At 33.5% G+C, this 120,686-nt stretch overlaps 16 protein-coding genes and 1 long non-coding RNA gene across 25 annotated transcripts in view; 7 read left to right on the top strand and 10 right to left on the bottom strand.

Moving 5' to 3' along the window:
* Positions 1 to 2,577: 2,577 nt before the first annotated feature.
* Positions 2,578 to 4,351, bottom strand: LOC133706039 (auxin-induced protein 22D-like). Its single transcript, XM_062131551.1, has 5 exons — positions 3,978 to 4,351; positions 3,754 to 3,843; positions 3,418 to 3,623; positions 3,196 to 3,295; positions 2,578 to 3,097 (listed from the first exon to the last, which is right to left on the bottom strand). The coding sequence occupies exons 1-5, from the start codon at positions 4,184 to 4,186 to the stop codon at positions 3,022 to 3,024; spliced, it is 681 nt and encodes a 226-aa protein (XP_061987535.1). The 5' UTR covers positions 4,187 to 4,351; the 3' UTR covers positions 2,578 to 3,021.
* Positions 4,352 to 18,792: 14,441 nt separating this feature from the next.
* LOC133705697 (auxin-responsive protein IAA14) lies at positions 18,793 to 21,201 on the top strand. Of its 2 annotated transcripts, none has more exons than XM_062131046.1 (5): positions 18,793 to 19,270; positions 19,643 to 19,872; positions 20,011 to 20,146; positions 20,624 to 20,685; positions 20,858 to 21,201. In XM_062131046.1, exons 1-5 carry the CDS (start codon positions 18,990 to 18,992, stop codon positions 20,893 to 20,895), a joined length of 747 nt encoding a protein of 248 aa, XP_061987030.1. In that variant the 5' UTR covers positions 18,793 to 18,989; the 3' UTR covers positions 20,896 to 21,201. The 2 variants fall into 2 exon arrangements, with proteins under 2 accessions (XP_061987030.1, XP_061987029.1); XM_062131045.1 differs by having other exon boundaries at positions 20,852 to 21,201.
* A 2,758-nt stretch (positions 21,202 to 23,959) lies between these two features.
* LOC133705515 (protein transport protein SEC23 G-like) lies at positions 23,960 to 27,488 on the top strand. The gene is made up of 2 exons (XM_062130769.1): positions 23,960 to 24,949; positions 25,566 to 27,488. Exons 1-2 carry the CDS (start codon positions 24,215 to 24,217, stop codon positions 27,225 to 27,227), a joined length of 2,397 nt encoding a protein of 798 aa, XP_061986753.1. The 5' UTR covers positions 23,960 to 24,214; the 3' UTR covers positions 27,228 to 27,488.
* A 4,147-nt stretch (positions 27,489 to 31,635) lies between these two features.
* Positions 31,636 to 36,100, top strand: LOC133705567 (magnesium transporter MRS2-2-like). 2 transcript variants are annotated; one of them, XM_062130847.1, is made up of 11 exons: positions 31,640 to 32,256; positions 32,346 to 32,375; positions 32,614 to 32,767; positions 32,918 to 33,039; positions 34,012 to 34,086; positions 34,654 to 34,881; positions 34,986 to 35,030; positions 35,141 to 35,185; positions 35,273 to 35,302; positions 35,446 to 35,565; positions 35,662 to 36,100. In XM_062130847.1, the coding sequence occupies exons 1-11, from the start codon at positions 32,008 to 32,010 to the stop codon at positions 35,746 to 35,748; spliced, it is 1,185 nt and encodes a 394-aa protein (XP_061986831.1). In that variant the 5' UTR covers positions 31,640 to 32,007; the 3' UTR covers positions 35,749 to 36,100. The 2 variants fall into 2 exon arrangements, with proteins under 2 accessions (XP_061986832.1, XP_061986831.1); XM_062130848.1 differs by lacking the exon at positions 34,012 to 34,086 and having other exon boundaries at positions 31,636 to 32,256.
* A 5,190-nt stretch (positions 36,101 to 41,290) lies between these two features.
* LOC133705132 (E3 ubiquitin protein ligase DRIP2-like) lies at positions 41,291 to 47,358 on the top strand. The gene is made up of 7 exons (XM_062130244.1): positions 41,291 to 41,846; positions 42,570 to 42,669; positions 43,361 to 43,751; positions 44,037 to 44,314; positions 44,418 to 44,468; positions 46,172 to 46,244; positions 46,682 to 47,358. Exons 1-7 carry the CDS (start codon positions 41,729 to 41,731, stop codon positions 46,895 to 46,897), a joined length of 1,227 nt encoding a protein of 408 aa, XP_061986228.1. The 5' UTR covers positions 41,291 to 41,728; the 3' UTR covers positions 46,898 to 47,358.
* Positions 47,359 to 49,551: 2,193 nt separating this feature from the next.
* On the bottom strand, positions 49,552 to 51,612 carry LOC133704253 (2-methylene-furan-3-one reductase-like). The gene is made up of 4 exons (XM_062129031.1): positions 51,240 to 51,612; positions 50,565 to 50,888; positions 50,298 to 50,457; positions 49,552 to 50,030 (listed from the first exon to the last, which is right to left on the bottom strand). Exons 1-4 carry the CDS (start codon positions 51,456 to 51,458, stop codon positions 49,765 to 49,767), a joined length of 969 nt encoding a protein of 322 aa, XP_061985015.1. The 5' UTR covers positions 51,459 to 51,612; the 3' UTR covers positions 49,552 to 49,764.
* A 4,941-nt stretch (positions 51,613 to 56,553) lies between these two features.
* LOC133704681 (DNA-directed RNA polymerase V subunit 7-like) lies at positions 56,554 to 59,448 on the bottom strand. Its single transcript, XM_062129594.1, has 2 exons — positions 59,274 to 59,448; positions 56,554 to 57,348 (listed from the first exon to the last, which is right to left on the bottom strand). Exon 2 carries the CDS (start codon positions 57,322 to 57,324, stop codon positions 56,794 to 56,796), a length of 531 nt encoding a protein of 176 aa, XP_061985578.1. The 5' UTR covers positions 57,325 to 57,348; positions 59,274 to 59,448; the 3' UTR covers positions 56,554 to 56,793.
* A 4,544-nt stretch (positions 59,449 to 63,992) lies between these two features.
* Positions 63,993 to 66,760, top strand: LOC133704404 (transcription factor bHLH92-like). Its single transcript, XM_062129213.1, has 5 exons — positions 63,993 to 64,160; positions 64,817 to 64,868; positions 65,195 to 65,602; positions 65,745 to 66,035; positions 66,478 to 66,760. The coding sequence occupies exons 1-5, from the start codon at positions 64,045 to 64,047 to the stop codon at positions 66,523 to 66,525; spliced, it is 915 nt and encodes a 304-aa protein (XP_061985197.1). The 5' UTR covers positions 63,993 to 64,044; the 3' UTR covers positions 66,526 to 66,760.
* A 720-nt stretch (positions 66,761 to 67,480) lies between these two features.
* LOC133705225 (small ribosomal subunit protein uS19x-like) lies at positions 67,481 to 68,240 on the bottom strand. The gene is made up of 2 exons (XM_062130354.1): positions 68,217 to 68,240; positions 67,481 to 67,969 (listed from the first exon to the last, which is right to left on the bottom strand). The coding sequence occupies exons 1-2, from the start codon at positions 68,238 to 68,240 to the stop codon at positions 67,691 to 67,693; spliced, it is 303 nt and encodes a 100-aa protein (XP_061986338.1). The 3' UTR covers positions 67,481 to 67,690.
* Positions 68,241 to 69,038: 798 nt separating this feature from the next.
* LOC133705998 (histone H1-like) lies at positions 69,039 to 69,667 on the top strand. Its single transcript, XM_062131493.1, has one exon. The coding sequence runs from the start codon at positions 69,128 to 69,130 to the stop codon at positions 69,515 to 69,517; it is 390 nt and encodes a 129-aa protein (XP_061987477.1). The 5' UTR covers positions 69,039 to 69,127; the 3' UTR covers positions 69,518 to 69,667.
* A 75-nt stretch (positions 69,668 to 69,742) lies between these two features.
* On the bottom strand, positions 69,743 to 74,622 carry LOC133705997 (calmodulin calcium-dependent NAD kinase-like). The gene is made up of 9 exons (XM_062131492.1): positions 74,463 to 74,622; positions 74,171 to 74,365; positions 73,822 to 74,045; positions 73,642 to 73,703; positions 71,967 to 72,179; positions 71,248 to 71,377; positions 70,779 to 71,119; positions 70,478 to 70,622; positions 69,743 to 70,056 (listed from the first exon to the last, which is right to left on the bottom strand). Exons 1-9 carry the CDS (start codon positions 74,470 to 74,472, stop codon positions 69,823 to 69,825), a joined length of 1,554 nt encoding a protein of 517 aa, XP_061987476.1. The 5' UTR covers positions 74,473 to 74,622; the 3' UTR covers positions 69,743 to 69,822.
* Positions 74,623 to 78,353: 3,731 nt separating this feature from the next.
* LOC133705223 (histone H1-like) lies at positions 78,354 to 79,134 on the top strand (the record flags this gene model as incomplete). Its single annotated transcript, XM_062130352.1, has 2 exons — positions 78,354 to 78,478; positions 78,562 to 79,134. Coding segments are annotated over 2 exons (552 nt in total), but the record flags the coding sequence as incomplete, so codon positions are not given.
* Positions 79,135 to 79,227: 93 nt separating this feature from the next.
* Positions 79,228 to 83,036, bottom strand: LOC133704563 (calmodulin calcium-dependent NAD kinase-like). The gene is made up of 9 exons (XM_062129423.1): positions 82,868 to 83,036; positions 82,574 to 82,771; positions 82,221 to 82,447; positions 82,044 to 82,102; positions 81,634 to 81,846; positions 80,495 to 80,609; positions 80,043 to 80,365; positions 79,782 to 79,926; positions 79,228 to 79,548 (listed from the first exon to the last, which is right to left on the bottom strand). The coding sequence occupies exons 1-9, from the start codon at positions 82,875 to 82,877 to the stop codon at positions 79,315 to 79,317; spliced, it is 1,524 nt and encodes a 507-aa protein (XP_061985407.1). The 5' UTR covers positions 82,878 to 83,036; the 3' UTR covers positions 79,228 to 79,314.
* Positions 83,037 to 88,583: 5,547 nt separating this feature from the next.
* LOC133705431 (uncharacterized) lies at positions 88,584 to 96,685 on the bottom strand. Of its 6 annotated transcripts, none has more exons than XM_062130626.1 (8): positions 96,348 to 96,676; positions 95,359 to 96,012; positions 94,716 to 95,240; positions 94,431 to 94,595; positions 91,747 to 94,030; positions 90,015 to 90,130; positions 89,766 to 89,878; positions 88,584 to 88,978 (listed from the first exon to the last, which is right to left on the bottom strand). In XM_062130626.1, the coding sequence occupies exons 3-8, from the start codon at positions 95,152 to 95,154 to the stop codon at positions 88,871 to 88,873; spliced, it is 3,225 nt and encodes a 1,074-aa protein (XP_061986610.1). In that variant the 5' UTR covers positions 95,155 to 95,240; positions 95,359 to 96,012; positions 96,348 to 96,676; the 3' UTR covers positions 88,584 to 88,870. The 6 variants fall into 6 exon arrangements, with proteins under 6 accessions (XP_061986610.1, XP_061986612.1, XP_061986614.1 ...); XM_062130628.1 differs by having other exon boundaries at positions 95,359 to 95,689; XM_062130630.1 differs by lacking the exon at positions 95,359 to 96,012 and having other exon boundaries at positions 88,584 to 89,064; positions 96,348 to 96,684.
* Positions 96,686 to 101,104: 4,419 nt separating this feature from the next.
* Positions 101,105 to 105,716, bottom strand: LOC133705510 (uncharacterized). Of its 2 annotated transcripts, XR_009844280.1 has the most exons (7): positions 105,121 to 105,716; positions 103,447 to 103,609; positions 102,824 to 103,000; positions 102,630 to 102,713; positions 102,138 to 102,219; positions 101,464 to 102,030; positions 101,105 to 101,379 (listed from the first exon to the last, which is right to left on the bottom strand). XR_009844280.1 is itself a non-coding variant. In XM_062130763.1 (6 exons), the coding sequence occupies exons 1-6, from the start codon at positions 105,501 to 105,503 to the stop codon at positions 101,597 to 101,599; spliced, it is 1,323 nt and encodes a 440-aa protein (XP_061986747.1). In that variant the 5' UTR covers positions 105,504 to 105,716; the 3' UTR covers positions 101,105 to 101,596. The 2 variants fall into 2 exon arrangements, 1 of the variants encoding a protein (XP_061986747.1); XM_062130763.1 differs by having other exon boundaries at positions 101,105 to 102,030.
* Positions 105,717 to 111,142: 5,426 nt separating this feature from the next.
* LOC133704187 (uncharacterized) lies at positions 111,143 to 111,929 on the bottom strand. Its single transcript, XR_009844011.1, has 2 exons — positions 111,528 to 111,929; positions 111,143 to 111,401 (listed from the first exon to the last, which is right to left on the bottom strand). It is a non-coding gene; the product is annotated as an uncharacterized LOC133704187 (long non-coding RNA).
* A 7,069-nt stretch (positions 111,930 to 118,998) lies between these two features.
* The window catches only part of LOC133704304 (protein WVD2-like 3), a 3,698-nt gene continuing 2,010 nt past the window's right edge, over positions 118,999 to 120,686 (bottom strand). The window contains exons 3-7 of the mRNA XM_062129099.1: positions 120,388 to 120,470; positions 120,173 to 120,266; positions 119,962 to 120,033; positions 119,700 to 119,810; positions 118,999 to 119,495 (exon numbers count right to left, since the gene is read on the bottom strand). Of these exons, the coding sequence (XP_061985083.1) occupies positions 119,259 to 119,495; positions 119,700 to 119,810; positions 119,962 to 120,033; positions 120,173 to 120,266; positions 120,388 to 120,470 (597 nt within the window). The 3' untranslated portion in view covers positions 118,999 to 119,258. The remainder of the gene's footprint in view (positions 119,496 to 119,699; positions 119,811 to 119,961; positions 120,034 to 120,172; positions 120,267 to 120,387; positions 120,471 to 120,686) is intronic.

The raw sequence follows: 120,686 nt of genomic DNA, 5'->3' as shown, positions 1-120,686 counted from the left end.
TACTTTGTTTTGAGATCAAGCCTAGTTATGTGGTAGCGGTTCAGGATTTATGTTCCATAGCACTTTTAAATTCTCTCTTTTGTGCCACTAGCTTTGTTGCCAAAGGCTTTTTTAGTGAAAGATGATGCTTGGCTATCAATTCCTCAGAGTGACCTGAAGTAGGCAGTAGGGTTGCAGCTGGTGAAAATAACATCATCATCAGAGTACTTAATGAGAAATGTAGCTTATTGGCAATCAACAATATTGTTATGCTGAGAATTGTTTGAGCAACGCAAGCTATAGAACACGTCAATCAGATCTTCATTTTCTTTTTGGAACATAGGAGCTGTCTCTTGTTCAAGTACTCAGTGTCCAAGATGAGGAATGTTTTTTCTAGCATGTGAATCTTGATTGTCAATTGGAGCAAGCTGGACCATAATATCAAGTTATCTTCCATGATCTTTGATTACAACATCAGACTGTTTTTCTGGTTTGCTGAGAATTGTATGAAATAAGCATCACTAGAATTGTGTCAGGTCTTGTTTTTTGGATACGTTAGGAGCTATTATATATCTAGTCCGCACTAGACGAGGAGAGCTAAGATGATGATGTTGATATTTAGTGATGGATGGTGTAGATATGGGAGAAGTTGCCTTTGCAATAGTTTTGGCAACAAGTTGCCTTGTAAATCTTATATTATAAAGCAAGTTCAACGAACCTGTACATTTTAAATCCTTTGGAATGCTGTATTTTTTAATGGAAAGTGAAATAGTTGAAAAAATAAAGAAATAAAAACATAAATGTATTGCATGGAAGACATAAATATATGATGAATTTATTGATTTCTTAATCTTATGAACCAGAAAATTGAAAAGACGCGGCTGCTTTATGGCATGTGGTTCCCAACTTGCCACCTTTTGCCTAAAGCATATTAGACAAAACAATCTTAACTAGGTTCCAAAAATTCTCTCCCTGCTCGATAAGATTTTCTTAACCAAAATATATTAGTGATAAAACACAACCAACCATTTTATAACCTGTATAGTGATTTCGGGGTTTTAGGTAGTCATATCCTATAAAGTAATTATCAGAAATGCACAGTAAATCAGTAATAATTACACAAAAACTTGTCTTCTGAACACATATTGGATGCCTTCTGAAAACCTGTGTGTGTAGACAGAATGATGTCCCTACAAGACCAACATTTGCACGTCTGTAAGATTTGCGCCGATTCTCTGGATTAATTAGTTCACATTGATTTTAGAAGATAGCTATCTTGAATAGGAATCTAATTATGTAGTAACTGCTTAATTTACCAGACAAGCTACAGTTTCCTGCTACTTCTGACTTCTGACTATTTACCTGTAAAACACACACGGAGTATTTAATCATGTGTCATGTGCATTTTTATGTTCTTCACTATTCCCGACATGACTTACTTTCGTTGTCAACTAGCTATGCTGAAGAACATTGACAAGGGTTAAAGATGAGCATCTTTATTAGCTGAAAGTTGATACCTCTGAAGCACTTTATGCTTTTCTTTTACTTTCTTGTTGTGGGAACACCTTGTTCCTCTTAGTTTTCACACACATCCAGAAATCCTATTCCTCTTAAGGACTCTGGTGAAGCTCTGATTGCCATGTAGTCTTTGCTGATGAGTATTTATGACCACACAACATGACTGTGAAGTTTCCTAATATTTTCCTTGCGTTCTATTCCCCATGTCTTCTCTATATCGAGCAGACCTTCTCTTTTGATGTTAGCTGGATTACATCGAATGCTTTTTGGACTTCACCATTGGCAGTTAAGTTTACGATTGTGTTAATATGGATTGTTAATAAACTGAGAAGATAGCTTGTTTCTCCTGGTACTGCAGCTATTTGAAATTTACCTTCGATCGATCTCCATCTTGATGCTTATGCAAATGAAAATGACTGTTTCTTTCCTTTTCTCTTGGAATATCTAAACAGTTGAGGCATTTCTTTTACTTTTCATGTTTTCCTTTATTCTCTTTCCCTGCTTTGAAAATCAACCACAGCCTTGAACAAACTTGATCTGGTCCTTCACATCACTGGTCAAAAAGATTAAAAGAGAGTAGGGGGGAAAAAACATGGAGTAGGACCTGCCATCTTAAGGTTGAGATTCTTTTGTTTCTTCTTCCTTAATCTGTGCATTATTTGGTTGAATAATTATGGTAGGCATACCCTTTAAAGTATAAAAAGATCATGCTAGACATTTACTGAACATCCAAATCTGACTGAAAGGTGACATATTTCTCGTGGGTATCGAACCAGTTGATCCCAGAGCAGGTGGACACAAGCTGCATCAAAAAGTCACTAGAGAACACAGAACCGGATCAATATGAAAAAATATAGCCAGAATCAATTACAGGATTTGTTAGAACTTGGCAAACACACTTTTATATTTAGCTTATAGTGGTGTCTTGAGAACACTACATGGCAAAACATGACGGCCCTGTCTTTCCATCTTTCTTTCTGTTTTTATTTACATAATTGCTTGCACTTGGAGCAATATTATCTTCCTGTTAGAACACAGAACCGGATCAATATGAAAATATAGCCAGAATCAATTACAGGATTTGTTAGAACTTGGCAAACACACTTTTATATTTAGCTTATAGTGGTGTATTGAGAACACTACATGGCAAAACATGGACGACCCTGTCTTTCCATATGTTTCTTTCTGTTTTTATTTACATAATTGCTTGCACTTGGAGCAATATTATCTTCCTGTATGCAGTTTTGGTTTTGATGAGATTACAAGGACCAACAAAACGACACCATAGGTGTCCAAACCACCAAATATCTCGCTGCCACACTCTAGGATAGAAACTGTAACTTCACTCTGGTTTTTCCTGTTTCCTGTCTAAAACTTCCAGTCCAATTGTGGAAAACTCTGTAAGAGAGAGACGCGGATTCAGATTTGAGTTTTCTTCTAGGAGAACCCAAGCTGAAAGACTTTCTCAAGGGATGAATCTTCTCTTCGCCCTGCTCCTATGGGTTAACATGGCTTGTGGGGTTTTCATGCACCACAACCCAAGCCTATTGCTTCCGATCCTTTCATGATTCTCAGTTTCTTGCAGGAAGACAGGAACATACTGCAAATGAAAATGAACTGTTAGAATTTATTACATAATATATAGAAATAGATCCAAATGAACTTAGAGAGAGGGGCAGGCAGATTGGCAGAACTTACTCCCAAGGAACATCTCCAACTAGCATCCAGTCACCGTCTTTGTCCTCATAAGTAGGTGCATATTCTGACCCTTTGTAGCCTTCCCTCTCAGAGTACTCACCTGGCATAGTTACAAATATCATCATCAGAACCACAATAATACTAATCAAACATAGATAAACAACACGCAGTATATAAAAAGAACAACATAAAGCACATGCATATTCATCAAAATAGTCTTACCTATGGTGAGCTTGAACATGCTCTCCAAAGCCTTTAGGAGTTCAGGGTATCCCTTGTAAACCTTAAGGTCAATCTTTCTAAGGTAAGGTGCTCCGTCCATGCTTACTTTAATATACATCCCAGCTGCAGCCTCGTCCTCAGCCTTCTTTGGCTGTAAGCTATTTTTCCTGTAGGATCGGATTGGTGGCCAACCCACTATTTGTACCCTGCATGTCGCATGCATATCAAATGAATAAGTACTGCAATACATCATAAGAAATTAAAGGGTGAATCGATCTACTAAAAACGAAAGACCCTGAGCCAAAAAAGAACAAGGAAAAAGAAAATTTAACATACATCCCAGCTGCAGCCTCGTCCTCAGCCTTCTTTGGCTGGAAGCTATTTTTCCTGTAGGATCGGATTGGTGGCCAGCCCACTATTTGTACCCTGAAATGTCGCATGCATATCAAATGAATAAGTACTGCAATACATCATAAGAAATTAAAGGGTGAATAGATCTACTAAAAACGAAAGACCCTGAGCCAAAAAAGAACCAAGGAAAAAGAAAATTTCTGACTTACTTCGGAGCAGAGGCAGTTTCTTGGTCATCATGTTGAGCATCAGATTTACCATTTGCTCCACCCTCCTCTCTGGTCTCTGGAAATGGTCGTTTGTTGTTTCTAGCACCAGAAACTCCTTTCTCATTGGGACAACCCGTCCCTGGCAAACCCAGTCTAAGCTCAGTTTCCTTGAGGTTTAGATCATTCTCATATGCAACACCACCTTCCATGTTTTCCAACAATCTTTGTTCACGCGCAGGATCTGTAAAGAGTGTTGAAGATTGTTCTTGTTGTTTCCTTTTGATATGTAGATTCTTGAGAGAAATAAATAATAGCTAGTAGTCTCTCTGCGAGGGGATGTGTGAATGGAAACAAGTGTATTTTATATATAAAAAGAAGAGGTTGAGAAAAATCCCTGCTATTCTCTTCAAATGCATGAATTATGGACGAAGGCAAGCTAAGCCTGTCGGTAGCAATAGCAGCACCTTTGAGGCCCCTTGTCCTTGCATCGAGGGACAATAGTGGGACAAGCACAGCCGCCCATATGGAAGACTTTCGAGAGCTTTAATCGGGGACGGTCAAGATGAGTTTTGGGGGATTGTGGGAGGGAAATCAGGAACGTTGGTTCCTTAAGAGGAAAGGATGAGGAAACATCTCCATGTGGGCGGTGGGGTCCGCATGGCTAGATCGGTATGGGCATAGCCAGGCCATGTGGGACTCGAATTTGGCCATTGAGTTTTGAATTCGGTTGGATGGGTTGTGGGCTACATGACATGTGGTATATCATGTGGACATGGTCAGCCATCCCCTTATTAATGCATAATATTATTTTTTATATATATAATAATTGATTTGATTATTCCATGTCATTAAGTAGCAGAGCATAAGAACCTTAACTAAATGAATCCAATCTTCTTGACAATCAATTTAATTATCTCAAGGTCTAAAGCTGCTCGTTCATTTAATACATAAACCTTTCACATTATCCTAATGATGTTTAGTGTGCCCGAAATTGTAAGATCATACCATACATCGATGTAATTATTAGTTAATCTTTTCAGAACAAACAGCATAATCATCATTGATTTCTTGGGATGTTTTACTCTTCAAATGCAGTTAAACTTTATTTGCTTGTCCTTGACGTTCTCTTTGATGTTTCCAATTATGGGGTGTGCTTTCAAGGAGAATGGTTAACTTCTTCTAATGATGGATTTCCGAGAGGATAAAGACTGATGGTGATTTTAGGCTATTTTAGGGGTATTGGTGCAGAAAATTATTTTTTTCCCAATAAAATAACAAAAAAATTTGATGAAATAACAATCTATTACATTAACACAATCACCACCTTGTAAGAAGTGGAGATTGAAAGGGCGCAGCATAATGGCACCTTGTCCATTTGGGCTCAGAGGGGTGAGCCCCACTCGGTCCAATGGTCTGACTCTGTGCATAGGATGCTCATTTCTAAGCTGTGCAACTCTGCAAATCATCAACATCAGGGTCCAGTCCTGCTGTTGCACCCCCCGTGCGCCTTGAAAAGGTGTCCAATAATTATCATCTTGATTTTTGTACACGCTCAACAAATAATGTTTGATGAAACATCATGGAAACCTCCTGCATCCATTTGAAACATTTTACTGTCTCCTTACCCGTCATTGTCGTCTTCATGTTATTTCACTGTTCCTCGAAATTTGAAAAGCAATTTTTGATGTTCGGGTTGCTCTTTTTCATTTTGAAGGGCTGTTGATCAGTAAACACGAGCCTGTGCATCGCAGCAGGTGTGTGTCGGCAAAGAAAACTCTAATGTGCTGCAACACCTCTGTAAATTTTGCTTTTGTTTTAACAGAGTATCGATAATAAATGCGTAAATTGAAGGAAATTAAAACTCAACATGTTCGAAAAGGAAGCTGTGATGCTGTATGAAAAATGTAACCCTCAAATTTAATTTAATTTTTTTAAAATATTAAAAATTCAATTTTTTCATTTTTTATTTTTATAAAAATCAAGTAAAAATGGACCTTTTAACTTTTCAAATGTTGATATAACATATTTTTTACTAGTTTTTTCTTTAATTTTATATAAGGTAAGAAATTAACAAAAATAATAGAACCTTTAATATTTCTATAACTTGGTTTCGAACTTTTGTAATCGCTGGAACTAATTATAAAAAGTCGGTCAAAGTTAACATTTGATGGATGTTTGAAAATGATGGAGGGAGTCTGTGCTTTGCTAATTTAAAGGGGAAAAAAGGGATTCGACATGGCAGAAGAAAATAGAGACTCTGTTTTCAATAGCCATAAATAAGCACCTTTATTTGTTCATCGACATGAAAAGAAGTTTTCACCAGCAATCAATCCGAAAATCCACCCGTAGAATTCTAAAAGTAATGAAAGCAAAATCTCCATGGCTATTTCTTGCGGTGAAATGATCACTTCCAGCACCCAAGTTGTTGATTTAATTCCCTGCCATTATATATATGCTGTGAAGGCCAGGAGCTTAGAGAAGTTCTAGGTTGAGGTGATACCATGTGAAACAAAAATTGTTCACCATCTTGATTTGCCATGTGAGTTCTTGTGTGCTTGGATGATTTATGAATTTACTAGAACAACCAATGCATTCACCTTTACATATAAATCTTGTATTGGATTTGAAATAAGAGTGCGTTTGTCTAAGCTTCTGTTTTTATATTTATTGTGGGGTAGAATTCTCCACGGCACAAAATACAAGAGCAAACATATGAAACTGTGTTTTTTATTTTTAGTGATGTATCCTATTACTAAGAATAAAAACACAAGTTTAAATTTAGAAATTTCAAGTTCAAATTACATTTTTATCTACACATTTTTCTAATTCAGAGCACATTCATGAATAAAAACTGTACTAGCAAAATTCAAAGCACATCCAAGTTTCCCAGCTATTATATGCACTCATATTTTGAAAGAAAAAAGAAGAAGATAGGGCACAGAAGGTTCCTTCGACATACTTAAGTTATAGTTGATGGACAGGTACTGCAATATGGTTGGAAATCTTGGATTAACTAGATAAGCCCGGCTAACCATTAAAGTTTCAATTATTTTCTCGAAGTAGGTATTTTAATTAAGTGCTTACCTAATCATGTAACCTCAGAACTGAGCGAAAGTATTCTTCTCTGATGTAACATCTAACCTTTTCAAACCTTGATAGTAAAAGTGTTTGAGCGGGTATACTGTATTTGGGCATGCTGAAGTCGGATTACATCGATGTCTCGAGTTAATTTTGGATAGCAACATCGATGACATCCGTACAAAGTTCGCTAAATTCTGTGGTGCAACACCGATGACCACAAATATATGAAAGCTGTTTGTTAGCTTGCACTAGCTAGTGGTACCCGATTGACCCTGTGCTGGCATTTGGACAATGAAGAAGAAGAGTAACTGGCTAGATAGCGATGCCTAACGAATGAATTCGAATTGAATCTATTTCGAAGTCTCTGATCCACAAAAATATTTTCCATGTTGGATACGTGGATGATAAGACTGATCAACGGAATGGAAAAGAGTCCAGTTGGCATGACATGGCAGGTCGGCAAACTTTGACCGAGTAGTTGTGACATAGAAAGTTCGACAATGGTGGTGCACACGGATTCTGATTCATGTTTGGTTGTAAGAAAATAGCGAGTGGTAGTGACAGGTCTTGAGATTTAATGTAGGAGCATTGGAATTGTTTGGTCTGAATTTGTTTTTTCCTTTCGAATCTATCCTTTACCCTTCAGCTTTATTACAAGTCACAGTCTTGGTCCCCGGCGGAGTTGCTTGGGACATAAAAATAATAATAATAATAAACGATGCCATGAAAAAATAATTGTCCTGAACTGAGTTTTGCTATATGGGCAATCGAGGACCGGACAAGATGATTTTATTCGTACTGCTGTTATAAATCTGTTGCGTTCGCGAACCTATGGAAACAGGTTCCTCCTTCTATAATGTGTTTATAATGTGAGTAAAAAACTATGGCTTGCTATAATATTGCTGAAAAATCATTGGAAGAACCTGATAGATTTATGCGAATCAAATTAATCGCATTACAGAAACTCATTGCAGCAATTACTGGTTGTAACAAATCTCTTTATATCAACTAAGAACTACATAAAAACTATATTTCTCAATCATTTAAAACAGAGTGCATGCTTCGGATCTGAACATACATTAGAATTAGACCTGGTGAACCTTCCTTGTACCTAAATGAAGAAATTAAATAAGTAAACTTAGTCTGTACACGGACAACCAGCTGCAAGTGTTTTAGATCTTTCTCCTATCAACGACATGTTTGGGAACAAACAGCTGGTGTATTGTCCATATCCTCAACAATATTCCATCTTTGTCGATCAAGCAAGCAAAACGTTTCCTCGTCTACGCAGAGGTGTCCCTTTTAGTTATCACAGATTCGTACTAGGAATAAGGCACAGCAACTCTTCTACTTAAATACTCTCCAGAATATTGATTCCAATACGTGCATGTAATGGTCACAATAAGACAGACACGGAGGCCAGGGTACAGAGCGGCATGGGCTGGATTGCTTGATTTCAGGCTCTCTTAACAAGTCGGTGAGGTGCGGTGCTATTTTAAGTGAAGCTTAATCGGTCCTGCTTATCCTCATAAAACGAAACAGATTAGTAACTGAGCATAAATATGTATGGACACCAGCAAGCATCATAGGCTGTGCATGTTCTAAGTAAATGTCCAAGAATAACCAGCTGACCAAGCGAAAGCTTGAGGAGCTGGGAAGAATTTCTTTGCTTCGAGAATATTGATTTACTTAACGTAGGCGAAACGACAAATACAACTTAGCTAAAGTATAGTACTGGTCCCAAACAGGCCACCAGATAATAGAAATTAAAACAATCCAACTCACGAGGAACCCCACTCACAATAGGAGGAGAACTTGACAAAAAATGTGGCCATCACATTCAATCGGAGGGCTCCTTTCTCTGCATTAAATCCGTGGGCTTTCTCTTGTTAATTTCCAACTCTTATATATTCACCTCTACCCTCAAGGACCACATTTGCACTCATAAAGGGTCCGACTTTTTCTTTGCACATATTTTTTAATCTTTTGGATGTCCATCTCCATATTTCATCATAATTAATGTTGGACCAAAACTTTTTGATTAATCAATGGCTTGCTCAATATCCCACCCACCTCGCACTCTACATATGTATGTGAAGCAGAACTGCACAAGGCACCTTGATGATCATGGTGGTGGTGGTTAAATCAATAAATCTCACTTTGAGCAATTAGATTTTCCTTGTAGAGTACACTGCTAGAAATATTAGAGATAAGATTTCTTTGCTGTTTACTTGCATGTTTACTTTAAAAGTAGAGATAATAATCGGTAACAGTAGATAGAGTTAGCTAGGTTCATGCTGAGTGTTTAAAATTAGTTTTATCAATTTACAAACTTGTTTTAATCCATATAAAAAATTAGTCTTCATGTTATCAATTTACAATCTATGTAGATTTAATTTTTTTCATGGGCATTATGGAAAAATAGAAAGAAGTTGAAGAAATAAGAAGACAGTATTTAAGGAAATAGTAAAATGTTTGATACTTATTATGGAAAGAAAGAGGAAATTTAAGAGATTATGAAAGAGAAAGGTGAACAAACCAAGAAATCAATTAAGTTATAACAACGACAATTAACATTCTTGGAGTGATCCTGTGTCACTCATAATCACATTTATATACTTTTCTTTTGATAAATGTACACCCCCCTCAGCTATAGCTAGTTGATAAATGATCTTTTTGATGATCTTTGCAGTTCCCTTGGATTTTAAGCGAGAATCATTGGCGTTGAGTGAATCTGAAGGATTTTAGGTGGACCTTTGCGGTCGGAAGTGGGAAGTTAGAATCCAGAGTCCCCAACGTGACGTTAAAGCGCGTTTCCGACAAGAAGACTTCAGACACCGAGTAACGTTGATACTTATTTTGCTACAAGCAGATCCACCTGTGCTCGTGTCTGGTGGATCAGAGCATCAGGAGGAGGAGGAGGAGGAGGAGGAGGAGGAGGAGTGGTAGGCTTGCCTGGTTGTCATGTCTGATCAATTGACAGAAGGTTAATTATCTAGCTATCAATTTGCCTATCTGTATTTTCTTGAAGATGGACTAGAAATGCTTGAAGTAGGTAAAGCCACGTCTGTCCATTGAAGACCATTCATGGGATGGCTTCGTTTCCTGGAGAAAGTGGGACCCAAACGAAGCTGCTAATTAACAACGTACACTACTTCATTTGTCTTGTCTACGTTTGATAATGCAACTACGCAACCTTTTCATTCGCAACAATCAAACATATACATGCCTGAAATGTTTAGGAACCTGTTTCAGGCCTAGAGAATAGTTTTTTATGCTTCATTTTTATTTATTTTTTTCTATATTTTCAGAATTCAATTATATATTTTATTGCGGTAATTTGTCAGAAACAAAGATTTTTATACTTTTTTACAAGGATTGATCGAACACGTTTATGTTTCAATTTATTTCAAGAGATTTTAGTTTTCGAGTTTAAGATAATTAATCAACTCAAAGCTCATATTTATATTTCCCAATTGATTTTACTAATTAATACATGCAAGGGAAAGATAGGACACTTGAAGAATCCTATCATAATTGTACATTTTTTACTATATTTGGAGTAAAAAGAGTTTCGTTAATTGAATAAAAATTCCAACAATTATCAAAGCTTGAAGGAAAATAAAAGCAGAAGAAGAAGAAAGTGTAGCTCCACAAACTAAACTAAATGCTATTTTGATTAATATGCAGGAATTAAACATGATGGCAACTTTTTTCCCCTCGAGAAACCGGCTATGTAATCAAGTTTTAAGTGGTATTTGACATTGCAGTATTATTATTATACTTTTAAGAATTTTAAAAAATATTTTTTAATTTTTAATTATTTTATTATATATTTTTTATCGTTTTAATATATTAAAAATAAATATTTTAAAAAAATTATTTTAATATATTTTAAAATAAAAAATATTTTAAAATACAACATCTATCATATAATAAAAATTCTCAAACAAGAAAACAAAGAAAAAAAATATAAATATCCTTCATTTTGACGGGCAGGTTCCAAATGGGTTCGAATTATTCAAGTGGGCTTAAATGCGACCTCGGGGCTCATAGTTTTGAGACTTTATCATGGAGAAGGAGTGGAAATATATTAATATATTATACAGAGATAAAGAGATAAACTGATGATTTATCAGATATGAATAATTCATTTTGGAGTCATCATTTGATCAAATGTAACATTAATATTTGACAAACATGGCATGAACTCTCTGGACAGTGATAACTCTAGAAAACAATGTCCAAACAATGAAAGCGAAAGCAAATCAAAATCATTACTGAGCAATGAATGGAATCAGCTACTTGTTTGAGTATTGTTAGGTAGAGGAGTGTCAGCCGAATAGTCTGTTATTATTACATTTAATTGATTTCTTTTTTCACGAAAAAGAGGAAGAAAAAAAATCATTCATGGATTCAATACGGAATGGAATATATATTAATCTACTAGTAAACTTTTACGGTTGAGATTCTATCAGAGTTGTGATTAATGTTCGAGTAATGATAAAAAAAACTCATTCATGGATTCAATGAATGGAACATCAACCTGTAGTATCTTAAATAGTTAATTCAACAAGTTGAGAGGAGATTTTGGAACATGAGAGACAACTTTGGGGCAGGTGAACTTCTTAATTTCAAGTTAATTTCAGCTCCTATATAAAGAATTTCTCACTGTTTGTTTAAACGTTGATGATTTAATAATATACATGAGCACTGCTCCTGTAATGCTGATGCAATTTAAGATCACGGAATATGAAATGACAGGTATGGGACTTATGAAATACTCCCTTGGTATTCAAGTCCAACAATCCAAGGGCAAGATTTTTATTTCTCGAGAAAAGTATCTAGAGGATTTGCTGAAGTGATTTCCAATGAGTAACTGCAAACCAATTTCTACTCCATTAGCAACAAACGAGAAATTGCAGCAGAATGATGGTGCACCTAAAGAAGATGTATAGCAGCCTGGTTGGTTCTCTAATCTACTTGACAAACACTAGGTCTGACATCGTCTTTTTAATTAGCCTGATCTCAAGATTCATGCAAGAACCACGAAAATTACATTATCAGCAGCTGAAATAATTTGCGTTATCTTCAAGTGCGAGAAAACTTGGCATTAGATATGTCAAAGAGAATGGTAGCGAGCTAATTGGTTTTCCAGATAGCGACTCTTGATGATCGCAAAAGCACTTCAGGGAATGTGTTTTGCATGGGAACTAAAATGGTTATCAAAGAAGCAGAAGACTATTGCACTTTCATCAGCTGGAGGAGAATATATCTCTGCAGCAGATGCGGCATGTGAAGTGTTTGGCTAAGAAGAATTCTGTCAGATTTGCTGCAAAAAAAATGACACCCCTACAACCATTTTTTGTGACAATATGTCCACCATAGCCATGACAAAGAATTACGTGTTTCATAGCAGGACCAAAGACATTGAGCTAAAGTAAAGAGCATATTTGAACAATCAATCAATGGACGATACCCTGCCAGAGTAAGTAAAAGGAAGTAAAGAGCATATTTGATTGGTGGAGTATGTGTTAGCTGTCATCCTTGTGAACTAAGCAAGTTCTAGCCATGAACTTATGGCAGAAAACCTTAGCTGTATACCGACTTGTACAAGTCGGTTCATGAAGCCTATATCTATAGGCAAGTGTAGAGCAGTAGAGGTCCTTATGCTCGAGTAAAAAAACACTTTATTAGTATTCACAACTACCCCCTAGCCTCTGTTTAGTTTTCTGTATTATGATAGAACCAGTACAGCATATATCTTGATATCAGAAAGGGGATCGACATGTTAAATCTTGATGCAAGTAAGAAGTAAAAACAACAAAAAAAGACCTTAAGTAAATGATTCTCGGAGGCATTCTAACCTGTACGTAGTTGTCCTAAAATACATTAAATTTAAGAAACAATATAAGAAATATAGTCTCCAAAACGGTAGTTTAATTAACTAGTAGAATTTGAGGTTTCTATTTAAAGATTTTATGTTTAAATCTCAAATAGAAAGGAATATTTTTTTTCTAAATGTATCGTACCAACATGGTTCGAAAGCACTCCGTCGTCAAATAAGAAAAAAAGGAAAAAAAAATTGATCCTATATTTAGGTGAAGCAGGAACCAAGAAAGTGATTCGCCTAAAAGAGATCGGTGATCCTCTTGTCCGCCACAAGTGGGTTCGGTATCCTAGTGATTGCAGGCAAGCATATCGTCACTGGTGACTTCAAGCAACGCCTCCAAGAAAAACTAAAACTCTTGCTGATTTGAATATATTCCAAGCATAATTAATTCATTAATTTTACCAGATTATATATATAGAAAAGTATTAGTTATCGATCATTAGCATAACACCGCGTTAGTTAGGGCGGAGAAATAAAGGATAATCAAGGGAATGGTCGGGCAGGTTGGTCAGGCTAATTTTTAATTGAACATTCCAAGCAAAGAGTACCCTGGTAAGCCCCCACCATGGTATTCAATGTCTCAGCTTCTGCCAACATTTGGAATAATATTATCGCCGGGAAAGATTCTACTATATTGCATTTGTAGGACCAATGCATATTAAAACGATGGAAAACACTGTATTAGTGTTCATAATTCGTTTGATCAAGTAATTATATATATATATATATATATATATATATATATATTTTAATTTTTTTTGAGAGAGAGAGAGAAGGGGGGGGGGCCCTTAATTATGGCAGAGGGTGTGCGTTTACATTTGCATGTGATATATACTATTATATTGTTCGACATCCTGCAATGAGTTATCAATAAATTTTTAAAAAATATAAATAATATTTTAAGTATTTTAAGTTTGATCTTCTACAAACACTTTATATTTACAATATAATTCGTAGCAATAATTTTTCCTTGTATTTTTAAAATATAGAATAATATGTGAATATGTAATTACTGGCAAAAGATTCTTATCGAGGTATGGGGCGCTTGACCATCGATCCAGACGATCGGGATTTGGGTTTTTTAATAAAGAATTGTATGGTGCACGGTAATATTTCTCAAGTTCGGACATGTAATATATGAAAGACAATCTTAAATCTTTTTAATTTCTTACATGTTCAGTCTACTTCGAAGACCTTTCTTCGTTAACATGTGTGTAACTATCAAGCAAATGCCGCCAGGTGAGTGGACAGGGGCCCTGGCTTTGACCAATATTGGACACAGGAGCTCTCTTGGCGCAGGTGATGGCTTAATGATGAGGCAGTAACTTGTTTTTTATTCCATGTTAAATTAATGAATTATTGTTGTTATTATTTTGATGTTGCGTGCAGTAATGTATCGATGCACAGCTGCCATTTAGGCCCGCGAGAAGAAGACTGATTTAACAACCTCATTTCGCATGTACAGGAATTGGCAAGGTACAGCGCTGAAATATTAATTCTACGCAAAAAAACATTAGTGTCCCATGTGGCTATATCTGGAAAATTGTGGCCAGGAAACGACCACCGGGTCGCTTCGTTATATTTTGACTCCGGTGGGTCGAGGGTTGTATCAGGATTCAGGACCACCTCAAGAACACCCTAGCTAGCAGCTCAAGCCACTGCGTTACTCAAATTGGGAGTCACTAAGGTGCTGTTTGGGGTACTTTTTAAAATCAAGAAAATAAAAGGCGGTCGTTTCTTGTATTCTAATATGATTTGACTCGACCAGAAGTCCAAAAGATAAAAAAGCGTCTATTTCCTGGAGAGACAGTCCTCTTCGGGGAAGATTATTTCGAAATTTTTTTTAGGAATATGGGTATGATTATTTTTAAAATGTTTTTTATTTAAAAAATATTAAAATAATTTTTTTATATTTAAAAAATTATTTTTGATATTAGCATATTAAAATGATCTAAAAACATGAAAAAACATATTAATTTGAAATAAAAAAATAAAAAAATTCAGATTATTTTAAAAACACTTTTGAAATGCAAAACCAAATAGAGCTTTCATTGCCCCGGTATTTTTAAAATCATTAAAAAAATCAAGGATTTTTTTTTGCAATACTACAAACTTAATCAATAAGGTAAATTTTTAAATTTTTTTTCTTCGATCGATCTGGCACGAATTTCTAATCAAATATATAAGAGAAACTTGAATAACTTTTTTTATTTTTTTTTAAATAATGTTGAGTAATAAAATCAGTAAAAAAATAAAATAAAATAAAAACAAAATGTCAAGCCAAGTAAAATTTTTAAACTAATAACCTGTGATATTAAATCGAAAATACCATACATGAAAAAAATAGTAAAACTCAATTCACAACAAATCTAACATTAAATGATGAATCATCACTGTTATTATTATAACTATTATTATTATCGTCACTACTACTATCACTATCATTACAATTATCACCACCAATATTATTATCAATAAGTATTATTATTATTATTATTGCTATCACTACCACTATCATTATTATTATTATTATTACTACTACTACTACTACTACTATTATTAATGTTGTTGTTGTTACCACCAATATTATTATTATAATTATTATTGATATTATTATCACAGTTATTATTATTATTATTATTATTATTATTATTATTATTATTATTATTATTATGATCACCACCATAATTATTGATATTATAACCACTACAACCATCATAATAAATTATTATTATTATTATTATTATTAATAGTACTATTATTATTATTATAAATATTACTATCACAATTATCATCATCATCACCACTATTACTATCATAATATACTATTATTATTACCATTATTACTAACATTATTATCATCATCATCATTAGTACAAATATTATTATTATTATTATTGCAACGACTACAATTACCACTATTAGAATTTTTACCATTATTATTATTATTGATGAAATAACAAAAATCATAAACTTGTTTTGAATAATAAAATTAAAAATCATAAAAAATCTGACGAAAAGGCAAAGGAAACAAATAAAAAATCAAAAGAAAAAGGACCAAACTGAAATAAATATTATTACTATTGAAAAAAATCATAAATTTGATTTGAAGAATAAAATTAAAACTATTACTATTATTATTATTATTGAAATAACAAAAATCATAAACTTGTTAAGATTAGAAACCATTAAAAATCATAAACTTTGATTTCAAGAGAACATTTGGTCAACAATTATAAATTATGTTGACTATGAGCTAAAATAGTATTTTTTACTATATAAAAAAATGAAAAAGAAGTATACACTCCTAAATAATTTTTTAATGACTAATGAGCTAGTGGAAAAGATCAAAAAACCCCCAACTTTAAAGCTTAAGTTTTTTCCACTTAAATGTACTTGGGGCTCAACACGCAACCTAAACACAAGGAAGTTAGGTCTGGTAACTTGCCAAACTCAAATGTACTTGGAGTTTAACGCATAACTAAACTCAATGATATTTTGGCTCAGCATGTAGCCAATCTCAAGAATGTTAGGTTTGGTAGTTTGCTAAACTTATGTGTGTTTGGACTCGACACTTAACTAAATCTAAGAATATTAAGTTTAAAAAAAAGCTAGACTCAAATCATATAGGTTTGATATTATGTCAAGTCTAAAGATATTTGATTTTTAACTTTTCTTTGACCTTTTAAATATATAATTAGACTAAAAATCAAATTTTGAAATATGCTGCTGATCTTATATGTGTATAAAGATAAAGTGCAATTAATATTCACTTCATGTAATTAAGACAAGGATCCTTTTGATTTCAACTTAATTAGAAAATATAAATTAATTTGAAATTATGAGTATCGCCAATTGGGTGCTTTTCGTGCGTACGCGCATAGAATGTTCTATCTAGTAAATTTGTGATGTTGTGTGTCATGCTTTGCAGTTTCGTATTTCCACTTTTATTATTAGAACTCATTGTTATATATATATATATATATATATATATATATATATATATATATATATATATATATATATATAACACCAAACTAATTTCTTCTACAAGGACTAAAATGGAATTGGATGCGTGTTTTAGTAGTTACGTATAAAAGATTTGAAAGCTTAGCTTTGAATTCATGATATATTCCATCAAGTGTTTGTAAATATGTTACTGATGGTTTCACGTTTTTGTATTTTATAATAAAAACTTGCTAGCGAACCCATCAATAATTATAGTTGATAGATCTAATATTAGGATCATGAATCCACTTTAATCTATCACTTTTATGTAAAATGAAATTAATTTAAATTTTTTAAAAAAAATATTTAATTTTAACTCGGTCAAGTTTAGACTCCCTCACGAATCAATTTTTTGAATCATCCTAATTAATTTAGCTAAGTTAATATAAAATATAATTAAAAAAATTCAATCCAACCTGAGCTTTAATTAATTCAGCAGGTCAACTTGTTGAGACAAGTCATGTTTAATAACCATTAACAATTAGAAAATGGGGGGACATTAAACCAGCGCTGCTCTTAATTTCCATAACGAAAAACATAGGGAATCAGACAGGCTGAGGTTCGTCCAGCAATAATATTGTTGTCCTTGCAATTTGCTAAGCCTGTGTAATATATATATATATATATATATATATATATATATATATATATATATATATATATATATATATATATATATATATATATATTCCCCGGCATTGTATGAATTATCGGTTCATGTGATTACTTGCACATTGGAAGGTTCCTGGCAGAATCTTACCATTAAGGTAAGGGCGTCTATGCATGTCCAATTTTAATGGTACAATGGCATATGAGCCGGTCGAGCATTGTATGCTCATCAGCCAACGGACCCCGTGGATCGACGGAAAAGAATATGAGCATGCATGTACAAAAGAGGGGAAAAAAAAGAAAAAAGAGAGAGAGAGTGAATTTGAAAACCAAAGAAAAAGGTAGTGGAGAGTAAAAAAGACGTAAATCAGAGAGATTATTTGCGTGATACACACACATATACCAAGTGAAACTCAAGCTGAGATGAATTTAATTCAATATATATATATATATATATATATATATATATATATATGCTGCATTTATTAATCAGGAATTCTAGTTCACACCCAATTATATTTAATTTTAATCTTTAGAATCTGGGGCTATGGCAACATGCCTACCTTTACGGATAAAATGAGAAGAATTGAGTTTGAAAACGACTAGAGAAAATAATAGTTATTACGCTGAAATTGATGGGAGAATGATGATGATCACTATGCTCCAGACAGCAAAGAGAAGCCACCTTTTTCTCTCTTTTTTTTTCCTTTTTTTTTATGGACCATTACATAATAAAAGATTCTCCAACGAAATAATTTGTCAGACCAATTTCCCTTTTATAATTAAGTCAAGAAACACCCTTTGCAGTCTCTGAAATATTGTATTATATACACGTAGTCGAATTACTCCCGCGTGTCGAACTATTATCTTCGAAGTAACAGTCTTCTTTTTCTGATCTTGAATTTTATCGATCGATCTTTAATCTTCACTTAATTCATTACTTGAACTGTTGGATTAAACAGTCATATGATAATGGCAAGTTCGAATTCATTAAATTGAAAAGAAAGAAAAAAAAAGGAAAAACATCTCCATTGTTACTGCTTTTGCAGATGGTGGTTGACCTTTAGGGGGGAGATGTATGAAAGAAGACCATTTTGCGGCTCTTGATCAGATTGATTAAATGTTCAAGAATCAACATCACAATCCACCGTCCACGTGTCCACAAACCATGGATAAACAAGTTGATATGACGTACACATGCAGCTATACATAGAGAGAACCCACCCCCTCTCCCCCTCGAAACCCCAGTTATATTATTGTGGTCTCTCTCTAGCTACTTAGCTTGCAAAACAAAGAAGAGGACACGGGAAATTAGAAGCAAGGAGCTAGCTATCAACAGCCCCAGAAACAACAAGCAATAATACAAAACACGTTAGATCTTCCACTAAAGCCCTTCATTGGCGAGCGCGCGGTAGAGAGAAATGGCAACTTCTGTGCTAGGTACCGAGCGGACTGATTTGAACTACAAAGAGACTGAGCTGTGTCTGGGATTGCCTGGTGCTGTTGGTGCCAAGAATGAAGTTGAGACACCTAATAAGGCTACTGGGAAAAGAGGGTTTGCTGAGACTGTTGACTTGAAGCTTAATCTTCAGGCTAAAGAGGGTGTCATGGATCTGAATGAGAATATCAAGAATATTACTTCAAAGGACAAGAACCACCTTCCTGCTGTTACCATCAAGGACCCTGCTAAGCCACCGGCCAAGTAAGTTTTTCTTTTTTATGATTCTTCTCTTCTTCTTCTGGATCTTTTTTTCCTTTCCTGCTTCAATCGTATGGTATATATAAGCTTGTTGGAGAGCAATTACAGGATAGAAGTTGTATTATTGCTGTCGTTTTTATCACAAGCCATCAATTAACCCTCTTTCTTTCCTTTGTTATTTAAAGCTTTTGAAAAAAATTCATCTACATAGAAAATCCTTTTCTTCTAATCCTTAAAGGGATTTTTCTTTTTATTGATCCCCCCTCTCTTGTGTGCACTGGTACTGGTTAGTTATTTTATTTTTTTTGTCTTTGTTTTCTTTCTTTTTTTGGAAATTAGAGATGTAATATTAACATGAGTGATATTGGATTTCAGGGCACAAGTTGTAGGTTGGCCACCAGTTCGATCTTACAGGAAGAACGTTATGGCTCAGAAGAACGCCAGCGAGGAAGGCGAGAAGGCAAGCACTGGCGGCAGCAGTGCAGCATTTGTGAAGGTCTGCATGGATGGTGCACCCTATCTTCGCAAGGTGGACTTGAAGATGTACAGGAGCTACCAAGAATTATCTGATGCCTTGGCCAAAATGTTCAGTTCCTTCACCATGGGTGAGTGTGATTATATATATATATATATTGGCTATCTCATGATGAGTTAATTAAGAGAAAAGGATTCAATACATTGAATTGGATAGATCTAATTAATATTATAGACCCAATAATCATCGTAAAAGTACTTTTTTGAAGGTAATTATGGAGCCCAGGGAATGATAGACTTTATGAATGAGAGCAAGTTGATGGATCTACTTAATAGTTCCGAGTATGTGCCATCCTACGAAGACAAGGATGGTGATTGGATGCTCGTGGGTGATGTTCCTTGGGAGTAAGTTCCTCGTATCCTAAAAGCTCTAAAGCATGTAAAAAATTGATCAAATAATGAAAAAAAAAGAGAGAGAGGCGAGCTTGCAGCTCATTCTGCAATAGTACAACTTTGTTTCGAATGTTGCCACTAGTATTTTTTAAAGTAAATTTACTATACACTGAGCTCAGATCTCGAGTTGATGAACTCTTTTTATGATTTAATTCTTGTAAGTAATTATTCACTCATGAGTCGCGTCCAGTAATATATATATCTAATATATATAAAAAAAAATAGCAAAGTGGTGACAGTACAAATTAGGCATTACATGCACACAAGTTTTAGGGCTTTCCTAGGTCATCCATCATGTGGAGCAAAAAACATATTGGGCAGGTGCAGCAAGAATATTAATGGTTTTTTGTATTGATTTTAAATATCAAGAAAGAAGCAAGAATTAGTTTGAAATTTTATCACTTACATGGTTACGTTGATCTTATGCAGGATGTTTGTCAATTCATGCAAGCGCCTGCGCATCATGAAAGGATCTGAAGCCATTGGACTTGGTATGCATCTAGATCTAATTAATTATCTCATCATCATAACCATTTATAATATTTATTCTGAAAGTAAATTTGTTACTAAATATTGCTTCCATATGTTTCAAAAAAAAAAAAAAAGAGTTAATCATGAATGAGAAGGTATACGACTAACTTAAACTTCATGTCCAAGTTTCAGCACCAAGAGCCATGGAGAAATGCAAGAGCAGAGCCTGAACCTTGTATACTCAATTTATTTAGCTTTCCTACTGAACTCCCTCTTTTCTGCCTTGTATCCATGAAGACTGGGAGACAAGGCACTTGTGCAACGTGGGTGGAGCAGTAGTGGTGTTTCCTGGATCTGTCTGTACTTTTTTTTATTATTATTATTATTTTTGAGGAGATGTGTCTGTATTTTCGTTTGATCGTATATAGATATCAAAGATCTAGACATTTGTAATGGACAAGAAGCAAGAACTTAACCCCCTGTTGTCTGGCATGTTTATTACTAATGGCTTGCGTAATAATTTACCCATTTCTCCATTGTTTGTTGTTGTATTGGCTGCCATAGTTGCCGAGTACGTACGTGTTTTATTCCTTCAATTCAATGCTACTCCTTTTTTTTTCCTCGTAAAAATAGATTCCTTATGCCCTCATTTATTCATAAATATGTGCATGAATTATTATTTTGGAGGAGGGGAGTTGCTTTAAAATTCACGACCCAAGTGCGGGGTAGGGAACAAGAGCATGTGCATGTTGGTGGGGCTTTCAATTATGACCATTAGTTTATGCTATATGTTCATGAGCTTGCGATAAGCAAATATGTCTTTGATTGATATATATTGAATGAAGGTTGTTGAGTTAATTAAGTGGGTGGAATTTTATTTAAAATTATTATTCATTTAAAAAAATATTAAATCCATGTGTTTTTAAATGATTTAAATGTGCTAATACTAAAATAAAAAATAAAAAATATTACCTTTATGTATTTTTTTAAAAAAATACACTACTCCAAGAAGAGATAATAAAATAATACAAAAGAGAGTGTGGTTAGCGACATCTCCATGATGTGTTTTTGTGTTATTTTACTATTTTAATTGAATTCTGTGGGAACACCAACATTAATTTACGTCTATCATTCTATCACTTTCTCTATCTACTAGCACGCGTTTCAAGCAGAAATAAATTATTATTATTATTATTATTATTATTGTTATTATTGTTATTATTTGTGGATCTGTGCATCATGGCAGCCTCATGCATGTTCCTAGAATAATAATTATATCTTAGGGAGATGAATGGACAAATTGTTCCTAAGTATTTTAACCAAGTGACATTAGAAGACAAGATATCCTATAACATTTTCACATGATGCTGCCTCCTATGTATGTATTTGCGAGGAGTACAATTAACCTCAAAATCTACAATACAGCACTTGCACTCTATACGTTGATTAATTAACCTTAATTTCATCTAATTACTAAAAGATGAGAATATATATATATTAGATCTTGGGCTATATATGATGAAAGCTGCAAGCCTTCACTGTGAAAACAATTCCTCCCTCGGGACTCAACTCGATCGGCTAGCCATCAGTAATTAGGTACCTTATTTGGAGAGTTGTAACGGTATTGTAGCTAAAAAAAATAAAGAAATAAAACTAGAAAATTGTTTTCTAGGTGCCCATATCTTTATTATTTTGTATGAATCATGAATTTTATATTCTTTCTCCTCTCTTTATATATATATATATATATATATATATATATATATATATATAACTTGTTAAATATCTTGAAGATCATGAAAGCAGTGGAATACAAAGTCTTCTTTCAAAAGAAAATGTGAATTACTAGAAGGGCAAATAACGTTGCTAGAAATGATGGAAAAAATGGCCACCGAAAGTCTCCCAGTCCGAATTTGCTTGGGCTGCTCCTCGGAATCCTTCCTTCACTATTTGATGTACGTAGAGCATGTCAGTATAAATAAGTCTTGGCCCTGATTTAACAATACTAAAGAAAAGTTTTAGAGATCCAGGCCAGCTCGTTTACAGATTACATTTTTTTCCTCGGAGGAAGGCCCGAAATAGAAATGGAAGAATCGGGGAAGAAATAGAAAAATCGAAATGATATTTTAATTTCAATAATATATTTAGAATACTAATAAGAAATCAAAATGAAATTTAAAATCTTTACTGTCTCATTTTTAAGATGAAAAAGATTAAAGATTTCATTCAGCAATCATTTGCTACTTCTATCCCGAAAAACAAGTAAAGTTTCTCAAATATTTCTTCAAATGTCTTCGATGCATTGTTATCACGACAATATTATTGGTGATTTTGTTTGGATACATGAATTAATATGATGTTTCTGTATTTTTTTTAATTTATTTTTTTAATTATTATGTTAAGTCTTTCACACCTCTTGCTAGCTAAATCTGGCAATTTATTTATTTTGGCAGACCTCATCGTTTTAGATATCCTGCCAGGATTAAAACGTTTATAATATTTATTTTTCTAGAGAATTTAATATTAGTATTATTACAAGATCTTAATACTATTTATTTATTGGATAATAAAGTATATCTTCAATTCAATTTGCTTATCCAGTGAGATTAATTCCGTTCTTATCTTAAAATTACATCCTCTATGTCAATTTAGTGCATCCATGAAAAAACTAACCTTCAAACTCGAGTATATAAAATAAAATAAAAGTAAATATACATATTTAATTATTAGACCAATCACTTAGAATTAAAAAATATATATTATTTAAATTAAACCTCTGATAAAAAGATAGACAAGGGATTTTCTAGTTTAATTATAAGACCAATATTTTAAAATTAAAAATAAATATTATTTAAATTAAACCTCTGATAAAAAGATAGAAAAGGGATTGTCTAGTTTAATTATTAGACCAATATTTTAAAATTAAAAATAAATATTATTTAAATTAAACCTCTAATAAAAAGATAGAAAAGGGATTTTCTAGTTTGGAGAGGGAAAATATTATACAAGCGTTTTTATAGATCAATTTTCTAGCTATTTAAACCTTAGTAAATTTGAAAGCTAAAATTGTAGATATTGTTTTTTTTCTGTTGGATGGCGATTCCTTGTGATCCGCCTTTTTTAAATACAATTTGTGTTTAGAATTGTATTTATATGTATTTAAAAAATATTTTTGATTTAAAAAATAAATATTTTTATTTTAATATTTCTAAATTAGTTTGAAGTGTTATATCAAAAATAAAAAAATATTTTTAAAAAATACCATCAAATACACTGCTAAACCTTAACATTGCTGATCAATCGGCCACTTTTCAAATTCAAAACATTTCCGACCAAACCATGCGATATATTTGCATTTCCTCGACGGACTTTCCCAGCAACCAAACACGACATTACTTCCATGACACAACATCCCAAGATTCTCTTCCATCCTAAATTTACAGACATTTGAAAAAACAAAAAAACCTCTTTACCTCTTAAAACATAACATTCCATGAAATCACCTTGAAAAACCCAAAAGATCGACATTTAAAATCCGACCACCCCAGAATGGACTTCGTTGAATTGGAGGCGATCGAAGGCCTACGTTGGTCGTGGAACGCATGGCCAACTACCAAGAACCAAGTTTCATCCCTTGTAATCCCACTTAGCATCATGTGCACTCCACTGATGCAATCAACTGAGCTTCCGATTCTGACTTATGACCCTCTAATCTGCGCTCGCTGTGCTGCTGTTTTGAACCCTTATGCTCGTGTAGATTATCAGTCTCGCATTTGGGTTTGTCCTTTCTGCTACAACAGGAATCCTTTCCCTATTTCTTATTCAGGTATCGGCGAAACCAATCTTCCTGCTGAACTTTTTCCTACTTACAATACTGTAGAATACAAAATTGACAAGGTTGATTCTAAATTTCGGTCTAATTTGCATTTGGGTTACGGTTGGTCTAATGGCCTTTCTTCGTCTAATGTGTCATTGTCGTCTATGATGTCCGTGGGGACTCCGAGGAGCATTGGTTGTGCTGGTGCTGGTGCTGGTGCTGGTGGGGAGGTCAGGGGATTTGCGGGGCCTGTACCGGTGTTTGTGTTTGTAGTGGATGCTTGTATGGTCGAGGAGGAGTTGAGGGCAGTGAAGAACGAGTTGTTGTTGGTTGTTGAGCAGTTGCCGGAGAATGCCTTGGTTGGGCTAATTACTTTCGATGCAATGGTTAGGGTTTATGATTTGGGGTTTTCTGACTGCTCTAGGGTTGTTGTGTTTCATGGAGGACGTGAGGTTTCGTCAGAGCAGGTACTTGGATTAAACATTCAATTGTAGAATTACTTGAGTGTTTATTAAATTGTTGATTCTAATCTTTTGAAGCTTAGACATTAGTTTCCATGTGCAATTGTATGTTTTAGTGGGTCTTGTGCATATTTATTGGATGCTTCAAAAACGTTAATTTTTATTAAGTGCATTAATTGGGAAGGACTTAAATTTTTTATGACAAAAGGATTACTGTTTTCTGAAATGACTGATAAAAATTTCTGATTAGGAAAGCCAAACTAAGCAGCAGTTTGCTGTTGTGATTTGTGTAGTCTCTTGTGCTGGAGGTTTTATTTTTTAATTAGATGGCTCAAGCTTTATGCTTTTCAGGGACATGCTTGCATTGCTTGAAAGCCGAATGGGATTTGATCATACTGCTTGATCCATACTTGCCTCTAGCACTGTTCGTTCACTTCACCTCTATAGCTTGATCCACACTAGCCATTTTTCCTAGATACCAGATAAGTGAAGGAGTATCATTGTTTTGCATCTATACCACAAATCATCAAAAAACTTTTTGATATGCGCGCCCGTGTGGTTAAATAAAAAATTTCTGTGTTTACTTAAAATCACCGTTTTTCTTTCACCTTGGAACCTGCAGACCCAACAATTTCTGGGTATATACAGCACCAAGCAGCAGCATGGGAAGACTCCAGTTATCCAAAAGCTGGGATTTTTGCTACCTGTATCTGTATCTGAATGTGAGTTCAATATCACCACTGCAATTGAAGAAATCTGTTCTTTAGCTGTAGTCATGCCAGGACATCGCCCTCAAAGGTGCACAGGAGCTGCAATATCAGTTGCACTTGGACTTCTTGAAGGATGCTCAGTGAATACAGGCTCCCGGATCATGGTTTTCACATCTGGACCTGCAACTTTGGGGCCAGGGATTGTTGTGGACTCAGATCTTAGCAATGCCATCAGAACTCATGGAGACCTCATTAATGGTCATGCATCGTACTATACAAAATCCTGTAGCTTCTACAATCAGCTTTCACAGAGATTATCTAATGCATCTGTTGTCCTAGATCTTTTTGCTTGTTCTCTTGATCAAGTAGGTGCAGCAGAATTAAAAGGCCCTGTTGAGAGCTCTGGTGGGTTCATGATGTTAGGGGAGTTGTTTGAGTCTGATCAATTCAGAAAGTGCTTGCGGCAAATTTTTAGTCATGACGAAGAGGGGAATTTGAAGATGTATTTTGACGCAACAATTGAAGTGGTGACAACTAAAGATGTAAAAATCTGTGGAGCGCTTGGACCATGCGTTTCTCTTCGGAAAAAGAACAGTGTAGTCAGTGACCGTGAGACTGGGGAGGGTGGCACCTATAAGTGGAAGCTTGGTACACTAACTAATAGAACATGCATAGCTTTTTTCTTTGAATTATGTGATGAACAGAGGGCTGAACCTGGGTCTGCGTTTTTAGTACAGTTTATAACACGCTACAGGCATGGGAACATGGGAGTCCGGAAGAGGGTTACGACTGCTGCAAGAAGATGGGTTGAAAACAAGTCACCAGAAATCACTGCTGGTTTTGATCAGGAAACAGCAGCTTCAGTAATGGCCAGGCTAGCCATTTACCGAGCAGAGAGATGTTTTGCTCGAGATGTTATAAGATGGCTGGATGACGACCTTATTTGCTTTGCTTCCAAGTTTGGAGACTATATCCAGGAAGATCCATCCTCCTTCCGCTTGTCATCGAACTTTTCTCTTTACCCTCAGTTCATGTATTACTTGAGGAGGTCCCAGTTCATAGATGTTTTCAACTGTACCCCTGATGAGACTGCATTCTTCCGCCTGATGCTGAACCGTGAAGGGGTAGTGGGTTCCCTTATCATGATACAACCTACACTTTTTCAATACTCTTTTGATGGGCCTCCTGTTCCTGTGCTCCTAGATGTTCGCTCCATTTTTGCCGACGTTATTTTGCTCTTTGATTCCTACTTCCATGTGGTGATTCATTATGGGTCCAAGATTGCTCAGTGGAAAAGGCTTGGTTACCACAAAGATCCAAACCATGAGAATCTGAGAAAGCTTTTGGAAGCTCCTGAAATTGATGCACAGCAAGTGATGGTGGAACGAGTTCCAGCACCCAAGCTAATAAAGTGCGATCAACACAGTAGTCAAGCTAGGTTTCTTCTAGCCAAGTTAAATCCATCCGTGACTCAGAATTCAACATTCATAGATGGGTCAGAAATCATACTTACTGATGATTTGAGCTTGCAAGATTTTATAGATCATTTGCAGGCCCTGGCTGTGAAGGGTTAACAAAGAGTAGTGTCGTGTAGTTTTTCCCACGTTTCTGTTTCTTCCACTAAACTACATTACGAGTTGAGAGTTCTTTGTACATAAATTTATCTGAGTCGAGGGTTTTGTTTCTATTTAGAAATAGAAGCACCTTGTATTGGGTACAATGAATATTATTTGTTTGTGCTTTGCAAGCAGAGCTACTCGCATTCTCTTGCTGGCTTTGTTCAATGTTCATAGAGTTTTAGTGGATGTTCGATAGGTTTTGAAGATTTTGCCAAACAGGCTTCCTTTTACGTATTGTTATCCTGTTTTCTTCCTTTGTTACTCCATATCAGTCTCTCGAGATTTTTCAACGTAGGATGACAAGAACCAGAAGAAACCCCGGAACCATACTTCCCAGCAAAGTGCACTCCTTTTCGGTTTCTCCCTTTTGTGTTTAAAAACGATAACAGTGTTCATTGTTTGAAAATTTCAGTACACAGGTTTGAGTAACAACAACTCGAGGCACCGTCTCCAATTAAACATTTAACAGACGAGGGCCAGTTCTAATACAGACGCGCTCACTTCAGCTCGTCTCGCCACAAAACGAGCTGCACAATTCTAAGCCCTTGCGGACGTGCTGTCTGTGAAGCTTGGAGGGCAGGGGAGGGGAAAGGAAGGGTAGGGAAGGGGCTATTTGGTGTTTGCTTCATTGGATTGCAATGTTATCAGAATCGAGCGATTTGATGGAGGTTGAGGATTATCATATGGCAGTTTATGAATCATTGTGGAGTTTTAGAAAGAGAGAGAAGCGTATAGAGTTATTGAATATAGAGAGGAATAACAATGAGCTAAACTCATTAGTTTTTTGTGTGTTTCATCAATTCATGAAGAAGGTTAATTTATTATCAATTTGATAGATTAATCACTTTTATTTTCAATTCCGTTCAATTGAGTATAGTTTTTACCATATGATTTATTATTATCAACTTTAATTTCATTCATGTAAAACGGGCCCACCCTTCCTATCAAATATTATTATTTTTAATTTAGATAAATTACACCCAGTTTATTGAAATTGAGAATATAGATATTTATTTGAATGAGCACAATTTTTTAAACTGCCTTGAGTCATGGTTTTTAATCGGATTATCTCTGATAATCCCGAATTAATTTTTAATTATTTTTTATAAAATAAAATAATGTTATTTTTATTAAAAAAATAAATAATTAATGGATTGCAATTGAATTTTTTATTTGATTAACCTATATTTTTGCTTTACTTTATTTTTTTTTTAAACCTAGCATAATTTCAGTTTTAAATGGGGCTGATTTTTGAAACTTTGTTGAAGAGTTTCATCACCTCCTCTTTAATTGTTCTATTTATCTTTTTAAAATAAATAATAAATAATTAAATAAATCTAAAAGAAATAATCATGTCTATTTTTTCCCTTGATGTTTTAGGGTATGAATTATATATATATATATATTAAGTAATACTCTAAAAGACGTGTGGGAAAACTACTATAGCTTTTCCACGCCTTTCACTTTCCCATCTTTAATATATTATATTATTATAATTATTATATAATTATTATTATTATTATTATATTATATTATATACTAAAAATTAAATGAAACGCTAAATTGTTTTTTTTGTTTTTTTTAAAAAAGTTTTTTGTTTGATCCCAGGTTTGATAGGTTAGTCTGATTTGACGAGTTAACCTGGATTTTTTTTTCTTTTTAATTAATTTTTTTCATTTAGTTTAGTTTATTAATGTTAAATTTTTTTATATTTAATTATCAGAATTTCATGACACGTATCTCGGACTTGAAGGGTTAACCCGTCAATTGTTTTTTTTTTCTATTTAGTTATCAAACTTTCATGACGCAAATCTCAGGTTTGATGGGTTAACCTGGTTTGAAGAGTTAACCTGGTTAATTTTGGGTAAACCCGTCAATTGTTTTTTTTTCTATTTAGTTATCAAACTTTCATGACGCAAATCTCAGGTTTGATGGGTTAACCTGGTTTGAAGGGTTTTTTTTTTCTGTTTTAGTTTTTTTCTTTATATTGGTTTTTTTTCCTTTGTTTTTTTATTTTTAATTAATCTATTTAATTATCACACTTTTATGACAATATCTTATAGCTAGACCCACATTCAATGCTCTAGAGTCCGGTGTTGCGGTCAAGCTCACTTAAACTTAAGTCATGTAAGTTTAATGTTATTATTAATATTATAAATAGTATTCTTGGGTCAAGCGTTGCAGCTAGACCCAAGATTTTTGGATATATCTTTACAAAAAAACCTAACGCTCTTAGATCTTAGTATTTTTTTATATTTTTTATGCAAGAAAAAAAAATAACCTGTGACGTATGCCTTTGTTTTTTTTTCCTTTTGAAGCCTTTTACTTTGAATGACATGGTACAATCCAAAATAAAGAAGCTCATGCCCTAAGTTTATTTTTTTTGTCAATAGTTTCTTAATATTAAGTTTTTTTTTAATTATCAGGCTTTCATGACATGGATCCCAGGTTTGATGGTTTAACCCAGTTGATTCATATTTTTTTTCTTTTTCTTCATTAGTTTTTTCCTTATTGTAGGTATTTTTCTCTTTGCTTTTTCCTTTTTAATTAATCTTTTTTTTTTAAAATTTAGTTCATTAATATTAAATCTTTTTTCTATTTAGTTATCACACTTTCATGACACGAATACCAGGTTTGACGGGTTAATCTGATTTGGCGAGTTAACCCAATTGATTCAGATTTTTTTTTTTATGTTGGTTTTTTTTTGTTTTTTCTTTTTAATTAATCTATTTAATTATCATATTTTTATGACACGACCTTGTAGCCAGACCTACATCCAATGCTATTGGGTCTTGTATTGCTATCAAACCCACTTAAACTTGGATCTTGCAAGTTTAATGTTATTATTAATATTATAAATATTACTTTTAAGTCAGACGTTGCAGTCAGATCCAAGACTTTTAGATATAGCTTTACAGAAAGACTTAACACTTTTAATTTTTAATTTTTTTTAATATTTTTTATGCAAAACAAATTGACCGGTAAACAACAATATAATATTGTTTATTCTTAGAGGTGACTTTCTGGCCAAATGCAATGTTACCTAGCTATCTCCCCTGGTGCTTAATTATAAACTATAATATTAATAGATATTGCTGTGGCTGACCATTTTCTATTATGTATATGCCCTGTTTTTGTTTTTATCCGGGTATTTTTATATTTTTTTAAAGAATGAAACTAGTCTGTTCAGGATTTGTGGATGTTTCTCTTAATAAGTGTGTTTCTTGAGAATTGAACTTATATTTTTATTTTTTCAGGAATATAGTAGTATTTTATGCGCTAAATGAATATTTTAGTGGTGTATATGCCGTGTTAATTAATATTGAATTGGAAGATGATTACAGAGGAGATTTGGGATGCTAGTTAGATCCCATAAAATGTGGCAATTTTGCACCCCTTTCCAAATAAAATAAAACAAAGGAAAGCACAGTGCATGAAGGAGGGCTGTACGTCTCTTTTAATTATTTGTTTTTATATTTTAAAAATATTTAAAATTTTGTCTATTTAAAATTAATTTTTTTTATGTCTTATGATATTTTGATGTTTATATTAAAAATAAATTTTAAAAAATAAAAAAATTATTTTAATATAATTCTAAAAAAATATTTTAAAAAATAATTATTACTCTAATATTAAATAATTTACTGTGCTATTATTATTTTAATGATAATAATGGTGGCGGTGGTTATTATATCTTAATCCTAGTCATCATCACCAGCATTATTATGGGGGTATAATGCAGCCATGATGGCTGGTGTACTTGTCATACATGCTATAAGTAAGCAGTTCAACCCGTGTTTTTAAAAAATTTAATTTTTTTTTGTTAAAATTTAATATAGTTTGTACGTTTTGGATCGTTTAGATGTGCTGATGTCAAAAATTATTTTTAAAAAATAAAAAAATTATTGACATACATTTTGACACGAAAAGTTATTTAAAAAAAACTCGCAATCACATTGTCAAACACTGCCGTATCTGGAATAGGGATCCGATGAGATATTGTTGTGTTTTCTGAAGAGAGTAGAAAATAAAAATAAAAACATGTATTTTTATTTTTTATAAGATATCTGGTATCATGATTTAATTATGTTTTTTTTTAATTGAATTCTTTAATTTTAAAATAATATTTTTTATATTTTAAAATTATATATTAAAAAAACTCAACTTCACCGGATGACATCTCAGTCCCAAAAGTACACTAACTAATTCACACCGACTCCTAAAATCACACGACGATCGATTAAAAAAAAATTGAGAATATGATTTTAATAAGAAATAATGTTTTTCTTTTATGTTTCAGCTTCACCGGATGATATGATTTTATTAAGAAATTAAGATTTTTCTTTTATGTTTCCACTGGGAAGCAGCCAGCCGTCAATTACGTGTCAAACCAGCATTGATGCTCTCCTAAACAAACACCCGTCGCATGTGTAAATTAAAGAAACCACTCCCAGTCTCACATCCTTGATCTTCTTGATTGATCACTCCATCATCTCATCTCTTTCGATATCAACGCAACCGTCCTTCACCCCTTCCCTGCGTTCACCCTCACCCAAATCAAACCGCTCACTCTTTTTTTTTTCTTTCCTTCTATATAATAAATAAATAGAGTAAAATAAATACAAACGCATTCTTTCTGGTGCGTGCGTGGGTGGCTGGGGTTGTAGAATTATAGAAATTAGTAAGCGAACCCTGACACGGACGGAGGAGATGTGATGTGATACGGTGATGAGAGATGGCGAGGGACGGGTACGTGGTGCCGGCGGACCCTCTGGCGGTGGCTGCCGTCAAGAAGAAGGCGCATCCTGCCAGGAGTTGGATTCTCGTCGACGCTACCGGACAAGGAACCATTCTCGATGCGGACAAACACGCTATCATGAATCGCGTTCAGATTCACGCCCGCGATCTCCGAATTTTAGACCCTCTCTTGTCTTATCCCTCCACCATTCTCGGTCGTGAGGGGGCCATTGTTTTGAACTTGGAGGTTTCTTTCTTTTCTAGATTTTGATTCTTTTTTCTAAGTATTTCTTTATTTTTTTGTTGCGCTTATTTGCTTGTTTTGAATGGTTGCAGCATATCAAGGCAATTATTACTTCCGAGGAGGTTTGTGGCTTCTGTTTTCTTTCTTTTTCCATGCCTTTTTTTTAAAAAAAAAAATTGAGATTTTGAAATTAAATTTTTTGATAGCTGAATGAGTGAATTTTTGGTTTTGGGTTTAGAAAATAGTGTTCTTTGGTAGTGATCAATTGAATTTGAATTGATAATCCCCCTCCTTTGAAAAAAAAAGTCTCAAAGAAATCATGCTTATAGCTTTGATTATTTCGTTTTAAAACTGGAATAGGTATTGCTTCGAGACCCTTTGGATGAAAATGTTATTCCTGTTGTCGAGGAACTTCAAAGGCGATTGCCTCCTTCAAGTGTATTTCGTCAAGGACAAGGAGATGGGAAAGAATACCCTGGTGGACAGCAGGATGTTGAAGCTGGCGAAGAGGATGGTATGCCTCATTGATTTATTCATTCTTGCATTGATAGTTAAGAGTAGAGGTTTTTTTTTCTGCTGGTACTGCAAATATGTTTTCCTTGCATCATGGTTGGTTCATCTAGAAAATTCTTGCTTGTTGAGTGATCTGGGTTGTACAATACAGAGTCTCCATTTGAATTCCGTGCCTTGGAGGTAGCCCTCGAAGCCATTTGTAGTTTTCTAGCTGCACGTACAACAGAGCTGGAGACTGCTGCTTATCCTGCTTTAGATGAGCTTACATCCAAAGTAAGTGTTTGTTGTTTCCCTTGTAATTAGTGTTCTTTTATTATTTAATAATGTCCTCCTTTCACTTCTGTTGATTATTTTTCCTTAGAGAGGGAAATATGCCTGCCACACCCTGGTTAACGAATTGGATAAAAAACTTGCAACAGATAATGTAAATCACAAAAAAATATTGTTTGGGAGATAGATAACTATGGTGACTATTGCATGATTATGTGTTTACTGGTTAACATTACTTGTTTTCAATGGTGCCATATCTCTTTTTCTGACCGCTGTGGTGGTTTTTCCTCCATTTCGATTATGGTAGTGTGGCATATTTGCTGTTAACTGTTTCTTGACACCTTGTAGGAATGCAATAGCGTTGTGTGATGCGTGAGATTTTGACTTCATAGATTTGTACTTGTGTTCTTAGGCGGATCCCTTAGGAATTGTATTGGAAGATTGATCTTCTTCCTGAATTTAATTGTGGGTGTTTTATTTAGTTAAGTTGGTGAGTTTTACTATTTATCTTGTTAAAATGTTTGGTTGAGTTTCGTTTGTTTTTCCAAGTGCTACTATCAATGATGTTGCTCCTTTTATCCTTTTATAAAGCTGGCTGGGTGAAATTTTGACATACACCCCCCCTAAACAAATTAAGGGCTGACAAGGTTTTGGAGGATCCCAATGTATGGTGATATAGGAGATGGTGGAATTTTGTTTATCACTGTTAGTGGTGTTATCTTTTATGTGTTCCTTCCAGTTTAAAATTTATTTTGTAATTGTGTGCATATACTGTGCATTCAACAATTTGAACTCAATAAATTACCGTATAAACAGAACCCTGCGTGTTCTAATTCCATTGCTCTTGAGGTTTTTCTTTCTTCCTACAAGGCAAAATTTAGGCTGGATAAAGTTAATTTTACTTTATATGCAGAACCCTGCATGCATTGTTTGTCACTATTTTGACTCTCTCCTTTCCCCTTTATAAATGGGCAGATTAGTAGCCGAAATTTGGATAGAGTTCGTAAATTGAAAAGTGCAATGACGAGGCTGACTGCTCGGGTACAAAAGGTAGGTGTGTAACGTTGGTGGTGTTTGCAAAATATTTCAGTACAAAATACTTAACATTTTAGCATCTTTAGTCATTTCAAATGTCCAGGAGACTGAAATACTTGAATCTAATAAATGAGAATAGGACCTTGAGTTGCTTTAGATCATAATACTCGGGAAAGATTCAGTGCCCTCTGATGTTGCAATCTTCTAGGCCAATTGTACTGGATTCAGTCTTCTGTCACAGAAAATGTTGACTGACAGTTTAGCAGATACACTCCAACAACTTGCATTTTTGGATAATAGCAGTTTCAACTGATTCATATACAGTGTAATGTTCTTTGCAAGAAGTACACGCAACTAAGGATGTCGCTCATTCAGGGATTATGTAAATCTACATCCAGCTGGGACGTTCTTGGCCCAAGAAATCTGCTGTATAACAAATAAGTTAGGTCTTAGTTTGTGAATTAGCTGAAGGGACTGGAAAAAAACTTTCCTGGCCTAACATTAACAAAAAAATAACATGCTTAACTGTCCCCTTAAATTGCAAATGTGATAGGTAATGATATTCTCATCAATTTTTTGCAGGTGCGAGATGAACTTGAGCAGTTACTGGATGATGATGATGATATGGCTGACCTTTACCTATCAAGAAAGCTGGCTGGCGCATCTTCACCAGTAAGTGTCTCTGGTGGTGCAAATTGGTTTCCTGCTTCCCCAACAATAGGTTCAAAAATTTCTAGAGCAAGTAGAGCAAGTGTGGCAACAATTCGTGGAGACGAGAATGATGTTGAGGAGCTTGAAATGTTATTAGAGGTAGAGTTTCTGACGTGTTTTACCTTTCATTTTAGATGCTTATTTTAATTTTAATTTTAATTGGGACAAAGGGCCTATTCTTGAAAATGGATGAATTTTTGCAGGCTTACTTTATGCAAATTGATAGCTCATTGAACAAATTGACAACGGTGTGTGCTTTTTATTTACTTTTCCTTTTTTTACCGCAAAAGGCACACACATTATGGCCAGAATTACAAAGCTATTTCCATCCTTTTAAATTGCATTTTGAAATATGCAGTTGCGAGAGTACATTGATGACACAGAGGATTACATTAATATTCAGGTAGGCAATGTTAAATTGAAAACTAAAGTTTGTTTTCTTGTTTATGCATGTTTTCTTAAATTAAATTCATGCATCCTTTTTCTGCAGCTTGACAATCATCGAAATCAGCTGATTCAGGTGCTTCCGATTTTCTCTTTGTGAATTGTATTGGGAGTCTGGGACCCATTCTCACTCACAAGCAAGCACACGCAACACGCATATGGATTGTTTATGTGTTTTGACCTGTTATTCATGTTGTGTCTCTTCACTTTTTGCTGCAGTTAGAGCTCTTTCTGAGTTCAGGGACTGTTTGTTTATCCATATATTCCTTGGTGGCTGGAATATTTGGCATGAACATCCCATATACATGGAATGACAATCATGGTTACATGTTTAAATGGGTAGGCAGAATACTTTTACTGGTGAATTTAGCTCCTGGTTATAAATTGCTTTTATTTGGTGAATCATGTTTTTTTTTTTTTTTTTGTATTGCCCAGGTGGTAATTGTCACAGGTGTATTCTGTGCGTCTTTGTTCATAGTTCTAATGACATACGCTCGCCACAAGGGTTTGGTTGGATCTTGAACGGTCCCATGTTCTCAAAGGGAATGTCTTGAGATTCTATACAGAGGGTCGAGTTTCTCTCTACCTCCCTCTTCACTCCCATATGCATCTCTGTTGAGACCGAGATTTGGTAAAGCAGTTCAGCCCGCAGACCATGGCAAAATCTTATAATTTGTCAAATCCTTGATCAAAGGCATCCGAAGCGGAAATTGTAAAACCGCATGCAGATTTTTTAGATATACGTTTTAATTATTTTTTGCCCATGATAGTGAATCTTAATTTTTTAAAATTGCATACAGTGTTTTACTTATTAAGATGTAATCATTGCCATAATTTTACATATCTATACATATTTTTATATGATTGACATGAAGCATTATAGAGTAGGGGGGAATTTGAATTTGTAAGAATATTACTTTGTGATGTATTGCGTCACGTCAGTGTGGGTGTTTAAGTTCTTGTTTGGAAATGTAAAAAAATTTATTTTTAATATTAACGTATTAAAACAAAACTATTCAAAAATATATATATAAAAAAAATTAATTTAAAGCTCCATTTTTTTTTTGGTTGAAAAATCTTTTTGTAAAAATTTAATTTTTTTTACTTAAAATTAGTATTATTTTTTATTAAATTGTTAATATATATATTATTTTAATATATTAAAAAAATACTTAAAAAATCGATCACTATTAAATTAGCTCTAAATTTCTTTCTAAATCTAATTTTTTTCCTAAATGCCTTGTTTCACTGTTCATACTCACTCTAGCCTGGGACAAGGGAGACTCGCCGCGAGTTTTTGGTGAAAACTACTCTCTTGTAAGAAAATAATTTTGTGAGTGAATAATTTTTTTTTTTTTTTTTTGCAAGAATAGCACAATCCATCGTAATATATTGGGATTTAATTTCTCCTTTTCTTTTAAAAATTGAGTACACTTATCCATTCAATCAAACTTGGCCTCTGTACGTAGGAGATTTGCTAATGTTAGATATTTACCAAAATTAACGTCTAGGAAGGGATCTGAATCAGTTTAGGGGGTTAATTAGTGTTTCCTAGCAGATTTGTCAACTTAATCTGTAGCTAATTAAGTTTGCTTTCCTGCTTGCAAAATTAACGATACATATATTTGGTATTTCTTGCTGGATCAAATTTAATATCGGCGATCACAGCTTCGATCTCCCAAGGAAACTGTGTTGGCGATTCCCTTTAGAGCTTGTAATTGTATGAATATTGATGAATCACCAAGAAAAGAAAAATAAATTCTAAGAATTAAGTTATTCCTTGATTATTTCCTTTTGAGTTAATTATCGTTTAGTCCTTATAGTTTATCAAAATAAATTAATTAATAAAAAAGCTAATGATTAGTACTCTCCTTAAACATTATAATTAATGCGTTTATTAAACTTCACTAATTGCTGAATTGTGTTAAAAATTAAAAACATGATATTTATTAAATTAACATTGTAAATAATTATTATTTTATATGACAATGTTCTTAAGTGCTGACAATAAATTAAAAAAAAAACATATGAATTGATTAGGAGCATCAAATTACTTTTTAACAACAACGCGCGTCACTAAGGCACCCTGGATCCTTAATCATTACTTGTAGTATAAATTAAAAAAGTTAAATATTATTTATTTATTACTATTTATGTTTTTTAAAATAAAGAAAAAATAACATAAAAAACAGGTTATAGATATATTTATAAAGATTAAATACATATATATCGTTTCCCAAACCATGAAAACTAATAATCAATATTAATTACTTTGTGTAAACTATATATTACGAAGATCGATTAAGTTACAAGTAACAACATAACTTCTTGTTTATTATGCAGTCGGACAGAGGTAAATTAGCTCTCTCTATGTTTATGATCTCTCTAAAACTGGACAGGATGAATCTAGAAAGATACAGGGTCATAGAACTAATAGCAACACCCGGCACCTGCTCGTGCGTGCATGGCCCATGCGCCAGAAATACAACGAGAAAAGAACATAGGAAGTGATCATACAGTGCTTCTGCGATCAGTTCCTCTAGCAAATCAAGGTGCATCAAGATCCCACAAAGAACTTGATTGTCCAGATAGCGGCATCGATTTCATGTTTTTTAAGGCGACAGTAGCACTGCCAGCTGAGCTGGAAATATCTGACACATCACAGCCTTGTTGTGGCCAGGAAAGTTGGAGCATCAAAATATGGCTATTGCGTTGCCAAATGCTGGCCGGTAAAGCCAACTTGCCAGGGGAGATAGAAATGACATAGAGAGGTTACAAGGACCGGAGGAAAATCACAGTTCACAGGTAGCTGGCTAGCTCAATGACAATATTGAGCCCACCACCATGGTTGGAGCATCTTAATTTCTGGTGACCATTTTCGATAATCATCATCTTTGTTTGTTTATTTGTGTAATAGAAATCCAATGTTGATGTGACATATTTTGTAAATATGAAAAAGAAAACAATGGCCACTAGTGGGAGTTAGAAACCAATGTGGATTTCTCGTTATCTCAGAGGCGGACTGTTGATAAGTACTAGTGAGCAATGTTTGAAATTAGTAGTTAGCTTTGAAGAACTAGTATACTTTTTTCTTTTCTTTTCTTTTTTAATTTCGAAAGAGTTTGAACATGTTCTCTCTACAAGACCTATCGGTATTTCTTTTGCCATTTCTACACCCCAAATTTACACAAATTAATAAGCAATGGACTGTTAAATAGTTTGAATCTGGGAGTCCATCCTCGAGGTTTTAGTTTATGTTCTTGATAAGCCTTAAAATTTAAGATAGAAATAAAATTGATATATTAAATAATTGAATGATCTTTTAATTCAAGTATTTAATTCATTTTTTATAATCATTATATCTTATATCTTGATATGAAAAGTTTAAATGGTTGGTAACTAGTAGCAAGTAATATCTGGTAAATTAGTTGATTGATAATTTGATATATGTAAAAAATTTTCTTTTATATGAAAACTCTCTCTAATAAAATCAGTAACTTTATAGCTTTTATAAAAAAAAAGGTTAAAGTGTAATTTTATTTTTTGTGATATTTTAAGTTGTATTCTATTTAAAATAATACATATTGAATCAGTATAAAATATTAAAAAACTCGGTGAATTTTAAAAAAATTATTAATAAATGTTGAGCTCAATTTCATTAAAAATAAAAACTAAAAAAATAACACAAGCACCTAGTATTTTGAGCTGAGGATGTGATCCTGAGCTCGAGCTCGTGAAAGAGCTGGGTGCACTCCATGCCTGCACCAAGGGTGCTGAGCATTTTATTTGGATAAATCATTTTTAATTTATAGGAGAACTATCCTCCCAGTATGCCAAGTAAATACATTTCTTTCTCTTGAAATCCTGTTTATTCCATAAACACAATCTGTTTAAAAAAAAAGAAGAAAAGAAAAGTAGTTGCCATAATCACTCACAATCATATCGACGACGCCGTACCACAGGTGAAAGCCCACGTTAGTACTTTCGAATCCAATAACCAGTTGGTCTGTCATTGTCATGGTACCTTATGTTGTATACAACCTTTGAATTTCGAACACAACACTCACGTGAGACACACGTGCCCGGAACCAATACTCCAAGGCATGGCTGGATAATTAATAAGTAATCAACCCTTTACTTGTACTACACAATGCCCGCACCGAAAAAAGAAAAAAACTACACGATATATGCACAGGCCACAGCGCTGCGCGGAGCAGCGGCACCAGCCACCTGCGAGCTGCAACCAAACGGTGAAACAGAAAAGGATGATAAAACCATCAAGAAGATAGTGACCTAGTGCTAAGAATTTAAAATTAAAAAGTTTTTTTTTTATATAATTTTAGATTTAAGTCATGTGGTTGTTTATATGATGGTCACTAGAGATTTATATGGTTGTTAACTTAAGAGCCCGTAAGATTAGTTGAGATGCGTAAAAACTGACCCAAACACCCACATTCAACTGGAAAAAAAAAAAAATGACAAGCAGAAGTGGTGTAGGTTGCTCTGCGCGCGCATGCACACTTATATAAACATTAATATGATAAAAAAATGTATTCATTTATGAATAATCAGACTATCAAGTTAAAATGGATGATTCCACATCACAGGGACATAGCTAAGTAATATCATTAAAACGAGGTCATGAAGTTCAGAGAAAACATTAATTATAAATATATCAGTTATGTGTCTATAATAAAATTGACTTTAATAAATGATAAAGTTGACTATGATATCAAAATATATATATATATATATATATATATATATATATATATATTATACCAGACATTCAATAATAAAGGAAAATGACAATAGGCCTTCCATCGAAGTTGAATAACCAATTAATTATTATTATTATTATTATTAACGGGAATTAATTGAGGAGATGACATTATTATCCCCTTCTCTTAATACATTCTTCGCTTAAAAAGTATTTTTTTCCTCCTTTTTTTTATTTTATTTTCTAAGAATTTGTTTATTTCAATTTCATGATTTAGATCACGAGTTTAACAAATTAACTCGTTTTTTTTTCATTTTTAGTTTAATTTTATTCACATTTTATTCTTTAACATTTAGTTGATTTGGAACTAGACTTTATAAATATTTTTTTGTTTTTTTAATGAGTTTATCCCGTTTCATTACTTGATTCATAGGTTTGACGAGTTAACCTGAACTAACTCGGGTTATTTTTTTGTATCTTTTATTTAATTAATTTTTTTTCAATTTCATATTTGAATACTGAGTTGATTGAGAGTTCAATTTTATATTTTTTTTATTTGCTTTCTATAAAGTTATCCAGTCACATAACTTTAATTATAGGTTTAGTAAGGTTTAGTAAGTTAACTCAAACTGACTCGAGTTGTTTTTTTATTGAATCTTTTTTTAATTTTATCATTCAAAATTGAATTGATTAAAATTTGAGTTTCATAATTTTTTTTATAGAATTATTTTGGTTTCACGATCTAGATCATGGATTTAGCAAATTAACTTAGATTGATATAAGTCGGTCTAATATGTTGTTCTTTTAATATTTTTAAAAAATATCGTTTTGAATTTTTTTTAATCAAACTATGTTTTTAACCGTCATACAGATTATTTTTATAGTTATATTAGATCAACTTTCATATATTTTATTTTTTTTATATAAAAAAATGTGTTAGCAATATCTAAATATTATTTTATATTAAAAATATTAATGTGACCCGCAATATTACCAAAGGCAATAATCAAACATAAACATAAAACACCAAGCTTCCTACAAAAAGGTTGGTTTTTTTTTTCTCCATGAAAAAGTAAAATATTTGAGTAGAATCCATTAGCAAATCGGACTTTAAGGCACATTCTCCAACTCCAAATAGAACTGCACCAAGCCAGCCTGGACAAGGGAAGTAAATTGAGAATTTTGAAACTAAATTAAGGATTTAATTAGGATAAAAAAGTGTATTTGGACACTCAATCTAAAATTACTATATAGTTGAGGGACTTGTTCGAGGTTTGGCCAAAACAGTTTAGTTGCTTCTTTTTGAAAAACAGGCATCGTTAATAGCTCACCGTATAAGTTTTGTTTTGTAGGGAGGAGAGTTTCTGTGAATGTATTCGAAAACATTGAGAGCCTCGAACAAATCACATCATACCAAAGCCATTGCCATTGTCCAAATCGAACAAGACCCACTTCCAATCAATTCCTCCAGAATCTCACTCTCTTCATTCTTTTGTTTTTATTAATAATACCCCTCTCTTTAATTCCTTTTTCTCGCCCACCGAACACAAAGCCACCACCAAAACGAATTCTTTGAAATCGTTAATCGCCAACCAACTCAACCCCTACTGTTTCTTCACCGATTCTTCCTTGTGATTGTCGTGGTTTTTTCTTGGAAAAGAATAAAGAAGTTTCGTGATTTGTGGGGTCTTGATTACATGCACCATGTGGGGCACGTGAAACAAAGGAGAGTGTTAGTGTCACAGTGAGAGAGCCAAAAGGCAGGTGGTGGTGTTCGCGAAGATGATGTTAGGCCAGGTGGTGAAGGTTCAAAAAGAGAGGATAGCGGCATGCATGACTTGTCCTCTTTGCAACAAACTCTTTAGAGAAGCCACTACTATCTCTGAGTGCCTCCATACTTGTGAGTCTCTCTCTCGCTTTTTATATGTGTGTTTATCTTGTGTTATTCCTTTTTTTTTTTGTTTCTCGATTTGGGCCTTTAATTGTTAGTTCACGTAATTCGTGTATCATCTTTTAATGCTTGAAGTTGAGCATGGCTTATATATTGTTTTGGTTATTTTGTGATATGTAGAGTATTAGTGTAAATGAAATGCGATTTTATGATCTTGGTATTTCTTTATTTTGTTTTCTTGGTCTATTTTTGCTGAATGGATTGGGAGTTTTATTTTGAAATAAAGGAAAACATTGAAATTTGATTGGCAAATTTAGCTTCCGTATTTTGCGTAGGAGCAATGTAAATGATGTGAGCCTGCAAGCTTTACAGTAATTCATCAACCATTAAGTCATCATTTTGTTAATGTTCATATATATGTAAATGTTTCAATGTTTGTTGCCATAAAGATAAAATTATAACTTGGGGTTGTTGGGAGCTTTTCCGCTCTTCAAGTTCGTCAAAATTGCCATGTCCTTGCTTAGTTCATGCTGTCAAATGAGAACAGTAATGTGTTTGGGGATGATGAATAAAGGTTTAGATTTTGTATTTTCCTTTAGAAATAGATTTCTTTTTTAGTATTCTATCATTTAATCAGTACGTTTTAAGTGATGTCTTGCCTAGATGTTACATACATCTCTCATCGAGTATATCTAATGCCTGCTTCTTCTTCCTTTTAATTTTTTAAAATAGTTTGCAGAAAATGCATATACATGAAGATAACTGATGAGGAGTTGGATAGTTGTCCAGTTTGTGATATTAAATTAGGTTGTTCTCCAGTTGAGAAGCTCAGGTATTTGATAATCTCATTTTCTTATAAATTATTCAGTTTATGCCACAGCAATTTTGTATGATACATCTTTTGCATGCCATGGAAAAGCAATATATATGTAGCGGTTTCTTATATAAATGGACTATAGTGTCACACATATCTAGGACGTGTGCAAATGCTGTTCGAGTATTATCCATGCAGTGCAAATGAAATTGTCTTAGGGTGTCAGCATGAATGAGAAATGAGGGTGAAATGATTTTCTAGACACTCCTCTGCCTTTTGAAACTGTAGAACCAATCCTTGAGTGAACTGATTAATGTTCTTGGGAAAAAGATATCAAAATTGCCAAGTCAATTTATTAGATATTTATACCGCACAGAAAGCATATGCTTCAAACAGTAGACATGCATTGTGACACTTGAAAATCAATTATCGTGTTGCTTATACCTGAGCAACATCCCTGCCCTGCAGCTCAGGTGGGATGCATGCATGCATGATTTATTTATTTGGATTATCTGATATGGCATCTTGCAAATATTATGATCGAACATTTGCCTCAATCTGTTTATATGCCAGAAAAATTAGAAGTCCATTTTCAAGGTACTCATAATGCTTGGAAGACAGACCAAAATTGAGAAAGCGGACATGGATTTAGCTATAGCTGCAGAATCTTGAGCTTGTTTTAACTTGCTTTCATTATGTTAATCCACAGGGCAGACCACAGCTTGCAAGATTTAAGGGCCAGAATCTTCCCTTCCAAAAGGAAAAAGGCCAGGGAACCTGCAACAGTTTCCTCAGTCCCAGAAGATGTGCCCTCAGTCCCAGAAGCTGTGATGGCAGTCCCAGAAGCTGTGCCAGTCCAAGAATCTGAGCACTCGGTTCCATTGATAGGCAGAAGAAAGGAGAGATCTCTCTCTTCATTGGTAGTCAGCACACCTAAGATATCTGTCAAGTCTGTTCTGACAGGAAAAAGATCAAAATCTGTAGCTAGAAAACGAGAATCTCCCATTCCTGTTGAGGAACAGATTAAGAAAGTGGACGATTACTATGAGAGTTTAAGCTCTCCCGAGACTCTAAGAAAAATTGCACAAACTAAAAGGCAGGTAGAAGTGTTTAAGCTTGAAGCTTTCTTGCCACTACCTTTTTCCTCCTTTTTTTGGTCTTTTGAAAATGATCTGCTTTTCCTTTGATGCATAGTAATCTCCTGTAATTATTTTTTCATGGTGTAGAATTCTTCTACTGCTGAGTCATCCAAACAACAGAAGCCTAATAAATTAGATGTAGAGAATGATGTTAAACCATGTAAAGAGAAAATTGATTTGTGGAAACCCTTAAATTGCTTGGTTGAAGCTGCAACTAAAACAAAGTCTAATAAGTCAGACTTACAGGAAATTATTGTCCAAATAAAGAAGCTTGACGCCCAGGAGGAAGAAGCTCAAGCACTCAAAACCAGCATTAAGGAGCATGGTGATAAATCAAAAGTTATCGGTGAAGAATCTAACTCAACTTCATCACCTTCAGGTTCAGTGAAACCTAGAAGGCTGCAAGCTATGCGACAAAAAAGAGAGGGGTTTAATATCCCAGCACAGGCTGCTGTTGATGCAAACAGTAGATATGATAGAAGATTTAGTCCAATTTGGTTGTCATTAGTTGCTTCTGATGAGCAGTGAGATATTGTTTCTTTACCATTACTGAAGATTTATTGATGATTGAAGTCAAGTATACAATGACATGTTGTTAAATATAGTTTCTCTTTGGCATAATTTCAGGGAAGGAGTTGCGCCCTTGCCACAGATATCTTCTTGCTACTTGAGGGTTAAGTGAGTTTCATTATCCTCACTATCTGGCTTATAATCATAATGTTGGTTTGCTTGTCAGTTTCCTTTTTTATCATGAGTTTTGATACACACACACACACACACACACACACAGACTCCTTGTTAAACTGTGTTTTATAGCACCATTCTTCAGTTTTGTAAGAAATTCCATGGTTTGCTATATGTGAAATGGTAATTGCATTTTGGTACGCTAAGCTTTGTAGATATATTTTGATGTTGTATCTTATCCAACGTTTTCTATGCTACTTTGATTTCCCACATAGAATTTCCCTTAGCTTCTGTTGTAAGCTTGATATGCTCTTGTTCTCCATCATAATAGTATGATGTCTATTTCCATTTACACGTTTTGGTTTCAATGAATATCTGCTCCAGATATTCTGCAGGAAAAAAAAAACTAAATCACAGCCTAGAAGTAAACTATATTATGCTGTGCGCCAAAAAAAGAAGATAGTCACGGGAAATCACACATCACTCTGGTGGACCTTATTTTACAATCCTGGGCACATTATAGAGCTAGAGCTAACTTTACAGCCTGTTCGGTATTGTTGTCAATCGCATTTGGAAATGCAAAAGGCATCAATATGGTGCCTTTTCAACCCAACCGCATTTCCAAACTCACACTTGGTATATGATGAGATTACCTGTTTGAAGTAGCGAAATTGATTAACTAGATTTAGGTGAACTGGCTCCTAACTGATCACATAAAATATAGGCTTAAACATTGTTCTATCATTTTGGAATCTGTGATCTTTCAACATATTTTTAACCTCTAATACAAATCACTCCATCACCATGAATATAATAGCTAACATACAATTCTATTGTCCTTCAGGACTCGCATGAATTGTGAGGGTGTATCTATGTTTGCTTTCTAAAATACACAAATTATGATTTATCTGAGAAATGAACTTGATACTTGCCTCTTTCTCTCATAAAAACATTTGAAAAATAATTATCTACATTTTTAAGCCTACTCTTATCTCGCTATATTTATGACTCTTGTGCTCTTTCATTGCCATCCCATTCTTTCGCTTTACAGAGCTACAAATTTCTGTGAAGAATATAAGATTGAAGGAATGATATTGAAAGTCCAGGAGCAAACATTCTTTTCAAATATCGGCAACACCTGAAACCCTGTTTAACAAAATCCTGAATGTTAGAAAGCGTCAGAAAATAGGGTGTTTCCCTGCATTGCTTTATGGGCAGTTGCAGATACAATATCGTCTAAAATATTGTCTGTTAAGTTTTGCATGCTTAGCCATGTTTAAGTTTCTGATTGCACACTGGTGGTCACATTAAAATAGTGGCACATAGAATTAAAAAAAAAAAATGATGGTGTTGTCCCGTGAAAGAGAAGATCATGAAGCATTTTAATTGGATACATGAATTCTGCACACCGCATATGATGTTGATTTTCTTTTTCTACGCCAGAATTTCATTTAGAATATTAATAATGAATATCCAGAAGAATCTTTGCCTTTGAAGTTATATTACTTCTAAGAGCAGCTTTATGGGGGGATTCAATACCAAGAACTTTTATTTTGAAACAAATATACCAAGAACTATTTTGGAGCTTTCTTTTAATGGTTCATACCGTTATGAAGAAATATCGTCACTGGAGATGTTCTTTATTCATTTAACCCATCTATAAATTTTGTTGATTAGTTTTTGCAATTTCGTTGTAGGGATGGTAGTTTGCCTGTTTCACATATAAAGAAGTATCTTGTTCAGAAGCTGGGTCTTGTCAGCGAGGCTGAGGTAACTTCATCCTCTCTTTTTTCCCTCTAGCATGTTAATGAGTTTGTGCATGTTAAATAGTTTTATTTCCTCCATTCCCTCTTCTTTTCCTGTTGGTAGTGGAAGTGGACAGTATTTATTTCTTATCATTATCATTCAAAGATTTCTTTCCTTTGAACTTGAATGTCCAAATTACCCTGTGGTTCCTTCAAGTCATCTTCAACAACGTATGGCAGGGAAAGGGCTTGCTACTCTCTTGGTTTCTGATATTGCAATCAACCCTTTTTTATACTGTCCACCTTAACAAGACCCGCAACAGTTTTTGTTTTGATAGAAGTGTTAACCATTTTTAAAAGATAAAATGCCGGTGAAGTGTGTTCCAAAAATTATTTGGAAAGTACAGGCTATGAAATTGAGGAAATTTTAAAACACCGTGCGTAATGTTCAAATTTGCATAGGTGGAGATCTTATTGCTTGGGCAGCCAGTAGCTTCAACGTTGCAGCTGCATAACTTGGTAGACTGGTGGTCTCAGACAGCTTCAGCATCTGAAAGAATACAGACAACCGTAGGCAGTTCAGCTAAAGATTTTGTAATGGTTCTCTCATATGGTCGTAAAGTCAGCCTCCAAAAACATCTTGCTACGGCGGCAGAATTCCATCTCTTGCAACAGTGATCTTGGTCCAGGTGGTCGGAAACAGGAGCCTTTTTTTTAATCTCTTTTTCTTGTAATCAAAGAATATTAGACACGGTAGAAACTATAGAAGTTATAAACGGATATAGAATGTTTATGATTATCTAATTTGGATCCACGGGTTACATTTAAAAACAGCATAACAAGGACTCATGCTACTGGCGAAACAAGTTGGGATGGCCTTGGAAACGTTTGGCAATGGCAATCATGGACTAGAACGGTGAATTGGTCGTCATTTTACACGGGACGTATTAGGTTCATGCTGAATAGCGAAGATCCAAAAAAAACCTTGGAAATCCCAGGATGTGCATGTCTGGTCAGCCTTAACATTAACAAAAGCTAAACCACGTGAAGATTTCTTTGTAGCTTTATATGTAGATTACTGTGGATTTCTAGGGTTTTTTTTTTTTTTTTTTTCTGGTTTAGTGGTTATTAAAAAATTGTTTGAGGTAGTATAAGTCTCTCCAAAAATTTTAATATAATAAAATTATTTTTTTACTCCTAGGATAAAAAAAAAGAAAAAAAAGATGGCCTACTAGATAAGGGTATTTTAAGTTTTTTAAATTTATATGTACTGTAAAATGACTTTTTTAGTCTTAGAAAAGACAGAAAAGAAGCTATGCCTTTGGGATTATTCTGATATTTTCATATGAGTATTTTATGTAATTAAAAAAATCATAAGGGTGTTTTAGTATTTTTGATTTTTGATCTTTTAATCGGAAAGTTGTCAGCGCGTGTTCCACACTCACTAGCGAGTGGGCAGATTCCGTGCTATTCAGGTGGCACATGTGACGCCTTCTAGTGGTCTAATTTGGTCATTCATCGTCTCGCTGGATGCGTAGCCGTCTTACACATAGTGCGGCGCGTGTAGACCTATAATGATTGGATTGCCGCCAATGATTGATTTTTTGTTTTTTTCTTTCTCCTGACAATTAAAGTGCACAATTATCTTCTTTGTTTGTTATTTTTCAATTTCAGTCATCTTTCTTTGAATTTCTTATTTCATCCTCATTCTTTTATAGAAGTTTTTATTTTTTATTTTTTCCTTCAGTTACAATTTCTTATATATTTTGTTTTTCATTTCAGTTCTCATTCTTTTAATTTCTTGTTTTAGTTTTATTTCTTTTATAGTTTCAATCCTTCTAAATTTGTTCCTATTTTTTGTTGGTGTCTCATAATCCTTTTTATTTTGATTTTTGATTTTGGTCATTTTCTCTTTTCTTTGAGTTTTATTTGCTAACAATTTAGCCCTTTAATTGTAATGTGTGTATATTATGCTTTTCAATTTGGTTCTTCTACTTTCGATTTCTTATTTTTTTTCCTTGGTTTTTTTCAAAGTTCTTATACTTTTTAATTTTACCCTTCAAATCAAATTAATGATTTTTTTTCAATAATAATAATATTTTTTCAAATTTAATAATAATAATAGCTAATATTAATTGTGATTGTAGTAGTAGTAGTTATAGTGACGGTTATAATAATTATAACAATAGTATAAAGAGTAATAATAATAATAATAATAATGAGAATACTAATTGTCATAATAATAATGATAATAATTCATTATTCAATGTTATATTTGCTTAGAAGTGAGTTTTATTGCTTTTTCAAGGATGGTATTTTTGATCTAATATCCAGGATTACTAATTCAAATGGCTTGACATTCTTTTTTATTTTTTTGTTTTATTTTTTTAATTTTATTATTTAATATTTACTTTTAAAAATATAAAAAAATCATTTAAGATTTTTTTAAATTTGTTAAATAAATTAATTTACATCGAGTTAGCTATTAAAGATTTATCGTTCTCCAGAGTTTATAGCATTGTCAAAAAAAAAATTATACTTTTAAAACGTTATTTTTATTTTTAAAAACATGATTTGGCATGCAGTGAAACAAATAAACTAGTAGTTTCCTACATCGTCTCAGGCTGACTGGATCATGTTTAGTCATGATTTTTAATGATATATCTGATTGCGCAGAATTGATGCTGGAACACAGCACCAATACTCATCACATTATGTCCTTTTTAAGTCCTACGAGACATTAGCCTGATCCTGTAAAATCAAGGTCTAGTTTGAGACTCTGTGAGCATCTTTTTGTTCTAGCTACATTTTCTTTTAAGACATGAAATGAATTCACCACCTACTCAGAGCACCAGTATTTCTACTGGCATGATAAAACTCTTGTAGCCAAGATCTAGATGGATTTGTGAAAAAGTTGGTGGTTTATGGTCGCTCATTTTATAACTAGTGGAATGCCATCAATTAGCCACTGCACCAAAATTCTCTAGTTACGTTGAACCTTCTTTGAATTTCTGGGGTCTTTGAAGCCTCTCTTTTGGAGGTGCCCTGCCCCAATCAACCCAATACGAGCTACTGTATTCGAGTAGCTTGATCAATCATCCAGCCATTCAATCATTCCACATATTGTGCTAACCCTAGCGATCTAATATTCCTTTGGCATCCCAACAAGTTTATAGCCACATTATAGCCCAGAAGTTAAAGGATACAGTGGGGATAAGTTAATCCACCCATAGACGAGCAGTCAGCTACGTTCTCTTCATGTTCTGGTACATAGACATAGGAAGATTAAGATGAGCTGAAGAAAAAATCTAGGCTAATGGGTGAGACTAAAATCATTAGAATCTCTACGCTCTTAAAGAGATGCTTGAAGAAATACATTACATAAGCAATTATTACTTCATGCAGTCATAATCCATAAGCACACTGCAGGACCTTAATTATACAGTCAATCCACCAGCATCCCCCATACATTGAGGATAAAGGATTTATTTGTGCGCACACGCACACACACACATATATATACATATATATATCATCTTCAGGAATCATGGGATCGGATAAATGACCACTTTTCCAACAGCTCTGCTAGTTTCAAGATAGGAAAATGCCTCTACAGTTTGAGAAAATGGGAATTGACCCTTGGGATCCAGCACTGGCTTCACCTTTCCACTCTCCAAGTAGGGCTTCAGTTTGTCCAAGACAGAGCCATTAGAAGTGAGCACGAATATGAAAGCTGGGGGAGTTATAGGACCAACTATTGTCACAACACTTCCATCTTCTTTCACTGCCTTGACTGCCCTGTCACACTGCCCTGTTTTTTGTTTTGAATATTGAACGCCAACCATTAGTGTCATGGTGGTTTAGAATAAATCTTAAGCATTAGCAGTTTAGCATACACCCAGTCATAAACTCGCATATGCCTAGTGTACAAATGGTAATATTTAACAAACAGAACTCACTACAGTTCATTCATGTCAATCGCAAGTAAATGGGCATGCAGAAAATATCGAAGTATTTAGTAAGTATATAAGTGCAGCAAGAAAGAAGTTAGAAGTCAATAATGGATCTAGAATCATACCAACTGCATCATATACTACATCAAACTTCTCTGGCAGGTCCTCAAAGTTTTCCTTGGTGTAATCAATAGCCAAATCTGCTCCTAAGCTTTTCAGCAACTCCAATTTTGATGAGCTAGAGGTGGCTGCTACTGTAGATGCACCAAAAACATGCTTTGCTAGCTGTCTCAAAACGAAAAGAAAACATTAAGGAAGAAACCCAACTTGGAAAATCAAAGGGCGGACAGAAGATGATAAATTTTTTATCTATATAGAATTAGAAAGGCTACCTGAATTATTTGGGTACCAACTCCACCAGCACCTCCTAAAACAAGGATAGATTTGCCGGCAGAGAACCCAGTTCTTTCAAGACCTTCATGAGCGGTTTCAATGACAAGGGGCAGGCTGGCTGCTTCAGCAAAACTCAGATTTTTGGGCTTAAGAGCCAATAGATTCTCTTCAACAGCAGTGTACTCGGCTAAAGAGCCAAATCGTTTGGGGTGGTCCAAAGCTTTCTCATTGATGTCTCCGTATACTTCATCTCCTACCTTCAGCCTTTTAACTTGGCTTCCAACCTTAACCACCACACCAGCCACATCATAGCCCGGAACAGTCTGCAAATTCAGAGACAAAAACAAAATCAGAAGTCTTTGAAAGAAGTGTCTCATCTTCAATTTGCGAAACTATCTCAATAGTTCATTATCCCTGGACCATTTAAAATTCTTCAAAACATATAGAGCATCAAACATGGCCAGCTATCATCTTCGAGTCCTAGTTTGTGCGAGGACTTGAAAGTCAGAGGCCATGCATGGCAATCTTATAACAAAAGCCAAAGATGTAGAACTAAGATTGCAACACGCAAAATTTTCTTACAGGCGCGAATATTCTAAAGGAGAAGACCCAAGAAAGAACAAACAAGCATATATAGCAGGAAATTAATTAAGTGTCAGAAGAGTTATCCTTACCGGCACAGGAGAGTCACTGACTTTGAACATGCCAAGCATCCTTTTAGCATCAACTGGATTAATGGATGCAGCAACAACCTTGATCAGAACCTGATCTTCTTTCACTTGAGGAACTGTAACGTTCGAGTCTAATTTTAAGACATTGGAAACGTTCCCATATTCACCATAGACCCAAGCCTTCATTTTAGACGGAATGGAAGTACTCGATGGGATCTCCATGGTTACTGAGGAATGTGGATTCTACACTCAAAAAGGCCTCAACTACTACTACTCTTCGTCTTTCTTTTTTCACAAAGGAGAAACTCAACCCTTGAAACTTTTGAAGTCATATGAGGTACAAAACCACTGATGGCCTGAACCACTCTTTGCTTGTGTACGAATTCGGGAGTGTTTGGAAGTCTTTAAAACTATGGCAATATTATTTTTTAAAATATTTTTTATTTAAAAATATATTAAAATAATATTTTTATTTTTTAAAAAATTATTTAAAACACTTAAAAAAATAATTAAAAATAAAAATAAATAAATAAAATTTAAGATTTTTAAATAGTGTAAATATAATAATTATCTTTTTTGTTCATATACACTTTAATGTTAAAAAATCATTTAGTAAGGATAATTTTTTTAATATATTTAATTTATAATTATTTTAATAATTTAATATAATTTAGTTGATTTAAAAATAAACCAAAAAAATCTTAATCAACTCAATATTAAATGATAAAATTTTAAAAATTCAATTAAAAATAACTAAAAATCAATTTGAATTAACTTTGGTAAACTCGTCAAACTCACAACACGGATCATAAACTGTAATAATCTCATAAAAAACAAATTAAAAAAACATGCATTTAAAAAAATCAAAGAACAAAACAAGTGAAAAAATATTATTACAATAAATAATATTTAATAAAGTTTTGATATTTTTATAAAATATATAAAAATAATGTTTTTATAAGAGAAATTGTATTTTAGAAAAAACAAATTAAAGCATGAAAAACAAGTATTGCAAAAATAAATTAATTTTTTATTTTTTATTTTTAACTTCGATGCCCTTGCCAATTATAAACCACTGAAATGAACGGTGAATTTTTTCTGTGGTAGAAACTAATGATGATATTTCTGGTAGGTAAACGTCAAAATGTATAGAGACTGTTTTTTGGTTCAAGTTCAATGCTCCGGTTTGGTTGGTGTTAACCCTGCTCTCTGTTAGCGTGATCACACTGCGGATTAATTTTATTTTTTTGAAAATAAATAAAAAATATCTAGATATTATTAATAAATTTTCTAGTAAAAAAATTAATTATATAGTATTAATTTAATATGATTTAGTCAATGACTAATAAAAATATAATTTAATTAAAACAATTAAGGTAATAATTATTTAAATATTAAGATAGTAATGTATCAAATCGCTTGGATTTACTGGAATTAACTCATGTAACTTACTAAATTTCTAGATAAATTTTAAAAATAATTAAATTTTAATCATGTATACTAAAAAATAATTTTCAAGTTAGATTGGGCTGCTGCATTACAACAGCGGGGGGTGGGGGTGATTGTCGCATTCCTGTCATGATTTTTAAAGATATGATTTTTAAATTTAACTGGAAAAAATCAAGCTAGTTTGAAATTTTAAATTTGAGAAGTGATGTTTTTTATGATGAAGAACTTCTTGATTTATTTAAAAAATAATAATTTCAAATAATTTAAACTAGTTAACCTCAATTATTTTATTTTAAGTAAATTAACCTTTAGCTTGTATGGATTTTAATTATACTGTTTATTAGTTCTGTTTACTAATAAAATTATGTAGTGTTTTGATTATTTTTTTATTTTTACTTTTATTTTTTAATATTTGTATGTTTTCCTTTATTTAATTTCTTAAGTTATGTTTTTAATGATTATTTTGATTGAAGTAGTTCTACTAACAAATATGGTATTAAAGTTAGTAATCCTACCACTCATAAAACAAGATTATGAGATTTTATGGTGTTGGTATCAAAGACGGGTAGCAGGGGTAAATAATATAAATATATAATTAAATATCTAAAAAACCTAAAAATTATAAGTTCCTAATATAAAGTTCAAAATTTCACATATATTATAAAAAGATGTTTCATAAAATTCTATTTTTTATTATCCACAATTATTTTTTGCGAAACTCGTATGTTGAAAACATTATAAAATCTTCTTATTATTAACACTTTAAAATATATTTTTTTCAATATAAATAATCAAACAATCACTCAACTAATCATTCTCGTAACTAACTATAAATTATTCATTTCAACAAATCAACACAATCATAAACTATTTATTTCGTTAATTTCTCATGGTTATTTTTCAAATTACATTGGAAATTCAACTAAAATCAGACAATATGATTAAATTTATTTCAATTATCATCAAAACAACAACATATATTAAATACGCATAACTAACAAACATTTACTTTGAGTCAAAAAATTCTCATCCCTGCCCTCTCTAAAATTGTCAACTCTACTTTCACCATAAATACCCAATTCTTCATTTTCAATTATGTTTTATTTAGAGTTATTTGCATCATATTTTCACAATTTCACTTTTTATTAATTTAACATTTAAGAATCCTAATTTAAAATTTTAGAATTTTTCATAAACTTTATTAATATTTATTTAAACTTGTACAGTCAAGTTCATAACACCGTACCCAACAATGATATTAACTTTGAATGTTAATCAGTTAAATTTTTATGCTCCTCTTCTTTTTTTTTTCTTTTTATGTCGTGAGTTTTCTCCATATACTGTCTTTCCTTCACTTGATTTTCATTTTAATCATTGAGTTAGATGTGTTCAATACTCACTCTCTTATTTATCCTACCTTGAATTTTGGTTTTTCTTCGGAATTTTAGTGAGGAAGCTCTTAATTTTTTATTTTTTCTGATTTTTTTCAGCACTAGCTGACAATTTAAAGGGGAAGAAAAAGCTGAAATTCTAATTTTCCTAACTTATTTATGAAATATATCATCAATGAGCCTACATGTTATTTTTGGTTCGACTGTTGATATTTCCACATGACCTTTTTAAACTTTGATTAATTTAATATTTTAACTCAAAATAAAACAATATGTCAAGAAATTCTTCATGAAATTTCTGCGCAATCCAACCGTTGGATTAAGGGTCATGGTCAATGGTGTAAAATTGATCAGTATGTAATTTTACATCAAGATTCAAAATTTATTATTCAAGCATTATTAGAACTATATCAGTTATTTTACCAAGTTCCGGGGGCCTTTTTTTCATTCCAATACATATTTATTTTTCTATTTTATTATTTATTTTTTTACATACTTCCTACAATTTTACATTAACAGTACCGATTTATAGCTAGAGATTACACCGACACTTATTCATGTTGTTTTTTTTTTTCATTATAATTTACGGGGATTATTTTTTCATTCTCAAAACATTTTTATTTTAAATTTTTTATAATTCTTCTATCTATCGAGACCGCTGTCACTTCCAACACAATACATACTTCATTAATTTTTTTTAGGCAGTGTGGGCATGCTGGATCCGTCCATGAATGGTATTGATCTCCAAGACAGCAAATGTAGATGAATAGTCACCGGTCTGTTGCTTTGCGTTTTATGGTTCCTGGGGTCTGTTGCTTTGCGTTTTATGGTTCCTGGGGTCTCTGCTTGGGGCCACGCTGTAATGAGGCCCTTTTTCAGTGTTTTTTGTTTTATGTTTTTCAATTTGGTTGGCCTTTTTTGCCCTTGGTTCTTATTGTTTATTTCTTTTATGCAATTGAGAGAAAGAATAGCGCTGTCATCGTCAGTGTTAGCAAAAGCAAGATCCACAGGCTATAGACGAAAACGATATCATAATCCCATGCGCATTCTTAATTTCATCAGAAGGAAAAAATAATAATTTAATTACACTCTCCTCCTCCTGGTTAAGAAACACAAATTAGATTAGATTAGGTACGTGACTCGTGATAGGTTTTGATACGCTACAACTGCGTTGAAGCGGGGATTTTCAATTTCCGGCATGAACCAGAACCGACGTGGTGGTGGTGGTGGATCTAGATTGCCGACTGTAGTCGCGATTTTCTTCTGCGTTTTTTCGCTGTTTATTCACCTTCATCACATTTTCATATTTTTTCTGCTTATATTTGTCTAAATTTTGTTAGAAAGATTCTGATCGGCCTTAGCATGGTTTATATATATATATATAAAGGTTGTGCATGTATAAGAATCCTACAATATAAACAAGTAACACGTTTGTTTGGTAGAAATTATTTTTTAATAATTATTTTTAAATTTTCATGTTTTTATTTATTATTAAAAAAATTAATCAGTAAGAAACACTTTTCAATAAAAAATTACTTTATTCTAGTTTTAAGAAAAATATTTTTCTTTTATTTTGAAAGATAAAAGCGCTGAAAAACTCGAAAATATCTTGTTATTTATTGATTATATCAAATTTAATCATTAATTTTTTTTATTGTTATATATTTTATTTTGATTTTTTTAAAAAAATTCATATCTTAAAATTAGATTTGATTTGATTTTTATATAAAATTTGATCTTTTTTTTATTGTTATTTATTTTTTTTATCATTTTTTTAATTGAATTTTTTTTTCTATTATTTTAGTCCGTACTCTTTTACCTGCTATTTATTTTTATTTAAAATAATTTATGAAATTATATATTATTTTTAATTTCAACATCTTGTTTTAAATTTATCTCAAATCTCAATGAAGTGCCTTTTTATTCGCTCAATGGTCTGCACATAATGCACGCTTCAAATTTATCTAGGCCATCTGCTCTAAGCATATTACAAAAAACCAGCAGCTGCGTTAGCATTCCTGGAAATAAGCATAACACTACAGTTTGGCATGGTCAACAAAGTCTCTTTGATTTCTGCAATTTCAGCTTCCACTTCCCAATAGCGAGTACATTAGTTGTCGGGCAAATACTTTAACCACCATGCTGGAGTCAGACTCGATGTTGATCCCTCTTGCCCTTGGCCCTCAAGTGCAACAGCCTCTTTAAGCGCAGTTACTTCTGCTGCCGGTGCTGAATTGCAGCAAGTCTCTGTCTGTCCATCAACAATGCGACCTATTTAGTCTCTGCCGATCACAAAATATCTGAGAGTAGTAGCAAGGCAACTAAGCCAATATAGCTGATGCTAGGTTTTAAACTACAAAAAAGCATTGAGTATCATAGAACCTGCCAACAACTGAGTTTCAGTTCTCAATCTCCCATCGCAAACCGTCAGTTCAAGACAATATAAAAGCTAGAACTGGTACAAACTAAAGATGAGATGTCCTAAAATCAGGATATAATATCTGTAAACATCTGCAAGCAGAAGGAAACACGAAGTTGCTCAACTTATAGTCTAGCAATCACTGGAGTTGCAAGAACTCAAAGATGACAGTCACAAAAGGAAGTAGAGTGGCACAAGAATATACAACACCATAAACAACCAACAAGCTGGCAGTTATGCCAATCTGATAAAAAGATTTCAGAAGATATGTATATCCAGCCGAGTGCAGACTAAACCTTTAAGACACCGGTCCAAGATAATCGCCCTCTAAACTGACCAAAGCCTGGAATTCCCTCTCTGCCTCTAGCCACTTTGTTCCAAGCACAACAAAACGAACAACCACATCCTTTTCAATCTTTGATGTCTTGTCATTCAAGAATACTGGATTCTCTCCAGGCACATAGCGGTAATCAGGCATTTTCACACAAGAGAGGTAGATATTCTCAATTGGCCCACATCTCAAGAGAACCCCATGCTTAAGCACCTTGTGAACAATCCCGTCTAAGATCTCCCCCCTGAAAATCTTGAAGGTGATACCACTGAAGACAACAGGAAATAGCACATCCCCTGTGTGCTGCCTGACTTTTCCCTCCCCTATGCTCTCCAAAGTCGAGACAGCAAGATAGTATCCGAGATCTTTGGTGGCTCGTTTTTTTGCAAAGTTATCTAAAAGGCGGACAACAATTGACCTTTGGAGCATTAGTCCTTTGGCATCCAAGTTCTCAGCAGGTATTATGACATTCCAGGGCAACTGCACTTTGAGAAACATCCTTTTGCTGTCCACTTTTTTCACCTGTAATAAACCAAAAGGTGAGAAATAAATCAATTTCAGTTCTAGTTTCAGAGTTTTACCAAGAATTTCTTTGGTGATGCAAATCAGCTATAAAGAAGGGACTCTAGAGGTGCAAATTATAGATTAAGTAGCCAATCTAAGTACATTTTAAATCACAATGCACCCTACATAACCCAAACAATACAATAAGGACCAGATATTCAACTGATACATCTTGATAATAACATGTCATGTTTTACCAACCTTAAGTGGCACCAACTAAAATGCTTAAGATACACTAACAAACAATAATGGAAAGAAGAAACTAAGTGCGTATGAGGAGCCTCCTAGCAGACTGACCATTGCAAACTCAACCACAGTGCCAAAAACTCATTACTTCTTGAATTAACTAGGTAGCCCAAATGCTTTCTTTAGGTCCCCAAAGGTTTGCATGGATAATATTATTAATTAGAAGAATTTTTTAAAGAATTCTAACCACATGTACAGGTCAGCTGAGTAAGGACAAAATATGATCTAGAATAGAAACCACAAAAGACAGCAGCAGAATTGTTAAGCCCAGGACTTGAGAATGCAGCTGGAACTTGGGACCATACATTCACAAAGGCATGCAGAGGATGAAGACCAGTTAAACAGCATTTTAGCACACAAAGGCCATTGGCAGACTTTAAATCAAGCAAACATTAACTATATCATCCTTTTCCCACACAATCAAATATCCCCGAGGTTTCAGAGGGGATGTTTTGCATTCATGTCAAGTATAAGTGATGAGGAGAATAAATATAACTCCTAGATTTTAAGGTGGAAATAAAACAAAGGAGAGAAATCACAGAGTAAGGATAGAGTTTGAAAGAACAGAGAGGGGACAGCATTTAGCAATAACTCTAATCGTATTTTATTTCTGTTCAAGGATGCATATACCTAGAATACAAAACAACAAGAAGAAGAACCACTGCACCAGTCAAAGGAGCAGAAAACATAGATGGTTGTCTAGTACAGTCCACAACATACTTCAGAGAATATTAAATCTTAACTACAGCAAGTTCTCCTACATCAGACAGGAGTCTCGATTACCTATACCTAATCAAATAGATATTTGCAGTTCTTCCCTACAACTTAAGTTCTGTTATGAGCTAAACTTTCTATCACACCCAACTAAGATACTTCGAATGTTTCATACATGTATCATGTGTACTGTTAATATGCAACAGTCTTCTCTAGCACTACCAGAGACTGGTGAAGTGTTTCAAAAACATTTACACCTAGAACCCTGACATAGCATTATGTGTGACTCGATTTTAAATGCAAGCTTTCGATCTAAACACAAATCAGGTGTTATGTTTTTGCCGTGATCCAAAACATAACCAAATGTTGATTAAGATCTACAGACACATTCTTATTTGCTGATTTAGAAGGCCCAACATTGTATCATACTTGAAAAAAAATTGTAAGTCTTCCTGAAACCAAACAACTCCATCCATTTACGCATTCACGCAATATCTAGTATTTAGAGTTCTCTCCTCTCCCTAATGCCACCAACAGATAATACCATGGCATGCTAAAATAAGAAAGCACAATTTGAATAATAGCCTCTAAACTCATTTCCATCAACTTTAATACAATATTTTCATAGCTAACAAAGTCCACATTAATAACCTCTTAACATTTCTTGCTTTCTCCTCATGTTGAATAAAAACATACCCATCAACCGGCCTTTACCAAAAACCATTATGAAAAAGAACAGCTACTGACAACCAAGGAAAATTTTACAGACTTGAAAATAAACATGTTCTCGTATGACAAAAAGACGAAATCTTACTAGAATCAATAGAAACGGAAGAATTTAAGGGGGGGGGGGGGGAACCAACTTTCGCGAAATAGGTGCGTTAAAATAGACCAACATCAAAAGGGTTTCAATAATGGAGAACCTGAAATCGTTCGAGATGATGAAAGAACGCCCTTGTTGTTGATGACTCACTGAGGTGTGACTCGTTCTCCTCCTCGGTTCTCTCTTCCCAATTCGCAACGCCTCAGCTGGCACTTGTGCGTGACTGCCCATTTTTGCTTTCGTGCGGCTACTGACTGGATCCAATACAACCCTCTATTGTGTAGTTATGGTGACGGAGGATTTGTATTCAGTAGTGGCACGCCACGTGATTCGCTTTTTGTGACGATGATTTACTTTTTCCCTCAGACCCAACCGTTTTTTTACTCGTGTTTTTATATTTTTAAATTGTTTTAATATGTTAATGTAAAAAATAAATTTTAAAAAATAAAAAATATATTATTTTAATATATATTTAAATAAAAATATATTTTAAAAAATAATCTTACCATAATATTAAATAAATTACCATAATATATTAATAAAAAATATATTTAAAATAAATTTAGTTCGGCATAAACCCCAACCAGATGTTATAATTAAGTTTTTTTTTTTCTTGTTTGCAAGTAATAAAATAAAATTTTGAAAGGTAGAGAAATTATTAAAACGGCATCTTGGCGCATTTATCAATTAAAATCACATGAAACATGTCATTAGCCATGATGGTCCATATTGCAAAGGTGAATTTTGACCGATAAAAATCCTTTCACATTGTTTTGCACCGTAGATGGAAAATGCTTTTAAAAAATTTTAAATTTTTTTTGTTTTAAATTAATATATTTTTAATGTTTTCATATTATTTTAATGTACTATATCAAAAATAATTTTTAAAAAATAAAAAAATATTATTTTAAAGTGTGTTTGAAATGAAAAACATTTTGAAAATTAACTGCTACCATATTCTCAAACACCATTTTAAATCCATAAGACTATGAGCGTGAAATTTCTAGTGCCTGAAACCAATCCAGTTTTGTCCAAGGTTTCAACAATGATTCTAACATTACTGAGGACTTCACTTCACCGAACATACTAGTGATCCACTCCAAAACAACTTCAGTAAAAACAAATGAGGCCACGAGATCGAACAACCAGCTTCCTCAAGAAATGCATCAAAACAATTCTTTCACGCAGTTAAATAGAGATGATCAATGAAAAAAGTTTTCAAGACAAAACCTGATTCAAATAATCTAATGAATGGGATAAGAATGTTTAAAACTATAATATTGATGGGTCATGGTTTCTCAACTCAGCCTCATTTAAGAGATAACGCAGGAAAGTCATAACCTAAAATAAGGCTATGTCTTTTCAGGTGTCCGATCCCACGATTGGGCTCGGGCGCGACACACCCAACTCTACATTAGACGAGGACGCGTCCACGCCCAGTCTCATGTTGGGCCTGAGGGCGACTACGCCTAACTCTACGTGTTCGCGCCCCGTCCCACGACTTGACCCAGGTGCGTCCATGCCCAGTCCCCACGTTGGGCTCGGGGGCGACCATGTCCAACTCTATGTTGGGCGCGGACGTGTCCACGCCTAGTCCCACGACTGGGCCCGGGCGCGTCCACGCCCATCTCTATGTTGGGCGCGAATGCATTGACGCCCAGCTATCTCCTGGGTTTGAGGCGTGAATTAAGTCCAACATCTCTCAGATTGGGTGTGAAACTGAAGAATCACTCTACACTATACCTCCCCTACCCTGAGCCTGAATTAATAATCATGATGCCCATCGTAATACCATTAAATACGAATAAACAGCTCATACTTATATTAATTAGATGTGATGGCATGAATAATAGAATAATATTATTTTATTATTACAAGATTACATCTCTACCCCTCCTACGTTGCATGAAGCAAGTTAAGTCAAATTATATAAAAGGAAAAAACCTTATACTAGGGAGGGAGATTATGAGCTTCTTCTTCCTTAATCCTCCATTTTCTTCCTTCTACTCTTCTCTATCTTTATAAAAACTCATTAATACCTCTATTAATCTCTTGTGTCACATAAAAAAATACATGGTATTAACTTGATCTTCGGAGAGTCCCCGATCAACACTCCCGGGGAACTTTGTACAAGTATTTATTCTAGAAAGAGCTGATATTCCTTCAAAAAAAGATTTGTTCAAGAAAAAGCCTATGTGATCTTGAAATGGAGGTCATTGAATGCACAGTAAAAGATAAAAGATGTAGGGTGATTTTATCTTTTACAATCTCATCAAATATGATACAAGTAGTTATTGATAAACTATGAATACCTAGCTACTTTTCATTAAACAAAAGAAGAAAGTAGCCATAGGACAGCACAGTGATAGCCAGCTATTAGCTCATCACTGGTTGGAACTTGGAAAATATAGAATAAAGTCTCATCTTGGCATCTTGCACCAAAGGTGGGTTGCTACAATGCTGGTGCTTCAAGCATAAACATAATGCTGGTGCTTCAAGCATAAACATAATGCTGCTGCCATTAGGCCACTGGATTTGAATCAAGTGAGTCCCATTTCACTATTTTACTCAATCCTAATGGCCATTGGCATCGTGCTGATGCTTTGATCATCAGCACTCTAGTCTCCCCCTGCATCAATAGAGTCTGCTCATTCCAACTCTCCTCAAATAACTGTCAACACATTCACCAAGAAAAGCAGATCTTATTATTATCCATCATAGCACCCTTGAATTTCCACAGTTTATACATCATTGAAGCACATGATCCTGGCTTCTCTCGATGCAAATGCAAATAACCTGACCCTCCATCTCCGAAACACCTTTGACTTGTAACCCAACAAGCATAAAGTATTCCTATTAATCCACATACACTTAACTTACTCAACAGCCTAGCAGCAGGGAAAGATTAACTGAAAATGTTCAGTGAATTGAATTTGAAACAGAGTTCAAACCAAACACATGTCCATCTATCAGAAAATGTAGAAAAGGAAGTTCCTTTTCTACAGAGGACGTGATTTTTAACGGAATATATTCAATTAATGACGGAAGAACAATCAATGACGTGATTTTTTTGTCTTTTTTTTTTAAATATAATTATTGAAGAACAAAATACACCTTTCTTTTTGTCTTTTATCCCCTTAGTCCTTACACAGGACAGCTACGGAGACGAGGTATATCACGGCACGTATGACAGTGAAACTGATGGTGATGGTGATGATTTTGAAACAGAGAACAATTTGGTTCAGAATCTTCGTACAAATTTTCCATATGATGTCCCAAACCAGCTGTCCGGAAAATAACTCGTTTGTTTTCATATTATTTTATGTGTAAGTATTAAAAATAATTTTTTAAAAATATATATTTTTTAATATATTTTTAAATAAAAAATATTTTAAAAAATATACATATCAAAATAAAAACGAGCTATTAATCTTGCTAGTCAATTGGCCAAGTGCGTCCTAGGAGATGAAAATTATAAAGTTTATTTCATGACCAGTCATGTTTTTATAAAGAATATTTGATAATATAATAATAGTTATTTTTTAAATAATATTTTACTTAAAAATATATTAAAATAATATTTTTTTATTTTTAAAAAATTATTTTTATCATTCGCATATTAAAATGATATAAAAATACTAAAAAAATAATTTAAAATAAAAATAAAATAAAATCATTTTAATTTATTTTCAAGAAAACTTTGAAACAAAAAAAAAACACACTAATCTTCGTGAAAGCTGACATTTAGTTTAGGAAAAAGCCACGATATGACAAACTATACGTTGATCCTTGAATTGTAAAATTGTGTAATTGAATCCTTATTTCATCAAATTAAAAAAAAAAACAAGTAGATATCCCAAAAATATAAAGGTGCGTGAGTTTTTCCCTTTTCTGTAATTTCATCTAGTTCAGGGACCGTGCTGAAATTGTGTATCAAATATTAGGAATAAAAATGAAGATATAGTGAAAAGACGAGATAAGATAAGATTAAAAACAAAAAAATCAATGGTCAGGATTCATTGCGTCATAGAATTGTGTTGGAAATTTGGGCCACTGTATCCGTCAGTTCAAAGTTCTTGCCATATATTAAGTGGCTTGTTATTGCAGATAGATCGTGTTTTTTGTAAAATATTAAATTTTTTAGTTTTAAATTATTATTTTTAAAATGTTTTTAAATTATATTGATATAATAAAATCGAAAATAAAATTAAATAATTAAATAATATATTTTATTTTAATATATTTTAAATAAAAACTACTTTAAAAATTAGCAATTAAATAGTATACGATGTTTAAGATACAATCTGTGTACTGTTGTTTAGCATGAGAAGGAAAAGAGCTGCTGCACAAATGGGAACACTCGGAAAATTTGTTTTAATCGAGGACTGTAAAAAAAAAACTGATTATATAATGTTAAGGTATGTAATCGTTTATATAACTTTAAGACTCGTAAGATTAATTAAAATATATATAACTTGATTTAAATATTTATATTAATAATAAAAAAAATTAATAATTACAACTTGAGTAATATAAAATTTCTTTTTAAGAATTGTATGATGAGAATTCCAATCCCAATATAATCTTTTGATATGTTGGAGTGAATATTAAGTGCGCTAATTTAAATATTTAAAAATAATTTTTATCCTTCTCTCCAACATCTCCTTAACCTTACTCGGCAAGTCCTTTTCAGATGTGAAACTGATCCACACAAAACAAAACACCAAAAAAGAAAAACTGAAAGGCGAGGAGAGAGTTCTTGGAAACGACATCGTTTGTTCTGGACCCTACACCCGCACGTAAATACCTGTCTCGATGAACGAAAATTGCGAAACTTGACACTCTCAAGAAAAAAAAAAAAGAAAAGAAGAATGGAGAATATGCAGAAGCACCAGCATGGTGCTCCCGTGTCTACCAAGATTTCCTTCCTCGATTGCATCGATCTTTCCACCCCTGATATCCAGCAATCTTTTTCCCTCACAAGCAGGTAAATTAAAATAATCTCTTTCTTTTTAATTTCTCCCTGGTAATTAATTAATCCTGTTTTGATTCTATAAAATGGTTTTGTTTAGAGTAGGCGTGTTTGGATTGTGGATTTTTTTTTCTTTTTACGTGAAAAACCATGGACTAAGCCAATAATTCATGGAGGAGGCATTAACGCAGAGTAAGAAATTTTCTGAATTGCCATTAAGTGCGAAAATAAAGGTTTTATTTAAGGGATGAGAAGCATAGACGTTATATTCCTGTTTTGGATGAGCTTTTGGATCCTGATAATCAACTTCATGGTTGGTTTCTTTTCATTTAATTTTTTTTCCTTTTTAATTCCAAAATTGTTACCTTTTCTTTTGTTTTATGAATTTACCGACAATAAAATGGAAGCAGTGATTGATTGTTTGTTTGTTTTTTGTTTTTGGATATATTATATGGTAGTAGGAGACTATAAGGAGACGGGTATTACATTGGAATTGAAGTCCCCGAAGATGATCCTGAAGCTCCCAGTGTCTGGCCTGCCGATGGTATTTCAATTCTTTTTTTTCTTTTTAATCCACTAATTTTTATTGAAAAGATTTTTCTTGGTGTTTTTAGAAGAAAAAAAATGGGTTGTTATTAGCAATTTCCTTTTTTTGGTGGTTGGTGTCTCAGATATTTTGCCTGGTTTGAGGCGGACTACGTAGAAGTTTCATCAACAACCACTGTAAGTTCTTGCAAACATATTTGAAAGTATTAAGGATATTTGTGAGTCTCAGTTATTTATTCATGACATGAAGTGCGATGTAAACCCTACACATGCACATGATTACATGTCATGCAAGGACATTGGGTATTAGACATTTATTGCCTTCAGAACAGAGCCCATTTATCGTTTGGACTTTTCATATGATACGAAAATGGCCCCTAAAAGAAGCTAAGCCAACCACAAAATTTACTCAAGAGAAATCGCCATGACCTGAACAACAAAACTGACCAATTGCTAAATGTGCCTCATTTGCATTTACCCTGCGTTTTGAACACAAAATCCAGTTTAAGGAGACAGTTATCTATAGCAGTTGGAAACTGAAGTTTGAACTTCCTGGCAAAGGGCAAGGGAGAGGACTGGAGATGGATCATTTCTTTCAACAGCAATTCCTGCAAGGTGATGTCTTCTGCTATGCGAATGGTCCTGTAAATCAAAGTGCTTTTGTGCCATATATATGCAGACCTTGGGGTGGAAGCGAAGCTGGGGTAGGGAGTTCTTCTATGGGGGTATATCCTACTAACATGAACAGAAGAATGATAGAATTCATGAGGAGAAGTTTCACGGTAAAGATTGAAACTCAAGAACCTGATAGCAAACGATGTTATCGTCATAAGATGAGTGAGAGATTGAGGAGACAGAGGGAGAGAAATGGTTACTTGGCTCTGCATTCTTTGTTACCCCATGACACCAAGGTTAGTTATCAATAACTTGCGTGCTAATTAATCACCATTCACTGGTGTTTATTATGCATTGCAGGTATATATGGTAGTTGCTTTTAGTTATTAATCAAAATGGTTATTTTATCAATTTCTTTTGTGTGATCTTGATTTGCAGAAAGATAAGAACTCGATTATGCTAATGGCAGCAAAGAAGATTCAAGAGCTGGAGATGTACAAGGAGATGTTGAAGAGGAGAAATGATGAGATTGAAGAGAGATTGGCAGCAAGTGGAATCAGAAACGTTGAGAGTACAAAGATTAGAATTGAAGTAGCCAATCCAACATCAGCGGTGGATCCTATGATAGATGTTCTCAAGTGCTTGAAGAGTTTGGGAACAAAAACCAGAAGCATTCAATCACAGTTTTCTGATCAGGAACTTGTGGCAGTAATGGAAATTGAAACTAAGGTATTCCTACCACTCGTTATCTCTTGTTACTTTCCAACAATGGTCTTTTTAACTGGGCAAATTTTGATGCAGCATATCACGCATGGTATACTTGTGCTTGTTATTATCACTTTAGTGCTTAGTAATAAATAGCAGCTGCAGCCTATTAGTCTCGACAGAGAGAATTGGAAACAAAGACACCATTTTTCACGATCCGTCAGTATTTACTTCGTTGTATCTATTTCAGGCATAGCAGCCAAAACGCACTAAAACGACTTATCTTTGGCCACAAACTTGTTTTATTTTTCATCCATGGAATGGAAGGGTCAATTTCAACTTTCTCCTCATGCTGATGCTGGCCTTGTGAACATAAAAACATAGACATGATAAAATATGCACGATTATAATATATATATATACACACCTTTTATTGATGCTAATTGTGTGTTTCAAATGTTGCCAGATTGAAGCTGCTGAGATAGAAAATGCGGTGAAAAGGACACTAGCATGATATTGACAAGAATTCCCACGCCGTTTCCTGGAAGGTTAGATAGAAGCCAAAGGAGAAAACCAAAACAAACGTGATCGTAACACCAGTCAGCTTGACTGTACAGTTTCGACAGATTGTAAAGTAATTGAGGTTAACAACGTTGAATGTCACTGACTGGTTAGCTTCTCGATGGTTGAATTGTCTTTGAACTTTGATTGACTAAAATAAAAGCTTGAAAGACTTTTATTTGCGGCTAGGCAAGCATTGTATTATGTTTTTTTTTTAATTATACTATTATCCATGATCAAAGAAAGGTTCAATAAAAAGACCAGTTGAGCAGTCGGCCATTTTCAAACCTGTTAAGTTAGGCCAGGACACCTTGCATTTCCTCTGGAAAGCAGTGATCTGTGTACCTCCCCTTTCAGAAATTAATAAACAAGGAAAGCGGCAAATGTCATTCTTTTTTCTTACTTGGGAAGTGATACGAGGATTTATCATAGTTAGCTCAGTGCCAGAAGCCCAGAGCACCCGTAATCCTATTAGGCTTCATCAACATGGCTTCTTTTTTAAGACATTTTATAAAAGTTGGCATCATAACAAAGAGTCTGGGAATTGACTTTTACCTTTATATCATAATTCAGAGGTTATTTTCTTGAATAATTTATAGCAAAAATAATTTTAAAATAACTTTAAATTAGAGGTGTATATGACAAAACACTCGTGACAAAGAATGAGACATGACAAGCTAGGACTGGGTCGGAAAAGCCAGCACAATTCTGAGACCAGACAACAGAAGCTGCGATCAAGTCAAATAAGCCAGCAAGGAGATATTCCAATCTCAGAAGCTTGCAAACACTAAAAAGACCGTGTCTTTTCAGTTTATCTTATCAAAGAATGAAAGGTCACAAAAAACTGAAATGATAGTGCGCAGCATACCAGACATCTAAAACAACATAGTAAAAGTGGAAGCAGAAAATCCAAAAACATGTTTAAGCTAATATAAAATATTATAATAAACCATCCTGAATCATCTCTCTAACCCGGATAAACGAGTGAAATTCTCTAGACCTATAAATGGAAACACAAAATGACGCCATTAATCAACTAAATCGACAAAAATTTGACCACCTCAGATGTCATCAAAAGATAGGAAAGAACTGGAGTATCCTAGCTGCTGCAAAACATCTCACTTGAGAGGAATGAACCTAGAGGAATGGGTAGCACCAATACCAGGCCTACCATGCTTGACAGACTTGTATGAGATTGAGAACTCGGCAAGATAATGCCCAATCATTTCAGGCTTGATTTCAACCTGATTGAATGTCTTGCCATTGTACTCTCCAATGATGCTTCCGATCATTTCAGGTACAATGATCATGTTTCTTAAGTGTGTTCGGACTGGTTCAGGCTTCTCGCCAGCAGGGGCCTCCCTTTTCTGTTCCAGAACATTAAAAAAGAAATAAATCTCAAATTTTTACAATCAGAAATCAATGAAAAGTTATCAAACAAACCCATCAAATGAACTATAGATGGACATACGAGCCCCATCAATTGATTTGAGCTTAATAAGACTTCATACACCTAAAGTTTTCTATTATAAATGGTACAGTGGAGAGCGCATTTAGAAGCAAACATTTTAACGCACAACATATGATTAAGGCCTGATAGAACGATTGCTCTAAATTATAGAGAGCTTGAAAAATCACCCTTACCCAAAAAACCTTTAGACCAGGCATTCGAGGTAAGGTGATATTTTATCATGATACAACTGTTTTTTATAAATTATATGGAATTAAATTGCTTTTTTTATTGCATGGTAAAATTAATAATTTAACCATAAAATAAAAAAATATATTGTCTATTTCTCATGCGTGATTTGGTCTTCTTGTTTTTTTTCTAAACAGTGTCACTACTTTAATGTTCTTGAAAACAAAATCAACATAACTCTTTCACATGTTTTTTTTCTTCATTTTACACTAGTTTTATTGTTAACTTGAAGGTTACTCATGGACATTATTGTAATTGATATATATTAAAAATTATTTTAAAAAAACTTGTCGAGGCGTGCATAGCACGCGCCAACATTTGAACGACCCCTACACTGTTTGGGCGCCACCTATAGGGTCATCTGGCCACGAAACATCACCTTTCAGAGTGGCATTTAGAAGGTTTCAGCACCCCCTACATGATGAGGCGGCACATAGCCTAGAAATGCTTTTAGTTTGGTGTCGATGATCTTATTTTTTACCGTACTTTTTTGTCTCTTCTCCTTGAATTCAATATTATCCCCTTTAAAAAATTCAAACCAATCCCTTCAATTTTATTTTCTTTAACATTTGGTCTATGTCATCTTGGTTATTATTTTTTTTTTATTATGTATAGGTCATTAAATTACAAATATATTTCAACCGTCCCTCTTATTTTTTAATTCTTAAGATTTGGTCACATTTCTTCATATTAATGTTTTCTATTTTCAATAAGCTATAAAATTATTTGTCCCCTTTAATATATATTTAATTTATTAAAAATTGATCTTTGTTTTTTTTTTTCCCGTTTTCTTTGTGTTGGATTATCAAATGACACGTCGTTTCATACTGTTATGTTATTTTCGGGATTTTGATGTATGCTGATGGTCAAGGAGGCGATTGTGGCTTTGAAGGAAAGGAGTGGATCGAGCCAGATTGCAATTGCTAAGTTCATCGAAGAGAAGCATAAGTCCAACCTCCCCACCAATTTCAAGAAACTGCTGGTTGTTCAATTGAAGAAACTTGTTGCTAATGGCAAGCTAGTTAAGGTCAAGAACTCCTTCAAGCTCCCTCCTAAATCTTCCGCTAAGGATGCTGCTTCTGTGAAGAAAGCGGCTCCAGCGAAGCCCAAGGCCGCAGCTAAGCCTAAGCCGGAAAAGGCTGCTAAGGCTGAGGCTGTAAAGTCTCCGGCGAAAAAGGCAGTAAAGAAACCCAAGAGTATTATTAAGTCGCCGGTGAAGAAGGCAGTTAGGAAGACCAAGAAGTGAAAGCAGTTTGTGTGGATAGAATGACAGGATTTGTAAATTGAGGGTTTACTTGGGTTTATTTGGGTATAGAATCGCTTGATTTTTTTAGGAGAAATAATTGCTATGTAATTCAACTTCTATTTGAAATGGAATTATTTGTTTTAGCGTGTATTGGTATGGCTATGGATTATATTTTTTAAAAATATTTTTTAAAAAAATTTATCATTAGATAAGCATCATCAAAAATTAAAAAAAAAAACTTTTAAAACTCATAAAAATAATTCAAAGTTAATAGCGTAGCATCATCCATTTGGCAGAAAGCACAATCATGATTTTTCGATGTTTAGAATAGAGGTTCTGAGCTCCGATTGAACAGTGTGCCTGGAAGGATCCAAGACGATGTCTTTCCAAACAGAGCCCGGCTCGAAAATGGGGCTGGGGTCTGTGTAAAGCTCGTAGATGGAGTCTGCTTCAGCCCTCAAATTGCTTACATTTGTCAAGCATTTGTACCCCTCTGGATCAATCAGGAGCTTGTTGTCCCCATCTTTCCATGCTATCAGCTGCATTCATTTTGTGCCCATCAAAAAGTCAGTGTAAATAAAAAAATTCAAAACACAAAACATGATGGGTCCCACTGTTTATTTATTGTACAAAAGTGAACAGCTGCTGTATGGGACAGAAAAAAGCAGCATGAAACTGTAACTGCTGATCTGCGTTCAAAACACAAAACATGATGGGTCCTCCTGAAATAAATCACGTTTCCTTAATTATCAAACGCTTGTTTTCTGAAATTTATTTCAAAAGTAAAAGCAACCCGAATACCCTCGAAATCTATTGAAATAAATTAGAGGTGCCACGTCAATGCTTGACAAACCCTGTCATGAAGCTTGAGGCGCTGTGCATTTGTGCGTGCCAGTCATTTTGTGAAAGAAAACAAGCACGAGATGCATGAGAATAAGCCTGATGGAAGAGTCTACTTACACTAGGCGGTGCTCCCACTGAATTGGTGCAATAAAGCCTGGCATTATCAACAAGTTGGCAGTATCTTTCAAATGCGCCGGCGAATCTCTTGTGAGACTTTAACTGGGAATTCACCCTCACTGCCCTTCTTGTCGTTATGGCTCTCCTGTTCAAAATCCCAGAAAAACATACCCTCTTTCATTGCTACCATGTACCATATGACAATCAACGAGAATGATGTTGATTACTACACAGCTAGTTTTATATATGTTTAATTACCGGAGAGAAAAACCCACTAGTTTTATCATGTTTCGATTTTTACCTGATGCCCCTAACAACAGCTAGGTAGGGGTCACAGACAACTCCAACCAGCTCTATTCTGTATGGTTTCCTGCCAGTCAATTCTCCATTCTCGTTGTTTAATCGCTGGTCTTCTTCCTCTTGCTCTACCTTTTCCCAGTAATTTTCATCAACGGTCCCATCCTCAGCAACCTGGTAACCTGGTCCCATTCGGTAACGACACGCGTGCACATTACGAGCCATGGCAATTGTTTGCTCCACAAAAGGCTCCCATGAAAGGGTGCCATCCATGATCACATCCCGTCCTTCATTCAGTGCAGTTACTAGAAGCGATGATGCAGCATCGGTTGATGATTGGTGCACCTATAACAGACAACAAGATTAATTGCAGAATGGGATTGATTTCAACTTTATGATCCTGGAATGTTTTGTTTTTTAAAGCTAAAAATCTCTATCCAGGTGGGAAAAAAGAGGGGGGATGGAGTCTTTACCAGTTCAGCAGTTTGAAGCATGTCATCGTGATGGCCCATGGAGCTAATGGCTCTGTAGATGACATCCGACTCTTTGAATGCATCTGCCTCTACCACAACCGCCTTTGCCTTTGCTCCTGACCAGAACGGTCTGCCCAATTATTGATCAGTGTCCCGTCAAATCACAATCACAATGCATGCTCTATTTGCCACAGCTAAAGTTAATCATCTTTACTCCGGGCCCCATTGTTTATTGAATTCCGTAAATTAAATTTTCTTTCGACAAGATATTTGGCATGTTAAAAGGGGTATTCTTGAATCCTAGGCTTTATAAAAGTTTCGGGAATGTAACGAAAAGTTAAAAAAAAATATCTGAGAAATAAAACAATTTGAATAGCAATTTAAAATTACTATTAAAAACATATTTTAAAATACGATTATTATTTCAAATAGTAGTTGTGTATAAAAATAATATTCTCAAACACAATTATATTTGTGCTATTTTTTAAATATTTTTCAATATATGTTATTTTTTCAACATTTTTAGCGTTATTAAAAAAAAAGAGAGACCATGTTGAAGCCCTATTACTCTCAAAGTCTTTCGTTTTTTAAGGTAGCTGATACCCTGCTTTCATGCATGTTATACATATTTCTATTTCTAGATTTAAATTATGCAGATAATAGAAAAATCGTGAAAGTTATTTTTAATGTTTGCGAGGTAAAATTTGATAAATCCATACTCTTTGAGAATATCTTTGGTGACAGTGCTCTTGCCAGCCCCCATACCACCACCCATAAGCAGCAGCACCGGACTTCTCTCACTCAGTGCCACCGGCACCATGACCTCCGTACAATGTGATCCCCCCTGGCCGATTGCTTTCAATTCCTCAACTATAGTAGAAAATGCCCTTGTAACCTTCAAGTTCTTGGTCACCCTCTCAAATCTTTGTTTTCTGCCAAAACCCACAAAAATTAAAACCATGACGATAATATAAACTATCCATTCGATTCCTGAAACCAGAAACTTCGGTGTGGTATAAATGAAAAACCACGGCACCTCTGGCCCTTCATAAAAGAGAAAAATGAGGCCAAGTGGAAGTGGGTCAATTGAAAAATAAAAAAAAAAAATAGTGTAATCTTACAAATTAATTAAGAACATACAAATTAAGAGCTCAATTTGTTTAACATAAAAAAAATTAAAGTGCCAGGAAAATTCATAATTAAAAATTCGAAATTAAAAGGTAAATAAATTATATTGGTCAAGATCAAGGTGGAAACGAGATGAAGAGACGGGAATTGCCCTCACTAATTTCTTATTTCCTAAAATAAATCATGCATAATTGATCCAAGAAAGAATAATATTTATGGTAAATTTGAAAAGAGAAATAAAGAGATAGAACATTATGTAAAATAATAAATAGAGAATACTAGCCACATAATTTCTTACAAAAGAAAGAAAAATAGAGAAAGGTAGGCCGAAGTTTAAGGGACAATAAAAAAAAATCAAGTTTTTTTTTTTATTTAACCTAAGTCAATTGAAGTAATTTCTATTCTAAAAAAATAATTCTACTTAAATAAAATTAAATAAATTATAAATTAGTGTGTTTAAAAATGTGGTAACAGTTGTTTTTCAAAATATCTTTTATTTCAAAACATATTAAAATAATATTTTTTTATTTTTTAAAAATTATTTTTAACATCATTCCATTAAAATGATCTGAAAACATAAAAAAAATTAATTTAAAATAAAAATAAATTAAAAAAATAAAATTTTAAAAACATAATACCAAAGACACTCAGATTCAGTTCAACCGTATAAGCATTTTATCTAGAGGGTGTTTGTTTTAATGGTGAAGGTACATGTTTGAATGTAAAACCACTAAAAAAAACTATAAAACACAAAAAATATTAACTTTTATAATTAAATTTTATACATAATTAAATTATAGCTAACCCAATCTCAACCACAAAATCACTTCCAGAGGAGTTACGACAGGCAGGATAAGATCATTGTACTTCGAAGTTCAAACTTGTCAATAATGAAGAACATTGATTGTGTCGTGCAAAGCAGCACTACTGTATAAAATATAATATTATATATTAATTATTATAGTATCACATCTCAAGCTGTGCAAGGCATGGACGGGTTAAGTCAATGAGTAATATAATATTACAAGTCATTGTCATCAAACCCTGTCTGGGATTAAATAATAAAAATAAAAATTATATTTAATATTTTAATATCTTGTACAAAAAGAATTTATGACTACCCATGTTATGTTACTTGGACCCCGGATTACCCTGTCGAGCCGGGTTTTATGAATATGCCAAGAGCTAAAACAAACCTATAATTAATAATTACTACATGTTAAAATCGTTTGAAAAATGTAAAAGAAATTGCAGAATGTGAATTACCTTGTGGCAGCCATTACAATGCCTTTGAGCTTTGGTTTCTTCACGGATTCGACATCTATAACCTGCCATCCATACATAAAATTAGATTCAAGAGCATAAGACAACAAAAACAAGAAACAGAAAATAAAGGGTAGTGTTCCTTTGCTTTTTATTATTTGGTTCTGAAAATTGATGATAAACCTGACTGATAAACAGAGATGCTCTGCTCCAATGAAATGCGAAATAAGTGAGGATGCATTTTTCAAATTCCTCCATCAGCTTCACATACAGAGATTCAAACTCAGGTAGATTAGCAAAAAAATCATAGATGTTATTCTCACACCCTTCAGATCTTTTCAGATAATCATAAGCCAATTTGCATAGCCGTGGACACTCATCTGCATCTGCAAATCCCATCTGCCTAGCTACAAAGACCAGTAAAGTGAAAAATGGGTAAAATTTCTTCTTTCTTGACTCTTGAGAAAAATACATTATTTGTCAACAAAAAGTAATACAAGTGAACAGTTTATAATTACTTAAATTAATTTACCAACATAATCGGAGAATCTTTCAAGATTTCCCAAACGGCCAGATTCTGTCCTGACTAAACCTGGAATGATGTGGTCTATTCTAGCCTTTGATTTTCTCTGATAGTAGAGAGTTGTGGCAGCAGTACTGATGAAACCCAGTAAGGAAGCGGCAAGAACTCGTGTCAAAGTGACTTTGGCATGGCCGCTATTATTATCTAAAAGAAAGGAAGGAACCGTCGTCAAAGCTTTTTTTTCTTACTAGAAAACGATCAGACAGAGAGATTACGCAGAGAAAGAAAAAAGAAGGCTTACCTGGCTGCATCTTGTTGAAGCTTAGAGGAGGCTTCACTGCAGATTTGAGATCGTTTTGACGGGCTTTAGATGATTTTACCGATGACAGATGGAGCTCATCTCATGATAAAACGAAGATGTGACTTTGTGGGCCTTCGTTTTCATCAAGATAAAGGATAATAAATAATTTTTAAAATGCTTAGCGATTCCCACATGACAAATAAAAAAACATTTCTTTGATTTGATACACATCCTTTCACGTTTTATTAATTAAAATAAAAGTTAAAATATATGGAATTTTTATTCTACATGTGTCTTTATTTGTTATGTATTGTAATACTGAATCCACGGTTTTATTCTTTATAAATTCTTTTTTAAATGTTTTTCTAGATGTAAAACGGGTTTTTTCAGTTCATTTGTTAAATGACTTCGTTGCCCTTTAGTTAACAATGGTTTATGGTCTTTTTTTGGCATTTTGTATTTTTAGCTACAGTGTAATGATTCTATCGCGATTCAAATTTTTTAAAGCTTGATTTTATGAGCTAATTTGTAATTGAAAAATATTTCCTTTTTTTAATAATTATTGAGTTCAGAGGGTAGGATGATGTTTTTGAAAAAAAAAAAAAAACATTAAAAGCTAATGCCAGAGCGTGTTAGTTGTGTTTGGGCAGTGTGTTATGGTGGTTAAAAAAGATTTGTCATCCTTTTTTTTTTTTTTTTGAAAAATTAGTGGAACTGATATATCACTAAACGTCTGGATGCTTGATCTTAATACGTAATCGAATCCAATAAAGTTGAGTTTGTTATTTTGCTCAACTTATTAGCACTCGGGTTCAGTGCGCAACCAACTTCAATAAAAATTATATTTTGATATCTCTTCATGGTTTCATACCCTTCAGTACTTGGAGGTGTAGGGTAAGGCCTCTCAAGGAAAAGAAATTTGTGTAAAACATGTTGATACCGAATATAGTAAAAACAAAAAGGCCAATGTCATGTCACCGAGAAAGAGTTAGAGTAGGGGTAAATATGAAAATATATGAAAATAGAATGATATCGGTTTGTTATTGCATTTCAAAAGTATTTTTTAAAAAATTTAAATTTTATATTTTTTTTTCTTTACTTCAAATTAAAATTTTTTTAGTGTTTTTAGATTATTTTGATGCGCTAATATCAAAATTAATTTTTAAAAAATAAAAAAAATCATTTTTTATATATTTTAAAGTGAAAAACACTTTAAAAAGCAACCGCAACCACACTCTCAAATATATTACCCTAAGTTGGTGATGGATGCGATACATTTGGAACCGTTGGAATAATATTTTGTACATTGATAATTGATGGCTATTTTAGGAAAGATATCATCTATCTTCACTTGGAATATTTTTTTTTGTTTTAAAAGTATTTTTTTAAAAAAATTCTTGTTTTGAATTAATATATTTTTAGTGTTTTTAAATTATTTTGATACACTAATATCAAAAAAAAAATTAAAAAAAATATTATTTTAATATATTTTTGAGTAAAAAACATTTTAAAAAGCAATCGTAACCACACTTTCAAATATTATTAAGTGACTTATTTACCCATGCAGTTCATATAAAAATCTAGCTATTTCATAAAAAAAATATTAGCTAGAAGAAAATTTTGTATTGTAAACAAAACAACTAATGTATAATTAAATAAATAAATAGGTAATACTGATAAATAAAATTCACAGGTTGGATTATATAACTCTAGTTTGACTTACAAATGAATTTATGTTGGCCTTATTTGTAAGAGAAAAATGAAAGTATAGGACTGTTTGTTTATTTGCTAGTTTTTAAATAATGAAGAGGGGGTAGAGTTTTTTTAATCTAAAATTTTTTTAAAATACATTTTCACCTAAAAATACTTGATAAATATTTTTATCATGTTAATAAATTAATTTTTAACTTAAAATACCTCTAAAACAGTCTAAAAAACAAAATCAAACTAGAAAAAAATTCATTTTCAACTCAATCTATTTTTCCCAAAAATATAAAATATTAAAAACACAATAAGACAGGTTGACGCTAAGATTGATATTTGTTTTTTTATTGGAATGTGGTTAATTAATATTTTTCTCTTTTCCTCATCATTTATCGATGAGTTTCTCTTCCCTCTTAAATTCATGGATTGAAAGAAATACAAAATAATTTTTTGAACCTAAACTAAGATTACAAAAGTTAAAGGGTCCAAATTAAAGAAGAAAGGAAAATAGATAGGCTGAAATATATATATATATATATATATATATATATATATATATATATATATATATATATATATATATATATATATATATATATATATATTTGGCTGACTTTGAGACCGACGACGTGGTTTTCACATGATTTACGTTGTGGGTGGAGGGCTCCGTCCTGCTCATAATGATCTTATATTAAAAGCACATATAATTTTATATGCTTTTGAATAATCAATAATAATGGTGTGGTTGAGTTAGGATTCAACAACCACATATAAAATAAAAAAATAAAAAAATACACAGCTGGAAATCACTTTACACTATTCTAAGGGACCGTTTGGGAACGCGGCTGCGGCCGCGTTTCCAAAAAATTTGAAAATTTTTTGTTTTTTTTTTTTTGCTAAAATTTAATATGCTTTGTACGTTTTGGATCGTTTTGATGTGCTGATGTCAAAAATAATTTTTAAAAAATAAAAAAACATCGTTGGCATGCATTTTGGTACGAAAAATTATTTGAAAAGCACCCGCAACCACACTGCCAAACACGCTCTAAATCTATCGCCAAAGCATCACACATATTATTGCATCAACTTGGCATTAAAATATTCTTAATATTAACATTTCCCAACAAAAGCTTAACATGATAATTTAAAAGGTTAACATGAATTTATTTTTTTAGTATTCTTTTTAAAATTGATTTAATTCAATTCCACCATTCAATATATAATTTACAGGAAATTGATCTTTGTATTTTTTTTTTTGTTTCCTTTATGTTGAATTATCTTGATCTTGTATCCATGATCGTGGGTTTTGAAGGTTAACCAAAATCAACTAATATTTTTTCCATTGCTTTTTAAATTAAATTTTTTTTTTTTTTTTTTTATCATTTGACATCGAGTTATTCAATAATCGAGCTTCATATATTTAGAATTGACTTTCAAACTTTTTCTCTTACGCTTCTTTTGATGAGATTGTCCTCACCTTATATTAATGATCGTGAAGTTAGTAAGTTGACCTAATTTAATTGGTTTTTTTTTTTTAATTTTATCCTGTAACATTGAGTTGTTTTAAAATCCAAGTAGATTTAAAGTGATTTTTTTATATTTTTTCACTGTCATATTTTTTTTGTTAGTTTATTTAATATTATTATTATTATATGTTTTAATTATATTGTTTAAATTATAAATTAAATAAACAACTCGTTTTCATATTTTTTTTCTTTAATATTATTTTTTTACATGGAAAAAAGTTTTATTCGACCCGCGTAGCCTCTCACTATTTTTTCCCAATTCACCTCGGCAAATCATTTATTTATCGTGCGTGCGTCGATGACTCCCAATCCAACGGCTCACCCTCCACACAAACCCCTTAAAAGAGAACAATCTTCGTCAATTCTCTCTCCACCAATTACAGCCCACTTCCCCAAATCCACTTTTCACTTTATCATTCACCGTAGATAAATTCCAATCCAACGGCAGACGTTAAATCATTCCTCCTGCGGATAGCAATCCGCGTCCGCCTCAAGTCAATTTCCACCGATTACAGCTCCTCCTTTTCATTTTCTCTCTCCTATAAATCCCCACTTTCTTCTGCCGCCAAATACCAGATTAAAAACATTCTCTCAATTCCTCTAATATCTCGAAGTTCCCCAAACACCAGACTCTTGATTTCTTAATTCTCTGTAACCAATCACGCCCTCCTCCGCCACCGCAGCTCCGTCGAAGGCCAAAGCCAACCTCTCTAAATCGAAGAAAACAGCAGCTGCATTAACCTCTGGTGGTGCCAAGAAACCCAGAGCCTACCCTACTTATCATGAGGTAATCAATCAATCATAAAACAGCTTATGACTAATCAAATGACACGTCGTTTCATATTATTTTTGTGATTTTGATGTATGCTGATGGTCAAGGAGGCGATTGTGGCTTTGGCTTTGAAGGAAAGGAGTGGATCGAGCCAGATTGCAATTGCTAAGTTCATCGAAGAGAAGCATAAGTCCAACCTCGCTGCAAATTTCAAGAAACTGCTGGTTGTTCAATTGAAGAAACTTGTTGCTAATGGCAAGCTAGTTAAGGTCAAGAACTCCTTCAAGCTCCCTCCTAAATCTTCCGCTAAGGATGCTGCTTCTGTGAAGAAAGCGGCTCCAGCGAAGCCCAAGGCCGAGGCTAAGCCTAAGCCGGAAAAGGCTGCGAAGGCTGAGGCTGTAAAGTCTCCGGCGAAGAAAGCTGTTGTAGCGGCTAAAAATAAGACTCCGGCGAAAAAGGCAGTAAAGAAAACCAAGAGTATTAAGTCGCCGGTGAAGAAGGCAGTTAAGAAGACCAAGAAGTGAAAGCAGTTTGTGGATAGAATGACAGGACTTGTACATTGAGGGTTTAGACGGGATTATTTGGGTATAGAATTGCTTGATTTTTTTAGGAGAAATAATTTCAATTTAATTCAACTTCTATTTGAAAGGGAATTATTTGTTTTAGTGAATATTTTGTATTGGTGTGGTTAATATTTTTTTATTTAAAAATATATTTTTTTACTTCCAGAAATTAAAAAAATAAATAAATATACTTTTAAAACTCATATAAACACAGGTTAAATTTCACGAAAAGAGAAAAATAATTCAAAGTTAATAGCGTAGCATTATCCATTTGGCAGAAAGCACAATCATGATTTTTCGATGTTTAGAATAGAGGTTCTGAGCTCCGATTGAACAGTGTGCCTGGAAGGATCCAAGACGATGTCTTTCCAAACAGAGCCCGGCTCGAAAATGGGGCTGGGGTCTGTGTAAAGCTCGTAGATGGAGTCTGCTTCAGCCCTCAAATTGCTTACATTTGTCAAGCATTTGTACCCCTCTGGATCAATCAGGAGCTTGTTGTCCCCATCTTTCCATGCTATCAGCTGCATTCATTTTGTGCCCATCAAAAAGTCAGTGTAAATAAAAAAATTCAAGGGTGGTTGGCAGACTCTCTTCCCTAATCGATGTGTTGTTTCAGAGGTGCCACGTTCATGCTTGACAAACCCTGTCATGAAATTTGAGGCGGTGTGCATTTGTGTGTGCCAGTCACTACGAGAAAGAAGAGAAGAAGCACGGGATGCATGGCGGATAAACCTGATGGAAGAGTCGTACTTACACTAGGCGGTGCTCCGACTGAATTGGTGCAATAAAGCCTGGCATTATCAACAAGTTGGCAGTATCTTTCAAATGCGCTGGCAAATCTCTTGTGGGATTTTAACTGGGAATCCACCCTCACTGCCCCTCTTGTCGTCATGGCTCTCCTGTTCAAAATCCCAGAAAAACATACCCTCTTTCATTACTACCATGTACCGTACGACAATAAACGAGAATGATGTTGATTACTACACAGCGAGTTTTATCATGTTTCGATTGTTACCTGATGCCTCTAACCACAGCTAGATAAGGGTCACAGACAACTCCAACCAGCTCTATTCTGTATGGTTTCCTGCCAGTTAATTCTCCTTTCTCGTTGTTTAATCGCTGGTCTTCTTCCTCTTGCTCTACCATTTCCCAGTAATTTACATCAACGGTCCCATCCTCAGCAACCTGGTGCCCTGGTCTCATTCGGTAACGACATTTGTGCACATTACGAGCCATGGCAATTGTTTGCTCCACGAAAGACTCCCATGAAAGGGTGCCATCAATGATTACATCCTGTCCTTCATTCAGTGCAGTTACTAGGAGTGATGATTGGTGCACCTATAACAGACAATAAGATTAATTACAGAATGGGATTGATTTCAACTTTATGATCCTGGATTGTTTTGTTTTTTAAAGCTAAAAATCTCTACCCAGGTGGAAAAAAAGAGGGGGGAATGGAGTCTTTACCAGTTCAGCCGTTTGAAGCATGTCATCGTGAATGTCTCGGTAGATGACATCCGACTCTTTGAATGCATCAGCCTCTACCACAACCGCCTTTGCCTTTGCTCCTGACCAGAACGGTCTGCCCAATTATGTATTGATCAGTGTCCCTTCAAATCACAATCACAAGGCATGCACTATTTTCCAAAGCAAAATTCAATTATCTTTACTCCGTGCCCCATTGTTTAATCGAATTCCGTAAATTAAATTTTCTTTCGACAAGATAATTGGCATTTTAGAAGGGGTATTATAGAATTCTAACACAACTTGATAAAAATTCCAAGAAAGCAATATAAGTAATAAAAAAAGGAAAAAGAAAAATACCACAATCACTTTGAAAATAGCGGTTGACATAGCTGCTGTTAGAAATAGTAATTGTTTTAAAAATTATGTTTTTGATTTAATTAACATGTATAAAAAATCAACTTAAATTTTTATAAAGATATAATAACCAATAAATAAGATTTAAAATCCAATGTTTAAGAAAGAATGAGTCATCAAAGATACTTTGAAGTTTTATTTTTGACATACTCAATATCACTAGAAAGATCTTGAGAGTTGATTCTAATCACACATTAAAAGACCACCAAACATAATCATAATTAATTAGTTAGGGTTTTTTTTAGGTTAGTTTAGGGTTAATTACAACATCATTTTGTATTCTTTCAAGGTATAGTTAAATTGTCTGTTGAGATATTTATATGTTGATTTTTATTAAGGTTAATTAATTTGTAAAAGAACATGTTTTGAAATATAACTAAACAACCACTAAACTAAAAAAAAAAATTAAAAAGCGATTGCTATTTTAAATAATGGTTGTTTACAAAAATAATATTTTCAAATGGGATTATATTCAAATTTTATTAATTTTCAAATAATTTTTTAATATATATTATTGTCCCAAAACTTTTAGGAAATTACAATATTTTTTTAAAAAGAACCCATGTTCAAGCCCTATTACTCTTAAAGTCTTCTTTCGTTTTTTTGGGTAGCTGATGCTCTTCTTTCATGCATGTTACACACACACACACACACACACACACAACATAGAAAAATCATGAAAGTTATTTTTAATGTTTACGAGGTAAAATTTGATAAATGCATACTCTTTGAGAATATTTTTGGTGACAGTGCTCTTGCCAGCCCCCATGCCACCACCCATAAGCAGCAGCACCGGACTTCTCTCACTCAGTGCCACCGGCACCATGACCTCCGTACAATGTGATTCCCCCTGGCCGATTACTGTCAATTCCTCATCTAGAGTAGAAAATGCCCTTGTAACCTTCAAGTTCTTGGTCACCCTCTCAAATCTTTGTTTTCTGCCAAAACCCACAAAAATTAAAACCATGACGATAATATAAAGTATCCATTCGATTCCTGAAACCATAAAGTTTGGTGTGGTATAAATGAAAAACCACGGCACCTCTGGCCCTTCATAAAAGAGAAAAATGAGGGCAAGTGGAAGTGGGTGAATTGAAAAATAAAATAAAAATGAGGCCAAGTAATATAACATTACAAGTCATTGTCATCAAACCCTTTGAACTTTGGTTTCCTCAAGGATTCAACATCCAAAACCTGCCATCCATACAGAAAATTAGAGTAAAGAGCATAAGACAACAATAACAAAAAACAGAAAATAAAAGGTACTGTTCCTTTTCTTTTTATTATTTGGTTCTGAAAATTGATGATAAACCTGACTGACAAACAGAGATGCTCTGCTCCAATGAAATGCAAAAAAAGTGAGGATGCATTTTTCAAATTCCCCCGTCAGCTTCACGTACAGAGAAGATTGAAACTCAGGTGCACCAGCAAAAAAGTCATAGATGTTATTCTCACACCCTTCAGATCTTTTCAGATAATCATAAGCCAATTTGCATAGCCGTGGACACTGATCTGCATGTACGAATCCCATCTGCCTAGCTACAAAGACCAGTAAAATGAAAAATGGGTAAAATTTCTTCTTTCTTGACTCTTGAGAAAAAAACATTATTTGTCAAGAAAAAGTAATACAACTGAAACAGTTTATAGTTACTTAAATTAATTTACCAACATAATCGGAGAATCTTTCAAGTTTTGCCAAACGGCCAGATTCTGTCCTGACTAAGCCTGGAATGATGTGCTGGTCTCTTTTAGCTTTTGATTTTCTCCAATAGTCGTGAGCAGCAGCAGCGGCACTGATGAAACCCAGTAAGGAAGCGGCAAGAGCTCCTGTCAAAGTGACTTTGGCATGGCCGCTATTATTATCTAAAAGAAAGGAAGGAACCGTCGTCAAAGCTTTTTTTCTTACTAGAAAACGATCAGACAGAGAGATTACGCAGAGAAAGAAAAAAGAAGGCTTACCTGGCTGCATCTTGTTGAAATTAGCTTAGAGGAGGCTTCACTGCAGATTTGAAATAGTTTGCCGGGCTTTAGATGATTTTACCGATTACAGATGGAGATCATCTCATGATAAAACGAGCATGTGACTTTGCGGGTCTCTGTAAATAAAGGATGATGGATAAATTTTTATATGCTTATCGATTCCCACATGACCAAAAAGAAGAAGCATTTCTTTGATTTGATGCACATCCTTTCACGTTTTATTAATTAAAATAAAAGCTAAAGTATATGGAATTTTTTTATACACGTGTCTTTGTTCATCGTGGATTAAAATAATGAATTGATAACTTTATTCTTAAAAAAATCTCATTAAAATGCTTTTTCATAGATTAAAATGATCTTCTTTTTAGTTCATTTATCATTTGTGAATCGTTAAGGGGGTGTCTTGATTTTTTCATTAATCTTGTGTACATTTAAATAACTCTGTTGCCCTTCAGTTAACTATGGCTTATGGTTTTTTTGGCATTTTGTATTTTTAGTTATAGTATAAAGGTAGGACGGTGTTAAAAAAAAAAACTGCCGTGTTCTAAAGGTAGGACGGTGTTAAAAAAAAAAACGTTAAAAGCTGACATGTGAGCATGTTAGCCTCTTTCGGGCGATGCATGCTGTTTTATATAGTGGTAAAAAAATTGATTCTACCGCATTAATGCATTCATCTTATCCTCGTCTTCATCTATGTGAGACGCGTGTGCTCGTCGGATTTTTGATGAGTCTCTGATATCTTTTTTTTTTCTCTTAAAAAATTATGCATAGCTCCTTACATTTTCATATTAGCCCTTTAAGTTCATTTTCTTTTGATTTTTTCCTTGATTTTTTAATATCTATTTGTTTTATTTTGATTCATTTCTCAAATTTTCTTTTTTCTTTTTGCAATTGCATCCTCCTTTAAATTTTTTGTCTATCAAATTTGGTCCTTATTATTTTGATTTTGTTTTTTGTTTTTACTTTTATTTTGTTGATCTATTTGTTGTTGGTGTTTCAAAATCCATCGTTTTAATTTTGATTTTTAATTTTAGTCCTTTTCTCTTTTGTTAGAGTTTTATTTATTTTCAATTTAATTCTTTAATTTTAATTTGTATATATAATATTTTTTGATTTAGTCCTTCTGCTTTTGATTTTTTTATCCTTGGCTCTTTTGTCAAGGTTGTTATAGCTTTTAATTTTATCCTTCAAATCAAGATTATAATTTTTTTTCAATAATAATAATAATAATATTAATTTCAATTTGATCTTTCTTCTTTTGATTTCTTATTTGTTTCCTTTATCCTTTAAATCAAGTTTATGATTATTGTTATAGTAGTAGTAGTAGTGGTGGTAGTAGTAATATTAATAGTGGTAATTACAATGATTGTAATAATAATAATGATATTAATAATGATAATGATACTAATAATACTGCTAATAGTGATAATAATGTTAATAATAATGCTAATAATAGTATTTTATTATGATAGTAATAGTGGTGATGATGATAATAATTGTGATAATAATATTAATAATAGTAATAATTGTGATAGTACAACAACAACAATGATGATGATAACGATAATAATAATAATAACTAAAATAATAATGTTATTAATAGTAATAGTAATAATGAAAACAATCTAATAATACTGCTAATAGTGATAATAATTGTAGTAATAATAGTAGTTTTTTACGATAATAATAGTGGTAATAAGAGTAATAATTATGATAATAACAGTATTAACATTGCTAAGCAGAAAGAATAATAGTAACAAATGATAACATTAGTAGGATATTATTAATAATAATGATAATAACACCACAACCTCCAATAATAATAATAGCGGTAGTAGTTCTTACATTTCGATAAAAAAATAGTAGTAATAATAGTAGTTTATTATGATGGTTGTGATGGTTATGATATCAATAATTATAGTGATAATAGTAATAATAATAACAACTGTAATAATAATAATATCAACAACTCAAAATAATAATAATGATATCAATGATAATTTTAATAACAACAACAACAATAATAGTATTAATGCTAATAATAATAATAATAATAATAATAATAATAATAATAATAATAATAATAGCAGCAACAATAGTAGTAACAATGATAATAGTGATGATAATAGATAATAATAATGTTAATAAGGCCAATGATAATAAAGGTAGTAATAGTAATAATAGAAGTAGCAATAATAAAACGATAATAATAATGTTGGTGGTGATAATAGTAGTAGTAGTAGTTAATAATAATAGTAGTAGTAGTAGTAGTACTAATAATAATAATAATTGTTATAACAATAAGAATAATTATTATTATAATAGTGATAAAAATAAAAACAAAGGTAATATTCGTAGTTGTAACAAAAAAAAATGTATTAACAATAATAATAACAACAATGATAATAACACTGATAATAATCATAGTGATAGTGATCATGATAATAATATTAATAATAATGATGACGATAATAATGATAATGATATTACTTATTAATAATGATAGTGATAATGATCATGATAATAATATTAATAATAATGATGTCGATAATAATGATGATGATATTACTTATTAATAATAATAATGATAGTGATCATGATAATGATAGTTGTAATGATGATGATGATCATGATGATCATGATGATAATAATAATAATAATAATAATAATAATAATAATAATAATAATAATAATAATAGCAGCAACAATGATAATAATAATAAACATGATAATAGTAATAGTGATAGTAATAATTCATCATTCGATGTTAGATTTGTTGGGGATTGAGTTTTACTGTTTTTCCATGTTAGATTTGTTGGGGATTGAGTTTTACTGTTTTTCCATGTACGATATTTTTAGTCTAATAACCAGAGTTATGAGTATAAAATGCTCATGTGGCCCGACGTTCTCTTTTATTTTTTGCCTTATTGGTTGTTTTTTTTTTCTGATTTTTTCATTCAACATCAGTGTTTTTAAATAAAAAAGGGTCATCTAGGTCTCCTTTGGAATTATTAAATAAACCAATTCACATCAAGTTAACTATAATATAGTTTGGGTGTTAGGTCTGACATCTTAGCAGACCCATAGGTGCTTGGGTTTATCGTGTAGCAGATTTCAATAGGATTGGGTTTGACGTCTCGCTAGATCTCTGACACTTGGTTTTAGAGTGCAGCCGAGCTCGATATAGTTGAGTTTAATATCTTAATAGACTTACTAGCTTTTGAACTCAATGCATAACCGAGTTCTATAGAGTATTTAGAGGTGTAGGGTAAGGCCTTTCAAGAAAAAGGAATTTGTGTAAAATATGTTCGTACAACATATAGTAAAAATAAAAAAGGACAATGTCATCCCACTGGGAGCGAGTCAGAGTAAGGGTCAATATGAAAATAAAAAAAATGAAGATATAATTAAACTTATATAAATGGGTATAAAATGAAATAACCATATTTTTTAGGGGTTTAAAAATATATTGGGGTGGGGCCCCGCCTGCATAGATAATTATTAAAGTAAGAGCCTAAGTGGGTGATGTATGCGATACATCTGGGACCGTTGGAATAATATTCTATACATTGATAATTGATGGTTCTTTTATGAAAGATCTTATCTATCTTCGTTTGTAAGTAATCTATTTACCTGTGCAACGTTTCGATTCATATAAAAATCTAGCTATTTCTTAAAAAAATAAAAATTAGCTAGAAGAAAATTTTGTATTGTAAACAAAACAGTTAATGTATATTTAATTAAATAAATTGGTAATACTAATAAATAAAATTCACATGTTGGATTATATAACTCTAGTTTGATTTACAAATGAATTTATGTTGGCTTTTTTTTGAAGAGAAAAATAAAAGTAAACGACTCTTTGTCTGTTTGCTAGTTTTTGAATAATGGAGAGGTGGTAGAGTTTTTTTAATCTAAAAGTATATTTTTAAATATATTTCACCTAAAAATACATTATAAATATTCTTAAAATGTTAATGAATTAATTTTTAACTCAAAACACCTCTAAATCGGTCTAAAACAAGGTTGTCAATTTCGTTTCGGGAGGTGTTTTATTTTTTCAATTGGAATGGAATGTTTTAGTTTCGGAGTGTTTCGGTGTGCCGTTTCGGGGTTGTACTGTTCATATATATATATAAAAATTCAACAAACATAATTCAAATTGAAGATAAATTAATTATAAATTATGCAATACAAACACAATGTCAAACAAATATAGTTTCAAAAATTAAAATATTTCTAAATAGTCAAGATTAAATAGATCTTTAACTTAAAGTAATTCAACTTAAACAAAATATCAAAATATTATGAAAGTAAAATGTTTTAACACAAAGATTTTAAATATAAAGTTAGGTCAATGTTATTAAGGCTAATGGAATCTAAAGCATTCCTTGTTTTGCTCAAATTCCTACAAAGTATAAACATGAAAAAAACAACATGAATATAAACCATATATATTAGTGATAAATCTAATTTTAAAAATTAATATCATTGCTATTGAAAATAGTAATGAAAAAGAGCTTTTATACTTGGGTGGTTTAATTAATTAAATTGAACAAGATTCAATTTGATTCAATGACTTTTCAAGAGCGGAACGGAACATGTGGAATGAAACCGGAACATTCCGGCCGGAATTTAGCCGAAAAATTTGGAATGGACTGAGATTTAAAATGAGATGAAAATTGTTCCATTTTGTTCTATTTTTTTAAATTGGTATGAAATGTTTCGGTCATTCCAGGCGAAACGAAACGAAATTGACAACCTTAATATGAAAAACAAAACCAAACTAGAAAAAAAAATTCTTTTTCAAACTTTTCCAGACCCCATAAAAGCTTAAAAACACAATAAGAGATATTGACACTTAGATTGATTTTTTTTTAATCGGAATGTGGCCACCTAATGTTTTTCTTTTTTCTTTACCGTTCATCGACGAGCTTCTCTCCTCACTCAAATTCATGTATTGAAAAAAGTACAAAATAAATTCTTTAACCAAAACTAAGACTAAAAAAGTTAAAGGGTCCAATCCAAAAAAATAAAGGAAAATAGGTGGGCTGAAAAAAAGCTGCTTTTGAGACCGACGACGTGGTTTTCACATGATCTACGTTGTGGCTCCGTCCTGCTTTATAGTAAAAGCATATATAATTTAGTATTTGAATCAGTTTATATATATTTTAATTAATTTTATAGGTTTTAAAATTAATAATTATATAAACTTTCAGATCAAAATATATATAATTTAATATATATAATTTTAATAAATAATAATGGTGTTGATGAGTCAGGATTCAACTACCATATTAAATACACAGCTGGAAATCAATTTACACTATTTTAAAATACGATTTGTTTTTTTAAATATTTTTTATTTTTTATTTTAAATTAATATTATTTTAATATTTTTAAATTATTTTGATGAGTTAAATTTTAAAAATATTATTTTAAAATATTTTTAAATAAAAATTATTTTAAAAAATAATTCCATAACAACCGTAACTATATCGCCAAAGCATCACACATATTATTGCATCAACTTGGCATTAAAATATTCTTAATATTAACAGCTGATTAAGGAACAGCTGAGGTGTATGTTTCACTTTTACCTGCTGCTGCATTAATGTTAGAAATTATACCATGATGTTATTGGTCTGCAAATCACTGTCTTTTACGCGACAGTCACAGAGGTATTTGTCGTCACTGAGGGTAAACATATCATTTTATATATCAATCTTAATTAAAAAAAAAACACACACAGAGACAATTAAAGAATCTATGGATATATCAGCACAAATATGAAGATAAGCTTTCTCTCCCTAGCCATTCCTCCATGCCAAACGTACTGGACGATGGTGTCATGTTTACGAGGGACAGATGAAAAGCAATAGAAATGGCAATTCAAAACATTATATGCAAAAGCTTACTCAAGCGCTTTGTTCTTCTCACTTTTTATGTATTTTTGCAAGCGACACCTGAATCTATATCTGCCTAAAACCCTAACACTTTCATCTCTTCAACTTTCAATCTTAAATCTTCTTCGGAGGGTGTCTTGCCACCATCCTTCAAGGTTGCACACCACCATGCCATTAGCTCACCCTGCACAAATGAGAGCAACATACGAATAGAATCACTTTCTTTCCCAGGTACAAGGTAACATGAACTGTCTCCCAACCAGACGACTTCTACAAAAAGAAAATGGTGGAAATATTATCCTGGGGAACTTGAAGGTCCATTCTTAAATAGTCATTAAATATATGATAATTTATTAAGAAACTCAGAGTCATTGACTTCCTGTACTAACAAACAACAGGTTTGCTGTGTTTGAAGGGTTCGTAGATGATTTTGAAGGTGTCAGACTACATTACTTAGGTGAGAGTATGTAGTAAAATAACATTGAAAACTCAAATTGTCTTCATGAAGGGTTCGTAGATGATTTTGAAGGTGTCAGACTGCATTACTTAGGTGAGAGTATGTAGTAACTTAACATTGAAAACTCAAATTGTCTTCATGAAGAGACTCCATCAAGCAAATGCAGATTCAGTCATATAAATCATCAATGAAGGAGACTTCAATGCAACATGAATCAAGATTCAGAGTGTAAAATAGGCAAATAGAAGAAAGATCATAAGGCCATATTCTGATGAGTCGTGATCCTTGAATGAGAAAGGGCTACTTGACCGAGGCCAACTAATCGTGCATTCAAAACATACAAACATGATTCAACATGGGAAAAAAGGCTGTAAATAGCCAGATTAATTACATGCAGTCTATGAATAAAGATATCAAGCTCGCAGATTCAGCTGGAAATCTATAGATCAAAGATTGAAATTTAAATTGCTAGATTATATAAAACATGAATTCGTTTTCAGAGTCGGGCTTTTACCTCGGTGAAATCGTGGTTGGAGATATATTGACTCTCAACTAAACATTTGACGCCACCTACAATTACAGCAATAGAATTTTTGAACTTTTGTTTTGAACTCTGACTTTGAACTCCTGTATGATCAAAAGAAAGAACAGGGGAAAAAGGGGAGGGGGTGAGTCGTCAACAGAAAAGGAAGCTAATTAATGACAACTATGCAACTCGTCCATCTATCATAGATAGGAGACAGGGTAAACAATTTTGGCTTACCAGTAATGTAGGCTACATAATACCCAGTTCCCCCCAGTCCCTGTTCCCACTTCCCAAGCCGCAAGCGCAGGAAAAAGCCATCGAGATGTGATGGTGGTGTATGGGAATTCATCCATCTGGTGCCAATGCATACAACATAGCAAATATCAATAAAAGGATAAAAACTTTTACGACAATAATTTCTAGAAAAGAAAAACTCAAGCTTTGATGAATGTTACAGATAAAACCAAGGTTATTCCTTGAAAGTAGTTTTGAGTTTTTGTTCAAATTGGTGTTGATAAGTAGGACTTTCAAGGGAGAAAATCATAAATGAGAAAGCAGGACTAGATTTATAATTATCTTGTAATTGAGTTTTTCTAGAATGACCAGCGATTGCCTTCAATTGCAGTGTAGCTGATGTAATTGTTGTGCAGTTATCATAAAAAAGCCACAGACACATGATCACATATTTGCTCCTCTTTGTTCAAATTTTGCATGGAGGTATGCCAACAGAAGATGAAAAAAGAGCAACTAAAATTTACCCCCCATTGATATTGACCATGAAGTACATTAATTAGAGCCGTAAGATAGGTATGCAGAGAGCTATCCGAGCAATTCAAACTATGAAAAACAGTACTATCCTTTTCTTCTGACGATTTATGCAGGCTGGTACTCTCAATCTATGTCTTGCAATCCTTCCTTTTCTTCTGACACTCTCTCTTCTTCAGCCACAATCATTTCTCTTTTTTCTTCCTTATGCTTCACCAATGCAATATCTAATACATTTAAGTTATTGGTTCTGATCCTGTACCTTCTTGCATAAGTTGTAAAATATGTCACCTCATTATACTTCTATCATAGGATTCTCATAGCCACTATCCTGAGCTCCTCACCACGTGTTTCCTTGGAATTAATTTTCCTAGAAGGTCACTCAGATTTCACTTCAAGTTCAAAAAATTTCAAAGTTATGGAGAAGAAGAAAAAAGGTCATCCTTCAGTGGTCCTGAACACTACAGGCAGATTACAATTTGATCTGCATCAGAAGGTAACACAGTTATCCAAATGCCATCTTCTTGCCACAAGGCCAGACTCTCTATAACATAAAACCATGTTGCAGAAACAAGCTTGTAAGATATGCAAAAGAAAAATTGAAAAGAACTGACTTCGAGGTGGGAGGCAAATGCTAAAATCATGAGCCAAAGTAATATGAGGACAAAATAGCAGAAGATGATTTGATAGAATAAGCATGGACAGACCAATATTAAGCCAGATGTTCAAGCCAATGCATTTCAAAATTCCAGCTCACGAACTTTCTGGTTCAAATCTGTCATACTCGGTTCATATTTAGGAAAATGAGGCTTTAATGTCCGTACCAGAAGTTTATTAGATTTTCTACGCAATCAAACAAATTCCCACATCGGACTTGGTTTATCTAGTTAAGAAAATAAATCAGATGCTGGAAACTGGAAGCATGTCTTCCCAACTCCAACAGTAAACAAGATGCCGTGATGAACAAACACAGCCTATTACAGGTATAAACAGGCCACACTTCAGATTAAACTAAACAAAAGCTCGACCATATGGTTGAAAACAACCTGAAATTTATCTGTCTGTTTATGATGTCTCAAACAATTAGAGGGGTGCAGATATCCGAGTGCTAAAATGTCTTTAGTTATTGCATGGCAGTTTATAGGAAAGATCTAAAAAAATAATAACAGTGAAGATGACAGTTTAGTTGGAATGATCTACTTACTTGAGAATAATTGTTCGAGATAAACGAAGCCTTTTTACTGCATCAAAAATTCCCTTGGGCACGTCCAATATCTGGCTATTGATAAAATTGCTCAAAGGCATGACCTGGTTTTCTTTCAACTTCTTTTCCCCAGAACTTGAAGCAGTGTCTCTCTCAAACGGTTTCATATTCATATTCGTTTTCCCAGAGGCAGAAGCTTCATGCAATTTCCCATTGCGAATTGTAGGTGCATCAGCAGCTTGCAATTGACTATCCTTGCCATCTGACTGCTTTGCATCGTCTTCATTTCTTGGATTGAGCAGAATTTTACAAGGGCTGGATTCATGGACCAGAGAAGCGCCATATTCTGCTTGATGTCTTGTTCTTGAAGAGGCACTAGGACATGCAACAGCCCAGTGATTTGACTGGAAACATCTTATGCACACACAGGGAAATTCGTTTGCTCCGTTAAATGAATTAGCATTTCTTAGAATATCTGCAAGCTCACTATCTATTATCTCTGGACAATCTCGCACATGGTGACCTTTTATGCCACAAAAGAAACATGTCAGGTTTCCATGAGAAGAATCATCTGTCCCGTATGATGGCATGATGTGCTTGAGGGCATCCAATCTCCTTGCAAAGACAGAAGCCATCGCCTCTGAATTTCTGAATCTTGAAAAAGGCAAGGTAGAGTTCATTTTACACATGGACTTCTCATCATGGTGTCCATTTACTTTATTTATGCTAAATGAAACTTCAGTACTGTTGGCACAATTTTGCATGCATACCGGGTCCTCAGAGAAGTGCTCCTCCTCCCTAGCCCCCACAATTTTTTTATCTTGGTAAGAAGACGGATGATTCTGCCACTGAGCCTTCAGCCTTTTGAAATCGGTAAAGCCATCAAGAGCTTCGCCAGTTCTTCTGTGGCAAAGATCCCGGTTTGACAATGGACCAGAAGTTTTTGGAGAAAGCCGAGTTATCCACAAGCTTGTGAGTGGGTCACTTTTGTACCCGGAAGTATTTGTGGCCTTGCCTTCAGATGGCTGTTCAGCATCGTTCCTCTTACGTTTACCCCGAGAGGAATTGGAGCTTGTCCCATCTTTCTCCTTATCAGTTGCCATGTTGCATGAATTTTTTTTCTCTGCAGAGTTACTCCCGCTGATCTCCTGACCAGAAGCAATATTGGTGGATAAAAGTTTGGTCAAGGCTGGTGGAGCTGTACCATTTCCAGATGTCGACTCATTTAACTTCTCATTTGGTTGAAGAAACCGTTTGTACACATTGTCAGTCACCATAGGACAGGCTATTGGAGTAGCATTAGAGTCCCAGATCTTGTTGTCCAGCCCAAGTTCTTTAGATCTTTCCGTTTGAGTATTGGCATTCAAAGCGACAGTTTCTTGAGCCTTTGTCTTGGGACAATACAATGACTGAAAAAGCGAATGAAATCCCATGGTTTTGCACCCTTGATCTTGATTTCTGTTACATGAAATGAGATTCTTATCACGATCCTCATGTCCATGCTTGTGATTTGCAAGGGTAAGAGCAAGAGAAGGTGCCTCATCTTCATTTGATTTTAAGAACCCCTTCATCATGTTTGAGATCCAATTCATGAATGAACCATCATGTTTAACAAATGACGAGGAACCGGGACTTTCTTGAATTTTTGTTTTGATACTTTTGCTCCCAACATAAGAATGTGGATTAAAGTTCCGTTGCCTTTTGCCAGTAGAAAATAACCCAACACTGTTGCAACTTTCAACACTTTCATGGCTGTTATCATCCATGTCCAGCATTCTTTCATTTAAATTTCCATCAGATAAAGCCTTAGCCTTGCCTTTCATTTGATACCTCCGGGTTCTGCTGTATGTGGGAGACTGTTTAGTGGCACAATCATTGTCTTTAGGAAGTATCTCATCATCCTGCTGAGAGCTACTCCGGACTTCCTTGGCATTTTGTGATCCTACAATCTCAGTTGCCACATCACAGACATTTTCACTATGTGGAGTTTTAAAATCATTCTCTGCAGTTGACTCCAGTTTTTCCAGAGGACAGATGTAGGGACCAGTCCCCATATTATTCTCTCTCTCTTTTTCCATGCATGAAGGTGATTCAAAATGTTCTCTTCCTAATGGTGCTTTCTGCATATTAGTGTCATAAGATTCACATTCTTCCACAGAGCAAACTTGCGAGGCCGAAACAATTTCTGTCTGTAATGTGTGACTTGCATCACCAACACCTCCAATCCTGACATTAGGTTCCTTGGAAGTTGGGCCATTCTGTGCCACATCCAGTTTCGTTTCATCTATTTAAATTGAAAAATGAAAAAATCAGTGTCCTGTTAGGAATGAGAATATCGAAGCATGAACAACCAGTTTCTTCAGGCACCTAAAAAGAACAAATATATTGATAAAATAACAAGGAAGCAGATTGATGAACAGCTCTAAAGAGAATTTGAATAAAATGTTTGATTCTCCGGCTGCAATTCAATTAGGGACCGTGTAGAATCTTTTTGTCTCTCACGTCAAGTTTAGGTTATTTATTTAAACAAAATATGCAGAACAGTACAACGAAGTAATTTCTAATAATCCAGTGCTTTTAGGACTCCAGTTGCAACGGCTACTGAAGTTCTTTAAAACTATTATGTGGATGTGTATTTTAGAAAGGTAGGAACTAAACTAAGTTGAGAAGATCAAATCAAGCACCTGACAAACTTGGAAATTTGGTTTCCCAGGTCCTAGATATTTCATCTACTTGAAGATTGATCGGATCATAAATATCTTCTGCTTTATTGTTTCTTGCATCCTCCATTTTCTGCAGAAAAGGTAGCCCAACTGCTGTTTTCATTTCCTCCTTGTGATCATCAGTTGCTGCCAAATGAGAGATTTTCAGTAAAATAAGACAGGTTTCATCTGTACTGGATAGGAATTTCTATAGGTTGACATTCACCAATACATAATACATTATACCTGCAAGGAATTCATAATTACCTATTTTGACTTTATGCCTTGATTCACTTAACAACGGAAATAGGCCTGTATCACTTGTAACGAACTTTGTGGGGTTGTCTCTTCCAGCAACTTCACTCCTCACGTCAGATTCTTCTGGAGGAGTCATGAAAACTTTTTTGCCGATAGCTTTGTCAGCATTTGATCCACTTACCATATCACTTGGTCCTGCACCCCGTAACAGAGAGGGTTTTTTGTTGGAGAAGGTTCCATCGGCGCATTTAAGACTCAAACCTTTCTTTGGAGACCAAACTAGTTCAGACAGGGCATTGGTGGCCACAAATGTCATGTCTACACTTGAAGCTGCATTTGCACCTGCACCTGAATCATTCTTCAATCTTCTCTGAATGCACTGATTGGAATAACCCAGGGAAAATCCTAAATCAATTACAGGTTCTATGTTTTTATCATTTGTATCCATCTTTGCGGGATGAACTCTTCAGTGGGCAATCCTGAAATGCCAACGAGGTCCAGGTCAGACCTCTCCATGATCCAAAACATGAAACTCTGTCTCCACAAAACAATAAAGTCAATATATATTAATGTAGACTGTCAAGAGGCAATGACCACATGATGAAGCATAAGATATAATTTTCTGGAAAAGTTGGTGGAAACTAGTTCAGACCTTTTTTTTTAGCGTGCAATGGCAAGCTTAATCAACAGAGGGTAACAAGCAGCGGAGTAGGGGAAATTTCACAAGGGGTTCAGAGCAAAAGGAGAGTTTTTGAAAATGGGGGTCATGGCCCTATCAACCCCTCCTCAGGGCTCTACCAGTGAAGATAAGACTCACTCTTCCTCCAGTAATCTTTCCCAGCGAAAAGATTCACAGGTCCTATGTTTATAGCCATTTATTTGGAATCATAGGAAAAAAAAGTCTGAAACCGTATGCTGCCAGGCATCATGATGCATAAGCATTCCAAATTACATTGTAATGTGCTTGTTTGACGGTGACCATTCTGCTAAATCATTCATTTATAAGACATCAATTGTAACATTAATCAAGCATAGGACAGAAGAATCATGTCTTCACAGCTAAACCAAAAATGTTACCGGCCTCTTGAAGGACATGGAACTGCGAACAGTAATGATTAATTACTTATCCACATGAAAACAATGGTTCTTTCCTTCAAGAGCTAAACCATCATAGGATGAATCCAGCATTGCCCAGAGTATAGGGGGTAAAGAAGATTGAGTAATATAGAAGTTGTAATTAGTAAGGACTAAAACATCTTCACTTCCTTCTAAGAAAAAAACCCTAATAGGATGAATCCAGCATTGCCTGGCATACAAAGAACATACAACATATGATTGAATCTCAGAAAACAAAGGAATAAAACTTTCTTCCAAAATAAAAGGCAAAGGAATAATATAAGAACTGATAAATGATTTGTATTTCATCTGCAAGATTAGATAAATACATCAACAAAAGAGGAATTTAAAATCACACGACCATCATCTCAAAACAAGAAGTCTCTGGTACATGTATGAAAGATTTGGAGAGATTTCCTTGAAAAGACCATCAAAATCCAAACAAAATCTACTTACAGCTAAAAGCATTAATGAAAAATGAGAGAAACACAAGAATAGAAAAGAAGATTTTAGAGACCCCCATACCTAACAGTCCCTTAAATCCCTGAAAGAAGTAATCTTCCTATTGCTGATCCTATGAAGCACAAGCACTAGCAGACACCTTCTGAACAAAGCAAGACGATTAAGTACGCTTGGATTTTTACTTTTTAGACAAGTAGAGAGAAGGAAGGAGGACTTGGTCTCAATAACAGAGTGGCATACAAAAACGCAAGGTGGCTGCCATGCGTCCTGCTACAATAAGCACACATACTGGCTTTTGCTGAGATTCTAAAGTATGAGGTTCAGGGAATGCCACGAGGAGACATGGTGTGCCAATAAATATCAAGTCAAGCTACTTCTACTTATCACGGTCCTATCTGTTTATGTCATGGTATGATAAATAAATAAAGATAGCTACGAGATTAGTAAAGGGTAGCGCGCATCATCATCATCATCTGTCAAAATCTCTTCTTTTTCCGGGGTTCCTGGGAAAAATGTAAACTCTTCGACTTCGGAGTCAAGAGTACAAATAATCTACTTTGTAAAGTTTCGAGGTTTTTGCCTCATCCACGGGGAAAGCCAACATTGATGTCACCAATTATTTCAGTTCACTTTGTGTTTCTCTATATCTTTGTTTAATGAATAAATAACAAAAAAAAGTGGGTTCATGTGCCCCGTCAGGAATCCAAAAAATCCATGATTTCTTAGGTCCCGAGCTGACCATATTCATCCCGTATCTCACAGTTAATCAGGTTTTAGATTTTCTTTTAAATTAAAACATACGACCTCAAGTGCTTGAATTGAGCAAAGTAAACAAATTATCAGCATGTATTCCAACAACCATTCGATCGAGGAAGAAAAGGAAATTGTTTGATCTCGAGTTGGTGGTAGTAATCTTTTCGGAGGAGGATCCAGCCGATCGACTGTTGTTTACTACTTTCCCTATCTATGGTTGTTACTTTAATCTTCTAATAAGAAACAAGATGATCCTATCATTGGCTGTTCTAGAATCATCAACAATTATTATAAAAAATATAGAATAGTGAAATGAATTCAATTTAGGCGTATTATAATTATGAAACATGGATGGATTATGTGTCAATTTATTTATTGATAATTTAGGATAATATAGGAATTTAATTACCTATTATTTGATCCCCAATTTATTTTTCAATTAAACTCCCTTTCTCATTAAACATACAAAATCATGTAACATATTTCTTCCAGCAACGTAGGGGCATAAAACTAAAAATTATACATATCTTCGTAATTTTGTTTTCGGTCAAGATCTCCCTCGAATCTCATCAACCCAAAGTTTCATGAGACTCGAACGATGATGGTTGCAGTTATAAATTTATTTTTATATTTTAAAATTATTTTTTAAAATATTTTTAAATCAATTTGATAGATTGACTTTAAAAATAATTTTTAAAAAATAAAAAATATTATTTTAATATTTTTAAGTATATTTTAAAAAATAACTAAAATCATATTATTAATATGTTATATAATATTAATTTTACCGAACTAAATAGGGTTAAAGAATAAATAACTACATATTATATATCATATTTTAAATTTGATTGATATTAGATAAAATAAAAAATATATAATAATAATAATAATAATAAAAACAACAACCGTATCTTATCTCTATATGTCACTCTCCAAAATAAATCCAGCAGAGACCCCTTTCCTAGCTGGAATTCGACAATCCATGATTCCCCCACCACAACAACCACAAACCTAGTCGGTACTCCTCTCTCCTCCAGACCTAGGCTTCCTCTTCCCGGTTTCATCCTCTTGCTCTGCTCCAACCGTGGTGACAGTTCCCACAACAGCCACATGGCAGCTCCCCCACCACCTTTACATTCTCTGCCGATTACAGTCTTTTTATCACCAAATCACAACATCTATTGCCCTTCTCACGCCACCCAAATCCTCTCCCCATAGTAGCCCTTTGCCACCACTTTAAACCGACAGTCTCTCCACCTCTCAGCTCTTTTGCACACAAATCCTCGACGGTGTCTCTCCACCATGCTGCTCCTCTCTCCTCTAATATATTCTTTCCTTTTCGCTTCCACCACAGTCCCAAAACTCCAACCGCACTCCATTTTCATACACAAATCGTGGCCTAAAATCAAGCCAAGATCCAATAAAAACAACAACCACCTTCAATCCTAAAAAAAATCGAGTTTCCACGGTCTCTTTAGTAGATTTAAAACAAAATATATATTTTATATGAAGTGTAGAGCTGTCATTTCATAAATAATAATTTTTGCATGGAGAACTGGATAAGCTTACCTTATCATTTACAGTGAAAGACGAAAGTTTCTCTTTTAGAGTAGCATTGGATAATATAAAAATTGATTTATATACGGTTTAAAAATACACTAAATAACTTGAGAAAAAACTATCATATCCGAATCATCATTTTATATCCTAATAAACACTCTATTAATGTTTAATATGTTAGGGCAAATGTAATGTTAGAGAAAAGCATGCTAAAAAATAATATAAATTATATTTTAAAATTTTATTAAATTATTGTATAAATGATATTTTAGAATTTTATTAAATTATTGTGATGAGTTGGTTTTTTAATATAATACTAGAATTTTGATGAGAATATTTTTTTTAAAATATTAATTTTTTAAAAAATATTTTTTTAATATATTTTTTAATTCAAAAAATTCTTTTAAAAGTAATCATTACCAAATATCTCTTTAAACTTTAGACTTTTCATATTAAAAAAAATAAATAAATAGAGTTAACATTACTTGAGGTGAAGATCAAGGAAATATGTAAACATAAATCAAGAAAAAACAACTACGTTTCCCAAAAATCTGCTGATCGAGCAATAATCCATGGGAAATTCCGCCTAAAAGAAAATATTCCTAGGTAATATAGTTTGAACTTTTATCGGCTACTGTAATAAAGCTACGTGTTTAACATATTTTTCATTAAAATTTAAAGTTTTTTTTTATTTTAAATTAATTTTTTTTTTATTTTTGTATCATTAGTATCAAAAATAATTTTTTTAAAAAATATATATATTATTTTAATATATTTTCTAACCAAAAATTATTTTGAAATTTAACCAAACTACGTACGCTCTCAGACATTTACGACTGGACAGTACTGAGAAACATCCACCAAAATTCCATGGTGGAAGGGCCACCGACATCCCTTTCCTATGTCCGTAACAATGCCACAAAAAATAGTTCCTCGGTACGTAGCTGATCCCTTTAATTCCCACATCCACCAATGCGAGGAGCTCCTTTTTTATGAATAAAAAAAGAGAGAGCATTTATGCTTTGAATTAATTTGTTGGCTTGAAAGCTTTGAATGGTGATGGAAGGGAAGGAAAGAGCATCACTTGTTTCAAAATTAGATCAGATGGCCACATCTTGACAAATTGAATGGTGCTGAAGACGGGCCCATGATTTCACACCAGCTAAATCCAGTTCATCATAAAGTCGTCTTTGGATAGGGTTTGCATGAATTCAAGTTTCTGTCACCATTGAAGAATCTGGACCATCTTGTATCAATAGTGGAGGCCAGCTTCACCATGTCCATGGAAAAGGGACGAGTCCCTTTCAAGCCTTGCTTATCCATGGAGACAATACAAGATGCAGGAACCACTCATTTGCTCTTCTTCTTCTTCTTCTTCTTCTTCTTCTGCGGAAAGAATGACACTACACAACAAATAAATGTATCTTTCTTCATAAAGGATTTGATCACAAGATTAGTTTTGTCGAACGTTTTCATTGATTATGACCGATTGTCTTGCCGATTCACCCATGTCCCGTGATATTTACTCTCTCTCTCTCTCTCTCTCTCTCTCTCTTTTTGGTGGAAATGGCACCACAAATTTGTGGACAATGAAAGATAACAAATAAACCTTGGCAGACGATGAATAGCTGAAGCGGTGTCAATCGCTATGTGGAGGAGTGTCCATACTGGGGGGGCTATTGCCTGTCTCTTGAAATCTATAATTAAACGGTAATGAAACGAGTGATGATCCTTTTTTTGTTTTTTTAATCAGATTGATTATATGACTGGAAGCTGTTATAATCCAAAACCAATAGAGGCAGTGCAGTGGAAGCTGATAGCATGTTGAGGGAGGGCAATTCCAGCAGTCAAGCCATGAAAGTTTATTAGATTTGTTGGAGATTTGCTAAGATTATTATTGGAGAGATTCCAAATTATGGGAGACATCCAATTTTAGGCAGTGAGACTCTGCATTATCCTAATGTAATCTTAACAGTGCATGCAGATTACAGTTCTTTTAGCTACAGAATTCTTATTATTGTCTGTTATATTTCGACTTTAGTGTTCCTTCAATCTGCTTCAGAAAATCTTTTTGAAAAAGAATCTCAGATGATTTGATTGTAAGAATATTCAAACTTTTGTTAGAAAAAACCTAGAAATTTATTTGAAGATCAAACAAAATATGTGATTTTACTAACTCGAGCCAAATTTTTAACATAGAAAAAATTACACCCACACCTTGCAACGTGTGATAAACAGTTGTCGGAATAACATCTGTATTCAGTCTTGGTTCCAATAGTCTTAATAAAAGCAACTCTTTTAATGTGATCAGATATCATTTCAGGATTATTTTTTCTTTTTACGTGTTCATGTTTTAATAATACCTAAGCTTTAATTATAACTCTTTAAATAACGAAACATTCGAATATATTTGCGGCGGCTTTCATAGTCTTAGATTACTACCATGTTTATTTTTGATATTTTTATATTATTTTAATGTTCTAGTATCAAAAATAAATCTTAAAAAATAAAAAAAATATTATTTTAATATATTTCTAAATAAAAAACAACTTAAAAAACAATAACTATCACAAATATATATAAGTTCTTAACTGGGCAAAGAATCCGTTTTATAGTAGATGGACACAGATAATAATGAGAGAGTGACCTAAGCTTGGATTTGGGCCGATGATTCATCCATCCATCCATCCCTCAAAGCTACAGCTAGCTTATGTGGGTCTTCCCTGTTGAGCTTGATAAATTTTGTGAGATTGCAAAACCACCCGCTAGGCACAAACTCGCTCTTTTCACAAACAAAATTGCATAATTAACAGACACCTTCAGTGAATATGAAAGCTTTGGAGGGGAGGGAGGACGAGATTCTTACCCAACGAGAGCCACCGTGAGAAAAATATAAATCATCCATCTTTGATAAATATTGGTCCATAACTCAACAAGTGGATAAAAACTTCCTTGAAACGGATACGGATAGGGGCACGATGTCCTTGACCTGGAGACTCTCACTTCCGTGCAAGTCTTTGCCCTGCTCCAAGTAACAAAGCCTTGCCAATCGCCCCAGTGTGAAGACCGCAAACCAATGCTACTGTTCCGCCTACAGCTATCCATTTCCAATCAATACCGTGATCCTTGTGTCTTTGGATATCTACAGCTGGACTTCTATCCTCCTCCTCATTAACTGTTTCTGAAGAATCCATGCCATCATCAAAAGACACTTTTGTGGTAATTCTTGCCATAAGCGCGCTTCTGGACAACGAAGCTTCTGATTTCCTTGCATTCTGGTATGCTCTCATACCAGAATGCAGTTTCTTCACCGCTCCCCACATCGCATGACGAACCCCCAACTTGGCCACATCTTTGGGTATCCCCATGTCCTCGTAATGTAAAAGGGTAACCTCACATGCAGACATCTGTCCGTCTCCTTTACGAGATTCCACTATATGCGTGGATCAAAGACACAAAACAAAAGGCACCATTACTTTCTCAGTGATAAAGTCCGCCAAATTGTGAGATTAAGATTGTGTAACCAACAACAGTGCTCACCTGCCCTAATAACCCAACCTGAGAAATAAAGGTCAACACGCCTTAACTTGTCACGCTTGTGCAGGCCTGGATAAGGCACCCCCTGCAATTTTGTAGATTTGCAAGTCAACAAAGATTGCCATAGCATTCAACAACCAATGCAAGATGAATTTATACTAACTTAAAAAGAAGTAAAACTTCAGATCCAGGTCAAATTGGGAGATTCAAATGTTATATCAATCTAGTTGCCAATACACTACCATGTCCAGGAATGATTGAATTGATAGACGCAACAAAGAACATATCAAGTTTTTATATATCAGAAGCAAGAACCCTACGCTACCATTCGCCTTTGTTTCATCCTTAAATTAACCACAGAACTCCAATCAAACTCTTCCTCCTTGATAAAAAAGGCAAAACAGATAGGGGCCTGTTCTTCAGAAGAATGAAGAAGAAACAAACAAGGACAAAAAGCAACAGCAAGCAACAATTACGAGATGTCTCCATCAGTACCTTGGTCACGCAATAATATGTCTTCCCAGCATCCCATATTCTTCGGCCAATGATATATTCTCGATCACTACAGAAAAATGGGAACTGCAAATTGGACAAGGAAACCTCTTCTCAATCAATGATACATGTTCAAACAAGAAAGTGGAAACAGGATATCAACAAACACAACTTTGTGCATAATTTATACATCAAACCTTTTTTATCCAGTGCACAATCATTGTTCCAGTATGAGGATATTCTTCAAGTATTTTAAAGTAAGCAAGCATTGTATCCCATTTAGGTCGAAACTCATCATCCCAGAAGAAATCTCTAACCAACTCTGGAGTCGCATCCTCAAAGACAGATCTACTTCGGTAAACAGTGGGACCTTCCTGATAGAAAAAATACCACCAGGAGCTAATATGTGTTACTCTCAAAATCATTATCTAGCTTTGCCATTCAGTACATGATTCGAAGAGAAGAAGGACAATAAAGGAACCATTATTGAACATTGAATGATGGGCTACACATACATATTAGAATATGCATGCTAAGGCATCTAGGCACACAGCACCAGGCATTTTAGCCATTAACTAAACAACCAACCATGGAAATACATGACAAGTGGAATAACATATAGACTCCTCAAGACCAAATCCAGAAAATGCAAAGGGAACTAAGTTGGGAAATTTTCTGCAATATTCATAAACTCCCATGATTGAGCAATCCCAGCATATAGTAATGATGCTTGAACCATGTGATTACAGGATGGTTGCTAAAAAAAACCACAACTATTTCTCACAGGCAGTTTCAGCAGTGAAACACAGTTTGAATCTACCTGAGGCTCATGGCGCCAAGCTTGGTATCTCATGTTCGCGGTTGACCTTTCCATCATACATTGCCATTCCATCTGTCTATCCTTCCCCTCCAGCAGATGCAATAGGTGTTCTAAGTCATTCTCAGTGACAATGTCCTCCCTGTCCTCTAACTCACCAGAGGAGCTGCATGAAAGTAGCATACCACAAACCAAGTAATCTTTATGAACCAATAGTACACCATTTCCAGAACAACACATTAATGATAGCCAGGTATCTTATATAAAACAACTCAAACAAATACAAGTCCAACATTAATTAACACCCTACAATAATCCAATGAAACTGTCCACATCTTTTGTGTGTGCACACGCGAGAGAGAGTCAACACTTTGGAAGTTACTTTTTCAAGGAAGGAGTCTGAGATCACTCGAAATAAAAGCTACAATTATCATAGATCATAAGAGACCTTTTTTTTTTTTGAAGATAAAGGCACAACTAGCATATATCAAGAGACCCTGAGAATTTAAATTACTATTTTTTTTTTCTTAAGCCAAAGCTCCATTTATCATATATCATAATATCCAGAGGGGCCAGAAAGAACTTCAAACATCCATTGTCTGGAAGAGTGACAAAGTCCACTAATAATATGGAAATTTTCATTCAAGGAGAATATTTGGCTTACATTCTTGTCCATTGAAACCTGAAAGTCATTACCTTTCAATAAAAGCACACAATCTCTCATGAAATAATTTACAGTGGCCGTTACACAGTATAAATTACCCACAGCAGGAATACAGAACTTTTCTAAAAGCATACAATCCCTGTATTTCTCTTCTGATATTCTTGACGTTTCACTAGAACCCATGGTTATTTTTTGACCATGAAAGGAATAAAGGACACTGCCCAATAATAACATTTAAGAAACCAAACAATATTGTCACTGCAAATGCTGTTTAATTTGATCCGTGCTTATAACACTAGAAGGCGTCAGTTACTACTAAAAAATTTCAATAATCAAAACAAAGAAATTTCAGATGCTCTAAACTCTTCGAAATAGTGACTTGACATCAGTTAATAACACCAGGACTTGGTATTCACCCCTACAACTGGTTTCCAAACAGGACACCAATATATCTAGCAAATAGGTGTAACTAGAACTAAGAAATGCACAAAGTCTCACGCCCCTAGATACCAGACGATGCACAGTTTCTCGACTAAAAACTGAACTCAGAACATTCATCATTTATGATATTACCTATTAAAAAAATGCACAGACAAAACATGTTTAACACTCATTTATCGCACCCATATAGCCAACTTCGTACCATTCCATCACGTTACATTTCCCATAGCACTTTAAAGCAGTAGCTTAAGCACTCGTATTCCTTAAAGCTTCTATGCAACTACACAATTGTGATAAGTAGGCCTCAACGATCTCAAACTAGCGCACTTCGTCATTGTATGCAAAATCAGCCACCTAGAATGCATTATTGCTAATTTCCCTCGACTGCTCAGGAATTTAGAGCAGCCTACACAGCAGTTTTCTGGTGTACGAAGTGCAATAATTAATTTCATTGCAATTAGAAATTTAAATTAATCAGAAAAAGGCCGCATCCAAAATATTAGTTATAGCAATTTAAAACCATGAAAAATAAATAAAGCAAACTAGAAAAAGGAAAAGGAAATGCAGCTAACCTAATAGAACCGCCACTTCTCCCCCCTGGATTCCTCGGTGAGGTTGCCGAAGTTGAAGCCGCAGCGGCGGGTGCTGATTTTCGATTTTTACCCTGGAAATTGGACCAAATGGTGCGGCAAACAGAAAAGGCCGAGATAGCCGTAAAAGCGAGCCAGAGACGCCGAGCTCCGAATCCAGGAGGCGCAGTCCAAAGGAACCTAAACTTGCTCCTCAAGCCAAGAAAGACCAAGCCAGTCCACCTAGGCCGCCAAGACCAGCCAATAACGAGGCCGATCATAACGGATAGCCATATCGGTACTGCACATAGCAAAATGTCGACGAGTGTTTCAGTTATGGAAGGTGTCTTTAGAAACTCCATTAGATCGAAGAAAGGCTCGCCCATTGCGAGAAAATTAGTTTTGTTTCTGCTGAGCTGGGCTGAGAGGGTTGACGATCTACATGGATGAATTAACTGTTTGTTTGTTGATTTTGGATATTTTCTTTTTAGTTAGTCTCTGACAGATCCAGAGACAGGGATTTTAGAGGGTAGTTCTGTGGAGAGAGAGAGAGAGAGAGATGGAGTTGGGAGTTGATTTCGTTGTTGAGGTCATATTACGTGGCAGTGGTTTAACCGTTGATGGGAGTTTGGTCTTGGGGCGGGAGGGAGGTTATTCTGGGATCCGATACGTACTGGTGAAGGAGCGTCTAAAACACGTTCCTCTTGGATACCCTTTTAAGCCGCTGGATTGTATTTCTAATGGTGGTAGTGATTATGGTTTAAATTTATTTTATTTAAAAATATATTAAAATAATTTTTTTAATTATTTTAAAATTTTTAAAATTTTAGAATATCAACTTAAAAACATAAATTTTTTTTATTTTTTTAAAAAAAAATTAAAATTTAAAAGAACACTATGCCCGAATATACTCTAAATTAAATATCTGCATTAGATGTTTGCTTTCCTGTGATAAAAACAATTACCAGCTCAAGTATTATGTGAAATTTTGATTTAAACTTTACTTTTAATTTTTTGTCTCTTTAGTATTTTTCTTTTTCAAAAAAATATTAAGAGTGATATTTGTTATTTTGTAAGTTAGTATGATACATGAGAAGCAGGGCAAAACCATGATATGAGGTTTGGAGAGGTAAAATTAGAAATAAATTTTTGGGAGATCAAAAGTTAAAATTTACTTATTTTATAGTTAAAATTTAAAATTATTCAAGGGGAGGCAGGGGGCAAAAAAATTGCAGAGCTTTTACCAGCCACCCCCTGTATCTGCCCCTAATGATAAGATATATTGAAATAAACCATTAATATTTTGTTTTAAATTAAATTTGATTGATTTAAACATTTATTATTAAATTTGGTTTAAAATTAATCATGTTTTAATTTGAGTTAAACTTGAGTCAAAATATGTACTATTTATTGCAACTTTAAGGTCTTAAATTATTTTTATTGTTAAAGAAACTAATTTGAGTCGTTTTTTTAATGTGATTTTAACTAGACAAGTAATTCTTATATTTTTTACATAGTAATAAAAAAAATATTTATCATCTATTTTTTTAATATTAAAAGATATTATAAAAATATATATATATTTTTTATAAAATCATCATTTCATAATATATTTATAGTCTAATATAAATGGGATTTGGCTTTAACAATAAATATTAGCTTAAGGTTATTTTATTCTATTCTTGCTTGTAAGATCAAGTAAAAACTTTATTTTTTTTATGTTAGATGGTGTTTAATATTGTGATAGTGATTATTTTTTAAAATATTTTTATTTTAAAATATATCAAAATAATATATATATATATTATTTTTAAAATTTATTTTTAATAATTGCACATACAAACGACTCTAAAAAAAATCAAAGCAAGAGTTATTTTTTTCAAATTTTGTAAAAAGTGTAGCGTGGCAACAAATACAAATGCTACCTTAGGAAGAGTTTTCACGCTCTTCCGTTGCGTTTGGGTAAGGGTTGCGTAACTAAAGTCAACACGTGAAAATTGAGTTTTAATTACGAGGATAAGGCTAAAACTTAAGAGTTGAAAGCGATTTTTCGTTTGATAAATAATTAAAAAAAAAGAGAAGATAATCGGTAAATGAGATGCTTCGCGGTAGGAGATATTCCCCTGGTCATAGTCGGTGGTGCTATGTGATGTACGCTAGGCTAGCTGTTCCCTTCCACCCACATCGTGCCACCTACAAAATTCAGTCGCTAAAGGATTTAATTGGTTGGGCCTTCTTCTTTCTTGTGAACATGCCATGCCACGCCACATCTTGCGCAGCCCAGTTCATTTTTTTATCTCATTTTACTCCAGTCAAGTTCAGTCCCTCTAATTTATCACGACCACTTAATTAGTCCATATAGTATGATAAATAATTATATAGTCTCCCAACATATATTGATTATCTTTAATCTAGTATATTTTTGTTCCAAAAATGCCCAGTTTCATTCTTTTTTTTTTATTATTATTAATGTGGGTGTCCGGGTCAACTTGCGTGTACCTCGACTAATCTCATGGGTTTTAAAGTTAATAACCATGTAAACTTCCAGTAGCTATCATATTAACAATCACAGGGCTCGAACTTGAGACAACAGAAAAAACAAACCCCTTGATTCTAAGCTCTTATAATATTTTGTAATCTTTTGCTTGTAAGGAAAAAAAAAGAAAATTTATATAGTTTATTAAAACTTCATGGAGTGGATTTTGAATTATTCAATATTTTTTTTTCAAACACGTTCGGTCACGATAGGAATCTATTTACATGTCACATAAATAAGAATTAATCTTTTATGTTACATTAATTAAGAAGTTAACAGCCAATGAAAGACCGGGTTTTTGAGTTTATTATTTACTGATGATTTATTTAAAAAAAAACTCGAAACAATTAATTCGGTGTGGATAAAACCACCCCGAGGAGGCAAGGGCTAACATTTTTTTTTTAAAAAAATAATGTTCACTATAGAGCCTATTTTTCTTTTCCTATATTCTATTTTCTCACAGATAAGCCTTGAAAGGATTTCTTGGGATTTTTTCCTGAAACTCCATGGACAAAAAACTATGTCCTTTTATGTCAAAAAAAACCCATTTCAATTACACAAAAGTAAATTGATGAACCTAATCAATCAACTTTAAAAGGTAAATAAGCATGATCGTGATATTGTGGTAATGATTGTTTTTCAAAATATTTTTTATCTAGAAATATATTAAAATAATATTTTTATTATTTTTTTTAAATTTATTTTTAATAATAATATATCAAAACCAAATAGAAATACATTAACAAAAATTAATGTATTTGGGGACAACATGAAATCTTTACAGGTCAATAGGAGGATGTTCCACAAATCAATTAAATGACAAAATCAAATTTGAACATGGGTCTTTGTCCCATTGACTCAAAACTGAAGATATTGAATTTGTGTTCAGAATATATAGTCGACTAAGCAGGATGTTGGATAAGATGTTCTAAGCATGTAATACAATTTCATGCAGAATATTACAACCTCGACTTCAAAAGTTAAGAATATATATCAGAAAAACATTCTGTCCATTTTATGTCTCAACCAGACATTTAATAACTCATGAATATTATTCTTGCTCCAATTCTTACTCCATGTACTTGTTGATAAAGCAAATATATACTTGTTAATATTTATTTAAATTTGTTTTCATCTTTTTGATGATTTTAATAATAGAAAATATTGTTAGAAATACTTAAAAAATATATATGAATCAAGCTATACTTAAAATCTGTTTGATGTTGTGGTAGTGATTGCTTTTCAAAGTGTTATTTACTTAGAATGTATTAAAATAAAAAATTAAAAAACACTAAAAAAATAATTTTAAATAAAAAAAGTTAATTTTTAATAAACACACTACTAGTTGCATTACTAAATAGATTCTTAAATGTACTTTCATAAGAAAAAATTGGATTGAAATATTAAATTTATAACTCCCTGATGATTTATAAGTAAAAGAGATTGAGATCTTGATATTTATTTTTTTAACATCTATTTTTACAGGAGAAGAAAATTATTTTAAATATGAAAAGGAAAAGAAAAATATTTTGAAGACAACAACTTTGTGTTGGGGAGAATTTGGTGAATACAATGACCAACAAAATCTTACTTTTTAAGTCTTTCTCTCTTTTGAAATTGCCTTTTTTGCTAGTGTTTTTCAAATTTGCTGTTAAATGCTTTTTTACAAATTCTTATGCCGTCAAATCACAAAAAAAAAAAAAGAAAAAAAAAGTAGTAAAAAGTATTGAATATGGGCTTTATCGAGCATAGGGAATCCTTTTTTTCTCTTGCGAATTGCCATACACACTCAAGATGTCTCTCTTCTCTTTTGACTCTTCTATCCATGGATTCCAAAGTTAGTCTCATGTGCCCTCTCCTATCTATTGCATCCAAAAATTATATCCTTTCCTATGATTCTCATACAACCAAAATGATTCGACGACTTTAGTGTACGGACAGATTATGAGCTTCAAAATTCCATGAAAAGTTAAGCCACATTTTGTCTAGTATAATTGGTTTCTATGTATATACATGATTTTTTTATCATTAAATATAGCAAAAACTACATATATCGGTATTTTCACTTAAAAATATATTAAAATAATATTTTTTTTAAAATAATTTTTGATATCAATACATTAAAATGATCCAAAAACACCAAAAACATATTAATTTGAAACAAAAAAAATATTAATTTTTTTTTAAAAATATTTTTAAAATGCAAAATCAAATAATATCTCAAGGTTGTCATGGAGTATTGGTCCTTTTCAAATCATAAGATGTAATTATCAAATCGTTATTCAAAATATATAAAACCCAAAAATGGTACATACAATCGAAACACCGATAAAAAAAAAACAAAAACAAAAATAAAATTGATATCTATAAGAAACTAGATCTAAATTTATTTAATTAAAATAGAAAAGAAATGAAAAGCGAGAAAGGTTTTGTCTATGGCCAATAAAAATTTAAGTTCATTATAATAAACAATTCATTAATAATTAAGATAATATTTGATTAATTTTTATAAAAAAAACATATTTAATAGACATGTGAATATTCTTTGCACTTCATTTATGATTTTAGTTTTTTTTTTAAATATGAATGATAACAGTAGATGGTAGGAGTAATTTTTTTTTAATAATTCATTAAAATGATTAATATTTATAAAAGATGTTTAAAATACGTATTCAAATTCTTTATAATTAGTATTCACACCTTCTTATTACTCATAATTTATAATAAATAGTTTTATTAGGTGGCAATGCTTATAATCTTTCTAATAGCTAGATGTATCATACATGTCAGCCAAATGCATGCCAATATTAGATCAATATTTATATCTATATTTTACTATATATGTTATGATAGGATTATGAGTTCGATGATTATGATCATATCAGACAAAAAGGACTGATTATGCGTATATAATCCCTATCTTTTGTGAATGTACAACTTGCCAAAGCCATCAACACAATCACATGGTGGCTAGCTATTTTTTTATGCTGATCAAACCCACATGGCCGGGCATGATCCAAGAAGTAAATGGTGTGTATCAGATCATGGGCAAGGAACAAGAGATGAGTAGAAACAGACCCACATGGTGGGATTGCAGATGACTGACCCACATGGCATTAAAGAGGAAGGAATTGGCTAATGACTGAGGAGCTGGGTTATGATGGCAGTCGTAAGGCAAAAAGGAGCAAGTTCAAAGCTCAATTTGGCAGCAGACACTCCTCTCATGCAACACATAAAGTGAAAGCAACTACAAGCTTCAATATTCTTTGCAACTCTCTACAAGCAAAGCCAGTCTGCCAAAATCTCTCTGTTTGTTGTATTTTTTTTTTATCTTTTGAGTCAGATTTTCACACTAGACACCGATTCTGTTTTTCAACGAATTTGGTAAAGAACAAAGAAAGGTCGTGCAGATTAGCTAGGGGTGGCATTTGGAACCAAACTCCAAGAAAAATTCATATTTCAATGGTTTTATTTTTCCACGCCTCAAAGTCAAGTGCAACTGTAGCAATTTTCTTCTTGAGAGATGCATGCTTTATCTTTGATGACGTAATTGTCTTAATCAATTAACTTGGCTTCTTGAAAGAAAAGAGAACCACAACTAGCTAGGTGCTTATTTACAGCACCCTCCCTAATTTTGGCAAGTTGAATGGTTCAGCACACGAACAGACACGGCATTGCAGTAAAAGTAGAACTTCCTTAATTAATCCATCTAGGATATAGATTGTTACGTCAGAGCAGGTCCTCTTGACTGCAATTTCAAAGGGATTTTTACAATCAATATTGAGAAAATCACTAAGGAAGTTGTGTGTGTGTGTGTGTGTAAAATTATCACCAGAAAAGTTACTGTATAATAGAAATCTTTAACATTGCATACCTGTTTAAATATCCTGATTCTAGCTAGCTAGATGATCACACCCGATTCTTTAATTAGCCTCAATTGTACATGTATGTACGTGTTTCATTGATCTTCACTGGTGCTTTCTTGTGAGCTGCGAACAGAATATAAAAAAGAGACACAAATTGAAATACTGAACATAATGCAAGATTGCCAGATTTTGAGAAGTGAAGAGCTGTAGTGGGCTAAAGATATCAGGCCATTGATTGAAGTTGCATAATTAAGGGTTTCCAGCTAGCCAAGAGTTTAATTAGCCTGTGATTTTGAGTTGGGGGGAATGAAGCCTGGTCCGAGATCACTCAAAAGATGAATGCGTGCGCTTCAGGTGAATGGTCTCGAACCAGACAGCATTCCCCTCAACTGTGTAGCAACGAAAGAGAGAGAGACTGTTTGATATTTGGTCATGCATTGTTCGTTCATGGGCCCTTATATACGTGAGAGCTGAGGATGAGTTAACAATAGACTATGAGTAAGTATCTTTTTGTGGGCCATATATTGACATGGAGTCCCACTTTCTACAGCTTCCCTACCTTCTAATCATGCTTTCACAGAGTGTTAAAGAAGAAACTTTGGCTTTGTTTGCTTTGAGTACCCAAATATTCACTTTGCTTGTTGCACGCAAATTGTGATCCTCTCAACCTATATAGGGATTGAACTGTACAACTTTTAACATTTTTGGAATGTCTTGGCATCTGAACAAAACAAAAATCCTTTGTACAAGTACAAGGATTTTGAGTGTATATATTACGGATTGAGGATTGAATGATACAAACACCTAGTTTGGCGGAGAAAATCGAGGACACTTGTCAATGATTGATAATAACTGGGCTCAAATCGCAGGGATTTGCGTACTAAATTGAGGTCAAAGCAAGAACTTTTGTCCGTATCTATCGAATAACAGAAGCATACCAGAAACTTTCTCCCGCCTGCCTCGCCTCTCATCAGCACATCTCATATGCAAATTGATTATCCAATGGAATAAGGTACGCTCGTTTGTAAATTAAAGAAATGTACTTTTAAAAAAATCCCATTATTAATCACTTCTTAAGGAACTAATTAATAATATCTCGTATTGGAGAACTTATATTGGAATGAAAAACGCGGTAAAGAAATGGGACTCGTTGATGCATGATGATCTTGACAGGGGTGTTTAAAGGATATCTCTTTTGGTTTCCCACTCGAGGAAAAAGGGGTAGATAGGAGGTGAGAGAAGCTTGTCATCAATGTTTTCCCTAAACAGTTCGATTCCAAGCTTAAATGTAAAGAAATACAGGTTGGCCTGTTAAAGCTTTGAACAGAGCCATAAAGAAGGGTGGAGGAGTGGGCATGAGAGGAAAAAGTAGGGGGGAAGTAGGTTTTATTAAGTGATGCATACTGTGTAACATGGTTATTGCCATGTTAGTAAAAGTTGACCACTTGCTATTCAATTTTTTAATGAACCATCTGTTACTAAAAAGATCAAGGATCAACTGGCTTGGTAGAGATGGGAAAAGGAATGGGAAAATGACACTAAAGATACATGGAATTGCTACGAAAAACAGCTTTGAAGTCCTCTGCTTACAGAGCACTGAAGCTGAGCCATTGACTGCACATGCTGTTGGGGTCCAATACCATATCTAGTGCATGAAAGATAACAGTAATGTCCTCCTCGTCTAACAATACTGTGTTTCTGCTCGACATACAGTGGTAAAATCTGATAAAAAAAGAGAGAAGAGAGAGTAAGTATTAGATTGTAATTTGTAATACTGCACGCTTCCTAATACCACTTCTCCTGTTCTCCCTCGAACAAACTGGGAAAAAACATAGCAATCTACTTCTCAAACCATTATGCTCCTGCGGCCACAAGTCCCAAGGCCTTCTCCCTTACACCAGAATCCGAACAGTGGGAAAATATGAAAACTGATGATATTTATGCCCAGGGCTAGCAACATCATCCATGTCAGAAGCCTCATAACAGAACAATTTGCTTTTAATTTATTTATAAATTGTCTATATATTATTGGATCAGCTTTACACAAGGACTAAGTACTTCCTCGATGAGATTCAAAACAGAACATCAGCACTAACGCTTTCATAAGTAGGCTCCCTCTCACAACCTTTCTCATAGATTCAAAATCGAGATGATAAAGTGGAAATCAAAAAACGAACCCACTTACTACACCAGTTTTCAAGAATAGAACATTTCGCATACAATGAAGTGTTCTTTGGAAATCTGTAAAAGGTAACCACGAGTTGAAGTTTGACTGGCTTGCGTATGCTAGCTGAGATATTCACTCGTTAGTCGATTAAATAGATTTAAAATCGTTTCCTAAGAACAAATTCGAATAAGTTAATGCTCGCTTGTAGTGAAATTACTGTTTTAAGAACATATTATTGCAAGACCCAAGTACTTTATCTTAATCCTTACAAAAATATGATAAAAAGACATTAACAGAGAACTAGAGTTGCTATTGACCAATAAATTTCTTATATGCGTTCCTATTTACTAAGACAAAAAATTTATAAAAGATTAAAAACCATGTCTTTTTTTTACCTTTAATTAATTATTTCTTCGATCACATCCGAATATTTTTTTTTTCTCTCCAAGCATTCTATAGCTTAAAGTTAAACTCGATTTCGGTTGGATTTACATAAAAAGAATCGAAATTAGACACCAAACAGTTCCGGTACAAGGCATAGGTTTTCTCAGTTGCAGAGATTTTTTTTCCTTTTGTTATAAATGAGGTTTTTATCATCAAAGCTACGAGGCAGGAGCTCACCCTACTACAAAAACATTACGAAAAATCGAGGAATTGTAACAGGAACACAAGCAAACGACAACTTCTATCTATAAGAATGGCAAAAACTCCAACTACTACAAAAATCTGAGAATCTGTCTGGAATCCCTCACAGCAGCCACGGGCAATCTTGTATTGGACAAGATTGAATCATCTGATGAGTCAAAACAGCACTGCCTGAGCTCTCAGATTTGTGAATTCTCATTTCTTGAGCACCCTGTTTCGTGGATGCACAATTTGGGACAAAAAATTGACAGCTGCACTGCCATTCCAGAGCTTAAAGTAGACCCAATTTTAATGCAAGTCCTTTTGACCAGCAATATTTTTTTTCTCACCGCAAAAAAGTCTCCTTTTGCTGTTTGATTACCAAAAACACTTGAACACAAGGTGCTTTACTCTCTATGGGCATCTTTTATTTTATTTTATTTTGCTTTAAGAGCTTTTCATGATGACGCTGACTACAATTATACAAAACAAAGATTTGGCAAAGGCACAAATTTCCACTCTAACAAAGCACAGCCCAGCATCGGGGGACCCCCTGTCCCTGCCTCCCTAACTTTCCATCCCCTGTCTGCGTGTGACATACCATTCAAGAACACAATCAAACAAACGACTATTAAGTACACAAAATCTTCGTTAAATTCAAGTTTTTCTACCAAATGGACAATTTCCATTTCTTTTCTAGTCCTCGGATTGATAGAAAAGTAAAATCAGATAATTCAAATACGTAAAATAAAATAAAATCAATATTGGAAGACCAGCAGTTTGTGCCACACTTTCCTGTGTTCTAAATAAAAAGTTCGAGACCAAGCTGTTTGCAGAAAAAATGTTATTGTTTATATAGAAATCATAAGTTGCAGAAAAATCACTAACCCTTCATGGATTCCATAAACAAGGAAACAAGCCGTTGCAACTTATAAAGGGGCGACTTTAACATTCTTCAGAACAATCACCAAAAACAAGAGAAATTGGGACATTTTGCTTCATATATATTAAGATCTCACACAGAATTAAGACTGGGCATCAATGCCCCATTAAAGCATTCAAAGGCCAATTGTCAAATTACGAAGATTCAAAAAATGTGAACCACATTTCTACGTTGGAAATTTTTGTTTCTGGGTACGCACCAGATGAAAAGTTTTATAATTCGTTGCCCCACTGCATAGGCCAAGGAAACCTGTCATTCCAGATTACTAAATCAGCTGCACTTTTAGTAAAATCACTGCTTGAAAACAGATAGCTTGAGCAACCAATGAACATTTTAGGAAACAGAGCTGACCTCCAAAGATTTGCATTAGGAGAAACGCACTCTCTAAGTGGAAGTGCTTGCAAGAAGTAGGCAGGTGGTTTATGACCAATGGGGGACGTACAGCTCGGTGGTTTGCCTCATTTTGTTTACGAGCCTCGTGCATCTTTTCCGTCTCAATCACAACCAACCTTTTCCCCTGTGGAAAAATAAATGATGCATTAGGACAAAACGACCCAAAAATAGAAGCAATCACAAGTATTTGAAGGTATAACCAAAAAAAAAAAAAAAACACTAAAACGAAAGGCAAATTCACTGAACATATAGACTCCCTGATATAGTGTAATTATTGTTTTGTTTTTTCAAAAAACATAAATTAATACCTTGATGTTAAAAATATTTTGATCTTTTCATACTATCCATGTTTTTTTTTCTTTTAAAATACAGTTAAATAACTCAATTATTCTTAAAGTTAATTTTGCAACTAACATATAATGTCTCATAACTTTTTGAAACACAATAAAAAGACAACTTTATTCTTAAAATTAAAAAATAAAAGTGCATCAAGGGGGTTTTTTGGATTTTTCATTGCAATTTTTTATTATCACCAAATATACTGGGGCTATTTGGTTTTCTTATATAGATTAAATATTATTTAAGTAGAAAAAAATTGTTGGCACGTTGATGATATCTCACTTTAAAAAGCATATGTAGTGCCTCTCGACAACCAAAAAGTCCTTCTGCCATGTTATTGAAAACACCGTCGCATCCTCTTCTCATTAATATAGCGCAAGTCAGTGGTAATGAGGTAGTTTGTTGTCAGTGAGACCTTTTTTTTTCTTTTTATTTTTTCTCCCCTCCTAAAAAATTGCAGCTTGGTTTTCTTTATTATTGGTATTTCAACTTTATTCTTTATTCTTTTGATTTTTAATTTTTGTTCTTGATCTTTTTGTAAAATTTTTTTGTAAATTTTATCATTCAATCCTAATTTTTTATGCATTATTTTTTTTAAAAAAATTTGATCCTCATTCGTTTGATTTCTATTTCTTTCTTGGATCTTTTATAAAGGTTTTATTAATTTTCAATTTCATCATTCAATCCAAATTTATAATATATTATTTTTTTCTTATTTGGTTCTCATTCCTTTAACTTTTCTTATTCTTTTGCTAAAGTTATTTTTATTTTTACTTTCACCTTTTAATAAAAAAATTATAGTTTTCCTCTAATTTATTTTTTTATCCTTATTTTTTAATAGTTATTTTTTGTTTTGGATCCTTTTGTGCAAAATATTTTTTTTTTATTTTATCATTCAATGTTTGATTTGTTGGGGATTGAGCTTCGTTATTTTTCCATGCATGGTATTTCTGATCTAATGACATAGGTCACGAGTTTGAAGAGTTAATGGGGTAGGTATCTTTTTTTTCTGGTTTATTTTATTTTTTGATTTCATCTTTTGACATTCTATTTTTTTTAAATGGCTTTGTAGTTTTCTTTAATTTATTTTCTATTAGGTTATCCCGATCTTAAAACCTGAGATGCGGGTTTAACGGGTTAATCTGACCTGACATGACTCGACTCTTATGGCCTAGGTTACATGTTTATCATGTTAACTTGGATTAACTTGAGCTTTTTTTTCTATCTATTTTTTACTCAATTTTATCCTTGCATATTTAATTGATTGAAAATTAATTTACATTGTTTTTCTACTCTTGAAAAATAAAATTTCTCTCAAATTATCGTCATTGCTTATATATATAATTTTTATTTGTTTATTATCGTTGTTTATTTTTTTTATTATATATTAAAATAAAATATAATTATTTAACTTATTAGAGTTATAAACCGAGTTGTTTAAAAAACCTTATGGCATCTAAATATTATTTTTTATATAAAAAAACAACACGGACTCTTAACGAAGCCCGAGGCCACGTTTAGTTTTTTCTATGTATAAACTAAATTTGACAGAGCATCCTCCTGACTGTAGGCGTCTTCCATGGCATGACAACCCGATTGCACTCGCCAAGACATGACGTCTGTGAAGTCTTCTAAATCCTGGAAAGCGAAGCCATTAGTTTTACTACTGAGTTTGGTTCATTTATTGATTCCATGCTTTCGACGAACAAACATGCCACACGTATTATTTTTTATTCTTTATATTTGAAATATTTATCATCATCAGATTTATTTATGACGAACCAACACGCCACACATGTTTTTATATTTATTCAAAAAAAAAATTTATTCAACTAGTAGCCAAGCAAATAGAAGATACATGTTAATATTTATTTATTAACACATATAATTTTTAATTTATTTAATTAAATACATGGATTTTCGGTTTATAATTGGGATTTTTTTTGGGTAAAATAACACATTAAAAAAACCTTTATATTTATTATTTTGCTAGAAATAATTATCCTGACAAAACTCAGCTCAATTTAAATACTAGTAAATCCTAAAACTTACATACTAATAAAAATAATAGTAAAAGGAGAAGTAGAATAGCGTCACGTTGAGGTCCCATGTCCACCTCTAGTTTGACTGCGAGATATCTACATCACGACTATTCTTTAAAGAGAGGCTGCTAGGCAGGCGGACTCAGAGGAGTAGAGGACTGTTTTCTGGCAGTGTCCTCATCGAATGGGCTTTGTTTGGATATTGTAATCTTATCCATTGTGTTCCTAAATTCCAGTGAGATCTCCAACACGGCCTTCTGTTCTGTTCAAGTAAATTTGTCGGAATTCGATGCATATGAAATTGTGCATGGAAAGCCAGAAGCCCGTCTATATCCCACATTAAGCATGTTGGCTTCCCATCTGTTGAATTTTAAGCAATTTTTTTCGAAGATTTTAGGGGAAGATTGGATGAGGAGTTCAGGATTAGATGAGACTGGCTTGAGAGTGCATGGATAAAATGATTAATTCTCCCACTACCAATGGGACATGCTTGTGTTTAGAATTCTTGCTTGATTAACCGAAAACACCCAAGTGCCCTTCAGGTATCTTCTCTTCATTTACTACAACCTTAAGCATGCTTGTGTTTAACACAGCACAGCACAGCACAGCATTTCCTTCCTCAAGTTTACCCCCTCTCCCTCTCTCAATTGCGGGTCATGCTGATGCAACAATACGTCATTCGCATCATCGGGCATATTGACCAATCTTCTTAGATTTTCTTGATTCGAAAATCAGCATTCACCGAGAACAGTTTTTCAAATTTTCTGTTGTTCTACCAAATGTTACAACGTCAACTGTTCTCTTTTCAACGACCCTATTATCAGAGCAATACACAAAGATTTAAGAAACAGCTAGCTCGAGTAAAGCAGGATCAAAAACTGGAAGATCAGCATCTTGTTTCATATTTTCCTAACCATGTGCTTCAAACAGAAAGAAAGAAAGCAAAGTAGGTGCTCCGTCAGGAAAAAAGATTACTCAACAAGAGTGCAAAACGGGAATGCTTTGCATAGATATTATAAGTTACAGAAAATTTACACTTCATAAATTACGTAAACATTGCAACAAGTCTTTGCAACTTAAAGGGCAACAACATTCACATGCTTCAAGCAGTCGCAGAAAGAGAATTGGGACCTTTTGTCTCTTATAAATTAAGAATTAAGTGCTCACCACAATATTAAGACTGAACATCAATGCCTGCATAACTCTGCCCATTAACCTCATTGGGTGGACTTTACTCATCTATCTCCTCTGCTTGCTGGGTTTCATCTTCAAATTTGCTAATGGCATGGCCTTTCAGGACACTATGCTGAGAAACAGGGTTGCTGGTATCTTCTGTGGAACTATCCTGACTTTGGTTTTTTTCATCATTGAAATCTCTTTTCATTTTGTCTGGCTGAGATGAATTCACTCTATTATTGCAGCTCTTCCTTCGGCCCAACTTTGGTGATTTTGCACGTGTTGGTGGCAGCTGACATTCAGATGAAGGCACATGTGTCAAGATATAAATCATAATAAACTTGTTATCCTGGGAAACTTGCATCTGTACATGATCTTCTGTCATCAGTCACTGCTACATACTCTGATGATTTAAAATTAAAAAATAACATCCCAGAAACCTGTTCGATAAATCTTTACTAGAACAGCAGGGGGGGGATGAATCTATATGCACTACCTTTTTTAGTTCAACCTTAGGTGGTGGCCCTTCATGGTAGAAACTAGGCATTGGGTTGGCCTTAAACGTCAAACTCTTCCTTAGTTGCTTGATGGCTGCCTCCTTCTCTTCCTTGAAATTTGTCACGTTGAAAAGACAAATCAAGAAACATGTCAGAATCATTTGCTTTGACAATGTAATGTCAACCGCTAAACTTGACACTGGAGATAGACTGAGTCACTCTTCACTACCCTTTGCTATCAAGCTGCTTTAAGTACTTTACCTTGGTCCTTGCTTCACTTTGAGTTTTCTCGGCCTCCAACGCTTGATATTTTTCCTCTAACTTTGAATAGAACTAAAAGATTTAAACATAATAAAACTGTTATGAGTCTTGGCCTTCAGGTATGTTTCCATCCCAAAAACTTGCATTAAAAAAAAGAAAACAACAAAACAGAACTTCAACTCTGAATGAAACAAAGAGATCAAGGCAGCACCTCCTTCCGCTTTTCAGCCCGTTCAGTGCATCTAAATACAGGGGCTGCTACGGCAGTTGCCTTGGACATAATAGGCCGTGCAGATGCTGTGGTACTATGCAGCGTCAAGGAATGAAATCGATTTCAAAAAGAGAAATCGAGCAACAGAGGTGACAAAAGTTTAAGAAATGAACAAAAGAATCTAGTTCAAACTTAATCTGCTAGAAAAAGGATACGAGGAAGTGACAGAACAATTATCTTCCTCATCTGGATGCTTCTTATTATTTGGTTGCAATGGCTTCCTTGACACTGAAAGTGGCTGCAGTTAAGCAAACAAGAATTCCAGTATCAACTAGGAGTATAGTTTTCCAATCCCTTAATTATATTAAGACATGATTTTCCAATATATCTGAAGTTCACCACCGCATTCTGAAAAATATCTTCTTCTTCTTCTTCTTCTTTTTTATTTTTTTGAGAAGAAAAACATATCTACTTTGAAAGCTATGCAGTAAGCAGTAGATTCTGCCACATGAGC

This window comes from Populus nigra, chromosome 10, assembly GCF_951802175.1.
Source record: "Populus nigra chromosome 10, ddPopNigr1.1, whole genome shotgun sequence".
In the NCBI taxonomy this organism is placed as follows: domain Eukaryota; kingdom Viridiplantae; phylum Streptophyta; class Magnoliopsida; order Malpighiales; family Salicaceae; genus Populus; species Populus nigra.
The sequence above is the reverse complement of the archived record's forward strand: the minus strand, read 5'-3'. Positions and strand labels throughout refer to the sequence as shown.

Bases quoted from the DNA above. Each gene is read 5' to 3' on its own strand.
- LOC133706039 (XM_062131551.1), bottom strand. From the start codon at position 4,186: ATGGAAGGTGGTGTTGCATATGAGAATGATCTAAACCTCAAGGAAACT. The intron at 3,296-3,417 runs GTAAGACTATTT...TAACTATGCCAG, and splicing joins CATGTTCAAGCTCACCATAG to GTGAGTACTCTGAGAGGGAA. The intron at 3,098-3,195 runs GTAAGTTCTGCC...TTTCATTTGCAG, and splicing joins GTTGGAGATGTTCCTTGGGA to TATGTTCCTGTCTTCCTGCA.
- LOC133705697 (XM_062131045.1), top strand. From the start codon at position 18,990: ATGGCAACTTCTGTGCTAGGTACCGAGCGGACTGATTTGAACTACAAA. The intron at 20,147-20,623 runs GTAAGTTCCTCG...GATCTTATGCAG, and splicing joins GTGGGTGATGTTCCTTGGGA to GATGTTTGTCAATTCATGCA. The intron at 20,686-20,851 runs GTATGCATCTAG...TTCATGTCCAAG, and splicing joins ATCTGAAGCCATTGGACTTG to TTTCAGCACCAAGAGCCATG.
- LOC133705515 (XM_062130769.1), top strand. From the start codon at position 24,215: ATGGACTTCGTTGAATTGGAGGCGATCGAAGGCCTACGTTGGTCGTGG. The intron at 24,950-25,565 runs GTACTTGGATTA...TGGAACCTGCAG, and splicing joins GTGAGGTTTCGTCAGAGCAG to ACCCAACAATTTCTGGGTAT.
- LOC133705567 (XM_062130847.1), top strand. From the start codon at position 32,008: ATGGCGAGGGACGGGTACGTGGTGCCGGCGGACCCTCTGGCGGTGGCT. The intron at 34,882-34,985 runs GTAGAGTTTCTG...GAATTTTTGCAG, and splicing joins AGCTTGAAATGTTATTAGAG to GCTTACTTTATGCAAATTGA. The intron at 35,566-35,661 runs GTAGGCAGAATA...TGTATTGCCCAG, and splicing joins ATGGTTACATGTTTAAATGG to GTGGTAATTGTCACAGGTGT.
- LOC133705132 (XM_062130244.1), top strand. From the start codon at position 41,729: ATGATGTTAGGCCAGGTGGTGAAGGTTCAAAAAGAGAGGATAGCGGCA. The intron at 41,847-42,569 runs GTGAGTCTCTCT...TTTTTAAAATAG, and splicing joins CTCTGAGTGCCTCCATACTT to TTTGCAGAAAATGCATATAC. The intron at 46,245-46,681 runs GTAACTTCATCC...AAATTTGCATAG, and splicing joins GTCTTGTCAGCGAGGCTGAG to GTGGAGATCTTATTGCTTGG.
- LOC133704253 (XM_062129031.1), bottom strand. From the start codon at position 51,458: ATGGAGATCCCATCGAGTACTTCCATTCCGTCTAAAATGAAGGCTTGG. The intron at 50,889-51,239 runs GTAAGGATAACT...CTGAATTTGCAG, and splicing joins TCAGTGACTCTCCTGTGCCG to ACTGTTCCGGGCTATGATGT. The intron at 50,458-50,564 runs GTAGCCTTTCTA...GTTTTGAGACAG, and splicing joins TTGGTACCCAAATAATTCAG to CTAGCAAAGCATGTTTTTGG.
- LOC133704681 (XM_062129594.1), bottom strand. From the start codon at position 57,324: ATGTTTCTCAAAGTGCAGTTGCCCTGGAATGTCATAATACCTGCTGAG.
- LOC133704404 (XM_062129213.1), top strand. From the start codon at position 64,045: ATGGAGAATATGCAGAAGCACCAGCATGGTGCTCCCGTGTCTACCAAG. The intron at 64,161-64,816 runs GTAAATTAAAAT...TTGGTGTCTCAG, and splicing joins TCTTTTTCCCTCACAAGCAG to ATATTTTGCCTGGTTTGAGG. The intron at 66,036-66,477 runs GTATTCCTACCA...AAATGTTGCCAG, and splicing joins TAATGGAAATTGAAACTAAG to ATTGAAGCTGCTGAGATAGA.
- LOC133705225 (XM_062130354.1), bottom strand. From the start codon at position 68,240: ATGCCTGGTCTAAAGGTTTTTTGG. The intron at 67,970-68,216 runs GTAAGGGTGATT...TAAAAATTTGAG, and splicing joins CTGGTCTAAAGGTTTTTTGG to ATTTATTTCTTTTTTAATGT.
- LOC133705998 (XM_062131493.1), top strand. From the start codon at position 69,128: ATGCTGATGGTCAAGGAGGCGATTGTGGCTTTGAAGGAAAGGAGTGGA.
- LOC133705997 (XM_062131492.1), bottom strand. The intron at 72,180-73,641 runs GTAATTCACATT...GGGTTTTGGCAG, and splicing joins ATTGTAATGGCTGCCACAAG to AAAACAAAGATTTGAGAGGG. The intron at 71,120-71,247 runs GTAAAGACTCCA...TGTCTGTTATAG, and splicing joins TGCTTCAAACTGCTGAACTG to GTGCACCAATCATCAACCGA.
- LOC133704563 (XM_062129423.1), bottom strand. The intron at 82,103-82,220 runs GTTTATCATCAA...TATGGATGGCAG, and splicing joins CATCTCTGTTTGTCAGTCAG to GTTTTGGATGTTGAATCCTT. The intron at 79,927-80,042 runs GTAACAATCGAA...GATTTTGAACAG, and splicing joins GCTGTGGTTAGAGGCATCAG to GAGAGCCATGACGACAAGAG.
- LOC133705431 (XM_062130626.1), bottom strand. From the start codon at position 95,154: ATGGATACAAATGATAAAAACATAGAACCTGTAATTGATTTAGGATTT. The intron at 90,131-91,746 runs GTAAGTAGATCA...CATTGGCACCAG, and splicing joins TCTCGAACAATTATTCTCAA to ATGGATGAATTCCCATACAC. The intron at 89,879-90,014 runs GTAAGCCAAAAT...TTGATCATACAG, and splicing joins TTATGTAGCCTACATTACTG to GAGTTCAAAGTCAGAGTTCA.
- LOC133705510 (XM_062130763.1), bottom strand. From the start codon at position 105,503: ATGGGCGAGCCTTTCTTCGATCTAATGGAGTTTCTAAAGACACCTTCC. The intron at 102,220-102,629 runs GTACTGATGGAG...ACAAAATTGCAG, and splicing joins CATATTATTGCGTGACCAAG to GGGGTGCCTTATCCAGGCCT. The intron at 102,031-102,137 runs GTGAGCACTGTT...CCACGCATATAG, and splicing joins AGGTTGGGTTATTAGGGCAG to TGGAATCTCGTAAAGGAGAC.